The 144,179-nt window shown below is 37.5% G+C and overlaps 2 protein-coding genes across 2 annotated transcripts; one reads left to right on the top strand and one right to left on the bottom strand.

Moving 5' to 3' along the window:
- Positions 1 to 475: 475 nt before the first annotated feature.
- LOC140157212 (6-phosphogluconate dehydrogenase, decarboxylating-like) lies at positions 476 to 42,299 on the bottom strand. The gene is made up of 14 exons (XM_072180330.1): positions 42,182 to 42,299; positions 34,874 to 34,907; positions 31,887 to 31,928; positions 31,093 to 31,272; positions 29,763 to 29,828; positions 28,943 to 29,061; positions 27,631 to 27,697; positions 26,593 to 26,727; positions 25,609 to 25,798; positions 24,600 to 24,730; positions 23,453 to 23,586; positions 7,911 to 8,010; positions 6,939 to 7,061; positions 476 to 3,966 (listed from the first exon to the last, which is right to left on the bottom strand). The coding sequence occupies exons 1-14, from the start codon at positions 42,193 to 42,195 to the stop codon at positions 3,847 to 3,849; spliced, it is 1,455 nt and encodes a 484-aa protein (XP_072036431.1). The 5' UTR covers positions 42,196 to 42,299; the 3' UTR covers positions 476 to 3,846.
- A 290-nt stretch (positions 42,300 to 42,589) lies between these two features.
- Positions 42,590 to 74,793, top strand: LOC140157213 (uncharacterized). Its single transcript, XM_072180331.1, is given in 13 exon segments — positions 42,590 to 42,674; positions 52,906 to 53,253; positions 53,910 to 54,116; positions 55,042 to 55,229; positions 55,956 to 56,167; positions 57,070 to 57,166; positions 60,741 to 60,872; positions 66,674 to 66,871; positions 68,064 to 68,105; positions 68,108 to 68,153; positions 69,036 to 69,159; positions 71,807 to 71,981; positions 73,416 to 74,793. Coding segments are annotated over 13 exon segments (2,019 nt in total). The 5' UTR covers positions 42,590 to 42,591; the 3' UTR covers positions 73,583 to 74,793.
- Positions 74,794 to 144,179: the final 69,386 nt, after the last annotated feature.

The following is a 144,179-nucleotide window of genomic DNA, read 5'->3' on the forward strand; positions in this document are numbered from 1 at the left end:
ATAGTGTTATTATCCTAATTTTGCTTGATCAGTTCATCTCTATGATCACCGCATTACAGATAGCAGACAATTAAAATCATTTGCATCTACATCCCTTCATATTATTCTGACCACAGAACTTCACAGGTTATACATTATAGGGACAGGTTATGATAATCTGTTATTTGGCAGTATGCAGAAATCAAAATGATATCAATGCCAAGTATCTACCATTTCCAAAACAATTGACCTTTTCGGTAATTTCGCAGTAACAATGTGCGCTATGGTTATGTAATGGCTCTTAATTATTACTAAATGAAAGTAAATGAGGAACTTGGTGGCAGTGGACTGAACAAGTTTGGAAAAATGATCAATTATTAAAGCATCTTCTGCATATTTGGATTATGAATTTCCTACATTCTATTTCATCAAATTGGCTTTATTACGCTAACATCTTAACACACAAATAAATAAATTCACACATGAAAAAAAAATCTTTTCTGTTAGTTCGGTTTATTTCCCCATCTCATAGAATTTTACAAAAAATATATATATCTAACCAAATACCAATAGAATTCTTTCCAATAAACTGACCTATGGCAGACGATATGCATATTATTAACACATGTACTGATTGATTCATATCATGCAAGTACAACAAAAAATCCAAATGTCATTTTCACTGACAGTTGCAATGCATCCCAATTTCTTTACCCCATCGACAGTCCTTTACCCAGACATAACTGTATAATACAAACCCTGTGTGGGTTTGGGACGTGCGATGCATCGGTTATTCCAGTTGAAATCCACACACCCCCTATGGAAGACATGACCTTAATCTTCACCACAGTGAGTATATTTCAAATGGAGTCACTCATTACCTGTGTGTAAGATTAAGGTCATGTCTTCCATAGGGGTGTAAGGATTTCAACTGGAATAGTCCATTAATTGTAACTGTGTGATATTGATCCCAAGTATCATACTTACTATAGATTATGTATGTATGAGATTAAGAAGTCTCAACATTGGCAACCAGCTTGAATGAGGCAAATAAAACCATATACCTCGTATCTGTCTTTCTTGGTCCCGTTTCACATCAATAAGTGACTGCGATTTCACACAAGCTTCCCTCTAAGTGAGATTCATACAGGTGTTCACATAGAGATTAGCACTGCCATGAGAAATAGCAATCTTTCAATGTTTAAGTGCCCTAACCATCATATTCTCTAGATCCAACGAAAGACATAAGAACATATCTAGAAATTATGATGAATTTGGATACTTACAATCAGTGGCAATCTTTGAGAAATGCCCCACTACAATGACCCATCTTAAATTTCACAAATAGTACAGTCAGTACTGAACTTGAAGACAAAGTAAATTCTATACAAATGAAGTTTTAGAAGTTTAGTTTGAAGTCTCACTGGCCATCCTAACTACATCTTTATTGCATTACACCACTGACAAACCAAAGTACCCAATAACTAAATCAGGCCTCAATTTCACAAATTGCAACACATGAGGTTCATGTACCGGTACTATGACAAGTTCTGGGATCTGATGCACTTTTGACTACAGCTTGGCTTTTCAAAACAAGCCCTAGCACTTTTCTGCACTAGATATTAATTTGCAGCATCCACCATTTTGTAGTGTATGTACATGTAGTGTAGTGTTCAAGTGGCCTCCTTTCTTGTAGTCTGGCATGTAACTTAATCCGATTACTAGCTTGAGATTACTGGCCTGACTGGGAAGTGCCTGAATAAGTTCCAAAACATCTCTAGTTTTCATTGTGTTATTCATATGACGGTACAGAACTGTGTCATTCATATAACGGTATGGCACTGTGTCATTCATATGACGGTATGAGTTGCTTTCATCTGATTTTGTCTTCATTTACGCTACAATGCACAAAATATTTGTGAAATTGACGCTAGTTTTTGAATGTTGCATATTTTTTTCACCTTTGGTGAATGACCTACTCAAAATTACAAAAATATTCAAATTCCAAAAGGCATTTAATACTCAAATTTTACTTTGCAATATAAAAATATTTCAGTTTACACCTACACTACTCAAAGAAATGAAAGGATCAGTTTTATTTATAAGCATTTTACAAAAATAGCATTAACCTTGTAAATCAGATGAGTGTCATTTCATTCAGTAATATTTAGGCAACAGAACACTTGCACTACCAAGTACTAATGTCCTCAGGGCTGTCAACTTTTTGGATTTGCTAGGCGTGAGACACTGTCGTACCCGAGCGGAATTATTTTTGGCCGACTACAATGTTCATTTTGACCCATGATTATTTGAGCCACGGCGCTTGAAAAGTGGGGGGGGTAGGGACAACAAATTACTTTTACTATGCGTGAGAAATTACTCATTTGAGAGCTCTTTGCACGGGTCTTTGCATGAGATTTACTACCTAGGCGTGAGATTATACTACCTTGGCGTGAGACAATGACCAAATGCGTGAGACAATGACCAAATGCGTGAGACTCACAGCCAATGGGTGAGAGTTGACAGCCCTGATGTCCTATGACACTGAAAAACACCTTGGTTACCACCATAAGAACAAAACAAGAAAGAAGCTAAAATCAAGATTGTAAAATTCTGATCCTTCCAATTTTTGAGTAGTGTATACAGAACTGTTATAAGTTGCAAACATTTAAATTTGGATATTATCATTATTATGACAAATAACAATTTTAACAATTCCACTGATCCATAGTTTTTGTGGACTACGACAAATGGACAACACATAAAACGTAATATAGTTGCAGAAAACCTGATCGCTGACATAACATACTAGCCCACTCAGTGTTAACTTACTTGAGACTAAATACCCAAGTCCAGGGAAATGTGCAATGCCCCTGTTCGACTTTCATGCCACTTGTCGCTGCATCATAACATATCAGCCAATGACAAGACATTATTGTGTCCATTTATCTGGAATGCGCATGTATCACACCATTCAGCGGCACGTGGCATGACAGTTTGAAACCAGCATAAGGATCGTCAACATCCAAAATGCTCATTTTGGTGGTTTTCTGAGTAACTACTATATTTAAACAGAACAAACAAAACACCTGGAAACCTTTTCTAAAGGAAATACATAATGTACCCAAACTACAAAACACAAACCAAGTTAGTACTTGCATATCTATCAACTTTACAATATATATTTTCTTCAATATATAAAATCTCAAAGTCCAGTTAAGTAGAATTTTTTACAACTTCTCAATTCAACGTAAGATATCCTGATAAGGTGAATTAATAACATTCAAAACATTTGGCTAGAACATTATGCTCATTATATGAAAGTATGTTGTTCAGTGGATGTTTTTCCACAGTTTTATCTTTGTGCACAAATACAAGTCCATATCTCTTTATGGTACTGACTATTGTGCTGTATTACATTGGAACATAGATGGCAAGATGAATGAATCATGAAGAGGAATATCAAATTATACATTTTGAATATTTGCTAGAATTTCATAAAGAACTTCCATTTCTGCTCTACATAATCCAGAAATAATCTAATTAATCACAATAATTTGCATAAATACTGTTATTACTGTTGGAATGTTGGAATTTCAGGCCATGATTATGTGCAGGCATCTGATGACAAAACAATGCAATACAAAACAATGATCTTTATAATCATTTTTCTATTGGGAAAAAAGAGTTTTTATTACCAAAATTAAGTATCGTTTGTTCAAATTCCGGTTAGCAATATTTAATCAAAACTAAATATACCACTGATAAATTGACATTCTACATTGGACCCTTTCAACAGTTTAAATCACCTCACTGAACTTAAATTAAGAGCAGTGATTGGTTGAAATCTGGTATTGGATCATTCCATTATGCATTGTAGGTACTTGATGAGACGTTGCCACCATGTCCGGTCCAGTTGGTGTGGTGAAAGGTTCCAGGGTTTGCCAGTAGTTCATAGGTGTGAGCACCAAAGTAATCTCTCTGTGCCTATTAAAGGAAAAATAAAATCAGAACAAAATACCAAATTGTTAATGTTCCATTTAGCATTACAGAGAAGTATCAGACCAAGAAATGGAACTCCACCCTACTTGCCTATCACCTTGAAGGGGAAAATATTGTACATCAGGATTATTAAATATCATGCCTGGCAAACTCTGATTTAAAGTGCATGCTAAAAGTTGATATTAGCTATATGCAAACCTTTGTATGCTCATCATATAAATAATCAAGCAGTATGATGCTCATTATAATCAGTTTTAGCATTTCTTAGAAAACAAAATGCCAGAAATCCTGGGTGATAACTCAAAATGACAGATTTTCAGTAGCATTATGCTTGAGTTTATATTATCTAGAGTATGAGTTCTCCAGGACTAGTTTCTTTAGAATTATCTGGAACTAAACCTACAAATCTAGACAATTTTTCAATTATGAAAAACAATTAAATTCATCTCCACAGCTGCAAATCAATATCATTATACGACTCATTTTAATGCAATGAAAGAGCAGTTTTATTAAATTTGCTCAACAGATGTTTCTCTATTAATTCTCTGCCAAATTGATATAATCATTGTCTGCTGAATAATCTTTCCCTACAAATTCATACAATAACAACATCTAAACTGCCATTGTTTCTCAAAGGAAGCGTTGAATTAAGAAAACCTTACCAGAAATCCACACAGGTAAGTTATCATTTACCTTTACCTTTACAACAGTATTTGCTAATGTTAGTTGTGATGTTTTTCTGAAGTGATGATCAACTTAGTATCATGAGATGTTTGAAATTTATGGAAAAGGCTTACTTAACTAATATACATGATAAAATTAATATTCCGGTATTTAATCATGAATAACGTTCATAATTCCATAAGTTTCTAACCCAAAGTGTTTCCCCATAGTAGTCCTACTTTTCCTATACGGTAAAGCTCATATTCAGATATTTGCCATTCTGAATATTTGTTTCATTATTTTATAATAATGACATTGTCATGTGATGAGCCCTTTGGAATTTCCAATAGCTTGTGTTGTAATGAACTAATTTTGATGAATGTATTTCCTATTAGCAAACATGTTCACACAGATGATGCTCAACAGACTTTTAAGCTGAATCACATAAAAATGTAAAGCTGGTGTGAGATCAACAAGTGCCGATTTGCAAACATACAAATGAAGTGTTTAGACATAAAAGCGGTGTATCCATTTTTTACAAGGAATGTTCATATCAAATAATTTTGATTTTTTTAAATTGGGGAATAATATACATGTACAAATTTGATGGCAAATTATTAAAAATCAATATTTTTGAAATTTGAAAAAGTCCTCGTAGTAAACTTTATAAATCTAATGATATGCACTCAAAAGTGTATGTAGCTTGGATGAAAAGCCGACCTTTCGTATTGAAGATATAAATAAAGTTTCCCAAAATGAAATTTCATGTATATCTTCCCGATATCCCGAATCAATTCCCCGAGTCAATCCCCGACTGATCGCTGCTGACATAACATTGTGAAAATGAACATGGTCACATGGACAAATTTGAATATCAAGGATGCTTTTGCTGTTTGTGAACCTTGCATACAATTTCAGTAGGGGTAATTAGACTTTTCAACAATGTACACAGAACTTGTAGCTTCACTAACGACAACATTCAAGCAACTGAATGCGAAAACACTGATAAATCATGTCAAATTGTTCATGTGCGCTCAAAATGGGCTATTCCAGTTGAAATCCTTACACCCCATATAGAAGACATGATCTTAATCTTCCACATGGGAAGTGTGAATTTCAAATGAGTTAACTGAATGGGCGACTTCATTTGAATAATCTACACCCCGTGACAGGGGATTAAGGCTTTTTCTTTCATATTAGGAGTGTACAGATTTGAACTTGATTAGCCCAAAACAAAACCAAGCTCAACCTATTTGCACAGGCTATATGGTCAACGTTAACATTATTGACCAAATTTAGACAAATTTGTAAACTTGAATATACTGTGATACGAATGGTTGGTTCCAACCATCAAGTGGGACAACTGTGTAATTTTGACCAGGTACATTGTTGCGCATACAAGTCAAATTACCCCCATCACCTATCATGAACCTTACTCACCTTTAATATATCACATCTTTGATTGGATGTGTCTTGCAGTCTACAAATAATGTAATATAAATATCTTAAAAACTAAATCCCCAAATTATTTTACCGGATAGACCTACAAAATACATATGCCATTTGGTACATAATTACAGGTTGTACCTTTCTCCACTTTGAGGAATACAAAATCGATTAAATACTGAATTTGCTGATTCGCTGGCTGATTTTGGGAGATTCGCAGCGAGTGATATTTAGTGTCCATGTCGAGTAGAAAATCGCTCACTAGAATTCGAGTTTGGGCGAGCAGTGGCGAGCGAGAGCGATCGCTTGCCTCAAACGGCAAGGCCTGGGTATGCGTACCTTCAAAGTCGGCACAATTTGTGCGTCCGCGTCGGTACTTTGTACTTAATCGCCCTATCATGTCAATGAAATAGTGATCAGCATATACACTAGCATACCATTATGTGTATCATTGGCAGTTGAAAGCCCTGTTGAAAGCAAATCAACTTGATGGAAAGTTTCTACTGACTCCGGACACTAATCTGAGAGTCAACCACTTTTGCATCCAGCCTTTGATCACATAGACATTAATATCTCCCATCACCATAACAACCTAAGATGTATTATGTGTACACATGTATTAACAATACCACTGAAGGAGTACATGCTTTTTGTCTAGAGCAGTGAATGACATCAATGCATTGAGGCATCTGTTTTGCATCCATATCTATGCGACATCTTTAAACATGTTCATGTGTAAATGAGCACTGTGAGGACACTCTCAATTGAATTCACATAGACATCACTAAATGAATTGGCAAACCACACTATACAGAGTTCACACTAGTACAAGAGAAGAGTTTGCCTACCTGGATCAAGTTTGCAGGTACAACCTCTGATCGGTATCCATCATAGAAAGCCAAGGCAGTACTGAATGCTGGGGTTGGAACACCACGAAGGACTGATGCGGACACTACTTTACGCCATGAGTCCTATAAGAGAACAAACATAGAATTGGATTACATCAAACATAGAATTGGATTTGATCTTCTTACCATATACATGAGGACTTTTGTTCAACCAATTGAGCTTTTGAGTCAGCTGGGGAAGAGCAAAAGATTTTATCTATAGGTAATCAGTTCCAGCCTGATTCTCTTGACATCTTTTCATCCAATAAGCATCATACATCATGTTGCGTGGTGAGAAGTTTAAATCAAATTATATTGTACAGTTATTGACACATTCAAACCATGTTTTTTTACCTACAACAGGAATACATAAAAACCATCAAATTTACATACATAACACTAACTTAAGGAATTTTACATCCAGAAACACTGTCTAGGAACCGTGGATGTCCACAGTTGATGTGCAGCCACTGCTGAACAGAGATTTCTCATGTGTGTGTTCTCATTTGCCAATGTTTACAAGCACACCCTATTCACACTCACACACCCACATACATACCTGCATACACACTTTGTTTTAGAATAGATAGCTGTATAGTACATGAAACCTAATAATAAAATCTCATTGATGCAAGTTCTCAATGCGCTATTCTATTTGAAATCTCATAACCCTGTGGCAGGATTTAAGTCTTCCACAGACGGAGTATGTTTTCTAAATGGAATTGGTTAGGGATAATTATTTAAAACCCACACTCCCCCTGTATATAGTTTTACCTATATCTTCCACAACTGGAGTGAGTATTTCAAATGGAAGTTACCCAATTGTCTATTCTATTTAAAACCCACACTCCCTCTGTGAAAGACTTTAGTTAAATCTTCCACAGGGGGAGTGTAAATTTCAAATGGATTAGCCCATTTTGCTTCATTTCTTACCTGGCAGTCTGTGATAGCCTTCTTGAAGAAGTCATCTAACAAAAGGTTGGTCAGATTGGCATCCTTGTCAAATGCTTCTTTGATGTTGCCAAGGAAACGGCTGCAAAAAATAGAAATTAGATATGGTGAGCATCTTTTTTGGTCATGTGCAGTATATGGTTTGCGTGTGGATGGTTTCTGTTTAATATCACCATTGGTGTCAGACATTTTAATATCAATATTTCATCTTAGGATGACCAAAGAACAGTATTGTGTTTTATTTGGTTAAGGCAGAATTCACCAACAGTTCAAGCCGCAAGTAAGCGGTTTCTTAGGCTAAATAAATGCCAAGTGGCCTGAAAACCAAAATTTTTTCAAATTCCATTTTACAGTCAAGATTTATGGTAACATATGTCTCACAAATATTTTATGTCAAAGCAGTGCAGAGTAGGTTACAGTAAAAATATCATTTTCAAGAATGAACATAGCGTGATGAAAGTCTGTGTACACTACGTAGTAAACGTGTGTGTACGCACCCACATAAGTGAATCCAATTCACTCTAATTGGCTAGAATTTCCGATAACATACTTTGATACGCTTGATCTGGTTTGATCAGTATTTCAGCCCATATTTGCTGCCTACAGCCAACACAGCTGTTGGCAGCTGTGTTTATTCAAATGAAATTTTCAAAATAGATGACTTTATTGATGTGTGCAGTAACAAAACCAATACTTTCACTACAAACCAAAATCGACCTAACAAGGAAAAATCGTCCTAAGATTATCAACATCAATGAATGAGGAATTAGCCTAAGTTGACAAAAGAATTTAGGGAGAATTTAGGGAGATTTTAGGGACATGAAAGGTCGATAGACCGCCCAAAACTGCCACCCAAAGCAAAATCAATACCAATGTCTCCATGCCCATCAAGTATCGAGTAAACCAATAAAGCCACCATGAACCACTTTATATCCGGGCACTTACCATTGAAATGTCAATCTCAATTAGCGTATAATACAAACTCTGTTAGGGCTACCACGATGACAAAGCAGCCTTTGTTAAGAAGTGGAAATGTATAGCACTTATCATGTTTTATTTTTATGGTGATCGATCGAATAGTTGACCGTTAGTTTTTATTACATCACAGAAAGGAACCGTCAGCGTCAGCGTGGAGAAAAAGTTTTTTTAATCAAGTTCCAATTTATATGAAAGTTAGTTCAACCATGGTTCAACCGAAAAAAAAATCCCACAACAGTCATACCGCGTATGGTTATCTCTGGAACGTGGTTCAATATCATGCACATCGCGCACATGATTTGATGTAGGCCTAAACAATAATTATGATTAAGAAAAGCCTACTCCCAATATTTTTTTGTTATGTCGTGATATTCACCCATTTACCATTTTCAGCTGGATAATCAATGCTGCGATCTTAAAAAGTTGTAAAATATTAAATTTAAAATGTGCATGTTTATTTGACAAACTTGTTAAAACTACAGGGGATTTTGTCGACGTTCATGCCTACTCTTCCCGCTACTCTTTAGTATTTTCAATTTTAAAAAATCAATGAAACCCGATTATATCGGCGGTTCATGAAACGAAACAGCTTAATTATCTTTTAAATCAAGCAAACAGATCTGCAGGAAGAAAAGGCAAAGTAAAATGTACCGCAAACTCTCCGTGTCACTTATTATGTTTATGTTTGTTTACAAAGATTTGAGCGAGGGGAGAGAGAGAGTCCGAGAAAGAGTGTTTGTAAGAAACATCTCAAGACATAATTATAATATATTATAAGTTCCTACCTCAAAAAATTCTTGAGTAAACGCATGAAAAATCGGGGGAAGTTTTGTTGTCCATTGACCGGGCCGTTGAGATGCACTATCGCATCGCGGGATTTTTCGCCTACGATATGTATGCTTCATTTCGTTTTACTTCAGACCTTTTGTGGCCTAGAACTTCCAAGCAAATGTCCCAAAATAATGTTTTTCTCGTAAAGTATTCTACGCAATGCAAGTATATTGGATCAGGATCAGCACATCACAATTTACAGATAGATGATGGCATGAGGATGCCGGATCAATTGGATACCTACACTACGGTACTGGTTAAACATTGTTGTTAACTACTTCATCCGGATCCGGTGCGGTTCAAACAAAAACAAAAAAGCCAACATTTATTGGTAGATATATTCCATGATCAAATGCTATAAATTGTCGGCACGGCATTTAATTCTCCCGGTTATTTCTCCATTTTGATACAATTTCCAGCAAATACCGTCATCAATTAACTTTCTGCCGCCGCTCCATGTAACTATATCCATCATTCTCGTGCCTCGAACTTCGAAGGTTGGCCTAACAAAGTAACTATAGGCCTACCGGCAAGCCGGCAAGGCCGGGTACCAATGTCAGGAAAGACCGGTCGCGTTGTCAGTGGTCTGGCGAGTTCGTCGTCCAACCCAAGCATGAAGTTCAAAGAAATATAATTGTCTTCAATCTGATATAAACGTCTAGGATATGGATAGTCCAGTAGTCCACATTAAAATATTATTTTAAAACATCATGCTGCTTCCTGTTCATCTCCAAATGAAATCATGGAAGGACCGTGAGAAAGTCTTGAGTAGCGTCAACGTACCCACTTGACCCGATGATGAGCATGTGTAATTATGTGCATGTACCGTCCGTTTAACGTGTTTACAAACAATTTACACTTGGCTTTATAAAGTAGTTGCTGTATAATAATTGCAATTAATAAAAACTGAGGTTTTTTCTACTTGGCAAAAACAATGTTGCCAACAAAAATGGAAAAACTAAAAAACTGATGAATGTTTCACTTTTTTCATCTCAAAACCAAATGATTAATTAACAAATAATAATAGTAATAATAATTCGATCATTACAATATATTATTTCCTTCTGTCATTTTTGATCAGCAAGATTCTAAATTGTCCACGATTTCGTATTTCCTTGATAATCCATCGCTGTATTTTTTGCCGATTTTTATTCCTTTCTGATTTATTCCAGGTACGTATCTTCCAAGTTCAAAAGACCCAAGCTATTGTTTCCCATCATATTCAAGATTACTCATGCATGGATCAAGACATATAATTATAATAAACACATGTTGCCCCATTCATAAAATGATCATCAGGTGTCCTTCCCACATCCCCGGCCCACATCATTTGTGATCGGTTGGTTTGAACTACATCCTTGTTTTGAACGTGCCAGAAGTCGACCACAAAGGGACCACAAAGGACACGCCGCCCAGTTAAAACCACGTGGTCACCATGGTTACAACTCGATGCATATGGTATATGTTGTCAACATTCCAAAAATAACATCTTTCAACCGTTGCCATGGGTTAGAAGCAAAACTTTTTTTTATCTTTGCATTGGAAGCAATATAGTTGGTTTAGACCAGAGGAGATGCTCATCTTCTCTGGTGTAGATGGAGGGGGGGGAAGGGGCTCATCATGTTTTACTTCGGGGTGCGAGATGGCAGCTCGAAGTCCGAGATGGAAGCTCGGGGTCCAAGATGGTAGCTCGGGGTCCGAGATGGTAGCTAGGGGTGCGGGGTGATACCGGTAGCTCGGGGTGCGGGATGGTAGTTCGGGGTGAGGGTGATAGCTCAGGTTGCGAGATGGCAGCTCGAAGTCCAAGATGGAAGCTCGGGGTCCAAGATGGTAGCTCGGGGTCCGAGATGGTAGCTCGGGGTGCGGGGTGATGGTTGCTCGGGGTGCTGGCTCAGGGTGCGAGATGGCAGCTCGAAGTCCGAGATGGAAGCTCGGGGTCCAAGATGGTAGCTCGGGGTCCGAGATGGTAGCTAGGGGTGCGGGGTGATAGCTCGGGGTGGGGGATGGTAATTCGGGGTCCAAGATGGTAGCTCGGGGTCCGAGATGGTAGCTAGGGGTGCGGGGTGATACCGGTAGCTCGGGGTGCGGGATGGTAGTTCGGGGCCGGGTGATAGCTCAGGTTGCGAGATGGCAGCTCAAGTCCAAGATGGAAGCTCGGGGTCCAAGATGGTAGCTCGGGGTCCGAGATGGTAGCTCGGGGTGCGGGGTGATAGCTCGGGGTGCGGGATGGTAGCTCGGGGTGAGAGGTGATAGATAGCTCGGGGTGCGAGATGGCAGCTCGAAGTCCGAGATGGAAGCTCGGGGTCCAAGATGGTAGCTCGGGGTCCGAGATGGTAGCTAGGGGTGCGGGGTGATAGCTCAGGGTGGGGATGGTAATTCAGGGGTGAGGGTGATAGCTCAGGTTGCGAGATGGCAGCTCGAAGTCCAAGATGGAAGCTTCGGGGTCCAAGATGGAAGCTTCGGGGTCCAAGATGGTAGCTCAGGGGTCCAAGATGGTAGCTCAGGGGTCCAAGATGGTAGCTCGGGGTCCAAGATGGTAGTTCGGGGTGAGGGGTGATAGCTCAGGTTGCGAGATGGCAGCTCGAAGTCCAAGATGGAAGCTCGGGGTCCAAGATGGAAGCTCGGGGTCCAAGATGGTAGCTCGGGGTCCAAGATGGTAGCTCGGGGTCCAAGATGGTAGCTCGGGGTGCCGGGTGGTAGCTCGGGGTGCGGGATGGTATCTCGGGGTGAGGGGTGATAGCTCAAAAGTGCGAGATGGCAGCTCAAGTCCGAGATGGAAGCTCAAAAGTGCGGGATGGTAGCTCAGGGTGAGGGGTGATAGCTCAGGGTGCGGGATGGTAGCTCAGGGTGAGGGGTGATAGCTCAGGGTGCAGGATGGTAGCTCAGGGTGAGGGGTGATAGCTGGGGGTGCGGGGTGATAGCGTGGGGTGCGGGATGGTAGCTTGGGGTGCGGGGTGGCAGCTCGGGGTCCAAGATGGTAGCTCGGGGTTCGAGATGGTAGCTCAGGGTGCGGGGTGATAGCTCAGGGTGGGGATGGTAGCTCGAGGTGAGGGTGATAGATAGCTCGGGTGCGAGATGGCAGCTCGAAGTCCGAGATGGAAGCTCGGGGTCCGAGATGGTAGCTCGGGGTGCGGGGTGATAGCTCGGGGTGCGGGATGGTAGCTCGAGGTGAGGGGTGATAGATAGCTCGGGGTGCGAGATGGCAGCTCGAAGTCCGAGATGGAAGCTCGGGGTCCAAGATGGTAGCTCGGGGTCCGAGATGGTAGCTAGGGGTGCGGGGTGATAGCTCGGGGTGCGGGATGGTAGCTCGGGGTGAGGGGTGATAGCTCGGGGTGTGAGATGGCAGCTCAAGTCCGAGATGGAAGCTCAGGGGTGCGAGGTGGTTGCTTAAAAGTGCGAGGTGGTAGCTTGGGGTGCGACTGAGTTGGTTGCTCGGGGTGCGAGGTGGTAGCTCAGGGTGCGAGGTGGTAGGTCAGGGTGCGGGATGGTAGCTTGGGGTGCGAGGTAATAGCTCAGGGTGCTCTAATGCCATAACTCATAACTTAAAATTGAGCGCAAAATCTAGATTTTTAACTTTAGCGCTCACGCACATGAAACTGAGTCGATGTGGATGGGTTGGGGTGTGTACACGAGTCTGGTGTAGGATATAGTGTGTGCCGGCACCAGGAATTGTTTTCGGGGGGCATTGGGTCAAAGTGAATAGGGGGGTGGGTGGGGATTAACTAATTTTACACACAATTACGGCAAAAAGTGGAACATTTCGTAAATTGGGGGGGGGGCGGTTTTACGGAGGGGGGGGGGTTCTAGGGTCATGGGCCATCATCGTACCAAGTATGGGCCCGAGGCTACTTTAGTTCTTAAGCTAGAGGAGTGCAAAGGACTGGTCTTGAGAAGGAGAAGGAGGAGGAGGAGAAGCCGAAGACTAAACACAACAAATACAATATCTATGCCCGTTGCACGGGCATAGACAAAAAGTACGCGAATTCTACACTTTCAATTTATGACGAACACTCCCCCAACACACCCCGCTCCTACTTACAAGGTATAAGCCCAGGTTAAAGCACCATAGCTCAATCTTATACCGGTGCTCCTTTTAAAACACGGGATATCCCAGCATGGACAGCTCCGATTTAAGTTATGGACTCATCACTGTTTGGACTCATCATATTGATCAAAGTTTTATTAGATACTCTCCACTTTAAGGATTAATCTTAATCTCAAATTATAGTATTTGAGATTTTTTTTATACAAAAACAACAATGATTAAAAGTTATGTCAAATAATTTCAAACAAACAACTTTTCCAAACAGGAATTGACATTTTAATTATACCCCACCCCACCACGGTTACGGTTCGCTATCTCTAAGGTTCGCTATCTCTAAGGTTCGCTATCTCTAAGGTTCGCTATCTCTAAGGTTCGTTATCACTAATTACGAAAAAGGTTAAGCTATACCTAAGGTTCGATATCACTAATTTTGAAAAAGGTTCGGTATTTCTAAGGTTCGATATCACTAATTTTAAATAAGGTTCGCTATCTCTAATTTTAAATAAGGTCCGCTATCACTAATTTATTGAAGGTTCGCTATCTCTAAGGTTAGCTATCACTAATTTAAAATAAGGTCCGCTATCTCTAATTTTAACAATCCCGGTATCCCTATGGTTCGCTATCTCTAATTTTAAATAAGGTTCGCTATCTCTAAGGTTACGCTATCTCTAAGGTTCGCTATCACTAATTTCAAATAAGGTTCGCTATCTCTAATTTTAAATAAGGTTAAGCTATCTCTAATTTTAAATAAGGTTAGCTATCTCTAATTTCAAATAAGGTTAGCTATAGCGGTCCTTATTTAAAATTAGAGATAGCGGACCTTATTTGTAATTAGAGATAGCGGACCTTATTTAAAATTAGAGATAGTGGACCTTAGTGATAACTTGAACCTTAGGTATAGCTGAACCTTAATCGAAATTAGTAGCGAACCTTAATTAATTAGGGATAGCGAACCTGAAACAAAATTAGTGATAGCGAACCTTAGGTATAGCGGACCTTTATTGGAATTAGTGATAACGAACCTTAGAGATAGCGAAATAAATTAGTGACAGCGGACCTTATTCAAAATTAGTGATAGCGAACCTTATTTTAAATTAGCGATAGCGAACCTTAAACATGATTTTTTCTCAAAGCGGACCAGAGAAAGTTCATTTTTTAAGTTAAAAGTTTAAAAAAAAATAAAATTAAAAAAAATAGGAATCAGTGCACACATGCTATATGCATGGGTGCTGTATAATATTATACCATGGATCAGTGCACTGCATCTAAGTATATGCTGTATTGCGTATAATATTATACCATGGATGCTGGTATAATATTATACCAGCATCAGTGCACTGCATCAGTATATGCTGTATTGCTGGTATAATATTATACCATGGATGCTGGTATAATATTATACCATGGATCAGTGCACTGCATCATATGCTGTATTGCTGGTATAATATTATACCATGGATGCTGTATAATATTATACCAGTGCACACATGCTATGCATGGGTGCTGGTATAATATTATACCATGGATGCTGGTATAATATTATACCAGCATCAGTGCACTGCATCAGGTATATGCTGTATTGCTGGTATAATATTATACCATGGATGCTGGTATAATATTATACCATGGATCAGTGCACTGCATCATATGCTGTATTGCTGGTATAATATTATACCATGGATGCTGGTATAATATTATACCAGCATCAGTGCACTGCATGAACATGATTTTTTCTGAAAGCGGACCAGAGAAAGTTCATTTTTTAAGTTAAAAGTTTAAAAAAAAAAAAAAAAAAAATAGGAATCAGTGCACACATGCTATATGCATGGGTGCTGTATAATATTATACCATGGATCAGTGCACTGCATCTACTAAGTATATGCTGTATTGCGTATAATATTATACCATGGATGCTGTATAATATTATACCAGCATCAGTGCACACATGCTATGCATGGGTGCTGTATAATATTTGTGTTGGGGTTCGGACATAGAGTTAGAGTTTATCGGCACGACAACGTCGTCGTATACCGACTTGCTGCACAGACGGCGGCGCTGAAGCGGAACGATGGGAGTTATCGTGTTTCGTGATTTTTGCTGGACGCGTCTCGGTCGTCTCGCTTTCGACGCTATTCTAGACGTCGCGGTTGTCATTTCGCGACGTCGAGCGCCGACTTCAAAAATTAGGTTAGGGTTTAGAATTAGGGACGGCTATACGTTAGAAGTACATATAGGATTTAGGGTTATTGCGATGGTTAGATTAGGGGTATGATTGTGGGTGTAATTTTAGGGCACCCCCATTTATAAAACATTCTTCCATTTAGACAACATGGGATATTTTTAGCATGCAATAACAAGATCCATTGTGCAAAATCACAGGTCCATTGCAATGCAAACAGACAATGTAAACAGCTAGCCCTCATTTTATATTCATAACCTTGGATTAAGGGTGTAAATTACAAAAGGTGTTACATAACAAGCATCTATGGCCATGCAGAATCATAGGTTATGTGTGTACTGTAGTACATTGTAGTATTGGGAAATTTGCCTACTGAATAGAATGCTAAATGCACAAAATTAAATGAACATCAGGGAAAAGTTAAATTATATATTTTTTAAATTAAATGCAGGCTTTTTGTTTTTTTTTTTTTTGTTGGATGTGTTAGCAATTTCACGATTTGTCTCAAATTACAAGTAATTGTCGTGTCATTTCAAACGGCATAACTGCGTGTTTAGCCGATAAAATTTGGTATGCATAAAATTTCATTTTAAAAAGGCTTAATCTTGTATATGTTGTTGCTACCCTATGGCGATTACAGATATGGCCATATGGCATGCATGCGCTCAGCTACATGCAGTTTCGGTCAAAGAAGAACGGCACTTGTTTACATTTTGAGAGCGTGCACAGCGTAAACACGGACGTGTGTTTCTGATCGGTGATTCAATCGTCTGACAATCATAACAACATACGCGGTAATCTGATTGGCCGATTAAGCGTCAAAATGTCGCTCATTAACAGGGCGCTTACGTCAATCTGAGTAAGGGACTGCCGTTCTTCTCTGAAACTGAGTGTGGTTCAACATGCATGCATGTATATGTGTACTGTGTAAGTAAGCTTAAACAAATTTTTGTGTACTCACTTCATCAAAATTGAATTCACTATAAATCCATTATAACTTGACTTAGACGAAAACATGGAATTGAATCAGGCCTTATAGTTAAATATATAGACCTAGCCTTTCAAGCACATGACACTGTTCACTTTCAAGTTTCAACTCTTATTATTTCATAAAACCGCCACTTCGCAATAGATAGGATGTCGCCATTCTTATTTGATTTGTTTTTCTTGTTGCACACCACTATACATGCAAAAATCCTCATTGAACGACATGTTCATATTGATGATTTTGTCAATGCTGATGGAAACTACAAATGAAATTTGGTATCAAAATAAAGCTATTCATAAGTGATAATGTTATTATATTATCTGTATACCATGCTAATCATCAACTTCTTTTAACCATCAACCTTTCAACCCCCCCCCCCCCCCTACCCCATTTTTTTTTTACATTAAATCAACCTGGTGTGGTTCTCAGAATAAAACACTGAGTTTGGAGTTTGATTCAAACCCGATTTGGTGGTGTGTAAAATCAAGATTTGTTCAAGTCTACTCACCACATACTCACAACAAGTATGCATTTCTCAATGGGCTAACTTTTTAGCCTGATTACAAGTCTGTCCTTTTTAAACAACAATTTCTCATTCAATTAAGCATCAAAATAAATTGCAAATTTCTAGATTTTTTTTTTTTTTTTTTTATGAAACAATATGGAAGTTTTCATGGTCCATTTCGAAAAAAAATCCTCTTGTAAGTATATGCTGTATTGCTGGTATAATATTATACCATGGATGCTGTATAATATTATACCAGCATCAGTGCACTGCATGAACATGATTTTTTCTCAAAGCGGACCAGAGAAAGTTCATTTTTTAAGTTAAAAGTTTTAAAAAAAAAAAAAAAAATAGGAATCAGTGCACACATGCTATATGCATGGGTGCTGTATAATATTATACCATGGATCAGTGCACTGCATCATATGCTGTATTGCTGGTATAATATTATACTATGCTGGTATAATATTATACCAGCATCAGTGCACTGCATGAACATGATTTTTTCTCAAAGCGGACCAGAGAAAGTTCATTTTTTAAGTTAAAAGTTTTAAAAAAAAAAAAAAAAAAATAGGAATCAGTGCACACATGCTATATGCATGGGTGCTGTATAATGGTAGAGCGTGGATCAGTGCACTGCATCTAAGTATATGCTGTATTGCGTATAATATTATACCATGGATGCTGGTATAATATTATACCAGCATCAGTGCACTGCATCAGTATATGCTGTATTGCTGGTATAATATTATACCATGGATGCTGGTATAATATTATACCATGGATCAGTGCACTGCATCATATGCTGTATTGCTGGTATAATATTATACCATGGATGCTGTATAATATTATACCAGTGCACACATGCTATGCATGGGTGCTGGTATAATATTATACCATGGATGCTGGTATAATATTATACCAGCATCAGTGCACTGCATCAGGTATATGCTGTATTGCTGGTATAATATTATACCATGGATGCTGGTATAATATTATACCATGGATCAGTGCACTGCATCATATGCTGTATTGCTGTATAATATTATACCATGGATGCTGGTATAATATTATACCAGCATCAGTGCACTGCATGAACATGATTTTTTCTGAAAGCGGACCAGAGAAAGTTCATTTTTTAAGTTAAAAGTTTTTAAAAAAATATAAAAAAATAGGAATCAGTGCACACATGCTATATGCATGGGTGCTGTATAATATTATACCATGGATCAGTGCACTGCATCTACTAAGTATATGCTGTATTGCGTATAATATTATACCATGGATGCTGTATAATATTATACCAGCATCAGTGCACACATGCTATGCATGGGTGCTGTATAATATTTGTGTTGGGGTTCGGACATAGAGTTAGAGTTTATCGACGCGGCGACAACGTAAATGCGTATAATACCGACTGCAGCGCACGGCGGCGCTGAAGCGAACGATGGGAGTTATACGCGTTTAAGTGATTTTTGCTGGACGCGTCTCGGTCGTCTTCGCTTTCGACGCTATTCTAGACGTCACGCGGTTGTCATTTCATGACGTCGGGCGTCGACTTCAAAATTAGGTTAGGGTTTAGAATTAGGGACGGCTATATGTTAGAAGTACATATAGGATTTAGGGTTATTATGATGGTTAGATTAGGGGTATGATTGTGGGTGTAATTTTAGGGCACCCCCCATTTATAAAACATTCTTCCATTTAGACAACATGGGATATTTTTAGCATGCAATAACAAGATCCATTGTGCAAAATCACAGGTCCATTGCAATGCAAACAGACAATGTAAACAGCTAGCCCTCATTTTATATTCATAACCTTGGATTAAGGGTGTAAATTACAAAAGGTGTTACATAACAAGCATCTATGGCCATGCAGAATCATAGGTTATGTGTGTACTGTAGTACATTGTAGTATTGGGAAATTTGCCTACTGAATAGAATGCTAAATGCACAAAAATTAAATGAACATCAGGGAAAAGTTAAATTATATATTTTTTAAATTAAATGCAGGCTTTTTGCTAATCAATGGTTTGTTGGATGTGTTCGCCATCTCACGATGCGTCACAAATTACAAATAATTGACGCGTCATTTCAAAACGGCATAACTGCGTATTTAGCCGATAAAATTTGGTATGCATAAAATTTCATTTTAAAAGGCTTAATCTTGTATATGTTGTTGCTACCCTATGGCGATTACAGATATGGCCATATGGCATGCATGCGCTCAGCTACATGCAGTTTCGGTCAAAGAAGAACGGCACTTGTTTACATTTTGAGAGCGTGCACAGCGTAAACACGGACGTGTGTTTCTGATCGGTGATTCAATCGTCTGACAATCATAACAACATACGCGGTAATCTGATTGGCCGATTAAGCGTCAAAATGTCGCTCATTAACAGGGCGCTTAAGCGTCAATCTGAGTAAGGGACTGCCGTTCTTCTCTGAAACTGAGTGTGGTTCAACATGCATGCATGTATATGTGTACTGTGTAAGTAAGCTTAAACAAATTTTTGTGTACTCACTTCATCAAAATTGAATTCACTATAAAATCATTATAACTTGACTTCGACGAAAACATGGAATTGAATCAGGCCTTATAGTTAAATATATAGACCTAGCCTTTCAAGCACATGACACTGTTCACTTTCAAGTTTCAACTCTTATTATTTCATAAAACCGCCACTTCGCAATAGATCGGATGTCGCCATTCTTATTTGATTTGTTTTTCTTGTTGCACACCACTATACATGCAAAAATCCTCATTGAACGACATGTTCATATTGATGATTTTGTCAATGCTGATGGGAACTACAAATGAAATTTGGTATCAAAATAAAGCTATTCATACGTGATAATGTTATTATATTATCTGTATACCATGCTAATCATCAACTTCTTTTAACCATCAACCTTACAACCCCTCCCCACCCCACCCCATTTTTTTTTACATTAAATCAACCTGGTGTGGTTCTCAGAATAAAACACTGAGTTTGGAGTTTGATTCAAACCCGATTTGGTGGTGTGTAAAATCAAGATTTGTTCAAGTCTACTCACCACATACTCACAACAAGTATGCATTTCTCAATGGGCTAACTTTTTAGCCTGATTACAAGTCTGTCCTTTTAAACAACAATTTCTCATTCAATTAAGCATCAAAATAAATTGCAAATTTCTAGATTTTTTTTTTTTTTTTTTTGAAACAATATGGAAGTTTTCATGGTCCATTTCAAAAAAAAATCCTCTTCTTATTTATACTTAGTGATATCGAACCTTAGAACTAGCGAACCTTATTCTAAATTAGTGATATCGAACCTTAGAATTAGCGGACCTTTTTCAGGTATAGCGAACCCTTTTCTCTATTAGAGATAGTGGGATTCTGATCTCCATAGACTTTACACGTTAGTGATAGCTAACCTTAGAGATAGCGAACCTTAGAGATAGCGGACCTTAGAGATAGCGGGATGTCACCCCCACCACACCCCCTACACTCAAATTTTATTTCAAATTCGAGAAAATTAAAGACCATAGTGACCTACACCCCACCCCACCACACCCCCTACACTCAAATTTTATTTCAAATTCGAACATCGGACTCAAAGACCATAATGATCTACACCCCACCCCACCACACCCCCTACACTCAAATTTAATTTCAAATTCGAGTATCAAAACTCAAAGACCATAGTGACCTACACCCCACCCACCCCCAAATTTTATTTCAAATTCGAATATCGAACTCAAAGACCATAGTGACCTACACCCACCCCACCCCAAGCACTCCAAATTTATTTCAAATTCGAATATCAGACTCAAAGACCATAATTACCTACACCACACCCCCTACACTCAAATTTTATTTCAAATTCGAGCATTGAACTCAAAGACCACAGTGAATTAAATTTACAAACTTTAATTAACTTGATGACTTGATTGACTTTGAATTTAAAAGCTGAACAAATCTACACTGCACTTGCGACCCCTTCCAAACTTCAAATGGACAGGTGTTTGGCCAATTGCCAAAGATTTATTTTTTTCCATTGTTATTGTCCATACTTCCAAAGACCTATTTTTAGTTTGGTATACATCTCTTGAGAAATTGGACCTGTGATTGGATGATCATAATACACGCCCCGAACACACCCAAAAATCGATAGTATAAACATCTAGCTGGCGCTAGGATCCACAACATGCTCATCTAATCAGGGCACAGTTCTTTAACCCCAATAAATTTGTATATTCATTGAATGACCTCTGAAAACTTGGTTACAAAAACTCATACCTTGCAACTTGAGGTCAAATTTTGCACTATGATTGTAAAATATAGTTTATTGAACTACACCATTGGGATGAGGACATCGTAGGCATCATCAGGTCAAGTGGGTATGTTGACACTCCTTTCTCACGGCGCGCCGAACAAGAGACATCAGATGTGACATGGGCAGGGCTTCAATCTGGAAATCATAGTGTTTACATTTTTAGAACAAATATTTTATGCGGACTATCCATCGGACCAAAGATCAGATTGAAGAATATTTATTTTCCTGGAACTTGGACGATGTTTGCGTTGGAACTTTGAGTTGGAGGACAACTCGCAAGACCACCGCGGACAACTCGCAAGACCACCGCGGACGACGGGGAGCTGACGGGATCTTTTATACTGCATACATCCAGGCACGCTTGAAAGATGATCATAATAATTAATGATTGGAGAGGATTGATCGAGTTGATGACTATGTTAAAATGTTTGCTGGAATCTGTATTAAAATTGGAAATAAAATATGACAACAATTGAAATTATTTGATCATGGAAGGATTATATAAAAACTATTATCATCGATATAAATATGTGAACCGCCGCCCTGGGTGATGCTCCAGTATCTATGACTGGACCATCATCTGAATTCTGAACTTTGATGTTCTGATCACCTATTCAGATGCATGCTTTTGTGGAAATACCTTCGAGTTATAGGACTACGTTATTATGTGGGTCTTCTAAGCCACAAAAGGCTAAACGTAAATGAAATAAAAACTGGGAAAATATCGAGATGAGCATACGAACGACAAATCAACCTAGGATTATTAATGCGGTCAACAATATTGAGCATGGTGAGTTCGATATCAAGATTTATTGCAAACAGCGCGAGCTAATATTGACTAGTTTATTTATTTGAAATTCATCATATCATAAAAAATCGCGATTTCGAATTTGATGAATTTTAAACGTACATTTATAATATTGTTTAAATAATTGCAGACCGATATAATCATAGGCCTACGTATTTGACTGGTCACTTCCCCAGGATCACTCCTAAATCTGCATTTTTGTTTTAATATATTTTTCTCATGCTACATTTTTTGTCATCTTCGTTCGGTCATTTCTAAAAAACAAATGGTCCATTTTTTAACCACATGGTTTAACCTACAATTTTTTTTAAGTAAGTTAATTATTACTAGTTTTAATACACGCATGGAAAAATTAAGCAAACAGAAGAAACTTATATTCACGGTTCATTTATTATTTTTAATGCTGGGGTAACCGACTCCACGGCAGAAATACAAATACTATGCCTAAATTGGAACAAACAGTGTAGTGGAGCTTGGCGATCATGATCAACAACAAAATCGATTTTATAGCACGCACTTGAGCTGGCTCGGAAGTGGTTCCTATCGATCGATTGTAGGAGTTGTGTTTGGCTGATACCCGTGGCTTTCTAGTGCTGACATGCTACCAAGCTGATGTTTTGCAAAACGCATGGCGGTTTTGCACCCAAAAATAAATTGGGTGCCATCCTAACTCATGACGTAAGATTGGGTAAAACAGCTTTGTATACCGCCCTAAATTGAAGTGGGTCGTCCTAACACTGCCTAATAATGCCTAAAAACATAAAAGATTGCAGAGATAATTCCTCATTGTTGTGGGGGATTTAAGTTACGTCGATTTTTCCTTGTTAGGTCGATTATGGTTTGTAGTGTTTGGTACAAAGTATACTTACCTCCTAATAATACAACCTCCACGCCACATGAGTGCGATACCACCATAGTTAAGATTCCAGTTAAATTGCTTGGCAGCCTCACGAAGCAACATAAAACCCTGAGCATATGATACAATCTTTGATGCGTACAGTGCCTGAAAAACAAACACAAAGAACAATTAATGAAACAATTAATTTAGAGGTAAGCTTACACCACAAACTTGCCAAGTTATGAAACACCTGACTGGATCAGTATTTTACTACAATTATACTGCATTCACCAAGCTTCCAGCTGGCACAATATATATATAATTATATCTTAATACTAATTAGAGTGTCTGTCCGTGCACTATCGCGTGCGCGATATGCGCTATCGCGTACGCGAGGTGCGCTATTGCAGAGTGTCAATGGGCGTTAGTGCGGAGTACCGACGGACACAGTGTGCGCATCGGAAAACATTACAGTGTGACTAACAGGTGCATCTCATCGGACCAATAGGCCTATTTTCAACACATATTTCAAAACGGAACACATGCATAGGCTTATTTCACATTGCGTTCACATTTCTCCAGATTGATTTCATTACTTTAGTAATGACCACAGCCAGATTCCAATTTTGGGGTATTTTCGGGGTCCTCCATTGTGGTAGCAGGTCAGGGTTTGGAAGAGGCGAACGATGGGTTTCCAGATTATGGGTACCAAATTAAGCATCACAGCTACAAAACAGAGTTGATTAAGTTGTGTCAAGTTGGGTCTTGGTCATTAAAAGACGTATATCGTAGTAGTTTAAAAGGTCAGGGCCTATCACAAGAACCGCCCAATCCGAGAACCGCGAAATCTAGTATAATAATAATAATAATAATAATAATAACAATAATAATGGAGCGTATTTATACCGCGCAAAACTCATCAAAAAGATCTCAGGGCGCTAAAACAAAAAAGCAAAGGACACACAGTGAAACACAAAAAAACCTTACGATTCAGGGAAAGCATGTTGGAAAAATATTCTTTGCATTTTAGAATCACAACTGAAATCCATTAAAAGCAATTTTTTAACCATATAGTGTGATTTTGATGCAGAAATATCTGAAAAACACTAGTATTCGCTCACTCTTAAATTCATACAGCGAACACACAAATACAAATAAGTAGAGTACCGACATGTTACCTTGCGAATGTGTTCAACAAACTCCGCCTTGTCTCCATCAAATTTGACAGCTGCTGGTCCCGGCAGGTGCTTGCTTGCTTCTATCCTTTCACCCTTAAGAGAGGATAGGCACCTTGCAAACACAGCCTCACCTGAGAAAAGAAAAGGAGACCAACATGAGAGTATTACCGGAGAGATTAACCCTAACTCTAACCCTAACCCAAGTATGAATTCCTCACGGTTATTATGCTATGTACCCATGTTAATGGTAACATCGTGCACATAGTTTCTCCATGAAATTGGTCGAGCTGATTCACCCAAAAGGACTGCCTTTTGAGGAGAGCGAGAGCAATCACTCTCTACTGCTCACCTTTTATCTGATATAGGAGAGTGATTTTAGCTCTTCTTAGTTGACCATTCTCTCCTTACATTCTATTCTAAATGCTCTAAACAGCTCTCCTTGAAGGCTCCAGAACAGCTATTTAATGCTCTCCTGCAAATTCCAATAGTTATTTTTGTAAAGAATTTCCTGACACCATTTTACACTTATTTTGTGACCGTGAAAAGGTTTCCAGTTTGTGAGATAATTTAAGTTTTTTGATTAATAATTTTTCACAGGAATCTCTAACTTTGTCAAATTTTGAAAAAAAAATGTTTCGTATCTTAGAAAATGATAGTGGCAAGAATTTTCTATATCTGTACCAGAAATTTTAAATTCACAGATGGAAATTCCAGCAAATTAATCCCCAGGGATGAAAAAAAGGACTGACATAATTTCCTGAAACTGCTTTAACATTTCCTGAAAATGTGTATTTCCCTATACTTTGTACAGGTAAGATCCAAGCAAAATTTCCTGAAATCAGGAAATTTCCTGAAGATTTACATCCCTGAATCCCAATTTTGTTACCTTTTTAAATTTGGTTAAAATTAAGAAAAATCCCAACCGACCGATCCTACTTGAAAAGTTTTGTCCGCCTTATGCAAAAAAGCTACCCACAAACATAGGTTGTGTAGACCTACTCAAACTTACCAATGAGTGTTACAGGCATGCCCTGATCCAGCGCTGAGATGGCTGTCCATTTACCGGTTCCCTTCTGTCCGGCTGTATCACGGATCTTCTCCAAAAGGTATTCTCCGCTTTCATCTTTGAATTTCAAGATGTCTGTGGTGATTTCAATGAGGAAAGAGTCTAGTTCTCCCTTGTTCCATTCTCCAAATACCTACAGGAATGTAATTAGGAGTATAGATTAATAAGACCGGCGTTGACACGTTTTCTGTTGGAATCCTGTTGACAAAGTGAATTATGTCAATATGTCAACAGAACTTCTTCCATGGCGACATTAAAGTTCAGTACTCAGGAAATGGTGCAGTAAAACTTTGTCAGGCAAGCTCATTTTCACTCAAAATATTGGCCATTTCCAACAAAATGCAGTGCCAAATCTTATCTTTTACCCAATATTTTGTCAACTTATCTTGTATTTGCCTTCAAGGGTCATACTTTTGGGAGTATTTTGTCTTGTTTTCTGGTGTAGGTGTACATTGTACTTGAGCGCTATCTGATCACTATGAAGACAACCATCTTGAATGGTGTTTCTAGATATTTTCTAAAATTGTGAATAAAAGTCCTGCTAAATTTCGGAACCCAAATGTATGTTGCATGACATCAAAAAACGGTGCCGAAGCCCACCCTACAGATTAAGTGCAGTTACAACTTAAATTCACACAGACAGCAAAAATACTTTTAGATGATTTTTTTTCACAACTGAAACTTGATTGGAATCAGTCAAATTTGTTGTGTTTGTAGGACAACATAGCAATTTTGAATTAATGTCTTAAGAAGATTTCTCGAAGGAAATTCATAGGTTACAGCAAGTTTTTCAGTCTATGAAGCCATGACCTTCATCTTCCACATGGGGGTAGTATGATTGAGTCAGCAGATTCAACATTTCATTGTACAACCACCAACTATGTAGTGAACAAACTTAAGATGACGAAAAAAAAACCCTGTTCTTACCTTGCTCATTTCTTCATTGCCCATGCCTAGAACTCCTTTCATAAGTGAATAGGCTTCACAGCACAGCTGCATATCACCATACTCAATACCATTGTGTACCATCTTAACGTAGTGACCAGCACCGCCATCTCCTACCTATATAGTTCAAAATAACAAAAAGTGGGTTAATAATCTTACAAGGTCTTTCAGCATATCACCATACACAACGCCATTATGTATCATCTTAACAGCTTACTCTAGACAACAGCGTCCGCATATGAAACACAAGTGATCCAATGCGGTGCATCTGTAGTGCATGGTGTGATGCAAAGTGACTGCCTCCTACAGATACACCGCCTTCGATCATGTGTGCATCACATGCCAACGCTACTGTCTCAAGAAAGTCAAATGGACTATTCTTTTGTTCCCCTCAGGTTCGGTAGTGACGTCAATCATCCTTTTATACGGCTGCGCTGCAAGTGTGCCGACAAAATACCCTTTTTTGGGTGTGTGTGTACACTTTGCATGATTAACATTACACACACGATTCCAAACTGTGATCAGTGAAATAAGCACCTACGTCACTACCAAACTTGAGGCGAGCCAATGCATTATAGTGACCAGCACATTATCCCCAACCTCAGTCAAAAATCAAAAAGCTGAAACTTCTTACAAGGCTCTTTTAGCAAAATTTTTGAGCTGCATCTCTTGTCTGTAAGTTAATTGAGTCCCTCATATCAAATCAAAAGATATACATTCTTTGATTGGAGACACACCTATCCATGCCAAGGCAAAAGCTCATTATACATGTACCTATGAACAACATATGCATATTTTTTTGCCATTAACATGAAGGTGTATTCCATTTGGGTGTTTCTAAGCCATTACTGTACAATAAATCATTGAGGAAGTTGTCTAATTCTGAACTGGCAAAACAATATTTTAAATAATAATAAGGGCAACAATACAAAATACAAATTTACTTCACTTTTCGATGCTTCTTTTTACTTGCATGTTTTTGAATTTGATTAGATGGTGACAGTTCCAACATTTACTCACCCAATCACAGCAAGGATCTGTACCAACTTTAGCCGAAATACCCTGAAAGATTTCCTTGATATGTGGCCTGCATTATAAACATAAACACAAGAATATTTGTGTAAATTGGTGTTCAATTTTGTTAAGGGAAAGATGTCACATGTCATTGGTTGCATCACATACTGATCTATTTGATGCAATACAGGTGTCTCACATACAGAGCTATAAGTTTAATACCACGTTAAACAATGTTACTTGGCAGAATTCTACAATAATTTTCCATGACAGGGCAATTTTATGAAGTAGACACTTGAAAGGTTTCATTTTGGTGAAATTTACCATCAGTCCGAAAATCTAATTGAAGTTAGGGTTAGGGTTAGGGTTGACGTCTTTTTCAATTAGATTTTCAGGACTGACGGGGGTTCGGATTGACGGTGTTTCGGACTGATGGGATGTACCTAAATTTACATGTCAATCTTTCAAGTAACATTGTTTACTATGGTATTAAACTTACAGCTCTATATGTAAACAAATTTGTTTTTATTAAAGTTTTAGCTCTGTATGTAATGAGACCGATGATGTGTCAAGTTCTTTTCAGCCTTAATTGGGACCATTATCAGGGTTGGCATAACCGATACTGTATGAATTATACCAGCACTTGTCATCTCAAATTAACCCCCTGAGTACTACCTGCCGATCTAACATTGCCTCTGATTGGTCAATTACATGACACTTTAATCACCAATCAGAATGGAGCTTTGCAAATAATTCACCCCAATTTTTTTGCATGGTGAAATTATTCTAACAATGTTACTGATTGGGCCAATTGATAATGAAATCTTCTTTTTGGCCAACCGGCAGGTAGTTCTCTTTTGGGTTAACAGTGTGATAACAACTGCATTGACACTTGCCAATCAGCTGATATGGAATCTTATCTCCAGACATCTGCATGAACTGATAACACGGTACATTCATTGACACTTTCATTGATACTATTATCAGCCATTAAGCACTCTCTGATGTTTTTTATCTAGACAGGGAATTATTTCTTATCTAGACACTATTAAATGTACACATACAGTCTATTTCCCAATAACTTGGGATGCACACAGCTCAAAAAACTCCTATCACATAATTTATGTGTTTATGTGTGGGGGTGTGCACACATATGTGAGTGTTTGCATGAGGGGATGTGCACCTCTTTTTGTTTGTTTGTTTTATTTCTTCTTTAACCTGGGACACTCAATCAGTTGAAAACACAATTAATCATCTGTTCTTCCCTTGAGGCCCAGGACCTCTCTATGTGTGGGTGTCTGCTTGTAAAGTCTCTCACCATGCAGCAGTCGAGCCGCCAGGCATGAGTGATGGCCCGTATCTTGCACCATCCTCTCCACCACTCACGCCACTGCCTACAAACAGAAGTCCCTTCTCTGCGAGTGACTTGCACCGACGCTGTACATTAGATACAAAGACAGTAACAAGGTTTAATAATGAGCAAATAGATAGTTAGCTATTCAACATACAGCAAATGTTTTAAAATAACATGATTTAAAACTCTTTTTTTCATACTTCAAACATTACTTATGTACCTGCCCTCATAAGTTGAATCTGGCAGAATATGCTATGATTTGGCTGAAGTCAGCGAATGATGCATCATAGTATCAGGCCAGGATATCCTACCCTTCCCAGAATCCTTTGCAACATGATATATCACCTCATTTCATCAAATGACATGAATCCCAATTTTCTATTACTTAGTACAGGTTCCCTTGTTTTCATTTTGAGAATAAACTGGTTAGACATGGGTCGATAGTCAAGAAATAAACAGATTTTGTAAGATCTGCTCATTGAGGTACACTTTGTCATTATCAACCCATGTTGCACTAGATAGCAAATCAGTACAGGAAATTAAAATGAGAGAGATGCATTATGGGAAGTGTAAGATATCATCTCTGGTATCAATATCTTGATATTTATGCATGACATAGATCACAATCTACTGGATTTATGCTGGAAAGCATTTGAATTATAACTGGGCACCGACATATATGGTTTTAAATCGTTATATCAGTCAAACTATGCAACATGGATGACTTTTGGCTTTCACACAAAAGGGAGCCATGTTAGCTTCCCTTGTATTTTTTAAAACATACCTCTGAATCTGTGTATTCTGAGTTTCCACCGTCGATTATGATGTCACCCTTCTCCAAGTGTGGAAGCTGAAAGAACATAATAAAAATACAACTATGAAACATTGTATCTTAAGGGTGGTCTTAACCCTGGAATTATGGAAACTTTCGGGCTTCATAACTGCTAAATTATTAGTCTAAAGAATATAAAAGTATACATTTTTAGAATGGAAATGACTTGATGAATTCATCTGTGAGGTCCAATTTGGGCCAAAATGCTCATTTTGGAGAAAATCCCAAAAACTGTTTTTTTGGCCCAAATTTTTTCGTGCAACATAACAAAAAAATTATTTGGCCAAAATTTTTTTTTTATTAATTTTTAAAAACTAGATAAAAATATCTAGGGACCGTTTTTTCATTTTTTTTAAATTTTGACCAACTTCACCAAAAATATTTGAAATTTGGGTGAAAATCAAGCTTTTTTATGATTTTTTTGACAATTTTGCATTTTTTGACCATTTTTGGTGCAAATTTCTCTAAGTTGGTCAAAATTCAGACCAACCTTAACAATAGATCAAACAAATTCCATATTGCAGTTCAAGAAGACATTAAAGAATCTAATATAGATTTCTTCATACCCTGGTTCTATTATGATGAATGAATCGGGGTTATTGGAGTCGCAACTGAGCAACCCGATCTGAGGACAGTGGCATCAGTTTTGCCATAAATCTTTCTAGCAATATGCTTTCTAGGTCTTTATCTTTGGAACTATAATTGAAATAGTATTTGTATTGGGTTGTCAATGTCATAGTATTTAGAATATTGATTTTATAGTGTTTCAATATTCTCTCAAATTTTCTGAACATTGTATAGAGCTATTAAATAGAACTTGTAAAACATGCTTCATTTTATGTAGCCTATGCTGGCGGCAGCCATTTCTTTAATAAATCATTCATGAGGTCCACTATGTTTTTATGTGACACTGTTTTGGCCAAGTCTTTATAGCAATACCGATAATTTTTAAGTAGCACCCCCTTGATTGCAATTCTCTTGCAACAGATCTCCTTTTTATAATACCAAAATTTGGCACATTCTGTTTGAGACCCCACTACATTCACAAGACGTGTACTCAGGCGTGAAAAAGTTGATTGTTTCAAATGTGGTGTCATTGTAAAGGGGAATAAAGTAGATACATGTATTGATATGCAACACGATATATGAACATGTGAATATGAACAGAGTGAGCCTACAAACTTGAGACATCTTTGGGGTTCCCCTTTGATAATATAAATCTTAACCAGTTACAATCAATGCAGGTCCATATTTCTTTTACCCAAATCACTGGTAAACTTACCAACTGTTCAATGAATGCATCAACAGCACCGCCAGCTTTCACCAGCATCATGACCCGGCGTGGCTTCTTCAGTTTGCCGACCATCTCTTGGATGGAGTGAGCACCTATTACCTTGGTTCCTTTAGCTTCATTTGCCAAGAATGCGTCCACCTTGGATGTGGTACGATTGTAGGCGCATACCTGCCAAATTAAAAAATTGCAACAAATGTATATTATAGTTGTTTCAAATACTTGCATACTAGTTTAATTTTGTTTAATTCTGGTGAGGCATTAAGAATCATAATGCTTTTAAAGATGATAGTGTTAGTCTCAAAAGGAGCATTCAACATTGTTCTAGAAGTGTCAATTAAATCATACGAATACTAATAGTGATACTAATCATAATCTCAGTAAATTTCTGTTGGGCTGGTTATGTTTTTAAATCATGAACTTATTTTTCAATCAAGATATGCCTATATGAACACATTTTGCAAAGAGAGTAAAATTATTTTATTCCCCAATATATTCAATATTTTGTACTTGAAATAACTCAAATTAATAAGTAAAAATTGTTAGATTGTGTATATAGCATAAGCAGAGTTTAAAGTTTCGCTTTAAATATCTTTAAATTTGCACTTAAAATTTGACCGCCAAAAACAATTTTTCTTCCATCCTGTGTTCGATTTCCAGCATTTCAAAACTCTTTGTTTTGTATAACAATTTGCATACTTTAATTTTGCATAGCATTTTGCTATGCTACACCAGGTAAATGGAACACTGCTTCCATTATATTTATTAATTTCTACATGACTTACCACAAAGCCATGGTCATTCATATTCAAGATCAGGTTCTGGCCCTGGAGAGAGAAAAAGACAGATTTTATCAAAGTTAATTAATTTTTTTTCCAGTGGAATTATTACATTACTATTAACATGCATACACCTGCATTATGAATCAGTCATATTTGATTTTGATATTTTGATACAGTATTAATCTATATTACATTTTCTCATTTCACGATTTCACTTTTTTAAACTTGGATGATGAAATAAATTAGTGAAAGCAGTGTACAGAAAGATAGTACTGTAGATATACATGTACAAATGCAAGAACATTTGTAAATAGTTTTCATTACAGATCAAAATCAATCTAGTAAGGGCTCATATTGAAATTCCCTTACACAGGAAGGTGTGCGCCATCCTGCAGCTTTCCTGTGCTAGCCTTTTTTGTTAAAATCCTGGGCAGGGTGTATCACTGATGCATATAATCCATCCGCTTTATGACCGAGCTTTCCTGAGGCGAAAATTTGAAAAATTGAAATTTTTGCCTGATTCAATCCCATTTTGGGCAGATATTACAAGGTAAGAATATTTGTGACTGACTGTCCACTACAAATGGGCTGTAATATCAGCATTTTTCCTTTTTGAGGTATTGGACAGGCAACCTATCCTCAAAATAATTAATAAGCTTTACAACATGTCCCTGTGTAATACAATGACTGCATTATCTGCTACCTCAGAATATGAAGTAATTTGATACTAAATTATTATAACAAAAACCAAAAACAGTTGTACACAATGAAGCTTATCCAACTGAAATGTACAGACTCAAATGCAGAACATGACTGTGCAAAAATCAATTCTGACATTTTATTAGTGACCTGATTCAAGCAGATAGCAATCTTTGCCATCCACTATTATCATTTTGTACATTCATCACAATCAACAGAATGTTGAGAATAAATCATTTCCTTTTAAGATGTTAAGTGTATGGTGGTTGAAAACCATTACTTCTCATAACATTTGTCAGGTGTCAGTTTGTATTCAATTTCAAAAGATGAACGTCGCAGAATTGTATTATACTTGTCAACTAAGATTCATTCGTTAGACTGATATATGGTTGGCATTAAAATACACAAGGTGAACATAATATAGCTTCAAATAACTACATTAACCGCCTGAAACAGTACTGTACATTGAATGCACCATATTCTTATATTGACAAAGAGTTCCAATCATCAATAGGTGTACATTTCTCCCTGCTTTGACACAAGTGACTTAAAAGTCTTCCTTTTTAAGCATCAAGCCTGTTCATTTCATGCAGTGGTGTAAAACTGTTACGTGTACATACATTTGTAAATAATTGTAATATAATCAATATATGTCATTTGAACATTTAGCAAAATGTTTTGCAGCATTTTATTTCACTTTAGAAAAACAAATCTATAAAACCTAGTGTCAGAATTTTTTAAAACATTTTTGGCAGATTCCAATTGACCATATAGTTTTGGGATACGGTCAAAGTGGACCTTGACCATTGTCTAATTTGTGGAACAGAATAACAGTATTGTTGACTCTTTCCGCTTAATGGTCAATTAAATAAGAAATACAGGCTACATGTACTGGTACTTTAAAATTCAGTAAAACTATATGCAAAATATGGTTTTGTTTTTTTAATCTCAAATTTTGGGTTACAAATAAATCTGAAAAAATAATAATTTATGTTTTGTATAACTTGTGCTTGGGCTATTTGGGGAAACTACAGAATATACTACCTTCCCGTTAGGATTCGGGTTTTAAGGTTAGGAGCGGACTATACTTAGCAATTGTACTAGCAATTTGAGTTTTAGGATGTCAAATTTTATTCAAAACTGCCTCACAATATGAATTGGTGAAAATGTGTGCCCTTGTGTAGAATTTCGAAAGGCTATGTCAGTTCACAAGGGTTGTTTTATTCACCACCATGCATGCCCTCATCACTTCCCTGGATTTTCATTTCCTCTACCTCATATCAAATGCTGGTATTAAGGAAATAATTCAATGGTGCGTGCCTCAAAGCATTATTCTATATGCTGAAGCACTGAACTGATTACACTGAGTGCCTCCAAAATGTCATACAAGTGATTTTAAATGCATTCAAGCCAAGTCAAGAACATTGGAATAAAAATACATCCCCAGGAGAAGACCAAATTGTCACTAGTTTACATCATACATCATCACTCATTGTTGCTATCATCAACACCATCATTGCTCTCAATTTCCCTGTAATCATCTGTCCTCCTTGATGTCATCATCATGATCCTTTTTGTATGTTTATTACTTGATAATGACAAGCAAATGTTGCTTAAAAATGACATCATTTTTCTCTAAATTTTCTCAACATTCCTATAAATAATTTTCGCCAGGAGCACTGCAAAAGTAATGGAAATGGAACTTTTTGGGGCAAATTTACATTTCAAAATCATTTCCTCAACGACTGATCACATACTGTATCTACGCACAGAAATACAATGCTTTTATTATGCCTCTAAGCAGATCATTTGATTGCTCCATCCGAGCTCTCTTCAAACTTCCTGATAAAATCTGGACTACTTTCAGCCCACAACCTGTAGCTTTTGGCTAGGCATCATTCACAATGCATTTTCATCATGCATGTTTGAAGCACAATCAGTGGCGGCGCCAGGAATTTTTTTCGGGGGGCATTGGGGGCAAAGTGAATTTTCAGGGGGGGGAAATTGGCAAATTTTGCGCAAAATTGCCGCAAAAGGTGGAAATGTATGTGATTTTGGGGGTTTTGCCTCAAAAGTGGGGGGGCAAACTGGGGGCAAGACAAATATTTGGGGGCAAATGCCTCCCTTGCCCCTTGCCCCCCCCCCTTAGCGCCGCCACGGAGCACAATGTTTTATTTTTTGCAAATTACAAAACTACTAAATAATTTTTTTTTTAAATATGACCCAGTCCCAAATGTTTTATTCTAATTCAATTTTGGACAGAAAAGTTGTTTTTTCTTCTAATATCTTACCATGACGGCCAGACCAATCAATGCAATATCAGCTCTGAAAAATACAAACATAGGAAAAACAATTAGTTGTCACATAATACTTAAACCAAAGAACTGTGTGGTTATGGGTTTTCATCTTCATTTTGTGGGTGCATGGGGCACATCAATTTCATACATTTTATACATACACATAATTCACAAAATATCACATGATATATTGATTGTCATAAAATATGAAATCCCAATTTCCATATTTGAGGAAACTTTACCAATGTTCAAATGTATGTTATGCATTATTAATAATGTTAAATTTACACGTGTACATTGCACTTTGTGAAGCCACTTCTTCATTGAATTTTTTGTTTTCATATTTTGGGACCCAAGGACATCAGAAGAGTGTGGAGATAGTACATTAAGACTTTTAGGATATTGAACTTTGAAATCACATGAAAATTCTCTGATTTATCAATATTCCGGTTTCCATGTTCAAAAGCTGGTGGGGTTTTTTTTCTTCTTTTTTTGTGATAATTTATAAAATATACATTTTTTTCATGTTTCTAGGGTTGAACAAGTTCCCTTGTACAAAGCGACATGTAAATCAACAAAAGTATCCTGGTATATTTAAAATAATTGCATACAGGTGCATGGGAAGTAGTACATTCTCCCAAGGTTGTCTACATCCTTTACCCACATAACCTGTTAGTGCTACTTTTTATTGTAATTTAAACTTATCCTTTATGCAAGTACTTCCTGGTTCTGAGTGGAATAGTTTTGTGGAACATTAATGTTTATGCTTTTTGAAATCGACATAGCAAGTTGGCCACAGTGAATATAAAATACAAAATATAATGTTTCTTTTATGCATAGGTTGATGTACTACAACTCCCAACTTGCAAATTTAAGAAAAAGGAAAAAGTAGTTAAAATTGGCAAAGTGCGAAAAATTACACATGCAAAAATTACCACCTTTGCCCATTTATATCGTATTCCAACTTGGTTGTCGGGTGTTATTTTGCAGTAAGAAAACAAATTTTTGACAATTTAGAACCAAATATAAGTATCAGCATCATGATGAAGTGGATGGACCAATGGGTCCAAAAATAATACACAAATTACATTCACATTGGATTCTGGTTGTTACAAAAGAGTAGTAATATTAATAAGAGTAAGAGTAAAAACATCACTTCTCTCATTTCTGAGCCCTAAGATTTAAGAATTGTCTACTGCATGCGTATATACCCCTTTCCATTCCAGCCTTTCCTGTCTCATTTAAATTAATAATATTAAAGTGGAACCAACAGCATACATAGCCTCCAGTGTGAAAAGATAAGACATTTCTCTGTTTTTCCTTTAATTTTTACATCCTGTGGTTCCACACCTTCTATGGTGGGTGTGCAAGGAAATGTTTACAAGGTCCAGGTACAGATCCTGGAATGAAAAGACTAAAATCTGCTTGTTACTATTTCCTGGTTCCAACTATACTCCCTGCATGTGCATTGCATAAAATACCAGAATCAAAGGCCTCCTTGGAAATCAGTGCTTTGTCATTGGAGGAGCTGCCCTGTCTAAAGAAAGTTTAAATAAATTGCCTGAGTATGATTCTATAAATTTATCTTATATCCTTTAAAAAATATATTTTAATTATGGGACATACTTTTGCTTTGGGATTAATGTTTTTCTTTGTATAATTTAGATATCCACTTCCTCATTTTTTTTTCTATGAGATTCATGACATTTTAAAGAATTATGTAATTTTATGATATAGGTGTGTGTATTAACTTCCTGCTCATATGGTACACAAATTAACAATGTGTTAAATTGCTCTCTGGGCAACGGTGAGAGGAGTGCTGTGATCCACTTGTTCCAGATGAAATAAAAGAATAAATAAATAAAAAATGGAAATGATGTGCACACATACGCACTAGTGTCTGTATGCATTCAATAATTTCAATTATTGTACATTCAACATTGTTAAGTATCAAATTTTCATTGTCTTCACAAATGCAACAATTCAAAGGAATCTAGTAATTAAATGTTTCACTTGTAAATGTATTTATAAAATATTGACACATTTATTCTATTAGCTGGAAAAAAAATTGAACTTTCAAAATTCATCAGATGGATCTAGTAGATGAATATTCTCATCAGTTGCTGAAAAGAACTACCCCTCATAATAGTTTTAACTCACATCTGACTTGTTTGCACAGCCATGTCTGGAAAAAATAGGGAACTCGGGAACCTGGTTCCAGGAAAATATTGTGATTTGGAGGGAAATTTTTGAGTTCTAAATAAAGAAATACAAAAGGATTAGTGGGAAATGGGGGGAAATCTTAACTATGTTCCCGGGAAATTCCAGCCCTGTGTGTAGGTGGAATCATGTCAATCATATACATAGGCCTATAATGTACAAGTGAATGTGCTATAACTTAATTTTTCTATCTAAAGAAAAGAATAAAACATTTTTAACATTTGCAATGTGTTCAAACTGCCAATCATTGATAATTTGTTTCACATTCTACTTTCCAATCTCTTATCACTGTCTAGCATGAGCAAAATGCATACAACTTTCAGGATGTTTAATGGTATCATGAATGTGTTTTATCATAATTTTTTATCACAATGGTACAAAAAAAGCTCCATTAATATTAACTAATTGTTTTATTTAATTTGAAGAGTATGTGTGCCTCACTTACTACCAGTTCAAGATATATATTCTGACCTGTTGAAAAAATAATTTACATGTACACTTAAAACGGACAATTCAAATCACTGAACGAGACATTCTTTAAATAAAAGAAAGGTCAAATTATCTTAAAGAGGCCTTGAATAACAGTGCAGTTAGCTAGGTTTCATTGTCATCATTCATGCGTGAAAACTCTATGAAAATAGTACAGACTGCTAATTTCATGCAGTAAATGTCAGATATACATGAACCCATATGGTCATTTTCACAGTAAAGGGTGTAACTTTTGATTTTTAGGGTCAAAATTTCAAACCACTTAAATATGTTTCCGTTTACTGAAATCATGCATAGAAGCAACTTAAATTCCAGTAAAATAATGTTTCAAGGCTTAAACCTTTTGATTTCTAATAAAAAAATTGACATTTCCATAACATTTTGGTTAAAATCTAAGAAAAAATGTATTTTACATAACCTCAGAAAATTATGACATGAAAGCTGGAATACATGTGAAATCCCATTCCAAAGTAAGTCAACAGATATATAAGTTAAATTTTATACCATGTTTTGCTATGTTTGTAATTGCAGTTTTGAAAATTTTTAACATCAAGTGTCATTTACAATGGAAATTTCCAAACCTTAAACATATTTTTTAAGTTTTAATTGGGTTCCTAAAATAATTTGAATGTCTAACTTCATGTACAAATACTACTTGATGAAAGGAACCTCCCAGCCAATTTTCACAGAAATTGGAGTTATTTTTTAGAATTGGCAATTCAAGCGATTTGTGTTTCGGAGACTTCAGTTAACAACACAGGTGATCATAAAGTAAAATATTTGGCTAACTACTACAAGTTGACATAAAAAAATAGGTAAAAAATATCACAATTACCAATTTTCATGCTTTGCTTCTAAGTATTGAATTTCAGTTGTGACAAAAATTAAATTATCACAGCAAGTCATTTTTTTTTTTTTTTTTTTCATGTTAACAATTGTTAAACATTCCAGAAGTAGTTTTTTTTAAAACAACAGTGTTGGGATCATCTAAGCTGTTATTTTCTTGTGTGTATTGAATCAATGATTCTATGCGGCAGATATTGTAGATTTATCACATGTTAATTTTTTCACCCATTTGTTAAGTATTGTTTTTTGCATGTGAAGCCTCCGAAACAGGCATTTTTGGGTATCAGTATATTTTTCAAATATTAACCATTTATGTCAAAATTTTTTTTAATTTATGACATTCTGCACATATCAAGTAATAATTACACTGCAGATATCATTATGAAACACACCAATTTAGATATGCATAGATGATAATTTATCTTATTGTTGTTTCGGAGGCTTCATTTGTTTCGGAGGCTTCAATTGTTAACGGAAAGTTTGTATTGGGTCCCATTTTCAAACGGTGATATATATCTCCACGATTTAAAAACATGTGACTTGAGGATCTACTTTACTACATTTTGATAAATAGATTGGATGAGCTTTTATTTATATTTGCACAAGCTTGCTGAACAGTTTGTTTTGGAGGCTTCAAAAAAGTTAACGGAAAACGGCTCTTTGAAGTCAAGATTTTATAAAAATTTTAAAAGCTTGCAAATCGACTAATTTTTGTTACCCATTTCAAGTTAAGATAACAACTGTTATGAATCAAGAAGAAGTGAAGAAATAACCAAGAATTATGAACCAAAGCTACACCCACAAAGTTTGTTAACAATTGTTAACGGAAAATGAAAATTTCTGTATCATTTTGGGACAAAATAGCTGTCTCATTTGACCTTTGTGAACATTGCATCACTGCAAGAAATATCATAATTATATTTTGACAGTTTCGAAGCATTGTTTGAAAGGTAATAATTTGGTGTTTCTAATTCTAACCCTAACCCTAATGCTAATCATAGGCCTACTGCTAATCCTAACCCTACTCCCAACCCTAAACTAACCCTAATTTCATGTAAAATTACATAAAGGAATAACCACTTCATGCCTACAAATTTTACAGATTTCCTATCTGACCCATCCACAACACACAAAAACAAATAAATTGAGGAAAAACTATCATTTTTTGCAGAATTCCTGTTATAATTTAAGCGCACGGTGCGTATTATTTTCCACAACTTTCTGTGGACATGCTTGACATTGTGAGTGTATGCTACGTGATGGTAACCGCATAAAAGGGAACCTTGAAACAGATTATAGACACTTCATTTTTCACCCCCAGTGAGACAAGTCGGTGTACTCTGATTGTAAAACAACCTTTACTTCTGACCACTGGAAGTTTACACTGTGTCATTCTTCATTGATTTATACTAGATTTTAAGGACTGTAGTCTAGCCTCGAATGTGAAGATATCGGTGAGAAAATTCAAAGCTCCACTTCTCAAGCAAGACATGCATGACATGCAATGATGCATATCACAATGCATGACTTGCAAAAAAAAAAAGGCAACGTTCATGTGACAACTGACAAGCGACATCGGACTTGAAAATGTTGAACATTTGTAAAATTGACATCACTAAATTGCAAAACTGCCAAACAATAAATAAAACTTCAGTAAAAAAAATGTGTGATCCCCGTAATTCTGCAATTTGTATGCATTATTGAATTTGAGCGTATAAATTGAGCTTAAATGTTCCATGTTTATGCATGAGGGATTATTGAACTCAGAACTGCAATATGAAAGTACAAGTCATGAACTTCAGATTTGTCTTACAACGTTGCATGATTGTGAAACTCAGAATGTTAAAATATCATCAAATTTGAATGTTCTGTGTACCAGAACAAAATTACAACACATTGCCTAGATGGAGCAGTCTAAATACACATAATCATGCATAACTCGCAAACGCAAAATCGGAATCAACAGAAATTTTGGGAATTAAATTTTTTTTGTGGATAACTGCTGAAAAAATATAAAAAGGATCACAAAATACTCCTAGCATCCTCTTTGTATTTTGTGATCCTAGCATCCTCTTTTTATAACATTTTCAGTAGATCCCTGAATTAGATACCCTTATTCCCCAAATTTCAGATGATTCTGATTTTGCATATTTGCAAGTCATGCATGATTATGTGTACACTGCTCCATATAATTTTGCAGTAAGCCTTTGAAGAGAGCGCTTCTTAAGCGTACATTGCATATTTACTGCTTCACATTCTAGGCTAGAGACCATTGCATTCAAAATCTAGTCAGATTCGTTGAAGCATGACACCGTATAAAGCAATGGACGTAAACACAGCCGATCACGATAGGCGCATCAAAAATGTTGCTAAATTACACTTCAGCCAAATTTTAGACAGTCAAAAATAGGCAAATCTTGCTCAAAAGATAAAGTTGACTCATTAAAATAATTTTCATCCAAATTTCAACATTAACAGGATAAATAACCTTTGGTCAAAATTGCACCGCTGTCCAACCGAAAAACGATAGCAAGGCACTCTAGCATCGAATGCGTAGCTATTGTGTGCAAAGTCTCTGATTGGCTACTGAGGCAATCTGCTGTTGCCAAGTGGAAATTTATGAATGAACTTTGAACCTTACTGGTTGTTAGCTCTGACTGCAACTTGCTCGAGAAGTCTAGCCAAGAATTTGCTCACCAATAGCTTCACATTCTAGGCTAGAGACCATTGCATTCAAAAGCTAGTTGGATTCGCTGAAGCATGACACCGTGTAAAGCTATGGAAGTTCAGAAGTAAACACAGCCGATCACGACAGGCGATTGCATAAAAAATGTTGCTAAAATTACATGTCAGCAAAATTTTGGACTGTCCAAAATAGGCAAATCTTGCTCAAAAGATACAGTTGACTCATCGAAATAACTTTCATCCAAATTTCAACATTTTACAGAATAAATAGGGCCTAACCTCTGGTGCAACAAATTGCACTGCTGTCCGACTGAAAAATGATAGCAACGCACTCTAGCATCGAATGCGTAACTATCGTGTGCAAATTCGAAGCTAGAGTTCTCGAGTAATTTGCAACATCACGATTCACGGTACTCGGCAGTATGCACTCATCAGACAAAGGTTTCCTGCAAAATATTATACATGTGTTATTCGTCCTGGTGTACCCCCGGGGTGTACCAGAAGTCAGAACGTAATTCCAGCAATATTTTTTGCTAAGCAATAAATCTGCAAGAAATTTTTTGTACTTCGTCTTAATCATTCTCAACTTTTTTTGGGAAAAGTGGGGGGATGAGGCTGTGGATCACGAAATGCCCCTTTAATAGCCATCATGTTTCCAGTAAGTATAATTTTTGTGGGGGGATGATGCTGCATGCTGTGATGTAAAATGCAGCAAACCTTTGACGAGCGCGACTACCGTGATGTACGTTGCAAATTCGGCGCTAACAACGCGACGGCGCACAGTTCATTCATAAATTTCCACTGGCAACAACAGATCGCCTCAGCAGCCGATCAGAGACAAGTGCGTGCAACGCAGTAAATACGCGATGTATCCTTACAATACGCTTACAGGTTTACTGCATTTTAGTATACCTATTGTTATTGTATTTTGTACAGCAATAAATTTAAGCTTACTCAAAGCTCAAATTCATATTTCAATTAATGCAAAAAACACTGAATTCTACTCATGACATCTCGATATTCACGATCAAAAAACAAGTCTATATACAAATCATTACTTACGTTGGTGCAGACATGATGAACAAGTTTGTACAGTTGTGGTGCTTTGGGGAGAAAATTGACTTCCGTGTATGCTCAGCTCGAGTGTGCACGCAAAGAGATCCGCAGCTCGGTTGCTGATTTCCACGCCTTTTAATACAGAGGCCCCTTAGCTGACTAAAAAAATATTGCACATTTCAGAAGCTAAACTAAGAATAATTCATAGATAAAAATATATCTATAATACCAAATTATATGTTTTTTTATCTTATGTCCTAAAATGATATAATATTGTTGATTTTACATAAAAACAAGTAAATTACAGAAACCACTTTGAGTATTTTTTACTAACTTGTGCAGCTTTTACTAATGAATATTCATAAGTACCTTGATATTAGGTCAAAGTTCACAAATACGGAAGTTGAACTTGATCAATGTTATTGTTGTTGATGTGCATGGTGTGTGCAGTGTCATATGCTTTGAAAGGACACTTGAGTGCAGTGGTTTTGATTGAAAAGTGAGTAAATAATTGTAAAGTGACTCTATAAAACATGCTAAATCAGGAAAATGTGGCAGTACTTTTTGCAAGTGTGCTGCCGTGCATGCATCATGGTGTGCATGTGTGTGGTAGCTGTACAAATTGATTTCATTTGTCATGTTTGTACATGATGTAGTATCATATTAAAGGGGGCATTTCGTGATCCACAACCTCATCCCCCACTTTTCTCAAAAAAAAAAGTTGAGATTTTTATATCACTGGAAACCTCTGGCTACATAATGTTTATGTACAAAATATTTCTTGCAGATTAATTCGGTTTGCAAAGATATCGTGAAATTTGAATTTCGTTCTGGTGCACCAGAACGCGAAATTACAACGCATTGTCTATGGAGCAGTGTAATACACATAATCATGCATAACTCGCAAAGCAAAAATCGGAATCAACTGAAATTTTGGGAATAGGCTTTTTTCGTAGAAAAAAAAAAAAAAATGTCATAAAAAGAGGATGCTAGGATCACGAAATACTCCTTTAAATGGTCATGATGGTAGGAAAACTACCTACTGCTTACCACTACTACGGTACTATAGAAAAAATATTTAATTTGTGTACATCGTGGAACATACTCTTTGCATGGCTGTGCGTGCGTAGACCCGCCGTCAACTCTCACGCATTGGGTCACTTTCTCACGGTCTCACGCCAAGGCAGTATAATCTCACTCCTAGGTAGTAAATCTCACGCAAAATGCTTGAAAATGAGTAAAATCTCACGCATTGTCAAAACAATTCGTTCTCCCTACCCCCCGCTTTTCAGATTCTCGAGCGCCATGGCTCAAATAATCATGGGTCAAAATTAACATTGTAGTCGATAAACCCCGGTACGGCTCTGTCTCACGCCAAGCAATTCAAAAAGTTGACAGCCCTGCCCGCCGTATAGTCAAATGCAGCAAACCTTTGACGAGCGCGACTACCGTGATGTTGCAAATTCGTCGCTAACAACGTGTACAGCGCACAGTTCATTCATAAATTTCCACTCAGCAACAACATATCGCCTTAGCAGCCAATCAGAGACAAGTGCGTGCAACGCAGTAAATACGTGATGTATCCTTACAAGACACGCTCGTCAAAGGTTTACTGCATTTTAGTATAGTAAGCTGTTGTACGCAGATAACCTCGCATATGGACGCGTAGTAGATAAGAGTAGCGTTGTGCGCTCGTGTATTAGCATGATTAGTCGAGGAGTAACAAGCGTAGTTGAATGTTCCACAATGTACACGAATTTGTTAATTTTTCTGTATGCATACTTTCCATTTTCATGCCTAGTTGTGTTAAGCTTCGGATCTGCACATGTGATTCCCTTTTCCATGCAGTTCTATCTTGCTTTCACGGCTTTACGAATCATGTGTTTCGAGCATCCTTTAGCATGTTTACCGAATTAATTCGGCCATATCTGCTTCGGACAACAAGCACTTTCCGTTCCGTGGAAGCTGCCATTTTTGTTGTTACTATAACAAAATTTTTAATTCCTGTTTTATCGCACGGTGGACCATGCATGATACTTATATAAAATGCCAAGTCCTACCTTCGCAGATCGAAGAACACAATTGCGAAAGGGAGTATGAACGTTTGTCTCTGAGGATGATGATATCGTGAATAGGGAGAAAAACTATTGTCCTGTGATATTGGACCTTATTGGTCATACTGGGGATAGGTCAATCTACTTGGGTTGTGTCAAGTTGCGATTGACCAATGAATTGGTGTCATTCTCTCATGAATATTGAAATGCCCTGAGCCTACGGGTGTCTCCCTGTCTTTTTCAGGCTTTACCTTTTTACTTGTATATTTAAGCTTACTTAAAATTGAGTGACTTTGGCGATGCAAAAATGCGTCGCCTTTGACTGACGAACGGACATTGACCTGGAGAGTTTGTTGACCCATCGACTCGCGCATGATCATGACGTATTTGCTTCAGTATGCACAGGGCGCACATCCTGAATTGGCGTTTTCTGGCTATTTTATCTTAATGATAACCAAATTATTCCTTGTTTTATGATTAATTAATGCTAATTGCGATGTTAATTATCCCCATACTTCCCTTCTGCATGGTTGCTAATGTGTCTCTCTTTTTGGTACGCTTATTGCGGCGAAAGGTAGACGCATTTATGCACGGCCTGGTAGACGGAAAGTTAAATCGCCTCTCGTGGCGACGTTCCTGATTGGCTGTACTGTTGTTGAGGAGGGCAGGCTTTACTTTTTGGCGCCTGGCGTACGTGCCTCAGCAACAGTCTGTCATCACTTTTTGTTTAGGAGCTTGTCATTTGAACACGTACTTTTCTTTCTGTGCATCACTGTACGACTTACCATTATTTTAGTGACATGACGATTCATAATAGCGGTTTTTGTCACATAGGTTTCATATATTGTGAATAAATTGTCTTTCTTTGTGATACTGTATTTGATTTGTCTTTTGCTCCACTTTATGTTGTTATTCGTGTTAAACCGGCATCCGTACCAATACCCCGCTGAGGAAAAATCATTACACTGGTGAGCAGCGGTGAGATTTCGATGCCTTTTTCCGAAATCATGAATGAACCATGGAGGTAGCTACCACCTCCATGGATGAACCTACCGGCGCTACCGGAGGTTATAATGGTACGGATTTTCGTGAGTTCTTAGAACAAAGCAAGGTAAGGTTTGATGAAATAAAAAGCGAAAATGTTCCACAGAGCGGCAACGCTTATAAAAGTAGGCCAAGACCTACAGGAACGAGTTACCTTGACTTTGATTTGGAGTCTACAAGACCCAAACACACACACCCTGAGTCACTCCGTGAATCAGAGGAAGGGTTTTTACCCTCACATGGCCCGTACATATCCAGTACGGTAATGCCATATAATGAGTGTAGGTCATCAAAACCATTGATGAAACCATCAACTTATGATGGCACTACACCGTTGCCAGACTATTTGACACAGTTTGAGCTAATAACCGAACTAAACAACTGGCAACAAGATGCCAAGGCCATATACCTGGCCAGTAGTTTGAGAGGAGTTGCGAGAGCAGTTTTAAGTGATCTTGATGAAAGATCAAGACACTACTATAAAGCTATAGTAGGTGCACTTGAAAGACGGTTCTGTTCTGAAAACAAAGCCGAGCTCAACAGAACGCTCCTTAAAAATAGGATGCGAAAAAAAGACGAGAGTCTCCCAGAACTGGCTCAGAACTTACGCCAGTATAGCAAAATATGCATATCCAGATGCACCATTTGCCTTACAAGACAGCTTAGCCAAAGATCAGTTCCTAGATGCGCTACAAGACACAGACCTTCGCTGGAAAATTTTCCAAGCAAGGCCTAAAACCCTCGATGATGCGCTTGAAATTGCAGTCGAGTGTGAGGCTTTTCAAAAGGCCGAAAACCAAAGAGCATCAGGATTTGGTCGTGTTAGAGGCGGTCGGAATGGTAGAAACATCCACCCCGACAAAACTGAAGAGCTGTTAACCACCCTGGTTACAATGGTCCAAAAGTTGGCTATTAATCAATCAGAGAATAAGGCTGCTCAGCAAACTCAACGTGCTGGTGAGAGTACAAATAGCGGGCAAAGACCTCACAACAATTTCAACACACACAAAAGCTATACATGCTATAAGTGTGGCAAGCAAGGTCATATACAAAGATATTGCAGGGCACAGGGTGTAGGCTAGGGTGGGCCAAAAAACACTTTTTCTCGGATCGCCTTGGAACTATCGGAGAATTTTACTGGGGTACATACTAGTATTGTGCTGAAATATCAGTAATATCGGAGCATGTTTCGCCCAGGCAGTAGATTTTCACAAAATCCCTACTTTTTTGCTATTTCTTACTGTATAACTCTATATAGAAATCAGTAGAAACAATCTGGGAAAATTAGGCATTCAGATGCCATCCTAACCAATATTAAACACTTTGGGTAGTTTGTTTGGACTCTCTAGAACATCACCAAATAGCAAGCCATCTCCAATTGGTTACCATTATTTTTGCTAAAGGCACGCATGTAAGTCAAATATTAATGATATTTGAGTTGCTATATTAAGGGGTAGGGGTAGCATTATGGAGAATTTCTCCAGTTCTACTCAGTCAAATTTCCCAAATGCGGTATTGTTGCGCAGATATGAACTGCAGCATTGCCAAAAATAAATGCTATATGATTTTCGGTTATTCATGTTTTGACCAGAGGTCAAAAGGTCACACAGCCTTGAAAATTACTACAAATCAGGCGTCACATGACCCTTTAACCCCTGGTCATGTCAGAGCTGCTCTCAATTCATATCGCATGTATTGTTTGTACTTTTGCAGTTCATATCTACCCAACAAGACCAAGATTGTAAAATTTGACTCAGTAGAACTGGGGAAATGCTCCATAATGCTACCCCTACCCCTTAATTTAGCAACTCAAATATCATCAATATTTAACTAAATACAGGTCTCTAGCAAAAAATAATGGTAACCAATTGGAGACTGCTTGCTATTTGGTGATGTTCTGGAGGATCTAAACAAACTACCTAAATTGTTTAATATTGGATATGATGTCATCTCAATGCCTACTTTTCCCAGGTTGTTTCTACTGATTTCTCTATATAGAGTTATACAGCAAGAAATGGCAAATAAGTAGGGATTTTGTGAAAATCTACTGCCTGGGCGAAACATGCTCCGATCTTACTGATATTTTAGCACAATAGTAGTATGTACCCTAGGAAAATTCTCCGAGAGTTCCAAGTCGATCCGAGAAAAAAGGTGTTTTTCGGCCCACCCTAGTGTAGGCCTACCCCAGAATGCCGCTCAGTCTACTGGTATGACATCAAATAGTTCAGAAAACCATTAGATTGGAGTAGAAACCGATCTCGAGGGTCAGAGGTCGGTGGAGACAGATCTATGTAAATATGTGAAATTCAGATTCGGAAGCAGCCGACAATTTTTAAGTTGTAAAACTTAAAATCAAATGTGTAATTAACCACCTCTTCCTAAATATGGGAATTGGACAATTTCAGTTAGACATGAGTGTCAGAGATTGTAAAAAAACAACTCCGATCATGCCGATAGCACATGCTGTCGAAACGTGACCAATGTTGCAACAATATAAAAAGGCGGGAGAAAATAGCATCCATGAGGCGACGCAAAAGTGCACTCCAGGGGAGTCGACGCAAAAGTGCGCTCCTGAGGAGTGCCCGCAAAATTGCATCCCTGACCATCTGCTTGATCTGTGGCGACGCAGTTGTGTTGTGCAGTGTCAGATGAAACACAAACCGAAAAGGTTACCGTACTCAACTACTCTGTATAAATAGGTCTAGTGATGTGTTTGCAAGCTCACCCAATGATATTGGGTTAACTAATCTGGTTGAACACCAAATTAATCTGAGTGACACAACCCCAATTAAACAACCCGCATTGGGCCTACAACACGAAAACCCAGGCGTGAAAAATTTTCTGATATCATTAATTTAAAATGATAGAAAATTTTAACAAATGTGAGGAAAAGAAGAAAACCCGACTAGGCCTATTCCGCTTTTAAAACGGAATTGTTAAGCCTATGTGAATTTTATGGAAAAAGGGTTTATTTAAATGGTGATGATTATGGCTTTATGGCTTTGCAATGAACAAAATTGGTTGATTTTGAAGATTCTCATTTCTGAAAATGCGTGAGACGGTTTGTGTGTTAGCCTGTAGGCGAGTTGATTGTGAGTACTGAATCCAGAAATGATAAACAGAAGCTCAGAGAAGCTCTGTTGGATATCAGAATTAGGCCTACGTGCTCAAGAGCTGATGTTGGATGAACTAGAAATCCTGTAGGCAGTTGATTGTGAGCATTGGGGTCCGGAAGTGATAAACAGAAGCTCACAGAGAAGCTCTGTTGGATATCAGAAATAGGCCTATGTATAACAGCTCAAGAGCTGATGAACTAGAAATCCTATAGGTGTTGCTTAAATGAAATTTGGAACATAGAGCGCTCAAAATGTTCCGGATGTCATGCGATAAAAGTGTTTGTACTTTGTAGTTCATAATGGAAAGGCTAACACGCATAACTGTTTGAGATATGAGAAAGGTGAAATTATTAATTGTAGTGATATCAAAGTGATAATAATGAAAGCATTTTTTTTAAGCCAGAATCATCATCAATTAAAAAAACAAAAAAATGTTAAAACATTCTTTCCTCATCTTATTGATTTACAGAAACCAGTGAAGTTTTTCACTGAAAATTACAAGAAACTGGGTTTGACATTAAGGCCTAAATAGGCCTATAAATAGCACGTGATATTAAAAGAAAGACAGCTGTATAAGAACATGAAGAACGGAGACAAAAATTCTCCATTGCCCATTTTGTGGGTTTGAATTGAAGTCTTTAAAGACACTTCATGTGCGTGGTTGTTTGATTATTCCGTGAAAGCAAGTCGGAATATAATTTTGTAGGCCTATAGGCCTACATGTATGAAAATTGATGTTGGCTTTAACGCAAAAATTGCTTGATTGGATGAAAACGATTGAAGATGTAACCAACTTGTGAAATGGGTTGTGGCCTATATGATTGTTATGATGAACTTAGAAAGCCTGCAGGTATTGCTGAACGAACGGCGAAATGTTCTTTATGTCCTGCAGTATGTTCATCATGCAGTACAGTTTTGATTTAAGAAAGTTCTGAACTTGCTGGTCGAGTTTTAAGAGAACTTTTAATAGAAATCTAATGGATAATGCAAGTTTGGTCTGTCTAGTCATTCAAGCGAGGAGATGCGAATTTTTAAATCGAAAAGTTGAAGCCAAATCAAGATATTTAATAACCTACAAACATAACCAAAACGCACAAGAAGTTTTGAAGTTTTCTATGAAGTTTATAGAAAAAGGCACCAAAAGCTGTCTACATGCGAATTTACGCATTTTCAGTAATGTCAACCCGAAGCGAACAGCTCCTGTACCGCTTGAAATTTGGCGATTCAGAGCGAGTTTGCAACATTGATGACCACAGCTGCATGTCGCCGGAAAAACAACAACTTGTGATGAAGAATTTGACGAAAATGTCGACGCAAAAGTGCGGGCATCGAGGCTACAAGACCCTGAATGACTGGTGTGAATGCTGACGCTATACGGTTTCTGCGACGTGAATTGGATTATGAACATTTGCTAAATCTTTGTACATGGACATCATTGGAGACCCAAAATGGATGCATTGATCATTGATGATTGACATTTGCCATTGGATTTGGAACTGATTTCTTTTACGTTTTCGACCATGCGACGTTTATTAAATGCTTTTTGAGTCTTTTTAAAGACTAGGGCATAAAGGCTAAGCATCAAAATCGTCATGAATTTTATAGGACTTTTATAAACTGAATATTTTATAACCTGTATTATTGTAGGGTAAGTGTAACTCGCTCCCTTTTCTGACAAATGTTACAAATTGTATATTGATTGTTTTGGCACTTTTGGCAATTTCCCTTAGGCCCGGCTGTTGTTATAATGTTCCCTTGTATCCAAAAATTGTGATCGATTCATCTAGGCCCTAGCATTCTAGGCCTAGTGGTTTTCTGGTTTTCATTGGTTTTATCAAAATTTGTAAACAACAGCTAGCGAGTTATATTTACCCAAACTTAGGCACCGCTGACATGACAGAACTCAACGTTAGGCCTTTAGGTTGAGTTTAGGCGTAATTTTAAGATCTATTTTATTGAAATGAAAGCAAAATTTCCAAATTTGTAGGCACCCAAATAAATTTAGGCCCATTTTTCATGAACTGTTTTCGGCACTTTGTTGTTTTTACATGTACTTTTGATTGAAATGCATTGACAGTAAACAATTTTGTCTATCTTGGGTAGATGCAAATTTGCAGGGCTTTGTGCCACCGCTATTTTTGATTAATGAAATTTTATATCTTGGCCACTGTGTGAGCTACCAACATGACCAAAATTATTGGTTCATAATGTAATTTGTAAATACTTGTTTCGGTTGAAAAATTTTCAATGCATCTTTACTGTCACCAAAATTATATGCATTATTTTAACATCATTTATTGTACAAGATTTGTGTACAAATCTTTTTTTTATAGGTGGGGAGAGTGAAATGCCCTGAGCCTACGGGTGTCTCCCTGTCTTTTTCAGGCTTTACCTTTTTACTTGTATATTTAAGCTTACTTAAAATTGAGTGACTTTGGCGATGCAAAAATGCGTCGCCTTTGACTGACGAACGGACATTGACCTGGAGAGTTTGTTGACCCATCGACTCGCGCATGATCATGGCGTATTTGCTTCAGTATGCACAGGGCGCACATCCTGAATTGGCGTTTTCTGGCTATTTTATCTTAATGATAACCAAATTATTCCTTGTTTTATGATTAATTAATGCTAATTGCGATGTTAATTATCCCCATATATACTTCCCTTCTGCATGGTTGCTAATGTGTCTCTCTTTTTGGTACGCTTATTGCGGCGAAAGGTAGACGCATTTATGCACGGCCTGGTAGACGGAAAGTTGCGTCGCCCTCTCGTGGCGTCGTTCCTGATTGGCTGTACTGTTGTTGAGGAGGGCAGGCTTTACTTTTTGGCGCCTGGCGTCGTGCCTCAGCAACAGTCTGTCATCACTTTTTGTTTAGGAGCTTGTCATTTGAACACGTACTTTTCTTTCTGTGCATCACTGTACGACTTACCATTATTTTAGTGACATGACGATTCATAATAGCGGTTTTTGTCACATAGGTTTCATATATTGTGAATAAATTGTCTTTCTTTGTGATACTGTATTTGATTTGTCTTTTGCTCCACTTTATGTTGTTATTCGTGTTAAACCGGAATCCGTACCAATACCCCGTTGAGGAAAAATCATTACATGTATGAGGTGTAATAATAATTATTATCTGTTACAAGGTTTCTTTTATGCGTTAATCTTTGCATATACGTGTCAAGTGCATATATATAGGACCTTGTGGAAAATAATACCGTAAAACCTTGTCTACAAGCATATAGAGTGCTTTTGATGAAAGCTAAATTAATCCAGACGCCATCCATTGACAAAATTATAATATTATGGAGTTTGAGCAAGTTAATTACTGATACAAACATATAAAAACAGGTACTATTGAAAGACCAATCTATTGTATTGGCATATTTACGACTGTCTCGTTTTAATTTAGCTTTCATTAAAAAAAACACTATATGCTTGTAGACGAGGTTTTACGGTATGTGCTGAATGGCTAACAGTCATGGCATTGTGCTTAAAATTTGTACTAAAAAGAAATCTGCAAAAAATATTAGGTTCCTTTTCAATATTATGTATGTGTAAACCATTGTGTGTCCACGCATAACATCAAGTGTGTGCATAGGACCTTGTGGAAAATAATATATGCTGAACGGCTAGCAATATGCATGCTTCATTTGTAATGAATTCTGCAAAAAATAATAGTAGCGCATTAATATAAGCTAATATAATTTAATATAATAAAAGATGTGATATCATTATATGCACAGTGTGTGTTATAGAATTTTTAATTTAAAAAAAAACATCCAGATAATACCTAATCAATTTTAAAGGCATTATAATGAATACTGAGAGGCCAGTACATGAGTGTCATGTTAAAGGAGGCATGCTGGCAGGTTTACCTCGTAGAGCACATGCAGTTAAGCTAGTGCACCGTGTTATTACTACTATATATACTAGTGTGCGGTGTCATTAACCCCTTATTTTCAGATACTGTAATTTAAGTGGAAAATTTTGCCCTTTCTTTGCGATTCTAACTGAAGTTTCCTTGCTTGTTATTTTCATGCCAGTGGCAGCTTGGAAGCGAAAAGCGTTAAAATGTAGCACAAAAATTTCCACTTTTACAGTATTGCTGATTTCTGACTTTAAAGCTAAGCAGTCAAAAAATCTGTCTAAATCGGAAGAAATTAATCGGAAGAAAAATATCAAAGATTTTCACGGCTTGTATTTGGTATTTTGCGAAATACAGACCTGCCAACTGTCCGGCATTTTGGAGGACAGTCCCGCATTCCAAAGTTAAAAAACTAAAATATGCGGACATGCCTCATTTCCGTCCATTGATGAAAAATGTGCACCACTGAAAGTCGAGGAAAACGATGTCTACTTTCTAGCATGCTCAAGTAAGGCGTCTTGTGATGACCTTGGTCCCTATACCGCCACCCACACACAAACACTCTGCCATTTGGTTTTGTAAAACATTGATCTTAAACTTAAACATTGTTGAACTTATCATTGTTTTCTTCTTTTTTTTAATGACAGGATCCACCACCTGAATCATTTTGTTATGGCCAGTTTATTGCGACTCCCGAGTTGGAAAGTGGCGCTATTCATCAGCTGGTGCATCGTTCTTATCAACATCAACATTTCTACTTGTCAACATCATGAAACAATTGACCCAATAGCATGGCCGTATGATGACCCTAATAAATTTGCATTTGTTGGGTCAACGGCATCACAAGAGGTAGACACCGGCAGAAAAGTTGTTCCTTCTCCGACTAGGATTTTCAAGACATCGGATGGAAGGAAAGCATCTGTGTTTGATAATGTTCTGTCTCATAGAACAAGTACTGTATTGTTAGAGTGGATGCAGTTGGAAACTAATTGGAGGTAATGTTTGAAATGGAGTAATAATATATGTGCATGCAATATCTGAATCTAACAAACTTGATTTCAATTTCAAATTTCTGGGAAAATTCCACAGGAATGTGTAAATGACAATGAGACCTAAGACTTATCTACCAATTTAATGTTTACTCGTTACTAGTTAAGGGCAGAGCCAGGCATACTCCCTCAGACTACCCCCAGAATGGCCAGTAGAGTCGCATGAATGTCCCCCTCCCCTTTCAACAAAATGGATCTGACCCTGATACTCTTAGTGTCATAGAGGTATGTTAGTGATACACCTGACGGGAATGTCCTATGTTGGTCTATACACTAGCGTGCTCGCCTTTTATTCCCAAAATCGTGTGTTCGAGTCCCGGTATGACCGGAAGTGGCTGGAGAAGGCACAGGATACATCCGTGTGGCACATTGTCTATAAAGTGAGTGGTTTGTGACAATCAATAGCTAGGAATCCAAGGGTCACCGGCTTGAACAATGGCTTGAATATGTCTTGATTGCTGCATCGTGTGCAGGTCACTCTGGGGAAAGATAAAAACTAATAATATATGGTGACTTAAGGTTATGTTTACAAATGTAGTATAGTATATTGTTTTTGACCTCTGACAATGATGAATATAACTTTAATCTTTTAATCTTTTCAGATTTCATGAAAACACAACCTATGCACCCGGTAATCTACATAGCATTGCTTCTGATTACCAACGAGGTGCTCCATGGACATCATCTTTTGATCCAACACAATTTGCTTCTTTTGAAGCAGGGGAAACTTTCCTTTCACTCATCAAGAATGTCAGCAACAGTCAGCAAGATCTGGATCTCTATGAAGTTACTGCATTGATGCTAAGAAAGTGAGTTGTGGTAACAATGTCCAGGGTTGTAACTAGAGTGATATTAGTGTCAATTATTTATTTTGTTCAAATGTTCATATTTCAAGCACAAAATGTTATATTCTTCTTTTTCTTTCAGTTTTAGTGTAGACTTCTTAAAATGAAGATTGTAGACTTCTTAAAATGAAGATTGTAGACTTCTTAAAATGAAGATTTCACACTACAACATACATTTTAAGGGTTCTAGACCAAATATTGAAATATTTAGTATGTTCAGTTAAATTTAGTGCTGGTCAGAAAGGCTTCAATAGGGCACAGTGCTGGCTGAGAACAACCAGTGCAGACTAGTGTAGTGACATCCCTGACAATTTCACACAAAGCTTTTAGCCCTTCATATCACACATTTTGTAACCCGTAATTAAAACGGTGGTCTGATGCTAGTTTTACTTTGGTTCAATCACCTTGACAGTGACACCCACTCGGTCACTCCCTACCTGTGAAGTATCGTGTGAGTATGCATGTCCCTATTGAAATGAGAGCCAAAAATGTGATTTGAAAGCCTCGTAGAATAATGTGTGAAGTAAAAGTGGGTTTTATAGTCCCTTAGATGTATTTTAGCATACACAAATCCAAAGAAACATATTTCAGCCCTAATATTTCACAGGAATAATGAGAAAAATATTGGCTTTCACTGAATACCAAAATCTCTATTTTGAAAAAGTGTGGATGATGTTGTCGATTAGACCATTGATTAATCACAATTAGAGCAAATACTTTTGCAGATTATACAGGAATTAGTAATTGAGTGAAGGTCCTCAAAACAATTGATCATGAGCTTATTATGCTGAACTAGAGAACTGACCGAGATGTACGAACCCTCCTCCTCCCTCTACCTCTGGCTATGACTTATATTGAATTTGCTATTGGTCTTTATCTTCTTTTACAGAGGTGACTCCATCAATCTCCATCATGATTCCACACATCAGAACACAGACTACACAGCACTGGTATTCCTCAATCATGTATGGTTAAAGAATGACTATGGGGAGCTGATGTTATATGATGATAACCAAGATGTCTTTGCTGCTATTACACCAAAATTTAACAGAGTTGTCATATGGGATAGCTCACTGGGTTAGTATTGGTCGAACAGATTGAGTATTTCAGACAGATTGATATTTTACAACATAATGTAGGTCCTCACCGTCAAACTCGCTCTAACTATTCATGATGTTTTTACACCCCGGTTTTATGCCCAACGTGACACTGACCCCCGGGAGACCAGGGAGGCACATGCGCACACCAACGATTCACCCAGGGAGATTCACAGAGTTTGGAATAGGCGCTTTATTTGAGCGTTTTTACGATCAACACCAACATATATTTAGGGTTAAAGCACCTTTTTCTGTGTGTTTACTTGTTTAGGGGTAATAATTGCATCAATTATACTTGTTTAGGGTTGGGGAAAAGACAATTATTTGTTTAGGGTAGCAAATAGCGCTACTTATACTGGTTTAGGGATGCAGATTTCAGTCTCAGAAATACTTGTTTAGGGTGCTTTTGTGATTCCATGGGCGTGTCTGATACCCCGCTTGCCACTATAGTGCCCCCCGGAGGGTATAGAGTGTCTATTCTCAAGTTGAGACTAACAGCAGATTTGAATCAGCGCTTTTACGTAGTTGCATCACCAGCGTACAGACAAATTGCAACAATTCGTACCACTTTTTTAAAGAGTCTGTGGGTACAGATGATACATGCAGTCATACATCCTTGTCGATGATGAATTTCCACCCACCCACACCACCCAAGATCTTGTGATATTTTGATGTTGAGGAAATGTCCTGTTGTTTCTATCTATAGATTACCTAACCAGACCCCCAAGTATGGGATGCACACAAAGCCAACTTATGCTCATGCTTAGATACACTACAAATACTACTAAAGCCAAAGACTCTTACACAGCCTATCAGTTGAGTGAGGAGGAGTTACAGCAGCAAAGGGAGCAAATCTTCAGTGGAACAATGCTGGAAGGGACTGATGAAGAGATTGATGTAGCTAAGCATGTTGTACAGGTAAGAAGGGATTGATACTCAAAACCACAGACTATTTATCAAAAGTCAATGTCCCCGTGCATTGTATGCTGTGAATTCTCACATATTCATGAGGGCCGATTGTTCGATTGTGCCATGTCTAACAATTACACCAGCGTTGTGTACCTTAGCGTCCTTTGCGTGTCTTCGCGTTTACACAAAAGACCGTAAAACGTAGCAGTTTCGCCTGTCGCATTTCATTGAACAATCGGTCCTCATTATCGGGTGATGCTGAGACTTTGACTGTTTGGAATTTGTCTGTTATCTCTTCGTCCATGCTCATAACATAAAAGTTTGTTATGGATGACTCCATTAAGTCTTGAATTTTAGTTGGATTTCAGTGTTCATACAAGAGGTTCTAAAAGTGGCCCTAAACAAGCCAGAATTGTGAGAATGGTCCTTATGCTGTTCCCAAGCATGAACTGCCTTGACAACCCCCCTTTGTCATGCTCCTTTGCCTCTCCAAAGATCAATTATTTCAGCTTTCTTCTGTTTCTTTGTCCTATATTTTGCAGTTCTCTCGAAAACTGTTAATTTTCTTGCACAGATTGCACCAATTTTGTCTAAATTTCAGCTCCCAAGTGGTTTACAAGCTGAATTTCAGTTCCCAACACCCGTTTGAGAAGGAAATCATATTAAATAATTTTAAAAAATACCACTTCCAAAAATGGCCGATGCCTTAAAGTTGAGTCTCACAAGGATTTATAAATGTGAGGAAACTGTATTTTTAGCAGTTAAATAAACCAAAATTAGGAGGGGAAAGTCTCTTTTATTCTGTACAAAGTAAGTAACAAACTTGAGACCCTCCCTCGTGTATAAAGGTTACATTTGGCTATACTTTTTAAACTTTTATCAAAATTCTACTTTACACCAATACTTTATAGAAATACAAATCTTTAGCAGACAAGCAGATATTTGTTCTGGATGACCTCTTTCCATCTTGGATTCTGGAAAGGTTAAGGCAGTTTACACTAGATTATGGCAAGTTGCAAACAGTGGTTTTGTAGATGTATTTCTCCTGGATTGTGATGGTGAAATAATATTATTTGGGAATTGAGTGTTGGAATATTGGGTTGCTAGTATACTCAAGTATAGTGGGTTGATTTTTGCAATGCACTAATATTCAAATAGACCTTTTTAGGAGGAATTTTACAAAAAACACCAATCATACATGACCATGGTGAACAAAAACACCCCAACCCCAACTTAATGCAGTATGATGAGCTTGTGGTGTGGTATGATTCAGTGTTCACACCAATCATGTATCACATTGCTCTTACTCAATGCAGTGTATTGATGGTGTCCAATGCATGGCTTAATACTATGGTTTGATGAGCTCGTAATTGGTGGGAATTGTTAGGCTTTTACGCCGAAAAGTAGACCCACATTAAGAGTGATATAGTTGACCTGTCTGGTCTACACTTTGTGTGTTAAAGAAAGTAGAAAAACGTACGGGACTTTTAATTAATAATTTGTGATACTTCTTACGAGATGTCAGAAGACAATTCTCGAAATGAAATATATTGATTATATTCTGTGATGTTACCGGGGATGTTACAAGTCCCGCCAATTACGAGCTGATCAAACTATAGTTCAAATTGCTAGAAATTGATTGTTTGAATATATTTTGGCATGCAACATCTTTTAAAACTAATTTCCGAAGATTTCCGATCAGCTGCTGAAAAGGTCTATACTCACAATTTATAGGCTCTATTTAAAACTCCCTCTCTTGCTATGTAAAAATTATGCTTCCAAGTTCCATGCTGATAATCTGGTGGCGGTATATTGACACAGCAACCTGCAGGGATCATGTCTGTACATGTACCTGTACCGTCTAGTCTACCCTGACTCATTGGCAAAGTGTTTTACCCCTGTGGCTTGTCCCAATCAATTTCTTTTCCATTTCTGTTCACTAGCTAGATCTGAGACGAAAATACTATTTAGATATTTTCTTCTCAGATCTAGATATTACAGCAAGTCCTCTGGTACTGGTACCAGACCAGACATTTATTCCCCTTAATTTCTGTAAATCTCAAAAGCCTTTGCGAAAGTAACCCAAAATATGTCATATCAATGTGCACATTGTTTATAATCGTTACTGCACAGTTCAACCTGTGAAGTGACAATGTTCAAATATATTTGCACATTGATTTACTGAAAAGGTGTATTTATAAACAGCTCTGCCATAGGGATGTATACACATGAATGTCAAGTTCCTTCAAGTTTGCAGAGGGGAGAACCGGGGATATTTGTAGTGTCAAAGGGCCTGTCATGGTCCCATCAGGACTGAAAAAGTAACTGGGGAAATCTGTAGTATCAGAGAGGGTCAGTCACAGTCACCTTGGCACTGAACAAGTGGTAATTTGCATGTTTAGGACCAAAATTAAGCTAATTGGGGTAATGTTAGCTTTAAAATTCCAATTTTTCCATGATCACACACATTATTTTGTCATCCTGGTGAGGTCATTATGAGAGCAAAACAGTGAAAAAAAATTCCCCCCTGAAAATTTCTCCCAAAATACCCACCCAGAAGACCCAGGCAGATTATGTACTCCTGGCCAATTATAGCACATGGCCTTAAACCACTTGGCCATCTCACCCTACAATTGCTATTCATCTCACCACTGATTTGAATAACCTGGTACTGGTTGTCCCAGAAAACCCTGAGTAAATTCAGGGTTGAATGAAGTATGTGATTTGTTGGAATCTATGTTGAGGTGTGGATAAGTGGTGTTGGAATACTTGGTTACAGTGTATGATAGGCTAATAATACAAAGGTGAAGGATTTATTAACTTGCAATTTTATTATGTGTTGAACGACTGGCCAAATATGATTCAGTTAGCACATTGGGTTCACCTGAATCAGCAAGTTCTAATATGGAGACATATAAATAAACTCAGGGCTGCCAACTTTGACACATTCGGTGTAAGCCTCGCACATTTTCTAGCATTTTGGCACTTTCTCACTGATCTCACAACAAGGTAGTTAAATCTCACGCATCATCAAAATATAGTTTGAGTATGTTTTTTGTCCCTACCCCACTACAGTCAGAATTCCTATTGAATGAAAACAGCTTTCAACAGCTGTACTCAATCCAACCACGATCGTATATCGCATATTTCAAACTACAACGTGAACACACGACCTTGGATACAATACTAACCAATCAGGAGAGCGTTGGCACGATTGGATTCACTGCATAGTCGCACATGCTGGCGTGCATTGCGCAGTGTACGCAAAAAATTGTCACGCTATGTCAGGCTGTGTTCATTCAATTGGAATTTCCACAGTAGATTTTCAAGCACCCTTGTGCAAAAAATCAGTGACCAGCAATTTTAGTTGGCAAACAATCCGTCCCGGTACGCCCCTGCTCGACAAACGCTCACGCCAAGCAATTCCAAAAAGTTGACAGCCCTGGTGTTTCACTGCAAAACAATAAGCCAAATCGGCATTGGAAGTTTGCAATGAATTGTGGGACAGTTTTTGCAGTTTTGACCTATTGGGAAAATTCAGAAAAATTGTTTTTTGTGCCTACAAAATATAATCTAAAATGTTTTACAAGAATAAAAACAACCCCCCAAAAAAACATCATTATTTTATATATTAATTATTTAAATATTTTTAATGATAATATTATGACAATAATAAATTAATTAATAATAATTACAGCAATTTTCCCGATATGTCGGAGGTCAATGTGTCCCAAAATTGCTCTCAAAAACCGGAAGTTACAATGGCGATTGATCGCTGCCCTTTATTGTCATGAGGGACCAGTTCATAGTTATTTAGGGTTTGTCAGTAGCCCTAACTTTTTCAAAATAGTCAATGATCGGATTCATATATTTCTTGTCTTTCGTTATAGAATGCACATGCTTCAACCAATAGACCTTTTCAGGAGGACTTTTACAAAAACCATATAAAATATATCTAAAAAAGAAATATTTTTGGTGATTTTTTTTTGTTACCATGCATTGGACACCACATTCAAAAGCTGCATCAAGTATTAAGAGCAACAAAGTCCGAGGAGAAGGGCTCTTGTATTCCAAGGTAGATATTATGCTCATGCAAAAAAGGGTACTTTTTCACAGGCATGTGAGGTACGCACATACATCATTTAGGATATCAAAAACATCAATAAACAGAAAAAAAAGGGTATGTTTGACAGGACCTCAAACTTGAAATATCCAACAAAATGACAATCATTATCTGATGTTTTGGAGTACTAATGTTACCAAAATATGTGTATAGGGTGTCATGTAAGGCCCGGAAAAATACTACGGTCCGATTTGAAAGTCTGTATATGAGCATGATATTCACCTCGAAATACAACCCCCTCCAAAACCTGCCTCCAGAACATGGTACATGAATGGTGTGAACAATCATACCATGCAACACGCTCAGCTCCTAGAACAGAAGAATGTGCTGTCGTCAGTGGTGGTTTTGTAACTGTTGATTCCCAAATGCAACATGTTTCTGAACAGTTTTCCTTTACATTGAATCTGTTTTAGTTGATTTTATATGCAATATCTTACATTTGACATTGTATTTTCATAGGCTTGTACTATTTTGACGACCATATAGATGCTACTTCTGACAATGTGCAGTGGATTGCAGGGTTTGATATTGAACCCTTCATCAAGACAAGGGTTTGGAGTGTCATAAAGCAAGTGGCATCTCATGTGTCAGGTGAGTGGTATGGCACCAGGTTTGTACCCTCATCATCCCCATGGGTTTGATATTGAACCCTTCATCAAGACAAGGGTTTGGAGTGTCATAAAGCAAGTGGCATCTCATGTGTCAGGTGAGTAGTATAGCACCAGGTTTGGATATAGGAGCAATGGCCCCATACCTAGGCCCCATGTACCCTCATCATTCCCTGGTGACAACTCTCTAGTCCGAAGGTTCCCTAGTCCGAACAAATTCATTTACCATTCGTTAGTCCAAATTCTGAAAAAGGTTCGCTAGTACGAATATCAGGTTTTCTAGTCCGAGGGTTCGCTAGTCCGAATAATAAATAAGGTTCCCATGTCTGAATATAGAATAAGGCTTGCTAACCCCAACCCTAACCCTAACACTAACCTTTATTCTATATTCGGATTAGAGAACCTTCGGATTAGCAAACTTAATTTGATTTTCGGACTAGTGACCCTTCGGACTAGAGAACCTTCGGACTAATGACCCTTCGGACTAGGGAGAAGTCACACATTCCCCATGGGTTTGATATTGAACCTTTAACCCTAACCCTGAACACTGCTTTTTGCTATCAGAAGTTAAAGAAGAAACAAAAAAGGAGAGAAGATGAACAAAGAAGTCACTTGGTACCCTGGGATTCAAACCTTAGACCTTTCGTGTGCCAAGCACATGATCACTAAGGGACTTCGGTGTAAAGCGCTATACAAGAGTCCTTTTATTGTTATTATTATCACTGACCGGTAGCCACAGGGGTTTCACTGGCCTGGCCAGCGATTTTGTGAACTTATAGTACTTAGTGTGATTGCATCATGGCATCATGTGGGATTTACGCATGAACATTGGTTATCCGCGTGATATTTTGTGGTGTTTACTGGTGGTAGGGTTAACATAGGCCTCAATCTAGGAAAATACATGTTAGTTAATCAGGACAAGGGTTTGGAATGTCATAAAGCATGTGTCATCTCATGTGTCAGGTGAGTGGTTTGGCACCAGGCTTGGGATGAATGCGCACACACCCCTACCCCATGTGTTTTAGTGAATTGAATAAGACTTTTTGTTTTGCTGGGGCCATGCGTTAGTCATTTTAAGAGTTTTAAGCGATATATCCTTTTTTTTTTATTCGAGGTACAGACAAATGTAACTCATCGAATATAAAGAGCATAATAAAAACTAGACATTGTGCTCACAGAGCACGGCCCTTGGTCAGTGATGTTGATCTTTATATGACCTTTGACCTAGAGTTGTTCATGTGACATTTGTATCAACAGCCTATGGTTCATGGTGGTGACAACATTGTAGGCCTGCTATGTAATTTACGGGAGCAGCAGCATTTTGAAAGTATTTGATAAAGTGACCAACTATGGTCAACATGGCTGAAAACATACGATTCAGTTAGGCCTGCATAATGGCAATGACCCCTAAATGACCTTTGACCTCAATTCATTTCACAACTTTTAGACACTGGCTATAGATGATGCATGTGTGCAAACAATGTCACAGTGGTATGTGATATGTGGGAGGAATAGCATTTTTAGTAAAAATCATGTTTTTGGCCATTGACCGGAAGTGGATGACCTTTGACCGGAAATGATCATGTGACATTTGTGGCACCACCCAATGGTCCTAGTTACCAACTATGGTCAACATGGCTGAAAGCATATGGCTGTGATGGCTGATTTAATTTTAAGGTATTTACTTACATAAAGGAAATGACCCTAAATGACCTGTGACCCCAATTCTTTTTACAACTTTTAGACACTGGCTTTAGACGATGCATGTGTGCAAGTGAGTTGAAGTGACGTCACGCTGCTATTTCAATGATAAGGTCAAAAAGATCTACCAGAGTCTTGAAAAGAAACAAGTGAGTGTTGATAGGGAAAGTAAAACATATAAAACATCCCAGTGTATCCTCACTGAGTTTGATCTTGTAAGTGAGGAAGAGATCCATAAAATGCGTTACTAAGTCACCTGCTAAGTCCTGTCTCCTGGACCCTGTACCAACGTGGTTCTTAAAGCAAAATGTTCAAGTGTTCATACCTGTAATAACGGATATTGTCAACAAGTCATTAAGTACTGGTACCTTTCCTGACCCATTGAAACATGCAATTATTTCACCCATAATTAAGAAGCAGTCTCTCAAGGCTGATGAATTAAAGAACTATAGACCTGTCTCTAACATTCCATATATCTCAAAGGTTGTTGAAAAGTGTGCCATTAATAACATTAACAGGCACATTGACAATAATGGTCTTGGTGAGGTTTTACAGTCAGCCTATAAACCAATTCACAGTACGGAGACAGCTTTGTACAAAGTGAAAGATGACATCATGAAATGTATGTGTCAACATCAGGGCGTCTTTCTGGTTCTGCTGGATCTCAGCAGTGCCTTTGATACGTTAACCATAAAGTGCTGCTTAAGAGACTGGCTGACGAAATTGGGGTTCGTGGTAGAGTATTAAGATGGGTCCAGTCATATCTGTCCTGTAGAACAACTAGGGTGTGCATAAATGGTGTGCTATCTGACCCTCATGACATTGAGTTTGGTTTACCTCAGGGGTCCATTGTAGGACCTTCAATGTTCACAATTTATACTCTTCCTATAGGCAGTATTGTAAGACAGTTTGATGTATTGTATCATATGTATGCCGATGACATACAACTTTATGTTGGCTTTAACCCAAAAGATCATGTTTCCACAGCTTCTTCGCTTCACCGGCTCTCTGAATGCATCAAGTCCATAAAGAACTGGATGAATAACAACATGCTCAAGCTAAACGATGACAAGACAGAGTTTATGGTTATAACATCACCACATCTCAAACACCACATGTATCCTATTTCTTTGCTAGTTGAGGACGTTACAATATCTCCTAGTGACAGTGTTCGCAATCTTGGTGTCATCTTTGACTCACAAATGTCCATGTCTTCACATGTAAAATCTCTCTGCACAAACCTAAACTTCCAACTCCGCAATATTTCACGTGATACGTGGTTCCTGGACTATGACACCTGCCATCTCCACGCTGCGTGCCATTATTCTCTCCAGACTGGATTATTGCAATGGACTCCTTCTTGGATCAGCCAAAACTGACATCCAGAAGTTACAGAGGATCCAGAACTGGGCCGCGAAAGTTATTTGCCAAGCTTTGAAACGAGATCATGCCACGCCTTATTTACACCAACTACATTGGCTGCCCGTTGAGGATAGAGTTACCTTCAAGATCTTGGTGCTAGTGTTCAAATGCCTCAATGGGACGGCACCGGACTACTTATCGCAATGTCTTTCTCTTCACATTCCAACCCGTCAAGGTCTCCGTTCAGCAGCAGACACAACTCGCCTCTCTGAACATAACTCAACTAAGACACTAATATCTTTTGAAAAAAGGACATTCTCTTACACAGCTCCTCGCATCTGGAACAGTCTACCTGTCATCATCAGAGAGTCTACCACATTACCTGCTTTTAAGAAATCATTGAAAACACATTTGTTTCCTGCTTAACTGACTTTGTTTGTCTTATATACATGCCTGTAGGTTCTCATATTTGTAGTTTTATTATGGTTCTTCTTGTTCAGCGCCATGCTTCTTTATGTAGCAGCGCTATATAAGCATTCTGTATGTATGTATGTATGTATGTATTTAATATGAGGAAGGAGAAGAACTTTTAGTGAAAAACACGTTTGTAGCCATAATGACCTTGACATTACTTTTGCGCCAGCCATTTTCACATGACATTTGTGACACCACCCAACAGTCCTCAAAATTGACAAAGGTATATGGCTACCATGGCCAATTTAAGGGCTGGGGTATGAACGTTTGGACAGTATTTATTTTGGGACATTAGAGCACATCAGACATATCGAATTGCATTCTGAATACGAAGAATGTCATTCTGATATCAAATATTTTGATTTTTGAAATTCGCAATTTAATACACATTTTATGGCAAATCATTAAAATTGATATTTTTGATATTTAACAGTACTTGAAGTAAACTTTATAAATCTGATGATTTATACTTAACGTATATGTAGGTGGGATGAAAAGCCGACGATTAATTGAAAATTTTGACATTTCGTATTGAAGATATGGATTTTTTTTCTCAAAACACCAAACAAAAATAAGGTCTTTTTGGGATAAAATCCATATCTTCAAAATGAAAGGTCAAAATTTTCAATTGACCGTCGGCTTTTCCTCCCTGCTACATACACTTTAAGAATATATCATTAGATTTATATAATTTACTTCGAGGACTGCTATATATCAAAATTTGAAAAATATCAAATTTTTATAATTTGTCATAAAATTTGTATTATATTGTGATTTTCAAAAATGAAAATTATTTGATATCAGAAAGACATGCTTCAGATTCAGAATGCAATTGATAGTTCTGAGGTGCCCTCATGTCCCACAAAAAATACTGTCGAAACGCTAATAAACGCCATTTTAGATCCCTTAAGGTATTTGGTTACATACCGCAAATAACCCCTTAATGACCTTTGACCCCAATTCTGTGCACAACTTTTAGACACTGGCTATAGACAATGCATGTGTGCAAGTGACGTCACGCTGCTATTTAATATGAGGAAAGAGAAGCATTATTAGTGAAAAACACGTTTTTGGCCATAATGACCTTGAAATTACCTTTGTGCCAGCCATTTTCATGTGACATTTGTGGCACCCCCCAACGGTCCTAGTAACCAAATTTGGTCAAAATTGACAAAGGCATATGGTCACGATGGCTCATTATACGATTGACAGAAGAAAGAATCTGACAGAAAAAGGACCTTAGCCAAACGCTATTTGGCTAAGGTAAATATTATTGGCCCTTACGAAACAGCTCTGTAAAACTATGTAGTATCAACCAAATCCAAATTTTTTTATGGTCATGCTCCCCTAACGGGTTGAGCACTTTCCCTTTTGGATGGTTTCAACTCACCTGAATTTAATTAATGAAAAATATGTGTTGGTTTTGAGCAAATATACATTTGGATTTTTCAAAAGTAGGATGTCAATTTAAAGCTAGCATTATAGGGCAGATGTTGGTGGCCTTAATGCAAAAAGTTTGAAAATGGATGTTAATCACACCTGGCATCTGAACTTTTCATGTCATGGAGAGATCTGAAAAATTGTTTGATACTTGAATTTTGAGTGATTTTTGCTTTTGACTGGGGGTATTTTCATCATTATCTTTTGTGGGCTTCCAACAAATGCCGAGTCGGGTGTGATGGGTCACAAATTTGGAGTTGACAGGTCATGTCAGAATGGTCCATTTCTGTGTGACAAATTATAAATCACAAGTAGCCTTAAAACTACACTACATTTGCTTATTATACAAGGCCCCAAATTAACCCAGAGTTGTCTTTTACACTAGCTTCCAGAGAAGTATGGCACTCTCTTGTTCTGATTGATGAGCACACCCTGTTAATGAGCAACAGATGCCAGACTTTGGTCTTTGCATGGTGAGCGATCGGCGCAGAGCAGCGCTCATCATGACGCTAACCGGCAAATTAGATAGGCTGTCTGTTGTTTATCATTAAATCAGCCAATCAGAATCTCACTTCTACGTTTACGCTGTGTGTGCCCACCACAAGCAAGGGAGTGCCAATCTTCTCTGGAAGCTAGTGTAGATCAACATTTCATATAAATGTATAACGTTTTCCATTATACTTACTGCCTATGCCCACCACAAGCAAGGGAGTGCCGTTCTTCTCTGGAAGCTAGTGTAGATCAACATTTCATATAAATGTATAACGTTTTCCATTATACTTACTGCCCCCGGTTACCACCACACAGGTACAGATGAGTGGTTTCCATATGACGTCTCCTGTAACCTCATCCGTTCATTTGATCACACCCGTATCCATGAAGATTGTGAGGATTTTGAGGATGAATGGACATTCCTTCTGTACCTCAACCCAGATTGGGATTACGACTGTCAAGGGGAGACTGCCTATATGGAGGAAGGTGGTGATAATGCTGAATATATTACAAGTATGTATATTGTATGTAAAGAACAGTATTTTTGCCGCACAACATTTTGTGATTCAGGCTTGTCATCTAGATTTTAAAGTGATTGGTTAATCACTCACTATCATGATGCTAGGCGAGCTGTGAACATGCATCATAGTTGCAAGTGGCTGAATTCCTGCAGATAGTGCAGGATCTGAGGTTACTGTTCCGAACCCAGGCTACTTTTTGCCTCAGATTGAGCATGTTATAAATTCCTGGCTGAATCATGGTGCCAAAATGCAAACAATTTTTGTCATTTACGTGTTAACAAAATCATATCGGTCATTAACCTCATTCATAAACATTATAAAATCATCCTTGTTAATAAAGTTATATTGTTATTAAGGTATTAAAAATTATTAAAATCAAAAGTAAAATAAAAATACCATCCTTGGCAACCCAGAAATGCTCACCTGTAATTAAATTGACCAAACCAATGCTGCATAGATATGTATGTGTCACACAGTAAATTATATGTAAAGGCAACTTCACATTGGAGCATTGACAAAAATCAATGCATGAAACATGCTTATCAAAGGTTTGCTGCTATTGGTTTTTTGCCTCATCATGCTCATGGATATTAATACAGTTTATGAATGCATGTTCATACATGCTGGCAAGGACTAGCGTCATATGTCATATAACACCCTGATATGACTAAAGGCCACCAAATTGGCAAATCCATCACAACATCATAGGAATATATTTGGTTCATCTCAAGTTTGGTAGTAACATTAATGCTTTTTTGTGGTTGTGCAGCAGGCATGCTGACAAGCCAGCCTGGTTTGCGTGTATGTATGCTCTGCGCAATTTCGATACTGCCGCAAGTGAAATACGTAGAGCGTCACTACGGAACTTGCGGTGAAGTAAAATTTAATTTTGATGAAGAGTTAAGGTTTGTAGGATTTTCAATTCCTGTGCTGGTTTATTGAATCATTTCTAAATAATTCATGTCAAATTGAAGATTATAATTCAACTGGACTTATTAGCTTTGAACAGGCGACAGTTTCACATCATATCCTGGATGTTTCCTCAGGCCATCTGATTTATTTTCCATCTGATTGTTATTGACCCATGATTACTGTTATGACTGTTACAACCTTATATAGAAAAAAAACCGCCACATTATTAGCGGTTTATGTCAACAACAAATTCTGTCTTTTTTTTACGCCAGCTGTACGACCCAAATATGGCCGTGCAGTGATATTTCAAGGCATCATCCTCATTCAGCAAGACCTCCAAGTAGTGCTTGTTTACAGCCAAGGTAAGATAGTGGTGGCTGTTATGATTGTGGTGGTGGTGTTTAGCCATTGAGGCAAATCATGTTGTCATCCTCAAGCAGGCCCTCACATGTCCAGCCTACAACACTGACCTGCTCTATATAAAAATACCAATTCTCATCACTGACCACTGTTTTGGATAACGATTGTTTTTTGGTTCTATTTATGAAATTCTGGGTGAAATGCCCAGGAAAAAGTTTAACAAAGTCCTGACATTTCAATTCCTACCCTCAATGGTGACCAGATTGATCATGCCATTAGTAAACCCATTTTAGTAAAGGACCCTGAAATTGGGACCCTAAACAAATCCCTGCCTTTTTCTGCACATTTCTGCTTGAGGATGACAACACATTGGGTATGTATGCCACCTGGGGGTGTTAGCATTGGTGGTGGTGACAGTGGCTGTGGTGGCTACTACTGGTATACTATGGTACAGCTTTTGTAAACACCGGCAAACAAGGACATGCACATTTGAAATCCCTGTGCAACTGCGAACGCAAGGTAACCATCCCTGTAACCACAAAACAATGGTCAGCAACATGCCGAAAGAGTTGTTGTTGCAGTTGCTTTTCTTGTTAGATGTTCTTCACCACTGGACTGCAGTAGCCTGAGTGAAATTTTCAGAAAAATTCAGACGTTTTGTGAGTTGGTAATAAATGCGGTAATTCACAAAGGCTCATCTTTGCTGTGTTTCTACTACTCTGGGATTCCAAAAACTTGTCCCAGAAATATACCATATTTGATAAAAAAAGATACCCAAAATGAAAAACATTCTGGGTTTTGAAATTATTCTAGAAATTAACGAGTTGCACCACAAAAATATGCTTACACCAAATCTCTTTCGAATGCCATTTTCTCCATTTCAGACTAAGTTTTGCAGTTAAAGTTTCTGTGAATGAGTGGACAGCCAGGGTGAAGACCCTATTACAAGATTCTGATCAAGAAGAAGCGATGCATTTTTCAGCATTGGGGTTGCTGCATGTACTAAAGGTAACTAAAAGTTGAAAGTGACCTAAGTCACCAAAATTTTCAATGCAGCTCTGGAAACCATCATACAAAAGCTTGACTGGAAAAGAAAGGGATCAACATCAATGGGGAGAGGATAAACCACCTGAGATTTGCAGATGATATTGTAATCTTTGCAGAAAACTCTGATCATCTGGAGTCTATGCTGCAAGCCCTCGGCAATGGAAGTAACCAAGTGGGTCTGAAGATCAACATGAGCAAGATCAACATGAGCAAGACTCCGGAGCAAGACCAAAAGCATGTTCAAGAGATTCGTCATCAAGAAGCAAATCTTCATTCACCAAAGAGCACTAGAAGAGTAGAAGAATATGTGTACTTGGGTTAAGTTGTCAAAATGAGCCACAACCGGCCACTTTGACGAAGTTGGTAGAAGAGTGAGAGCAGTATGGGGTGTTTTGGAAAATTGAATGAGGTGATGAAAAGCAAGATGGCATTATGTCTTAAGGGGGTACTACACCCCTGCCCAATTTTGTGCCTATTTTTGCATTTTTCTCAAAAGTATAGCGCATTGGTGACAATTAAGATATGTATATTATAGGGGCAAGGACTAAAACTACTGCACTGGAAATTTTATTTCAGCACAAACAACAGTTGTGGAGTTACAGTCAAAAATGAGGGAAAATCAATATTTGATCAATAAATCAATAACTACTTGCCTTGAGTCGCTGAATTTTCAGTGCAGTAGTTGTAGTCCTTGCCCCTATAATATTCATATCTTACTTATCACCAATGCGCTAAAATTTTTGAGAAAAATGCAAAAATAGGCACAAAATTGGGCAGGGGTGTAGTACCCCCTTAAAAAGAGAGTTTACTTCCAGTATGTCCTCCCAGCCATGACATATGGCTCAGAAACTTGGGCCATGACTCAGAGAATGGAGCATAAGTTGAGAGTGGCTCAACACAGTATCACAAAAAGAGAGAGGAAAACAAATGAGTGGATCAGAAGCATGACACAGGTCACCGATGTCATCCAGACTGTGAAACAAAAGAAGTGGTCTTGGGCTGGTCACCTAGCTAGCACATTAGAGGGACCAAATTGGTTACAGAAGGCGAATGGATAACTAGAAATGGCACTAGAAAGTTAGATGGAGGGATGAAATTACAAAATGTCTTGATGTAATCTGGATGAGAAAGATGTGGAATAAATCAGAGTGGCATCACCTTGAAGAGGCCTTCACCCTGCAGTGGGTCAACGATGGCTTATGATGGTGATGGTGATGATGATGATGATGATGATGATGATGATGATGATGATGATGATGATGATGATGATGATGACGATGACGACTTTGACGACGCTGGTGGTGGTGGTGGTGGTGGTGGTGGTGGTGATGGTGATGGTGATGGTGATGATGATGATGATGATGATGATGATGACAATGATGAAAATCATTGAAAATGGACTTTATAATTAAAAAATTGGTTCCAAACTTGTCCGATGGCAAACCGACTAATGACAGTTCCAAACCTGGTAAAAAAACTTACTAAGTCACTAAACATGCTAAGACAGTTCCAAATCTCACAATTTAATTGGTGATACCTTATAAAAAGGGGGTATTTTTCCTTGGTCTGCTATTCCAGAAAGTATTATAAATATAGGGCAGCATTGTACGTCAATTTTAGCTTTGTATTTCCTTTGAAAATTTACTGCTGTGCTTAAAAGAGGTTTAATTAAACATTATTGTGATCTCAAGAAAAAGGGGTGTAAGCCCCAAATATCGTGATTTTGTGATAAGATAAGGGTGTTTTAACACACAAAACAGTGAAAAGCTGGTGTTTTCAATTCCATTCCACAAACATGTGTTTTTAATCATTTTTAGAGTGGTGAGACTGGGGATACAGCCCTAGGCCCAAGAAAGTCAAGTGAGATCAACAAAAACTCAATTTTTAAACATTTTTACTTTACTATCACCAGCCATGTTTTGGTTTTAAAATGTGGCATCATGTAAACAAAATATCAAAATATAGACCCACTTAAAAGATATCTGTGCAGCGGTTCCCAAACTTTGGGTCCCTGCCCTTTTAGGGGTCGTAGGTCATTTGAAAAAGGGTCACGAGCAAAACCCTTATGAAATAAAAGCATAAAACTGAACAATTCTTGTTTACCCTGCACACCCTGTGTTTTCAATACAATTCTGGTTTACCCTGCACACCCTATTTTTTAGGTTTAGGGTTAGGATTAGGGATAGGGTTATACTTGTGCACAGGGTATACCAGAATTATTCCGATAAAACTAACATTATAAATGTAAACATCAACAAAAATTTAACAACCCCAACTATAAAGCGTGTTTTCTAAAGTTGCGTCATGTACCTGTTTATGCATTTGTAAAATTTGCGCTAGTAAGTTTAGTAAGCTAGACGACTCAAACTTTGGCCTCTCCTATCCTCTACCCTGGATCTCTGCAGGTACTATATACCACTATAATAGGTTATAGGTCGCAACAAATAAGTCTAAAATTGGGTCGCTTTTAAAAAAGTTTGGAAACCGCTGTGTTAGTATCTAAATGGTCGTAAACGAAAAATACTTAGCATTCCAATTGGAAATCTCCCACTAAAATCAAGAGTAAAATTCAGAAATTTTTATTGTATTATTTTTGTTCATGTCACAGGATGAAGATTTTGATAAACAATATGAAGAGGAATTAAAAAGAAAGAAGAAAGACCTTATTGCAATGAAACAAAGCCTCATGTCAAGGTATACATCAGATGAGGAAGGGCAAGAATATGAGCAACATGGCCATGATGGTGAGGATGAAACGGAGGATGAGTTGGCAGCATATAAAGGTAAGAACAGGGGTCAAAATAATTCTCTCTTTTTCTTTCTTTTTTATGACAGAAAAAGCCCCAGTTAATTTTTAGGTGGATGTGTGTTTTGGTACACAGGGCTCCTTTTTGAGATTGAGAGCCTATTTGCCTATAAGCGATGTTATAATCAGATTACTACCATATCAATAGGATAAAACAATTTTTGAATATAACACGCTGCAATATAGTCTGTATATCTCACCTCAAGTCACCGGCTCTAGCTTTAAAGTTCAGCATATTCTATGTTAGCTTAGCATTACTTGGTGCATGTACATACTTTTACTCACACGATCAACATGCCGCATATACGCAAGAAACTACGCGAAGCCAACACAGCACACGCAGAACTTCAAAGCTAGTGCCGGTGGCTTGAGGTAGATATACAGACTTTAGTACGTTCTCAGCGGTACCTCAATCTTTGAAAAGAGCGGTATTGTATTCAATCTATGATTGCAGATATACACAGATGATGAATTCAACCTGCAAATTGTTTTAACCTATTGCTTTGGTATTTAATCCTGATACATAGCTTTACATCATCACTTCTACGGCAAATAATACATTAAATGTTTAATAAATAATGGTAATATTAAAAGGGCATTTCATTATCCACAGCATCATCCCCCCACTTTTCTCAAAAAAAGTTGAGATATATACCACTGGAAACCTCTGGCAGCAGCTGGCTACATAATGCTTATGTTCAGACAATTTCTTGCAGATTAATTCATTCAGCAAAAATATTGTGAAATTTGAATTATGTTCTGGTGCACCAGAACAAAATTACAACACATTGTCTATGGAGCAGTGTAATACACATAATCATGCATAACTCGCAAACGCGAAATCGGAATCAACTGACATTTTGGGAATAAGCTTTTTTCTACCGAAAAATGTCATAAATATAGGATGCTAGGATCATGAAATACTCCTTTAAATGATAAAAGCTGTGAAACTTAAACAAACAAGCTGACATTTTGTGTGCAAATTATTTCCCTAACCGCTTCAGTAAGCAAAAACAAAGACATCCTGAATGTATTAAAATATGTATAGGTTAACTCATACTACACCTATTTGCAAAGACCTTTTGTATCACCCAATTTGGCACAGTTTATGGCATGAACTTGAAGTCGGGTTCTGAATGGCTAATTGAATCATGTCATCATCACATCATCAACTCATTCGCTGATCAATCTGCATAGCATTGCTTGACGCGGGCGTGATTTTATGCGATTGGTCAGCCAGTGCGATAGATCTTTGAAAAATAGTGCAACAAATTGTAATATTGAGCATAGTGTTATTGTTTGTTTGTATGTTACTGTGTTTTATCTGTTTATTTTTGTTTGTGTCTTTTTACTTTGGTTTAGAATAACTAGTTTTTCTTTTTGTGCGTTTTGTGTTGATTTAATTTTTCAGATTACCCAGAAATTTTGCTACGAAAGAAGTTTATATATGAAGGTATAATAGCAGCTGAACCAGATGCATCGGAACTTAAGAACCACTATCTCAAATTCAAGCAAAAATTTAAGGAGAGCAGACAAAAATATGGCAATATGTTTGCTAAGGTTTTAACCAAGCATTGATAAATAATGGGATAAATAAGCCTTATGTTTTGGTTTCAGTGGTCTGTAATAGCAGCTAGGTGTCATGTGTGATGTGATCAAGCAGAATGAGTCGCATATGTTGATTTAAAGATATAGCCAATAATAGTATTCAACTTCCTTTGTATTTTATTCTAACCAACACTAAAATGGCCATATCCCTGGAACCATAAGTCTAATCATGATGTGGTTTTGTAATTAAATTGAAATCTGAATTTTGATTTTGATCGACATCAGACTTAATTAGGTTGATCGCATCACATATGTGTATTATATAGAGCCTTCACAAACATTAATGCAGCCATTATAAATGTGTCTGAAGCTTCAGAACTAGTAATCGTATTCACAATAACATATGTGATGCAATCAAGCAAAATGAGTTGAATGTCTGGAATATTGATTTGGAGATATAGCCGATAATAATAAATTTTGGTTTTAATCGATGTCAGACTCATTTAGCTTGATCGCATCACATATAAAGAATGATGGTCATTTACACACATTTTGCTACCCCATGCTTCCATTGTCGTTTTTACAAAGTAGTGTTTTTAAAGAAATATGCCATAATTTAAAAGTTGCAGTAAATTGTATTGGATTGATTTCGGTGCCAAGATAATGACGGGTTTTACATGCCACAATAAATGCCTACGTAATATGTGATTACTGTAAAGGGCAACTTTTAAATTTTAGTATTTTTCTTTACTGTGTTGCTGATATTGATATAAAATTGGATCAATTGAGCCCATATTTATTGGTCGAGCTATGAGTTGTAAAATATTGGACGAGACATAGTCGAGTCCATTATTTTAAAACTCATATCAAGACCAATAAATATTGGGCGTAAAGCATCCAATTTTATCATTATTATGTTTTGGATCCAATATTTTCACACACCTGGATTCATCAAAACATAATAATGAATGGACAAATGGGGTATCAAAATGTGTGTCAAATCAATAAACCATTGTTCTTTCTATAGTTTTGAAGCTATAGGCATATTTATAATATCTGCATTATGTTTTGTGAAGGCTTTAGAATGCAATTATGTTCAAATGTGTATACATGTTGGCCACACTTGCAAGAGAGTAAAATCTGCACAGACAAAGCTAGTAACTTGATGTAAAATGTCAGATTTTGACTTCGTAAGATAGCTTTAACATTTGCCATTTAGTCCGGAAAATATTAGCACTTGACTGTATACTTGTTCCAAAAATACCAAAATCCAATTTTTGTAATGAATTTTGATCAAGTGTAGTTTTTTTAAAGGAACACAGATTGGTTGCAAATACATATTTTGAGAAAAGCAGAGCCTTGATCAGCTTCAGTATTTTAATGTATTTACTCTCAACTCTTAAAAAAATTAAATTGTACCCCGACCCTAATTTTGGATATTCCAAAACAAGTTGGTTTTCTTTTCAAAATTGTTGGCATCATGAAAAGTCTCATCACTTCTAAACTGTTTTAAAAACATGAATGAAATGTATAGAAATCAGGGTCAGTTGGACGAGAACAATCATTTTTTTTTACGAGCATTTACATACGCATTTGTATGTAGACACTGCATAGAGATGTATGTGCAACAGGTGCCTTAAGGCATTGACGTCACTTACTTGCCAAGAGTTAATATAATATAGTAGTAGATTAACTTTGAAAAATACCATGCAGGGAGTCTGAAAATAACATATGTAATGTGTCATATCAAAAAGAGACGCTTTTGGGCAGGTTATCAATTTTGAGTGTTTTATATATCTTAAATAAAGAGATATTTTGCTCCACAATGCCGTTTTCCCCAATGAAATGAGACATTCCTAAGCGAAGATATTGAGTTCTTAAAAGGGCATTTTGTGATCCACAGCCTCATCCCCCACTTTTCTCAAAAAAAGTTGAGATTTTTATATCACTGGAAACCTCCGGCTACATAATGTTTATTTACAAAATATTTCTTGCCGATTAACAAAGATATCGTGAAATTTGAATTACGTTCTGGTGCACCAGAACAAAATTACAACGCATTGTCTATGGAGCAGTGTAATACACATAATCATGCGTAACTCACAAACGCAAAATCGGAATCAACTTTTGGGAATAGGCTTTTTTCGTGGATATGTACTGAAAAATGTCATAAAAAGAGGATGCTAGGATCACGAAATACTCCTTTAAGTTATGGTATTATAAAATTGGAAATTGAGATATCGGCCTTTAAAAATATTATTGACAATGTTATATTCCAGTCTGAAACTATCAGACAATACTTTGAACATTATTAACATCACAAATTTGCAACAACCCCAAATTGTGAAAAAATCATCCCCAGGCAGATTTTTGGCTATTTCTCCATTTACGATCCTGCCCAAAAGTGTCTCCTTTTGATATACCACGTCACATATGTGACATGATCTGGCCATGGGGCCAAAGGTGGCAAATTTGAAATTGAGATCAAGGCAAAAATATGGAGTAAAAAAACAATAAAACACATAAGAAAATAGATATCACAAAACTTCATAATTTTAGAACCAAGTCTGCTAGACCTTCAGTGTTTTCAGTATGTGATAGCCTAATGTTTGTAGTAAATAATAATTATAGTCGATATCTTTCAGGAAAAGGGGTAATCTTTGATGTTTAGGGTCGTAATTTCAGCCCGTCTTCAACGTTAAGGGTCACTTATATTCGCAGTGATGGTTCTCTAGATGGTAGGCCTACTCAGGTACATAAGTAATAAACAAAAACAAAGAAAATGAATATGTACGGTTCTAGTGTCTTCTTTTTATTAGTGTTTTTATTAAGTGAGAAAATTGTCATTACACATTACGCCATTTTGGGGTCCGTTTTAGTGTCTTACGAGATACAAAACACTTTATAATAAGGTGAAGTTTTTATTGTGCACAAATATTTGGGGTGATACTGTTATACACACATGCACCGAAAAGATCAGAAACTACCAATTGCTATTAAGCTTGGTACCAAAATAAATTGAATGTTTAACTTACATTTAGTGACACGATCTGATCCATGGGGGGCCAAAGGTGGCAAATTTGGAATTGAGATGGAGACAAAAATATGGAGTAAAAAAACAATAAAATACATAAGAAAATAGACATTACAAAACTTCAGAACTTTGGAACCAAGTATGCTAGACCTTTGGTATTTTTAAAATATGATAATGATATTATTAGGCATGTCCACTAAAAGTTGAAGTACTTTTAAATTGATTCAGACCTAACTTATTGGCTGGGAATTGATAAAAGAAACATTTTGGCGTTTAAATAATTTTAATCGGATGTTTCATTCCAGAGATATGGCCTTTCAAGTGTCACGGTTTTATATAGGGCTGCTAGAACAAAATGGAATACTAACAGAAAGTACAATTTTAAGGTACTTTTTTATGTGTATTTATTAACTAGCGTTGTCTGGAACATTATATTTGCTTATAACCACATGAAATAAGATCATCCTGAAAATTTAAACGATTTTGTTGACATACAACAAAAAATAATATAAGACCTCAAAACCCATGGTTTGTTTGGTGGAACCTCAAGTATGATCATAGATGGCTGCCATGGAAAATATCTCCATAGAGGAGCTGAACAATAAGTGCCTTTTTTCAAATGAATAGCGGCAGTCTTAAACATTGTTCAATCTTTTAATGTCAGCACATTTTATCTTCAAAAATGATTATATTTCATCATGGTATAAGTTTGGTAACATTAATCACTACCAATTTTGAGAAATTTGCTCCAACTCAAAGGTTATCTTTACTACATTGAGCAATATACTGTGTGTGCATGGAAGCCATAATGTAGCATATCTAAAATGGACATGGTGGTCATAAGCGCATAATTTGAGATGGGTTTCGGCAGGCTTAAACATTCTTTAATCTCTTAACATCCTGTACATTTTGTCTTCAAAAATAGTTAAATTTTATTAGTATGTAAGTTTGCTTGTCTGAATCAATCCAAATTCGGAGATAATTGCGTTCCAACACCTGATGCACAGAATTGTGTCACTTCAACCTGTTGTAGTTCTCATCTCATTAATTTTTTTTTTAAGTTGATCTCTTCATAAAGGAAAGTCCTCTCTATTTACTGATCAGGAAAAAGTTTGGTTAATGTTTTCTGGTGGAATCAGGAATTTCTTGAAACACCCTGATATAGGCCTACATTTGGATCACAAGAAGCACTGTACGCCATTTAACAGGCCTGGGATTTTCTGCATCGATCAGTTTCTTCATAGACAATACATGTGTAAGTGCACGCACACAGTAAATGGGAAATCGTTCTAGTGGCAACTGTATTGACAGTGGGCATCCCTAATATTATGTTTGTATAAGGTAATACTTATAGTAACTCAGTTTCCAAAAAATGCCTCCTTTGGCAACCATGGAGCAGATCATGTCACATACTGATTTGTATTATATTGTGAACCAAAGTGCTTATTAGCTTAAAACTTACAATAAAGTCCATTATATTGTTTGGCTTAGAATTTACAATTAACTCCATTATTTTGATCTTTTGTAAAAATTATTACCATATTTGGCTTCATTACAATGTGCCAACCAAAGGTGTTACAAAGTTCAAGAACGTGTTATTTACTGAAATGGTGATTCATTTGGCATCAAGCCTAAACTCCCAGTCCTAACCTCCCAACCCTATTCCAGAAAAATGCAGAACTAATTGTTAAGGATTAAAAAATATCATCCTGTTTTGCCAAATGAAACATAAACCCTAATCCTTTTCTTAGTTCTAAGTCAAATTTTAATATTTTTGCAAGGGGGAAATGTGCCAAAAAACATGTTTTCTTACAATTGAAGTCACAAAATTCTAGGCCGTGGCACAAATCTAAGTATTCAAAATCTTGAGTATAGGCTTAGAGCTATCTCATAATTTTAATATTTTGTGTTATTTTTTGATAATTGGTTATGAAAAAATGTGTTTTCAAAAACAAAAATAAATAGAATGCATAGCCTGAAATTAGTCTTAATAAAAGTAAAACGACCTATAAATGCATATTTTTTTACTCTTATTTTAAAATTTGACTTTCATTGCCAGTTAGAGTAAAGTAAAGGATTAGGATTTAGCTTGTTTCATTTGGCAAAAGCGGATAATATATTTTTAATCCAAAAAAACTAGCACTGTATTTTTCTGGAATAGGAGTACAACTAAGATGCATGTACGGTACTGAAGTGTTCGGACTCAACATTAATTGGAGGAAGGCTCAATTACATAACCCTTTAAAGCTATTTTGTATTTAGGACCTTGTTAAATGCCTATGGTTATTTTTTCAAACTTGATTTTTTAAGCATATTTGTAATGTTTACAACAATCAGCAACATTTGATTGTACATAATTGAATAATGTCTTAATAAGGCATTAAATCCACATAGATCTTAAGTGGCTAATATAAGGGCTAAGATAGAAGGTGGGGTTTCTTTCATTTTACCTCATTCTTTTACCTTTCATTTACCTCATTGTGTTACCTCATTATTTGGCTTAAAATGACCACAAATCATCCTGATAGCAAATATTATTGTCATTTTTGGCAAAGAATAAAAAGGTTAAATTGGACTGAAATTGTATAATTATTGCTTTAAGGGCAGAGTAATGGGAGAGAACATGAACCTTTTCGAGCTTCATTATTTCTGAATTGTATGTCCAAAGTATATAAAACTATACATTTTTGGAAAGGAAATGAGTCAAGGAATCCCATGGTGACGCCAGATTTGTTCAAAAATCTCAAGTTTTTGAGAAAATCACAAAAATTCACTTTTTTACACAAAATTTTTTGTGACAACTTAGAAAAAAATCCGTTAGGAGTAAAAAAAAATCAGTTAGCTTTTCATGAAGAAGAGACATGAACTTAGGGAAGGTTTTTTATTTTTTGAAATTCGTCTCTTTTTTGAAATATAGAAAAAAACATGTAAAAAAAGCCATTCTGTCACTCTATTAAGCTAAAAATTGCACATAATGGTGTATATTTTTGTTTAAAACAAATATTTTGAAAAAATGAAAAACCTTCCCTAGACTTTGATGTACTCTAAAGGATAGTGCAAAAGTTAACCCTTTGCTTGCATATTTTTCGAGTTATCTTGTCACAAAAATCGCGTAATATTGTCAAAAGTGAACTCTGAGAAATCGACGCTTTTAGTAAAAAATGTCAAAATTCTGCACAAAACGTCCTTAAATTTTAAAATGGTAAGACTTTCACACTTGTAAAAGCTGTATCTGGTGCATGGTCTAAATATGCATCTTTTTGCACCAATGAATCTATAATGTCTGCTTTCAGTGCGTCAAAATTCAAAATAATTCAAAAATTTAAGTGGCATTTTGACTGCAAATGTTTGTTTTGTTTACACCACATTTGCTGGCGTGAACAACATACCGAATGCGCCTTTGACTGCGTTGGACATACGCCAAGAGAGTTGCGTCAAGCGTCACACGCGACGCCGAATCGCTGTAATCACAATATTTTCGCATTCACAAGCATTTCTGACTCATTATTTCCGCCAATTTACTAAGCTGTCTTGAGCCACGTGACTTTTTAGAGTTGAAAAGAGTGAAATAAATCAAGCAAAAATACGAATAAATATTAGCAAGTTGTAATTTATCAGTTTCAAGTTAAAGAATACATCTTAGTGTTGATAAATATCAAAAAATCTCAAATTCGGTCGTAGACGAACGTGTCTTCCATTACTCTGGCCTTAAAGCATCCCAAACCTTTTATTCTGTCAAAACTAAAAATAAGTGGTTGGTTATTTTAAGCATAATAAAAAATGATCAAGATATGTGTATTATTATTATAATATCTCTTCTATTATAGTATAACATGGTATATTCAACATACTTACTTTGTGATAAAATAATTATAGGGACCAAACAATAATTCTGTGTACACTGGGGGAAATTATAGGGGGTGGGGCAAACATTTTGTAGCAAGATTTGGAGGGTGCCAACTGCCAAGCGTTTATGACACAAGGAGTACCAAGCAATTTTTGGCACAGAATTTTGAGGCAACATTTTTGATATGACACCCTAAAACAGGAAAACATTAAAATGTGTGCAAAATTCCCTGTGCTGCACCCGGGGCTGCACCTGTTTCCCAAAACCTGGCATGTGTACAGGAGGCCAAAGATTTTTGACATATCAAAATGGGAGCCAAATATATTTTGGCATGTCAAAAGGTGGGGCTAAGTGATTGTTTTAGAATTCTCCCCTTACACATAATTATTGCACAGCCAGTCCTGCCATTATTAAACCTAACACTGACCCCGGCCCGCAATTCTGTGAGCATTTGACACTTAGGGTGATTGCGTCATCGCAGACCCTGGGATGCATGCATGCGCAGAATTTTTCATCGTGGTATTCTGTGGTTTTTCTGCCTCCGCAGGAGGTAGTATGCTTTGAAATTTACACCTAAAATGCCGCACATTGCGCGGCATGTAGGCCGATTGTACAAATTTATATTCTGACAAGTACTCTAATTTCCGCCCAATATCGAGAGCCCAATATATATCCCCCACCTCTTTGCGCCATACATAAATTCGCCTATCGCCATTTCCGAATGTTCAAAAAGGTAATCACGCTTCCTCAGCATGTGCAATAAATTAGCATTAAAATTAATCTTATTCTATAGGGATTCTAGAAACGCTTAGCACGTGGGCGCCAATGGCGTGGGTCTATCAAGTTAATGATTGTGCATTAGAATATTTTCAAACTCATATGTTGTATAATTGAAGACCGAATTAAAAAGACTAGCTTATGTATGCCGTCCTGTAAACCAGACCAAAAATGCCATACTGCGCAGGTCAGCAACCAATCACAGCGCGCCTTTGTCATGACGTACGTCAGATGCAAACTAGTCTTTTTTTAATTCGGCTTTAATTATAGGTTGTAGCCTCAGCGGAGGTATGTGAGATTGCATTTATGGCCAATTGGACGTGGCAAATGGACGCGCGTCCGTTTTGAAACAGACGCCAAAAATGTCCAAATGGACATGAGAAATGATCAAATGGACGCAATGTCACTACTCGTAGCTACTCGTGTCCATTTCCAAAACGGACGCGAGAAGAGGACAAACAGACGCGGATTGAGAACTCAATATAACAGTGCTGTCACTGGCACTGCACTGCACCGTACTATCGGAACATCAAGTTCACCGTCATATTTTAGTATTAGAAAATTAGTATATGCCTACTGTAAGAAAAAGTAACATTGTAAAACTTAATTTGTTTATTTCTTCTCATTCTTCCTGTTATTTATGTATTTATTATGTATTGCTTAATTATTTATAGGTACGTTGTTTATTTATTATTATTTATTTATTATCAATTATTTATTATCATTTATGGCCTACTTAAAAAGTGTTAGTACTTTTTTGTGGAAACTATTTATCTGTTCATTGCATATTGATAGTAGGTTATAATAATAATAAAGTAATGATAAAAGATAATAGCTTAAAATAGAAGGTGAGGATTGCGTAGGAAATGATATCATAGCAATATTTTTGTATTGTCCACTTTATAATAAGGTGATTAGCGCAATGCCACGTTATACAATAGGAACAATGGTCGAATAATGGTTAGGATATTGAATTCGCTGGTACTAATCAGTGTGCTATAAATAATCAATGGTATAAAGCGCTCCACAGACTCCGAGTATTAGACGTATTAATATTCGATGTAACATATCTTCGTTATTTAAGCTATTGCCATTCTATTTCCAGTAATGTTTAAGTTCTAACGAATGTTTGATGACGAAAAATCGATAATATGTTACATACAATATCTAGCAGAAATATATTATCGATTTTACGTCATCAAACATTCGTTAGAACTTAAACATTACTGGAAATAGAATGGCAATAGATTAAACAACGTAAATATGTTACATACAATATTTTACGTACAATAAAAAGTCTGAATACTGCTTTATAGGCCTAGAATAGGCCCTACTACATGAACGTTACACCTCTAAAGACCTCATTTTGTCGTGTTTTCACACAAACGGCACATTTTTGCTCCCAAGATCTTGTGGAAAAAGTCTGTTATAACAAATGAAACCAAAAGCCGCAAGTTTTAGAATAACCAGAAAGAACTAATTTGTTTGGTCTTCCCTTCTCGAAAAGTCACACTTTTTAGCATCTGCCACCGAAAGACCCTATTTTTCGAGCGACCCCCCCCCCCCCCGAAAAGACCCCATGTTGTATATAAAGTTGCTACCGCACATGCATGTGACTTTATTATTGGAGTGACCCCACCACCACTGAACCATTTGATTGCTGACAGAGTTTACACTTGGCATGTGGTTCAGTTCATGGCCCCTAAAGACCGGGTTTTTCGCACGACCGCATATAACTGAGTCCTCTAAATTAATTTTCTAGATTATAATTTTTTAAACTCAATTTCGTTTTGTTCAAATTTTAATGAGCATAATTTGTCAGTCGAATACTATTAGCATGATTATATAGTATACATGTGTATTTGTCCACCTGAAGACTGAGTGGTTACTTATTTTATTGGTTTTTTTTTTGTTTTTGTTTTTGTTTTTGTTGTTGTTAATTGTTGGTTTTTTTTTTAATTCATAATAACACATGACACAGAAAACAAAGGTATTATTATTTGCGCAAATTCACTCAACAAACAACATCTATTACTCTGAACAAATTCATCAGGATCGTTCATAAATCACTGGTTAGCAAATGTTCTCAGTACAGATCCAAATAAGTAAAATTAGGTACTCACTAGAAATATTTGATTCCTATCAGAATCTTGTTCACTCTGGTTTGGTGAGTGGTGGTGTTTCTAGTTGTTATCGGCAATCTTTGTGACTCGATCAATCGATTACGTCACATCAGTCACAAAGATTGCCGATAACAACTAGAAACACCACCACTCACCAAACCAGAGTGAACAAGATTCCTGATAGGAATCGAAATATTTCTAGTGAGTACCTAATTTTACTTATTTGGATCTGTACTGAGAACATTTGCTAACCAGAAACATCTATTACTTTTAACAATAAAGGACTACCGTACTTGGAATAACTTCCAAATCTGGGTGTTTGATATACCTAGATTTGGAAGACGTGTGTGCGCTTTGTTCAGCATATGCGTGTCGTATGTAAAGGCCTCTATACGGGTGTAACTGATAATTGATAATTTAGTTATTATCAAATTTACATTCTAAAGTTATTATTATGTACAGGCTAATGCCATGTTGAATTCGTGAAAATACTATCTTCCATCTTCAAACAGGGATTTCCCTTTTAACAAAGGAGAACCGGCGCAGTACAATCGGCAAACTGTCAATCATCAGAATAGTTAGACTGTACCCTTTTTCATAAATAAGTACGTGATTAACATTATAATAAATATAGGTATGTTTGCTAGAAATCAGTAATTTACAAAGAAAAAAAAGACAATCTTCCAAATGGGTGTGTGAAATACTCAGATTTGGAAGACAATATAAACTGTGCATTAGCGCATGTGCCGTGGTAGGAAAAACGAAACACTGATCTGCACGAAATAAGATAGAAATACAGAAAGAAAAACAAAGTAAAAAAACAGTTTTAGACCTTGCTATAATGTTCAACCTCTTACAGGTATACATTACAATATTCATAGCTAGCTATCACACAAGAAACTGTAATAAGTGTAATCAAAGCATTCACTGATCATTCAGGACTACATGCACATGAATTCCCTTAAGGGATGGGGTATGAGCGCTTGGACAGTATTTTTGTAGGCCACTATAGCACATCAGACATATCGAATTGCATTCTGAATACGAAGAATGTCCTTCTGATATCAAATAATTTTGGATTTTTGAAATTCGCGATATAATACAACTTTTATGACAAATTATTAAAATATTGATTTATAACAGTCCTCGAAGTAAACTTTATAAATTACTTTAAGTGTATGTAGCTGGGAGGAAAAGTCGATGATCAATTGAACATTTTGACCTTTCGTATTGAAGATATACATTTTTTCCCCAAAAGACCTAATTTTTTGGGTGTTTTTTAGAGGAAAATCCATATCTTCAATACGAAAGGTCAAAAGTTTCAATTGGTCGTCGGTTGTTCATCCCAGCTACATACACTTTAAGTATAAATCATCAGATTTATAAAGTTTACTTCGATGACTGTTAAATATCAAAAATATCAATTTTTAATCATTTTCCATAAAATGTGTATTATACCGCGAAAAAAAACCCCCAAAATTATTTTTTATCAGAAGGTCATTCTTCGTATTCAGAGTGCAATTCGATATGTCTGATGTGCCCTCATGTCCCACAAAAATACTGTCCAAGCGCCATACCCCATAATAGTGCATGTGCCTGTAGTCCTGAATGATCAGTGAATACTTTCTTGTTTCTTGTTTGATTATACTTATTATAAGTTTCTTGTGTGATAACTAGCTATGAATACTGTTATGAATACATGTAAGAGGTTGAACAAGTTCTTTAGCTAGTTTTTTACAATGAAGTTTCCTATGTCATAGCTTTTATCCTTATCAAAATTGTTGATTATCTTCAAGATCTCTGAAATTTTTTTTTGTCATTCTGCGTTCAAAATCTTTTAAAGTCTGTCAATGATATGAGGTGCGTGTTTAGTGTTTGTTTATGTGTGTGGTGAGTATAGAAAAAGAGGGATCAGCTCAGTGGGTAAATATATAGGCCCTGTAGTTGATATGGTGAGGCGTTTGTGATGCCATTTATATGGGGAGCTCAAAAAGCATTTTTTCGCATTTTGCGCTCAACATCTATCATGGTCCATAAAATGTATCGAGGTGGGTTGTATTAGTCCGCTGCGTGATTTGGGTTTTACTCTTTTTGTCTTCCTTGGTGGCTACTTATTTAATTTTTTTTTATTTCATAAGAACACATCATGACACGGACAGCAAAGGTATATAGGGCCTATTTTTAATTACGCCAATTCACCAATTCAAACAACATATATTTATTTATTGGTAACTGTAAAGGACCAATTTAATTTATTCATGCATATGAATGTCGTATGCTCTGTTTCATTCATGAAAATGCTATTATTCACCAAATAATTTGAATAAGCTCTTTCAGGGATTTCCCTTTAATAAAGGAGCACCGATGCAGTACAACGCACTGCAGATGTCATTGGCATGTTCAAATAATCATTTACAAATCAGAATAGTCAGATTGCACATTTTTCATAAATAAGTATGATTAATGCTATTTATATAAGCTAATATAGGTGTGGTGTGTCCTACAAATCAGTAAAGAAATATGATGTGCAGTGTACATGGTATCATGCTTATGCTCAAAGTGAATATAAACTACTTTGAATTGAATTGAATTGAATGTACATGCTGGGATGCATGTATAACAGGCAGAAAGGTATAAACATTAGCATGATAAATGAAAGAATCATAAAAGATAAATAGATATTTTATTTCGATGCCAAAATAATACATACATAACATTGCATACATTTCATAGATATATTTTTAGATTAATAACGAAATACTCCTTTAAATCAGTCTAATTTAATTTAGATTTAAGTGAGCTCTAAATCTTTATCATATGGCATTATTATAAAGTCCCAAATGTATTTGCGACATTCTGCATGGACTTTCAAAGTCCATGAATGATGTGGAGTGCTTATGTGCGTGTTTAATGTTTGTTGGGGTGTGTGTTGAGTGTACAACAGGGGGTGCTGGTTAGTTGATGTAAAGCGCTTTTGTGATGCTATTTTATATGGTGAGCTCAAAACGCATTTTTCCGCATTCTGCGCTCAACATCTATAACACCGCGTGCATGTTTGTAGGATCATGGGGGGGGGGAGGGGGTTGTGTAAGGCGGATGGGTGTGTATTTTGTATTGTAGTTTTGACATGCGTCTTGGAATTTGGCGGTATGGCCTATAATATGCCAGAAAGAACCATTTGTAGACATGAAAAATGTTTTGTAAAGGTCAGAAAGAACCATTTTCTGATTTAAAAGGATATCGGTGTGTGAATGAATGCCGGTTTGTTTTTTATATATAGATACGAGAGTAAACATGCCCATGCCCATGGAGGAAGTTTGTAGGTCTACTTAAAGTATTTATAAATGTTTACCTCCCGGGACACTCATATGAAATTGGTAGCCTATGTATAGGGCCGCATCGGACACTTTCAAATTGGATGAGGGCATGATCATGGCATTCGGTGAGAGCAAAAAGTACAATTTGGGTCATTGGGTGTGAGACGGGCCGTTTGGACCTAAAAGGCGGGCATGGGTGAATACATGATTTTTTTTTTCAAACAGTCTTTGGGTGAGAGCCAAAACAAACCCACAATAGGCCTAACCTCTAGTTTTCGCTTAATTACTTTGTTATTTCAAAAGAAGTTCCTAAGATTAAAATTTTGTTCCTATGGTGATAATGAATTTGCTGTTCAAAATAAGGGCCCTTGGGGCAATGAAGAATAAATGGCAAATAATGGGTGCATGGCAGAACATGACAAAAAAAAAGTGGTGGGGATGACAGCGATGCTGAAAAGGGGCGTCCTAACAACCTATATAGGCTTATAGGCATACGCGTCACCTCCAAAGTTAAACACGTTCTTGCATATTATTCAATTCAATTTAAATTTTACCTATAGGCATACTCAGCCCTTGAGCTAGTCATTTTGAACATGCATGTGACAACTTCCATAAACATATTGACCAAACATTCATCAAAATTCAATGGCTAAACATTTGACATAGTTAATAATGTTTCCACATATTATACAGGACCAAGTATTTATAGAAGCAAAAATGTGTACATAGAAAAAGTCTCAAATTGATAAACACAGATTTTTGCAGTGTAGGCCTATTATACCAGGAAAAGTTTGAAACGTTTTCAATAATAGTAATAATTAAATAATAATAATAATAACACATAACACTAACACTAATAATAATAATAATAATAATAACACTAATAATAATAATAAGAATAGCCTAAGAATAAGAATAACAATAGGGACTAAATGAGTGATGAATGATGATCAAACTTATCATAAGCGCCGGTTTCCACAGTCGGATGCAGGACTTATAATCAGCACTTCGCCCTGGTTTCAATAATACAGAAATAAAACAAAATCTGCCGTGTTTTAAACATGATAGAATCTAATTTTCTGACACATAAGCACGACATTATTTAAAAATGTTGTCGAATATCGATCAGGCCTAAATTATTATTTTTGCAGCAAACTGTACGGGCAAAACACGCGGTAGGCCTATGCGCGCCCGTCTCTACATAATAAAGCTTAATAAATACATGTATGTATAGTACTGAATGACTAATTTTATTCAATTAATAGGTATAGGCCGTAAACGGCTGGAGATAAAGACTATCACGTCCATTCCCCACGTCCATTAGGGCATTTTTGCCGCGTCCATTTGCCACGTCCATTTGGCCATTTTCCACGTCCATTTGGCCTTTATTGCAGACTGGACGCGCGTCCGTTTTCCACGTCTGTTTCGTGCTTTTTGCTCGGTTACATACGAGCTCAGCGCTCATCAGCAGCCACACCACCTCAATGCCTTCGGTGTGATCAGCAGCTTTATCGTTGAAGACAAGTTGGAAAACCGTTATGCTGTGGCAATGGGAATACACCTCAAACAAGGTTTAATTTCATGATTACATGAAACCTGATTATTAATGCAAAAACTTTGGCTGGAGAAGTTGAAGCTGACGTTCATGGCGACACTTTGGATGTGATAATTTGACATCATGGATTGTTTTGTGCAAAATTGGAGGTATTTTTGTGCCACGGCGAGTCAGCAGACCGACTGGCATGCATGCTAGGCTCGACTAGGCCACAATCATGATCCGATGCATTTGAACTGCAATGTATGGTATGATACGCCTAGCCGCGCCTATGGCCGGCTTCATTGCTGCCCGGGCATTGCTGTTCAAATACATGTACTAAAGTATTGCAATTTTATTGCGTTGATATAATTCGGAATAATTCGTTTTAAAGTATTTGCTTCCCCAATTCCCATGCGTGGTTGTGTTTTATGTTCTACTGAGTACTGTTGCAATATTTTTGCATGCATACCCATGACCGTTTCAAGACTTTGACTGAGAAATTTGCTTTTTGTTTGTTAAGATAAAAATAAAAATACAATGCAAGAATCATCTTTCCCCACACAATACTTCTTACAAACAAGTAGACTGGCCCCCAGTCTCGGTTCGGTTCCATCTCTGGATAATGTAACAATAAATAATTACGTAATGCCCAATGAAAAAAAATGCCAACCCCCCCCCCCCCTTATTTTCTTCAATGCCAAAAACCCATTCCTCTTCATCCACAAATCGACGCCACTAATTACACCCACCACAGTCAACCATGCAGCAATATAGAAATATACTCGTATTATAAGTGAACGCGAAAGTCCATTGAGCGCTGATTGGGTTGATTTTTAATGCTATGTAATCTACATTACCAGTCGTTCTCCATGGACCCGAGGGAGGGTCTAACAAACAAGGTGTTGATATTGGCCCTTTCGATGCAAGACAAAGCACAAATGAAGGAAACAAAACAAAACAATAATGTTTTTGATTTTTTATTCAATTACACATACAAAAGAGTAATGACCTATAAAAAGACTCCCCTAAATATAATAATATTAATATTATTTTAGTCCTGAATACAAAATATAATAAACAAGCATTAACAAAATCTGAAACGTTACAATCGTAATTTTCAGTCAAAAAATCCACGAGAAATGACTCTTGATACAACTTGGGCATATATGCATTTAAAAACAGAAACGGCTGCCTGCATCTGGAACTCTTCATATCTGAAAGTTTGAAGGTCTTATTTCATACATCAGAATTATCTGCAAGATTGCAAGATGGCTTTAGGTGACCGTGGCCCTATTGGCTAATGCACAAATTTAGATTTTCTTTCTATTTAAATAATATGTTAAAGCTTATGCCCTGTAGATTACATTCGGTTCTTGAGATATGGCCTGTCAAAATGGTGCGAACCCAAAACAAAAAATTGGCAACAACTTTCTTTTATTTTCTATATTTTTGACAAGTCCAGTTGCCAGATGATTTTCTAATTACATGTATGAATTATGCAAAGTAAAGATTTCAGATACAATTAAAAGAGCTATAGTAGGCCTACTGAGGCATGGTACATGGGTAGAACACACACTGTAGACCTACTACAAAATTACAGTTGCGTTTTGGCAAATTTCAATTTGCATAATTAATTTGGGCCACTTATTAGAAAAGTTGATTAGGGCCCTAATTAATTATGCAAATGGAAATTTGCATGGAAAAAGGCATTCATGGGTTTTATATCTTATTTTGTAGCCGATCTGAACATTCTACTTTGTACAATTCTTGCATATATAATTAGAAAATAAGGCCTACCTGACATCATTGCATATCAAAAATAAAAGAAATTTGTTGCCAACTTCTTGGTTTTCACGCCATTTTGACAGGCCATATATTTTGGTAACCGAATATCCGATTAAAATAAAATTTTCAGTCTTGTAATCAGGAGAGAATGGACTCACATATTTCAATCAGACAAAAATCTATATCCAATAGCGTTACCTTAAAGCTAGCATTATAAGTGTCTCCTTAACTAATAACAAAAGGTGCCCACTGGTATCTTGGAGGCATTGTCTTTTTTAAAGACATTTCTTGTTTCTGGTGTAAGGGTTAAAGACCTGTTTAAACTCTGATGAAGTTTTCCTAGCATTATGTAGATTACTGAGGTGACAATCAATTTACCTCAGAAATAAACATGTGTTTAGCTTTACACTGCTGAACCTTTCAATATACGGCAATGTGTCGTATATTTAATCCTAATTATGATAATGATTGGACAACCAATAAATTAAGGATTAGGTAAAATGCCTTGGCCACTTTTGGCAGAGCCTGGCCATGTCAATTTCAAAGGTGCAAGTAGGCCTATAGTAATTATTGGCATAATTATATGCAGAAATAAACGTCTGTGTAGCGTAAACACTGTCAAACCTTTCAAAATACTGCAACATGTCATATAATTGACTTTATATTTTTAATCTTAATTATGATAAGTATTAGATAGCCACAGAAGTATTAGGCCAAAGGCCTTACCAAATTTTGGCATAGCCTAAAGTTGTCAATTTCAAAGGTGCAAGTATAGCAATTATATGGTTAAATGCAACCAAAAGTGTTCACGGGCCAAAAATAAAAGTCCAAAATAAAAATGTCTCCACAATTTTTTCCTTTTGCCCATTGATTGATGGCATGTTGGCCTTATAGGAACCAAAAGTGCCATCACTAATATTGAAAAATAAATCCAGGACGTGTGATAGTAAATGTGACATCAAAACCCAATGTTACCTACGAATACCACTAGGATGCTTTCACTATCGCAATACTAATCAACCTAAATCAAATGGAATATTCCCATTAACACTTTTTTCGTGTAATGTAGACCACGGGGTGTCAGGAAAATGCTAGCTCAACCAGAAAATATTTGTTTTAATTTCTATAACGCGATCAATATGATCTTAGTCAATTTATGCTAGTTTATTTTTGAAAATGAAGTTTAGGTCAGTTTCTGTATTTTATTTATCAAATGAGTATGAATAAATTTACATATTGTATAAGAAAGAGTAGGATGTCTGTTTTCAGGAATATTAGGAATTATACGCATATACCTAACCCTTTACAAAATGATAGGTGAAGAAACCCGGGTATTCGTAGGTAACATGAGCGATTTAACAATATCTATATTAAGTTTAGAGGTTCAAATTTTGATATTATGATAATGAATGAATAAAATAGTAATTTTTAGATCTCTTTCAGATGGTAAGTCCAAATGAATAAGTGCTTTTACCTTAGATCAAAATTTTTTTTGATGCTTTTAGCAAGATTTTGAACACTTCATTTTGATATAAAAGTAGTTAAACAGCAAATTTACATAATAAATAATTGTTGAATGAATCCGTATATGGGTAATAATATTGTCCGGGGGTACCGCTTAAAGTTTTTGACAATTAATTTCCATTGGTAGGGACACTTCATTACACATGTCATGTATTATGCTGTATTCGAAGGTAACATTTCAGTATTTGTAGGTAAGAATTAGACTTTTGGTGGATATCGCAATCAAATCTTCATTTTATAAAGCACTTTGAATGTATTATTTTCTTTATGTGCGTTTATTGATACTTGAGACCCTATCATGTATATTTAATGTCGGTTCACAGTGGTTGAAAGAGGGTTGAAGTAAGAAACAAAGGCACTAAAGTGACTTTAATTTGCTTAATTGCACACAAATCGCTTAAAACCGTTATTGCAGACTTGTGAAGTCCGTCTTGGAGTCAGTTACGTCTTGTGGCCTTTCGTTTGAGAGCAACTATAATTAGCTTTATACTAGGGTCCACCACTGTGTTGTCTAGATCATGAGACAATGAGAAAAGTCGTTTTTGTCCATGGTATTCGTAGGTAAACTTAGCGAAAACGTCAAAAGTTACCTTCGAATAAACCAATTTGGATACAAATTACTCAGAAACCAGAAGGTCGGTAAACGTTTAAAATGAAACACACATGACAGCTGACAAATCCAAGTATTTATCCCCTTCTAATCTTCTTCGAATCTGATTTTTCTTTCAAATGAGCAGACCGTCGTCTATTTCAGTACATATTTTTCAACAATTAAGCCGTATTCAGTTTTGCATGGTGGGCATGTATGTGAATTCGCAACTTTCATTGACATATGATTTGATAGCAAACATACGGGCCTTCGTTATGTACCAATATGGGCATTGGCATGAATGGCGGTGTTTCACAATACTGTCATGATGTCAAATTGTATTCGTAGGTAACATTCGGTTACCGAAATTTACCTACGAATACTTGCTTTTATTGTTGACATTTCAGAAATATTTAAACTCAGGCTATTGCAACTTGGTAGAAATAAAGAGTGTATAACCCTGCACCTATTGCTTAACTTTTGTTTACTATTCTCTCAGTTTGTGGAAATGACACAGCTTTTAACATGTATTCGGAGGTAATGCATATTTTTTACCAAACCTACCTTTGTGCCATTTAGAATTTCTGACAGCTAAACACAATAATAAAGATGTCCGAATGCAATGCATTTCAGTATTGGACATATCAAAGCTTGTATCAATTGCGCATTTATTAGTGATTTCCATTTTTAAAGATTATCTAGTGCTATGAAAAATTGTATTCGTAGGTAATGTAAAAAATACCACTCAAAAATTATCACAAAAAATTCATAATTTTGTACAAATATGTGAAAAATTGAACAGGCAATCTTTGAATACACACCTTTCAGGAAATTAATTTAGATTCAATCCAATGATTTCTTTTCATAACTGATTTAGATGTTTTTTAAAAATACTTTAAGAAATATTTTGAAAAAATGGGTAAAAAAATAGCATGTTTTGGGGTCTCTGTGTCTAAGTTTTTTTTTTTTTTTGGTCTTATTATATATGGCGCGAAGCGTATGATCAAGGCGAATAAACACAATACAAAAACAAATGCCAATTGATTAATACTTTTAAGTTATGGCCCTGAACATGCCGTGTACACTTTTCGTTGGATTCGACCATATACACATTAAGAAATTTGCTAAGGAATTCAAATATTTTACCATCACCCTTTAATACTTCTACATGGTCTATAAGTTCAAATTTAGCTTATTTTGCATATTTCAACACACATATTACAAGTCCCTTTGAGCTTTAAATGTAATATTTGAACTCCCTATATAGAATTTCTACAATGAGATTCATCAAATATATATCGTTGCCCTATGATACTTATGTAATTTATTTTTTAATCAATTTGAGTTTTCCCTCAACCCATTTGTACATTATACCAAGTCATATGGCCAATTGTGTTTCATATCCTAAGAAATCCGAAGAATGGTCTTTGTGTTGAAACAATAATGGGTCTACCTTGAAACATGCATTATATAATTAATGTAATGTAATAGGGCAACAATATTTAAAAGAGAAGAAAAAGCACAACTTATGACTTGATTAAAGTGTCAACAAAATATGTTGCAAATAATGTTTACCAAAAAGCATTCTAACATTTTAGCAACATTTTTAAAATGTTTTAGTATTTTTTACATAAAACGTTTAAAAAAAGTTTTTATGACCTATGCTAGTAAAACGTTTGCGAAAGCAAAACATGTTGTTAATAACACGTAAATATACCCCTAATGTTTATAACACTTTTTACAAGGCTTCTTGATACTGCATTTACAAATTGTCACTGACCACAGAATGTCGCTGACCAAGGGGCCCACTTGACCCAGGCATAAATATTCTTAGGAAAAATGGTTCCAAGTAAAACATAAAGAGGTTCTTAAGCTGTCCTATTATGTGGAACCAAAAATATTTTCTGAAGAACTCAAAAGTTTCTTGACTTGAAAACTATTCTGTAGATGCCAGAAGAAACCGTTTTAGGGTTCTTGCAATTTCCTAGAACCTTCTTATCTTGAGCTGTCCTGTATGTAGAACCCCTAGAACTCGTTCTTCTAACATGTCTAATGCGCCTGTCACACTACACCGAATAGGTCTTCCGTACAAGAAACGGATGGTATTTTAGTAAATCCGTTGTTGTTCGTCAATGATCGTTTTATGTTCTTTTTATGTCCTGCTATCATCCGCCAAATGCGTTTCGTGTTAGGTGATGTTCGTTAAGTCCGTCGGCAAGTTTTGTGCATGCACAAAACTTGAAACGGAGTGTACCGAATACACATGTTCGGTATTTATCCGATGTGTGTTCGTATGGTGCTGCATATTGCCGGAGTTTGTTCGCTCTCCTTTCGTTCATGTTCGTTCTTTGTTCGTTGCACTCGGCCCGTGTTCGTTGCAAATACGTTCCTGTGAGGCCTCCTCACCGGATAGCATATTTTTGCATTCGGTGATGTACGTTGACCCAGACCGTCTTAGTGTCACACTACACCGGATCGGTCTTCCGTATAAGAAACGGATGGTATTTTAGCAAATCCGTTAGTGTTCGTCAATGTTCGTTTTATGTTCTTCATATGTCCTGCTATTATCCGCCAAATGCGTTTCGTGTTAGGTGATGTTTGTTTCAAGTTTTGTGCATGCATAAAACTTGAAACGGAGTGTGCCGAATACACATGTTCGGAAGTTGTCCGATGTGTGTTCGTACTGTTCTGTATATATACCCTGGGTTTGTTCGTTATTCTTTCGTTTATATACCGCAGGTATTTGGAAGGTTTCGCAGGCGCTTGTGCCGGATGTAGGCCTATGGCGAACATGTGCATCGATCATGGGGGGGGGGGGGCTTTCGGAAGGGTGTGGGACGCAATATCATATTCCCTCCAGTACCTTTAGGGACTGACAAGTAGAAGAAGAAAGGGGGAAAGGAGAGAAAAAAAGAAAAGAAAGTGAGAAAATTGAAGCGAGAAGAGAAGAGAAAAAGTGAGATTGCACGTAATTTAGTAGGCCTATGCATGTAAGTAGTATTGAGGGAGGGGCACTTTCTGAAGGGTAGAGGACGCAATTTCAAATTCCTACCAGTTTTAGTGATTGACAAGAAAGAAAAAAGAAGAGAAAACATGGAAAAGGTTAAATTGTACATTATTGAGTAGGCCCAGGATAGTAGTAAGCCTAAGTATAGGCCTGTGATTATTATAGGCAGTGCTTAAATGTGGTTCCTTGGCCCAAAAGCCTGTGAAAATTACTGCCGGCCAGTCCATATGCAGGGCCTGTGATATTTTGTCACCAAAGTCAGTATTTAAGACAGACTTAGGTCTATTCCTGACTTTAACATATCAATCCATGCATGCTTTACCTGAAATTACGAGTCTGAAGTCTTATATCGAAGTGTCAGTGGACCCGTGTAGCATTTTAAATTTTGCAAATTCAATTCGGACCTTCTTTGTTTATTGTTTAAGGCAATAATAGTGTAAAAATGATGCACCAAAAAACAATTTTCCAAATTTTCCATTTTCAAAAACTAAATTTTTACACAATAGGCCTAATAATGTAAATACAGTCCCCATGCCAATGGCTTCAATTGGACCTTCATTTTGAAAAATGGACAAGTCTGTCTTTTTGCTTCTGCTTTGGACATCCCCCACGTGTTATGTTTAGAACAATTTCTTATATTATACAATGATGGTGAAAACTTTTCAATTTCTTCAATTACGCTTTCGTTTCACCAATTTGCGGCTTTTTCAAACTAAAATAGTATCCAATATTAGTGCTAAAATTGATCCACAAATGGCTTCAATTGGGCCTTCATTGTCCAAAGGTTTCTCACCTCTATTGCCCCCCCCGGACGCTGGTTGCCCTGATATGTAGGATTTGTAGCCCTTTTTATATTTTTTTTCTAATTTTTTACCGTTTTCGTCAATGTTTTACCCTTTTAAGTTGTCTTCCCCCACTTTGTCCACCCTCTGAAAACGTGCTTGCTACGCCACTGCCTCTGAGGGCCTCAAACCCTCTCAAACACCCTCTCTTCCCCCACTTTTCTGATAGGGTCGACGTCCCTGCTGGTGCCACATGGGACGGATTCACCGGTCATTTATCGGACGTTGAACGATCGGATATAAGACGCCTGCAGGATTATTAGCGGCCACAACGCATAGAGAGACGAACGAGAATCGGACCACCCAAATCCGGCCAATTGTCGGCCGGTGAACGATCGTATACAAGACGCCTGCAGGATTATTAGCGGCCACAACGCATAGAGAGACGAACGAGAATTGGACCCCCAAATCCGGTCATTTGTCGGACGTTGAACGATCGTATATAAGACGCCTGCAGGATTATTAGCAGCCACAACGCATAGAAAGACGAACGAGAATCGAACCCCAAATCCCACCGAATCTCCTGCCGGACTGGTGATTTTTCCACCGGATAAAATATTTTTGTATACGGTGATGTTCGTTAACCCAGTCCGTCGTAGTGTGACAGACCTATAAGAGTGAACCATTTAACAACACAGGCACTTGCAGATTATAGATTGCAGATAGCCTAGATTATATTCTAAAACAAAGCTTATATATTGATCAGTATCAGTATTCACAAAAGGAACTTTGTACAGAAAGTGGGACATCTATCTATATAAATAAAAGGAAGTCGCTAAATCTTGTCCAGAAGCAGGCTCCGAGATGCTTTCACTTTCAGCTCTGATTTATTCGTAGATCGATCGGGTACATATTGCCATTAAACCATCTGACGTTCATTTTTGCAAAACTATTCAATCACTATGGAAATAACAAAAAAATTGGTCGGTTGCTAGGCCGTTGAGGTCAATAACCGTATGGGTCAGGCATGACAGCAAACGCGTCAAATGCATGCAAGCGGTGTCCAACACGCGCGGTAAGTGGCGAGTCACGCACCTGCGCGTACACGGTACCATGGTGGCGGCGCATGGTATAGACGCACTTAATGTTGGCTTACCGCGCGTAGGGCTTCTTGTTTGTCTGGGTTTGTCTGGGTGTGTATGTGACTGACTGCTTCTCTAAGACAGTGGCAGATCCAGGAATTGGGAAGGGGGGGGGGGAGGTCACACTCGAAGTTTTTGCCGCCACCTTTTAGAATGCCACGAAGCACCATTGTATCGCGCGCCGTGCAGCCGGCTGTGTCCCCTCAGAATTGGAAACTTGGTCAAAGCAAAGGCCTTGAAGCCATTTCGGGGGATCATTGGGTGTAGGCCTAAGCTGATGAAAAGGGGGGTCATTGGGTGACAGATTTGCAGAAAAGTCCACTTTTCAGAGGGAATGTTAAAATGTAGCCAACAGAGTCGTTCAACTGTTCAGTATAGCCCGAAAAGGTTAAATGTTAGGGGCGTGGGTGAGCCCACTTTAGTGGAACTTGAAAGTCCACATTACGTTTTGTAGCAACCTCTTCTAACATTAATGTTTTATGTTTGTTGGGATAAAGTTAAAATCAACCATTTTGTCACGAGCTGTTTCAAAAGAAATCTGAGGGATTGAGTGAGTAACAACATTATCACAGGTCTGGATATTCACTTAAAGTTTAGCTTCTTTAATATGACAGGAGCTAACTAACATTATGATTATCAAGCTAACATGATCATTACTATACTGGATGAATAATCTACACCAAAACACCATGATTATCATCACCGTTTACCATGTTTACTAACCACTCCCGTTTACTCAACTAGCGGGGACCCGCGCGAAGCGCGGGTCTCCCGCTAGTATATAAATAAAAGGAAGTCGCTAAATCTTGTCCAGAAGCAGTCTCCGAGATGAGTTGACTTTCAGCTCTGATTTATTCGTACATTGATCGGGTACATATTGCCATTAAACCATCTGACGTTCATTTTTGCAAAACTATTCAATCACTATGGAAATAACAAAAAAAATGGTCAGTTGCTAGGCCGTTGAGGTCAATAACCTTATGGGTCAGGTCATGACAGCAAACGCGTCAAGTGGCGAGTCACGCACCTGCGCGTACACGGCACCATGGTTTCACGCGCTTTACCGCGCATGGTATGGACGCACTTAATGTTGGCTTTACGCGCGTAGGCCTACGTATGTGTACGCATACGTGACTGACTTCAATCTGTGAGCCAGTGGCGAATCCAAAAATTTGGGAAAGGGGGGGGGGCACACTCGAAGTTTTTGCCACCACCTTCTTGAATGGCCACGAAGCCCCATTGTGTTGCGCGCCGTGCAGGGGTTGTGTCCCCTCAGAATTGGAAACTTGGTCAAAGTAAAGGCCTTGAAGCCATTTCGGGGGGATCATTGGGTGTAAGCTGATGAAAAAGGGGGTCATTGGGTGACAGATTTGCAAAAAAGTCCACTTTTCAGAGGGAATGTTAAAATGTAGCCAACAGGGACCAAATTAGTCGTTAACTGTTCAGTATTAGCTCGAAAAGGCTAAATGTTGGGGGGTGGGTGAAAGTCCACAAATACGGAAATGTTTTGCTGCAACTTTTAAACATGTTTCTTACATGTTTTATTCTATTATAACCCGGAATTGAAACGTTTTCTAGCAACCTCTTCCAGGGGCGTAGCCAGCTTTCTTGGTCAGGGGGGGGGGCAAAATAAAATTTTGGGGGGCACAGAGGAAAAAAAATTGCAGTTGGATCATACAATACATAGAGACTATATGTCTTCGAACTTCCCGAAAAGGGCCTTATTGGGATGATGTGCGCGCGTACCGCGAAAAAAAAAAGGTATTTTACACTATTTTCGCCCATTATCCAGCTAAAAAAGGGCTTTATTGTTACAATGTGCGCGCGTAGCGCGGAAAAATTTGTATTTTACACTATTTTGGCCCTGAATTTTGCTAGAAAAGGGCTCCTTGCCCTTTTCTTTTCCTTTGCCCTCCTGATTTTCTCTTTCATTTTTTTTGTCAGAGGGCACTTTTTCTTTCATTTTTTTGTCAGGGGGCAGTGCCCCTGCCCCCCCCTGGCTACGCTACTAACCTCTTCTAACCTTAATGTTTTATGTTTGTTGGGATAAAGTTAAAATCAATCATTCTGTCACGAGCTGTTTCAAAAGTAATCTGAGGGATTGAGTGGGTAGGCCTAACAACATTATCACAGGTCTGGATAATTATGTTTATCAAGCTAACATGATCATTACTATACTGGATGAATGATCTGATCCAAGACAGCATGATTATCATCACCGTTTACCATGTTTACCAACCACTCCCGTTTACTAACCGCTCACGTTTACTCAACTAGCGGGGACCCGCGCGAAGCGCGGGTCTCCCGCTAGTTTTTAAATATTCCAAGGCTTAAAGTAGCCCCCTTTTGAGAATAGAGGTCGAATTCTTAGTATTAAAAATGCATGTACCTTGCGCCTGTACATAACTATACTAAATCTTTACAGTGTATCAGTTTTTGCTGATAATAGGCCTATAATATTTTCTGCTGATAACAGCAACTTTGAGCATCATCCTCTCTCACGTTTGTTGCACTTTCTTGTATAGTAGATGTGTTTGTTCAACAAAGTGATGCCAAAACTATTTACATAAAACATCCATACCCTGTTAAAAAGTTTTACCATGTTTGTTTTATATTCCTGAGACGCATTATTATACACTGTACTTGAGTTTACACATACAGACATAATGTTAAAAAACGCCTTAACTGTACAAACAATAATAGGTTTATCCAGAACTACAGAAAAATGCTTTAAAGAAAGCAAAATCAGATAAAAAGCTCATATTCTTAGAGCTAAGTGAATACATACAAACAGCTACTTGTATCTTGTATTTACATCTACTCTTGAAATTAATTTGCAGTTGCTATTTACATGATTTAGATCTCTTTTGTCATTGATGCCCGACACTCTCTTTGCAAATCTAAAAACAGGCATTCAATTTGACCATTCTTAATAATAAAGTGAAAATGTAGGGGGAAGTGGGGAGCAGGGTCATGTCCAGTCCCCTCCTAACCTGTTTCTAGGGGGGACGTCGATCCCCCTAAAATCCTCTGAATGTACTGTTCCCATGAACTACTCAAGGACGCATGAATTCATAATGCTTGACAAGTACAGCACATGATCCAAGTTGTCTAACATACTACTATTGAATTCGAAATACACACGACTTGACTGTAATATAGAAGACTACTTATTATTTTAACACGTATGTTACCATAGTAACGTTTATATCAAACATGTAAAATTAAAATGCCCCAGATCCTTTGATACCTCCACGTCTTTTGCCAGGTTTCTTCGCAGTGGTGTTTTTCGACACGCTTGGTGCTGGTTGGTCTCCTTGTACATCAAAGGTCGACGGTACGGAGGGTAATGTGAATGTCTGTCCTTCCTCCCCTTGTCTCTTCCACTGTATGTGTATGATAATAAAGGTAATAACCGTGATAACATAATCATATTATAATCATGATAATGATTATTTTGACAAATATTTACAAGATCAATTTTTAATCATGAAAATTCTATGTAACTATAAACTGAATAGTAAAACAATGCAAATAATGGCCAAAGTGGGTTTCCAAACATGTACGTCAAATCCCGGTCAAATCTGAGCCATTCAGTCACGTTATTATAATTTGATCAGACTCATAAAATGAAGATGTGTTGCGGATACCTACTAGTATATCCGAATAAGGGGGCTTCTTTTAAGAAAGTCGTGCTCCCCAGTATTACAGCAGAGAAGGGCAGAGTTACTCTTAAATTCTTTCAAAGCTGCTGAAGACCACTAATTTTGAAAATCACATTTACTTCAATATTTCCAATTTATTTAGAGCTTCTAATGGTTGCCAGAAGAATCATCTAGGGGTATTCTGCTGTTATTGGCATTAAATTAGACCACATTAATGTGTTGATATGTAACAGGGGAAAGAGGTGGGACTAAATACTAACAAAATGCAAGCGATGTGTCTTAACTTCGTTTTGTTGTTTTGCAGAAATTATTTAAAAATCAATGTCATAAGTTGGCTACATTTTGAAAGCCACATAGAGCACGATGCACTTTCATATTGACCCACCCTATATATTCATGATTCCATTAAAATATAACTTTTTTTTAAAGTTAATCATACCTGTAGTTGCTGGTGGATTAGTTCTTGGGTCTTGAATACGTGTTTTGCGCAGATTCCTGGTGTGTCGGACAGTAGAGAGTTGAAACTTGCAGATTGCTCGTCATCCATTCCAGCTCTTTTGATCACCTCAACAAGTTTACTCCCTATAGTGTCCTTGTCGATAGTGTTGCTGTTCCGTAGACACCGGAAAACAAATCGTCGTAGAAATGCCAGTACATTTTCCATTTCATCAACCTCGAGGTCTTGCAGGCGTTTTGCGAGCGTTTCCATATCTGTTTCAGGTATTGGTTCTCTTAATGCAACAGGTAATGACTCGACAAACCTGTCTGCATATTGGTCTTCTAGTGTCTTGAATAGGTTAACTACATGAGCGAGTTTGATGCTATTTCGTGGTTTAGGCAAGATGTTACTAGGAAACGACCTCGGTAGTTGTGAGTTCCATCGTTGTGTGTAGCTTTCGAGAGAGTCTTCAGGATCACCGCCAGTTTTCTTGAGTAAAACGAGGATAACTTCAAGATGTTCCATTAAATCACAGATGAATGTTATATCTTTGTTGCCAATCGTAGACTTAATTTCTTCACTAAGATCTTTCTGAGCAACTTGGTCAGGTATAGATGTCAGTATGGAAGAGACCATGTTTGCGATATCTCCGGTAAATGCAAATGATGCAAATACAGTACCGTCTGTTAAGATGGCCTTATTCACAAGCAACTTGTTTGCCAGTTCTCTCTCGATGATAATGAAGTTGTACCTAATTATAGATCCTTCGCCACATTCAGAGCTTATATCACTATTAACTAGCACGTCATTCGACCATTCAAAGCTGATAATTTCTGATGTTGCTTCGTCAAGTGACACATGTTGCATTCCTGCGACTTCAATCCCCTTCAACATGAAGTTTAGACTAGACGAGCAGTTGTTACTGGCTAAGCAAAGTGCGTCTTGTAAGAAATCATTTTGGATATGCTGCAGTACGTCTATGATGCGATATAGTGGGCACCTTTCCTCACTTGTGTCCATGAGAAAACTTGATACCGGAGTCTTGTGAGACATAACCTCAAACGGCGACGGTTTTCCTGTAAGGGTTTCCCAGTGTTCGCACATTTCATTCCATGCCTTTTGAAATGTGCCAAAGGCGTCAGATAACGCTTCACTTGTTCGTGCTTTGAAATATCCCTCTGTCTCTTTCCTTAACATCGTGGAAACATCCATGATTTTTGATTCCTTGCGGGTGATAACATTTCCTAATTTCTTCCATATCAAAATATGCCAGTTCAGAAACGTGGGCAAGTGTTTGACCAACCTTATAGCATTGCGACGCAGCAGGAACAATCGCAGGAATTGGAAGCTGGACATTTTGTCAGCCATCTCCAAGTTAAACCGAGACTGGAAGTGATCAAATGATGGTCGGTGGACTATGCGAAACAGTCTCGGATGAAGAAGTAACCGTTCTTCTTCACTGTAGTCGCCCCAATTGTCCAGTTCATCTAATGAGTATTCCAGACATCGTTTTATTTGACATTGTGCGGTCAAACATTCTTTCTTGTACCGCTTTCGGTTCCCATTTACATCAGCAATTACGTGTGTTATTGCTTGCATTATGAAGTCATCATTGCAGCTTGAACGTTGTATTGTCTGCAAAATTGCTTGAAGTAAAGTTGTAATTCCTTCATTGGTATCATCCAAAGTGCTACGAAGGGACTCCAAGCCTCCGTGTATATTTCGAAAATGATCATCCGTTTCACTTCGTACTAGAATGGATTTGTCCTTTTGCTCCGGAGAATCAAACACTCGTTTCGCTGCACCAGGTAGCATTGGTTCTCTTTTGTACAGCGACCTAACAATGTAACAGGACGAATGGACGATGCTATGAATGGATTCTTGCACTGACTTCGCTTTTGGTTCTTCTATTACCATCGAGGAAATAGTGCTGAACAGTGTCGCAGGTACTTGGCATGTTGGACATTTCGGTGTTTCCTCTTTTGACTGTCGATAAACTATTGAAAGACCACACTTACAGTCACTTCGTGCCATATTTTCTGATTGTTTTTTACGACGTGAAATGTGTTTCCTGTTCAAAACAGTGTGTGGCTGTGACTTGGTCGATAAGCGTTTTGTGTAGGCTTGGTCAAGTGCTGCGTCAATACATGCTAAATGAATCAGTACCGAAATTGTTTGCAGGTTATGATCGCTTGTTCTTTCTGAAATATCTAGCAAACCCTCAAACTTGCTTATCCCTATCAAGCAGTTGAGAAAGTGATGAACTGTTGGCGGGAACAAACCTAGAAGTCTGCGTTGCAACCAAGACCGTTCGTCCCTGTCTGAAACTGCAATCTTACCCACAGACTGTGAAAAATAAAATATTTCTGCGAGGGCTGCCAATATTCCAAGACGACGCTCAGTACGGTCAGGGCTTGATTGGGTTTTGGCGATCAAATCATCAATGTGTTGCTGCTCGTGATTTTTCAACCATGTTGCCAAGATTGCAGCCGTCTCTTTGTAATGCACCAAGTAACTCATTGGATTGTAACCAAGACGAGAGGTGAAAAATACCTTTTCCCATTTCATCTCTGTGAGGGCTCTCAAGGAATTTCTGGGTATCTCTTCACACCAGGTTTTTAGCTCGTAGAGACTCATTTTCAACCTCATGGATTTGCACAAAAATATCGTCAAAGCAGACAAGTCACCGTGTTCACTTACTCTGCAACTCATCTGCAGTATTTCGTTGATTAAAGTGCCCACTGCATGGTATTTCCCTTGCTTGAAAGATGCTCGGATTTTCGTAGAACACAGGAAGTCAGCGGTAACTTTTAAGAAAGTTCGCAAAAAGGAACTTGCAGAGACGTATTGGATAGAACTTTTGCGTTGTACGAATTTGTCACCGTATCCTTGAAATACAACTTCGACAGCCTTCTTTGAAGTGTCAAGCAGCGTACTATGTTCCAAGTCAAGGTCTTGAATCTGTTTAACTGTAATGTCTTGGAACGCCACTTCTCCAATGATATCCGAACATGCCACAGAAAAATGACTCTCTACATCAAATTCTCTCAAGATCGTATCGAGTAAATCCAAATTAGGGAAGTCATCCGCGTCGATTGTCCCATTGAATATCACGTCTTTACAAACTGGAAGTACATAGTTGTCGGGAACAATATCATTTTGTACTATATTGAGAAGTACAGGTCGCGATCCGCTAAGTAAATCACCAGCCTCGGTACAAAGAGAACGTAAAATTCGTTCTAGAAGAGGAGTGTCCAGATTGGCTTCCAAACACAGGTTGAAGTACATACATTTGAAGACTTCCAATGTGTGGATATCGGAACGATTTACTTTCGAATGGTCCAAAAGGGTTTTGATCTCCTCTGAAACAAATTCGAATATTCGTGCGTTGTCTAGAACATCCATGAAATTTGCTTCGGCTGCTAGTGCTGCTAAAGATTCTAACCTGTTTGTAGCTATTGGTAACTTGAATTCTATCGAAAGATTAGCAAAATCTCGACAGAGTCGCAGAAAATGCAGAATGGATGATCCTGTACTTACTTTTCCTGCGTGTAAAAGTATCAAATTGGCTTTCTGATGCCATTGCATTACTCCGCCGAACCTGGTGATATTACTTGGTAGTACTGACTTACAAATTGCAGTCACTAGCTTGGTTTCAAATGTTTCTTCGTCTGTCTCCTTGACTTCGCTTTCATCTGATCCATCTCTTCCTTCGTCACCCTGATTTGCATTATTAACTGCCTTTTCTGCATCTTCTGATGGCTCTTTGTTTCCGCTTTTATCTGACTCATCGCTTTCATCTTCATCGTCATGCTGTAACGCAGTGTCTTCAACTATGTTCACCTCGTTAGTACTACTCTCCGTCTCGCTAGTTGTTATCATAGATGACAAATGATTGGCGTTTGCGGATGTATTACTTTGTAGCGTCTTTCCAGACTCTATATCATCAATAAGTACCTTGGTGTTCTCTACTGTAATACTGTCAATTGAGATTAATTGTAGTTCTGCCGCAAGAACATTACGTCTAAGCCACAAAGTTACGTGATGCTTTGCAATGTACTCATACGGATCCTCGAAGGTGACCAATTTCGGTTCAAGAAGATTGAGTAAAAACTTAGTGACTTTAATCCTTGTTTTCTCATCCATACTTGGTGCATATTCCAGTGAAAATATATTACACAAGTCACTGCAGTACTTTTCTTTGTGAGAATCCAGAAAGCGATGGTTGCTTAAACTTGGTATACGTTTCATAAGGTCAGCTACTTGGGGGCCTAATGATTGTTCGAATGGAGGAATATCAGATGTATTTGTACTGTACAGTTGTTCTTGTCTTGCACCGAGCAACCAGCTTTTCTGTTTCTCCACCATACGGTAGAAAACCAAGAAGAAAGGAAACCTAAGACTCAGTTGACGACCATCTATTTGACAGGTCTCACCGCCACGAGGATTCCCGATGTCATCTGCTTGAATGTTGAACACTGCGTGGTCGTTGAAACACATCTGCCAAAATTCCCACCCGTTTTGATTGTCGCTTACCACGTCTGTATGGCTACCATCTACTGGTGATGTAGGTATATCGGGCCATGCACATTGTTTCTCTAGAAAGATGACAATTTTTGCCAATGGTATTCGAACGCAGTGTTTAGTGTGCTCAATCAATGCCCCAGTCAATGTAGACGATCGAACAAGAAGGGCTTTGTTGCAAGCCACGTGGGTGTGCCAGCCATCAGGGTCTACCAAACATTCCAGGGTGGGCTTCTCTCTACCCCTAAGGTATCTTGATATTTGAACTTCTAAGTGTTTCATTAAATATGGCGTTTTCAATATAGGGCCGGCCACCCTAAGAGATCTTTCAACACTTCTGGCCTCATCAGAGTAGTTGATGCAGCTGAAACACCACAGCAAATTTTCAACAATGACCTTGTTCCAATCCAAAGCTGTTGAGTTGAAAATACTAGATATTTGGCGCCACAGTAGATCTTCTAGTAAAGGTGCTGTTCCTTCTAACGAATCTACAGCAAATTGATCCCATCCGGATAGAAAGTTAAAATGCCATGAATGGTGAGTATGGCAAGTCTTCTGAACACGATCTAGATGGATAATAATGCACACATGCTTCGGCGTTACTCGCTCACCATTTCCCCTTTCCTTCAAGTGCTCATTTCGAATTTGATCAATGCGGCTTTTTAGCAGTAACATGTTGGGAGCATCTAGGGAGATGATGCATTGCATTATCAAAACCGATGCTGGTGAGCTCCAGAAGTCTTGTATCTTCTTTGATAAATATCTCTCAGATTTGAAGTTACTAAGCTTGTGTGTCTGTACGGTAACTCCTTCGAGACATTGTGCAATGTCTACGTGGAAACTGCTATGGGTGTATATGACAAACTTTCCAAATCGATGTGTTTGCGAGTTCAGAAAGTGCTTCAGCCCTCTATGAATGGGAAGATTGAAATACTTCCGCTGTAAATTCTCGACTTCAGTAAAATGTCTCATGTATAGTGTAGATCTGCTAAACCTTAGGACTGCATCAGGAGAAGCTACTTTTATCAGGTCATCTTTACAAGTCTCCACAAGCCTACCATAGTCTTCATTCGGTGACTTTGAGCTTCGCCAATACACAAGAGATCGTAATGTGTCATCATGGTATCCTAGAAGTGTTTCCTCTGGACGAAACTGTTCACCTCCTGTAAACAAATCTCTGACCCATTTCTTTAAAGAGGTGATGGCTTCTTTTTGAGGTCTTGACAATATCTCGGAAAACTTAAGATGTTGTTTTTCGAATCTGTTGAGAAACGGAGGGTCTGCTTCTGCCACTTTCTTTTCATCAAGTAGTACTATGCAGCGAAATTTATGATGGATTTCACACATAGGACTGCTGTTTGGACCTAATGCAACGCGACAAATCTGTTTCTTGCCAATTTCGACGTAGTTTTGGTTCAACATGTCGTATAAGCTTCCATATATGCTTTCCAGGTCTCTCATGATCAATATTAGTCCACTTTCCATGCATAGGATTATTTCACTAAGCATTCGGTAATTATACTCCTCTGACATATCATCCTCAAGTCTGCTTCCAAATATAGTCCTATAGCTATATTTCTGTTTGTGTAATAACTGTTCTAGAATACTGTAAGCAGCCTCGCCACTTGTAATTAGCATCAGATGTCGAGCATTCCTGTCATTTATGTTTTCTGTAATCAAGTCCGTCACCGTTAGCCTCGAAGTTGGTCGTTGAATAAATTTCACTTTGTCGGAGAATATATTCATGATGTCATTCATACCCATTTTGGATCCACTGAAATTGCGCATCACTCCCTTTTCGATGATATCACCTGGCTCTTTAACCTCAGGCCCGGCAGCATGAATGGCTATGTATTTCACAAGGCAGTAGTAGTCACGAAGCCCGTGGAAGTTATCAACCTTTTGTTGAGTCTTGTAATCCACATATGCATCTGCTAAGCATTTCAGATAATCGTCGGTGATGATTGACGGTCTTTTTGGTACATTCGTCTCGTGATTGCTAGACATATCTTCGTTAGCAACCATTGAAAGACGTTGTGGAGTGGCTGCATCGTCCCGAATTGACTTAGCTGTAAACGATAAATCGTCCTTACTTGGTTCTGGTCGAGATAGGTGGATAGCTCTATTCATTTTGGCAGAATCTAATGCCCAATTTGAGATCCCAACTACGGCAAAGGCAGGAAAGTATCCCATTTTCGGTTCTAAGTAACTGTGCAATACCTTAAGTGGATTAGATTTGGATTTCTCTGCCAATCCGATTTCATCCAAAAGTACTACGGGTCTAGCTTTTGGGTTGCACTTCTCATAGTTACTTGCTTTCTCGAAAACTTTAATAATCCCGTCGGAAGTTGATGATTCGGACCCTTGATATGAGATAACATAAACTGCTGGAAGAGTTTTGAAAAAGGGATCGGAAGAATCTGGTCCTCTGAGATTACTTCTGATCAATCGCATTGATAATGATTTACTGCATCCAGGTTTTCCCACGACAAAGACAGGGATTCTACTCAGAATTGAAATTAGTATCACAAAGACGTTCTCTCGCAATGCTTCATTCTTTGCTGTTCCTTTTGGTATCTGCATTCTATTCAAGAAGTCCATTTGCTCGAGTACGATTATCTTCTTCACATGCATTTCATTAACTGCAGCGGAAGAAATTTTTCGCTTGGTCAAGGTAGACGCAAGCCTGGAACGATATGCTTTCCGGTGGTCACTCGTTGTAAGCCTGGAATGGTAGCAATGGCAGAGAGCTAATATCATACTTCGTATATCATCGCGGTTCAAAAGAGCAGTACACCCGAGGCTGGTCTTAGCAGGAATGGGAACGACGGGTTTATGGCCAGAAGCGAACATTTCCTTAAACATGCCTTCCAGATGATCGCACCGCTTCACATCTCGTAAGCTTACACAATGTGAGTTATCTTCAACCTCTCTGATATAGCTCTGTGATTGGATGATCAGATCGGCAAAAACAGGATCTCGCTTGTCTCCTAGCATTCTTGTAATGTAAGCCTCTTCATCATTCACATCCAACGCTCCATAGTCCCACACGTAATCCATCATTGTTTCTGGAAGTTCGTGCACCCTGTAAACAAGTTTTGATTGCTCATCACGGGTTTCATCTTTCATGCATAAACCACTGCCCTTTGTCTCACCCTTGCGAAGACGGTACGGGTTGCATGCTGCTACGAATGTTAAGTTGAAGGGAAGTTGGTGTCCTTTAAACCTGCGGTGACAAATAACTTCGTTCAGAAGTCCGAGGTGATCACACGTATTGATTTCGTCTAAGAATCCCCAGATATCATCTAGCGGATTGGTCTCAGCCTGCTTTATAAGAGGTGACACAAACTTCTCAATATCCCTTTCAACAATACCTGCATGAAGATTAAGTTTGTCAAATGATACACCGCAGACCCGAGCCAAATATGTAATGAGAGTTGTTTTTCCACAGCCAGTTTCACCCATTATAATTACCGGAATGAGTGACTGTACACGTAAGAAAATAAGCACCATTTTCAGAAAGTTGTCCGGAGTTAGGGCGTAGTTAGTTTTCAATTCACCAAGACAGTCCGTGTTGAAAGGATCCTTTGTTTTTCTACATATTCTTTCGAGTTCAGTCTGAAGATCTTTGTGTGTCATATCTTTGTAATCCTTAAGTTTTTGGTTAATTTGAGTTTCAAACAACGCTGTTATGTCCAATGGAACCTTCGAAAGCATTCGGTACACTGCAGTAACCGTCTGAGAATCCTGGCGATGAAAACATGCGAATAAATGGTTACTTTCATGCCATTTAACCATTCCACGTACTCGTGCCACCTTATCTTCTGCAGATACTTGACAGTATACTCGACTTTCTATGAAAGATGTCATTGCGTCTTGACTCGAAAACGGCACCGAAGACACACACCTCACAGAACGAGAAGAAAATGTCTTTGATACATCCATAAGAGCTCGAATAAAAGCACTACGAGCTTTCGAGCTTTCCCCCACCATCTCTTTCAAGTTTCCTGTTCTAAAGTATAAAGATGCTGACATCCTTCGTAGCTCCTGTGCGAATATATTAAGAAACGTTTCTACTATCGTGAAGGACAGTCCTTGCTCCTTATCGAAATGGCGCTTAAGGATCTTTCGGCATTCCACGGATCCAAGAGGGGGCTCTTTCTTCTTCCCTGTCAGATCAATATCCACGAGGTCAATTTTGTTTTCTTCTAGTAACTTCAGGTACTTGCAAGTGACTTGGACTGGGCTGTTGATGTCTTGGCTTACTACAAGGTTTTTGAAATCACACCACTCAATGTGTTCTTTGTTGAATGAAGAACAAACTTGAAACGAATTTTTAAGTATGTCCTGTTGTGTATTAGCTATTTCCAGAATAATGTTGGAAAATGGCGACGTACACATCAATGTGCCAGATACTGCCATTCCGATTACAACCACTTCAAATACAAATGAATCAAAGAGGGAAACATCCGTCATTTGAGCACAATCGACGTGAAGAATTGAGTGTTTTTTCTCCGATATACTTTTCAATTGCTGGATTAGACCGTGTTTTGTTATTGGTCCACTAACTAATATAGTGCTTACTCCACACTCCACTTTTGCAGCCTCTATTTTAACGTACTCTGATTTTCCAAGTCCAGCTTGGGATGATGTTAAGAATACAACTTTGCCTGCCCCATACTTTTGAAAGGTCCCAGTTGCTCGAGCTAGCTTTGTGGATATATGCTTGTTTGTCCCGGACCATCCTGCGTGCAAGCAATCCTGGAGCTCTTTCTCTGATATTCCATACAGTGCGTGAGTGTGAACTGGGGAAAAATGCTCAACTATGTGATTGTTGCTTCCGTAGCATATCAAAGCAAGAAGATACTTTTCGTCCTTTCGTGATTGCATCTTGCGTATTATTGCTACAAGTTCAAACTGTATTTCAGTTGATAGGCGGTCGACATTTACAATTGCATGCAAATGATTGTCATCCATGCGTTGGGAGGCCCGTTCGCATCGTTGTAGCAATAGATATACCTCTTCCCAAGATGTATGAGCGTGACAAAACACAACTTGACTGGGTTCCGGGAGAAATCCTGTTGTGTTTAAATATAAACTCAATAACACTTGCACCGATTTGGTGTTTCTTTTGTCGAGTTCCGCAACAAAGATGGATCCGGGTTTAACCTGTGCATCTGCGTTACGGCTTGGTAACTCCGAGAGAGCCGGTATAGGTCTCTTGATTGGTGGTTTGTTATGAAAAATGGCTTGTAATGTGATACCTAAATCAAACAGCTTGGTCTTAAGAGTAATTTCCAATGACGGTCTATGGAATCGTCTCAATGTATCATCAACGTGGACACTGCTATTAACAAACTGAAAGAGCAATACTAGGTCGTCACTTATCGATAATTTGTTATTGAAGAAGTCATCGAGAAGCCGCAGCTGCTTGGAATGGAAAAAATTCAAATAGTGGTACCGCTTTTGTGCCTCCTCTAAGTTTTGTCTCCATTCATCAGTTTTCTGCTCTAACTCATCCCGAGTAGTTTGCAACTCCCCAAGAGTTTGACATGTTTTCCTAAACTTCACGAATTGAAAGTGTCCAGCATCTACCAGCCACTTACAAGAATCAAGTATATCGTTAACAGCATTTACTGAGTCGATGAAATTCTGCAGATCAGGTGTCGATACACTGGGATGATCTGTGTCATCACTTACAGAGGAAGATTGGTTTTGAGAATGCAGAATCAGCAATGCTCTACTACGGAGGTCATTCAACTCGGAAAGTCCGTATCTTGCCATTTCCTTATCACGTTTATAGGACAGTTGAACTTTACATTCGTCATCTTGATTTGTGAGTGTGAATTGATATGAACCATGTTTTAGTGCGTTTTGTACTATTTCCTTCGTCAATTCTCCGCGATTTGCAACGTTGTTGTATAGATCTTCTAAACTATGGACGTTGTTTATGCATGCGTTAATCTTTTTATTCATGTCTCCTTTCATTTTCTTCAAAAGTTCCCTGTTTGCCACAATCGCATCAACAAGTTTCTGAGCATAATTTGACGCTCTGCGTTTCTGCCAAGACTTCTTTGAGGTTTTTGATTTCAGCAGAGGCTCGATATAGCGTTTGACCTCAATCAAATCAGATACCGTGGATTCATTCACATATTCTTCTGATCTTTCTTCTACGGCATCTATCAGGACACGAAGATCTTCATCAATGACTAATCGTAAAAACCTCAGTAGCTCCTTACCCTTTGTTAGTTCTTCGACGATATCCCATTCGGCGTCTTTAAAATTCCGTTTTACAACATTCACTTTCTTTATTGCTTGGTGCAACTCCCCTAAAGACAGACGGTTACATTGATCCGCATCCGTCAACTGACCAATTGTGTCCAGCGATTGGTGAATTGGCTCGTCTCGATTGTTGATGTCAAATGTTGTGAAAAGTAATTGTAGTTGGAGTGCTCGCTGTTGCAAGTCGTCAAGTGTGATCAGACTTGCTATTGCAACTTTCATTTCCTGTGGCACTTGCCGTTGTACCGTGTTAAGAAGAAGGTTGAGCTCTATTTCAAGGTCTTTCCGACTGTTAATACCTTTGATAAAGTTTTTCATCACCTTTACAGGTATCCCCAAATTACAGGCAAAAATAAGTTCAGCATATTGTCTGTAATATGGCAAACAGCTGTCAGAGAGTAATGTGATGAAATTTACGTATGTAAATTGAGCATCTTGTTGTTGACTTTCAGACCTGTCCATTGTGAGTTCTCGCGCATCCTGAGATGCATTTGCCGTTAGATCTGACGATTTCATTTCTTTTGATTGTGAAAAACACTTATCGAGTTCGGAAAGTTTTCCTTCGAAGGATAATAGGGACACATTTATAAACATTACGGAATTTGCCAAAGGAGCCAATTCTTTGGCAAGGGGTAGCAGTGGATATAGTTGACCCCAGAAGGATGATTCGGTTGTTCTATCCAAAGTAACGTCATTGCGAGAATCCCAAAGACGCTTTAACGTATCCTTGACTTCCTTGAAATCCGAGACATTAGCCGTGTGAATAATGTCCTTTATTAATCCTTCAGACAGTTGTTTCAAATTGTCGAGATGTCTTTGGAATGAATTGCGACATTCAACAGCAGCATTTAGACTTGTCGTCCATTGCATCGGCAACTCTTCATTGGCTAGTACTTGAAGTAGTGAAGTCAAAGCTACTTGATGTTCTTCTAAATATCCCAGAAATTTGCTCGTCAATTGTGTTTGGTCTACAACACGAATTAGCATATCAAGATAATTGCATATAGCATTTACACACTTGTGTTGTCTTAGGCGATTGAAACCAGGTGACGTGATTACAAATACCGTGCACCAAAATATACGTTGGTTTACGATATGCATGATGATTGCCTCAAACTTGTCAGCATCTTTACTAGTCGTAATGTTGAATTCCTCTGAAAAGTACTGTTCATACAGTATATCCAAAAATGTGCCCAAGACACACACTGTGCGCGCATCCCTGCTTATTCCAGACGTATCGCGGAGTTGTGTAGCAAACGTGTCCATGTGCTTTGCGATGCTCTCTTTGCTATCGTATAATCTTCTGGATATGTGATCTGTTAATAAACGTTGTTCTGATTCTGTCCAATTTAGATATGTTGAATCGTGTGCCAGTAACGATTCAAACAATCGCTCTAGAGGGACATTCTTCATTAACTTGTAGATACTATCCTGTGTCTTTTCCAAGATTGATTCTTTGTCGCTAAAATGTTGTCTAATGTTGTCTTGTAATCGAAATGCTGATTCTATGGCCTTCTGTGGCTTATGCACGCTACAAGCTGGTGTGTAAGACTGGACTGCTCTCTCTACTAGATCTTTTATTTCATCAACATCCAAATCATGTATGAATGGCTGTTTTGAAACCACGTCTATAAACGCTTCCTGTGCTTGCAAGTCATGCGAGTTGGCAGTAATGATAAACATATTTTTCATCACATTAATAAACTCGTGGCTCATTTCAAACAGTATTTCGTCCAATAGAAGTGAGCAAATTTGACTATCCGAGGGTGGCCACTTTTCTTCTGATAAATAAGAAATGACGTGCTTACGTACTTCAGCTATTACCATCGACAATTGGGTTTTAGCGACGATCTTCCACATTCTGAACAGGTTGTTGCTGGTGGTATTTCTTGCAAAAGTGGGTGCCATGGTTTCCTTGATTTTGTTTGTTAACTCAATGACGACAGTTTTATTTTTGATGAATGATCTAAATGACTCACTTGAAATAACTTCAAGTACTTGAACAAGGACTTCCAAGTTTTTGATTTTCCTTATAGCTAACATGATGCACTGCATTAAATAGACAGGCTTGTCATCGACAAACGTCATCAGTGTTGAAACAAGATGCAACACATCATTGTCCAGGTTTTCTGTGGAAAAGATTGGTCCGTAATGTTTACATGGGTCAAAATGCATCAGATCTTCAACCGCAAACAGATGAAAGAAGCTCGACCACAGGAAAAACCAACTGTATCCCAAGGATTTTGTCAGCCAGATGCAGACATCCTTTACTTCCTTGCATTGCATAGCCGATGGTATGTCATCGAGTTTACATTGCTGTAGCGCTCGCAACAACTTTTCCAAAGCATGTTTTGACAGACTATCATGATCAATGCAAGCTTGTTCAGACTTCAAAACAATACCAAAGAGTACTGCTACATAGACTGTTTGACTGTTAGATAGTGGGCTCCCTGTTTTCAAACTTAACATTTCTTCCATCCATTTCATAAAGAATGCCTTGAACTTGTCCGTTATCTCTTCGCCAAAACTCATATCACTAACTGTAAGCAAAGACGATTTCAAATTTCTGTTGTTTACGAAAGATAAAAGTTGATAAACATGCATAAAACTACCAACGCAAGATGTTAATATACGTTGTTGATCTTTGTGGTCATCAAAGACATCAAATAGTTCCTTTGGAGGTGTAACATGTCGCCATGTTTTCTCGGCTATATTTCGAGTATTTGCCACCGGTATGTTGCCTTGTCTTTGATATGAAATTGAATACCGATATTGGAGAGTCGCATGGATCATGTGGATAGGCACGGCCAAGTGCAATCTAGCGGAGTACCATGCATCTTTTGCCCCACCAAGACAACTTTCCACGTGTTGTACTTTTATTAACCTCATTTCTTTCGAACAGTCCTGGGAATATGTAACACCACGTGCGTTACTTGCCATAAAACGATAGATTATCCTTGAAGAATAGATATTGATACAACCTTTCAAATTAGCCATAAGACAAAATGTCATCTCGGGCTGCAAAGGTAGAAAATAATCAAAGAAGGGGAAATTTGCGTGAGGATTTGAAAGAATTGAAATGTGATTGGCCTATGACTCAAAAAAAATATTGCACAAGCTGATTAATATTATCGCCGGATTCAATCTTGATTCTTACTAGTACTACAACAACGGGTGTACAGTGGCGGCGCCAGGAGTTTTTTCGGGGGGCATTGAGGGGGCAAAGTGAATTTCGGGGGGGGGGACAAAATCAACAAATTTTGCGCAAAATTGCAGCAAAAAAAATGGAAATTTTCGTAATTTTGGGTTTTTACTGGGGGAAACAGAGGGCAAGAGTTCTGACTGGGGGCATTGCCCCCTCCCCCATGCCCCCCGTGGCGCCACCACTGCGGGTGTAGGGATTCAAAATAACATAATAATTATGCCGCAAATATGTTGACAAGTTTAGTTTACAATGCTTATCGTGATCGGTTTGCGAAAAGTCCATACTGGACTGATAAACAATGGGCCTTTTCAATGTTTTTTGGTGTCTCACAAGTAGCTGATATTTGTCTTTGCAACTTACCGAGAACCTGTGTTTTTGCTTTGTGTTGTGTAATTTCTTAACGTCCGGGCTTAAGGCATGGGGTATGAGCGACCTTGAAGTACAGGTATCTGGAGAAGGGAAGCAACGAGTTACTCCAAATCACAGCGATAGGTAGTGACTGGGCCGCCGAGTTCTAATATATATTTATTTTGGAAGGTTCGTGTTTGTTTTAAATTTTGGGGCGTTTTCCCAAAATTTCATATTTTTGGCGATATTTCAAAAAAGCGACATGCCAAAGACAAATCTGTTTGCACATACTTTGTTATTGCTAATACAACTCTTTTCTGCATACCTACGTTACAATTCGTTGTGGTGATTTAGTAATATTAGAGAGCTTGCGATTTCCAAACGTAGACATCGGACGTACGTTGATCTATTCAAAACCACTCTCCTGTATCGAAGCGAGGTCACGTATTTAGCTATTTTTGCAGATATTCCACGTGCGAAATCGACGTAGATACATCGTTGATAATGTATAAAATTTGTCCATTTCACAATATGTTAAAGACAGTCAAAGATAATGAACATACGAAGGAAAGTCTAATTATTATTATGAACCTTATAATAAAGGTACAGCGATGTGTTAAAAATGGACTAAATTTAAACGCAATATTCATACGCAGAGATTGTCTATTGAAATGTGTGTGATACCTTGCGTATAAAAAATTAGCTTGCGATTTGACATTTTGGACTCAACGTAGCATTAAAACGTACGTTCCACCATGGTTCCACGTGGAAATAGGCTGATTTTACCGCGAGTCTAGGTAAAGGAAACGTAGAGAACGAGTGTTTCTCTACGAATGTTATAATCAAAATATCATGTGTTTTTTGTACAGCTGAGGGGTGGTGCAATAACTTTGTGTATCCCCGAGGTGGTAAAGTATTATAGGGGGTGGGGTGGGGGGGCAAAGATTTGGCAGGTCAAAGGGGGGCAAGCATTTTTTTTGCAGGTCGAAAGTTGGGTGGGGAAGGGCAAGGAAATTTTGGCTCAGATATTTTAGGAACATTAGGAACGCGTTCAAATATGCAAAATTCCTGATCGGTTATTTATGTATTTATTTATTTATATTTATTTATTTATTTATTTATTTATTTATTTATTTATTTATTTATGCATTTATGCATTTATGCATTTATGCATTTATGCATTTATGCATTTATGCATTGAACCATAGATGTCAAAGAAAGGATGTTCACTTGCACCTATAAGATTAGTATTTTTGAAAAGAGCTGTATTGTATTCAATCTATGTTTGCAGACATACACAGGTAATTAGTGCAATCTGCTTGTGTTGGCATGGTTGGGCGATCTATTCAAACATTGTATTCATCTATTGCGATTATTACGTCACTTCTTAACTTATAGAGGCCCTACATTCTTTTATCGATTGGCTCCAAACAAAGGATTTGAACCGGTGTCCTTCACCGTAGTTATGGCGGAGTGCAGTTCAACAAAAGCATGATTGCAATCAACCACGACATTTCGGCTCACACACATAAGAAATGCACTACGATAAAATAGGTTGATGAAAACAGTGCAACAGAGCATTAATGCCCAAAATTGAAAAGCTGTATAATTTATAAACAATATACACTACACATAAAAATACTACTACAAGGGATTTTCAACATATAAGAATCCAAACAATCAAGTACCAACATGCACAGTTTTGTCCTTATATCACTTTTGGGTTTATAACAAAATGTTTTCAAGCCTCTATCGTGATTGGCAGCTGCATAAGACATCTCTTTGATAGCTGATAATGCCCATCTATTCACCAAGTGGCTATTAACTGATGAGCACTGTCATTATGCTAATATGAAATCATTGTTTATCAACAAAGGCGAGGGACTCGTCTGTTGATATGCTCAAACAAACCGCTACACTGTTCAATGGCTTTCTTGTACTATATGAAATATGGTGGGCGATTTGAAATGCACGTGCCCTGACCAAACTACGATGCGTACGCACACTGCAGGGCAAAGAACAATGGAAATTGTCATAATTCGCGCGCATACTGCCGGGCAATGACGTCACATGTCAAGTGGTCTATACCCGATCAATGTTGGAGTTGCCTATAGCCTATATGTTTAAAATTCAATATGGCTACCGAACTGTCATGTGGTCCAGTGGATTAGTGCGCTGGACTTCTGTATTCTGTATGTAGCAGCGGCGTGGGTTCGAGGCCCACCTGTGCCGAACTGAAATTCCATTTTTTTAAAAATTTAATATTAGGGAAATGAGACTGGGCGAATTTATGTATGACGTAGAGAGGATTAAGATCCCTTTATTGATCCCTGCCCCCCACCGACTACCCCGGGCTGATTTCATGCAAAACAAATCACCAGATGACTGACTATAGGACATAGCGCCACAACACGAGCGTTGGTAAAGTATGTGGCCTCACTGCAATACATAGCTACGTGAAAACGTACGTGTTAACGTACGTAAAAACGTACGTCCTACGTCTACGTTTGGAAAATCGCAATCTCTCTATTAGAGAGGTTGCGATTTCCAAACGTAGACATCGGACGTACGTTGATCTATTCAAAACCACTCTCCTGTATCGAAGCGAGGTCACGTATTTAGCTATTTTGAAGATATTCCACGTGCGAAATCGACGTAGATACATCGTTGAAAATGCACAAAATTTGTCCATTTCGCAATATGTTAAAGACAGTCAAGGATAATGAACATACGAAGGAAAGTCTAATTATTATTATGATCCTTTTTGTTTGTAACAAATCATTATAATAAAGGTACAGCGATGTGTTAAAAATGGACTAAATTTAAACGCAATATTCATACGCAGAGATTGTCTATTGAAATGTGTGTGATACTTTGCGTATAAAAAATTACCTTGCGATTTGACATTTTGGACTCAACGTAGCATTAAAACGTACGTTCCACCATGGTTCCACGTGGAAATAGGCTGATTTTACCTCGAGTCTAGGTAAAGGAAACGTAGAGAACGAGTGTTTCTCTACGAATGTTATAGTCAAAATATGATGTGTTTTTTGTACAGCTGAGGGGTGGTGCAATAACTTTGTGTATCCCCGAGGTGGTGAAGTATTATAGGGGGTGGGGTGGGGGGGGGGGGCAAGATTGGTTGGCAGGTCAAAGGGGGGGCAAGCATTTTTTGCAGGTCGAAAGTTGGGTGGGGGAGGGCAAGGAAAGTTTGGCTCAGATATTTTAGGAACATTAGGAACACGTTCAAATATGCACAATTCCTGATCGGTTATTAATTTATTAATTTATTAATTAATTAATTTATTTATTTATTTATTTATTTATTTATTTATTTATTTACACACAAATTCAAAGTATAGACCTCTGGCAAGGCAACGGTTTACTCGCACCTATAAGATTAGTATTTTTGATAAGAGCTGTATTGTATTCAATCTATGTTTGCAGACATACACAGGTGATTAGTGCAATCTGCTTGTGTTGGCATGGTTGGGCGATCTATTCAAACATTGTATTCATCTATTGCGATTATTACGTCACTTCTTAACTTATAGAGGCCCTGCATTCTTTTATTGATTGGCGCCAAACAACGGATTTGAACCGGTGTCCTTCACCGTAGTTATGGCGGAGTACAGTTCAACAAAAGCATGATTGCAATCTACCACGACATTTCGGCTCACACCAGACAGGGTCTAATTCTGCATAAAACCGGGCAACGTTATTTCTATAGATCTGCTGCGCATTCAAATTGCATTGTATTGCATCGTAATTTCATTTGTGTCTATGCTAATTATGTTTACACAACATGAACTCACGTGTTTTCAAGCAAATTCGCCGATAATAGGTGATCAAAAGCGATCGGAATGTTACAAAAGTACAGATCGCATTCAGCTTACTTCATATGAGATGATCTTTGGAAAAATACGGCATAATTTGTCTTGGTGTTTGCGGAATGCCATGCAGTAAAATATTAATACGTTGCGGCAATTCATGATTGACAACTAACAATCGGTGTGTCCTTCGTATCCTCCACTGTCAATTTCTTATCCACTCACTAATCCTCACAAAAGCTTTGTGTTGATTTCGTAATGTGTGGAGGCAAATTGCAATAAGTACAATGAAATAATGAGTAGGGCGGGCTCCGAGGCGGGTTTCTTCTTCATCTTACGTAACAGTATTGTTCTCCAAAAAACCCGGAAGCTTGTCGTTTGGAGCTCTAGCTGAAATACAGCAAGATAATGTAAGATAGTAAATGTAAACCTGTATTTTAGCTAGAGTATCTCGAGCTAGCTCACACACATAAGAAATGCACTACGATAAAATAGGTTGATGAAAACAGTGCAACAGAGCATTAATGCCCAAAATTGAAAAGCTGTATAATTTATAAACAATATACACTACACATAAAAAATACTACTACAAGGGATTTTCAACATATAAGAATCCAAACAATCAAGTACCAACATGCACACTTTTGTCCTTATATCACTTTTGGGTTTATAACAAAATGTTTTCAAGCCTCTATCGTGATTGGCAGCTGGATAAGACATCTCTTTGACAGCTGATAATGCCCATCTATTCACCAAGTGGCTATTAACTGATGAGTACTGTCATTATGCTAATATGAAATCATTGTTTATCAACAAAGGCGAGGACTCGTCTGTCGATATGCTCAAACAAACCGCTACCCTGTTCCATGGCTTTCTTGTACTATATGAAATATGGTGGACGATTTGAAATGCACGTGCCCTGAGCAAACTACGATGCGTACGCACACTGCAGGGCAAAGAACAATGGAAATTGTCATAATTCGCGCGCATACTGCCGGGCAATGACGTCACATGTCAAGTGGTCTATACCCGATCAATGTTGGAGTTGCCTATTAGCCTATATGTTTAAAATTCAATATGGCTACCGAACTGTCATGTGGTCCAGTGGATTAGTGCGCTGGACTGTGCCGAACTGAAATTCCATTTTTTAAAAATTTAATATTAGGGAAATGAGACTGGGCGAATTTATGTATGACGTAGAGAGGATTAAGATCCCTTTATTGATCCCTGACCCCACCGACTACCCCGGGCTGATTTCATGCAAAACAAATCACCAGATGACTGACTATAGGAAATAGCGCCACAACACGAGCGTTGGTAAAGTATGTGTCCTCACTGCAATACATAGCTACGTAAAAACGTACGTGTTAACGTACGTAAAAACGTACGTCCTACGTCTACGTTTGGAAAATCGCAATCTCTCTATTATTGCCCAATACACACTGTATACGATATGGAATGTCATAACTTCATGCATCTTGATCTATACATACATGTACTACATGTAGTAGATATAATAGCGTTTGAATTACCCGGCCCTGTGGTGAACCTGGCTAGGGGTCAAAGGCTAATAGCATTTTCAGAGCTAGTGTAACCATAACCATGGTAACATGTGAAAATACTGGGTTATATTATAAATGAAATGTAAATTTCCTTTTTCATATGATGAAAGAAATAACTTTTGAAAATATAACATGTATGCCTATAATCCCTACAAAAAATCTGTAAGTATATTGCACTGTGTTTTTCTAATATTGGGAGTTTTACTAGTGATGATAAATCAAATGGCACAGACAATCTGAAGAAAATAATATTCGACTCGATTTGAATTAGTACTGTTTTGTATTCATGAATTTCATATAGATCTTACTTAGTTATGTGTAGGTCAAGAGTAAATAATACATGTTGTTGCTCTTCTGGGCCAAGTTTTCAACTTGTTGTTGACCACCATTTTTCAACTGCCTCTCATCAAATGATCCCCGGGAATTGATCCCTTCAATCAATTCATTTCGCGTCCACTCCTCAATTTCTGGGATCAGTCCATATTTTTTCCCTCAATTTTCATATTTAATTTTAAGGTTAGGCCTAATGTTGATAAACAAGTTTTAACCATGAATCACTTGCAAGTATTTTTGTAGAACTTTAAAAGAGTCTAACCCTTGGCCTTCATAATCTTAAATATAAAAAGGGTCTCATCATTTTCCTGTTAGATACTGAAAACTGCTAGCACTGTCAATATCACATGGAAACTGCAGTATTTTTTTTTTTTCATTTAGCAAAAAATAAATAAATGTTGGGACATGATACAAATTGTCACATTATGTGGCCTCACCAAACACACCCCCCTCCCCCATTTCTGATAATCCAAAAAAAGTATTTTTCTTCAAATATTTCCTCCTAAAACTTTCCATGGCTTTTTGAAAAAAAGTCCAAACTTCATCAACTTTTATATTTTGACCTCATTGTCCCCACTCCGACGGAAAGACCCTCATTTTGATAAAAATGTTTCCCGTGACTCTCACACCCCCTCATAAACCTGTCAAATCTGTCAAATCCTTCCATTTGTATGGCTTTTTTGGTTTCCAAATTAGCTTATTTAAAAAGTTTAAACGATCATATCTCAAGTTTAACTTTTCTTATCTCACAAACTTGAAATTGCTTACCGAGAGGAAGCTTTCATCCAGTATTCTCTTGGACGTCTTCAGTCCCAATATCTCAAGATGCCAATATGGACACTCAGGTCTTCAAGTGTAGACATGAATTAAAGATGTGTTGTTTGAATTTTCAAGCCAATCCTCTGCAAGTTATTTTAGGGACTGTGCATGATGAGTGATTCTTAATGGTCTGTTAAAAATTGCTTGCTCCTGCCTTTCATTTAAAAAAATCCTTACTGCCCTTTTTAACATGCTGAAAAATCTTTGCCACGCCCCTTTTGACATGCCAAAAAATCGTTGCCCTTTGTTTACACATGTTAGATTTTGGGGAACCTTAATTTAAAACCTGAAATTATCATGTGATGTGAGTGCATCAAAAAGAACATTTGCATATTTGAGCATTTCATGATATGTTTTACACCTTTTTAGGGTTTAATATCGAAATGGTGCCAAATATCTGTGCCAAAAATCGCTCGCCTCTCCTTTTAGCCTGCCACTTTTCACCATTCTATGGGTATACATAATTATATTGAACCACCCCTAAATGCAAGTGCACTGTGCACATTATTTTGGGCATTAAAGGTGAAAACCGCACGCCTGTGAAGAAATCGTACCATCCTGTAAATTAAAGGTGGGTAACCTGATTGACAATCTCATCCCCCACTTTACCTCATCAAAATGCTGATTTTGGTATCAGATCTAGATGAAAGCTCATATTTTCTCATAAACATATTGGAATTAAGCGTTCCAAATTGGTATATTTCCGAAGAAATCATCAAAAAACTGCAGAATTAGTCTCAAATATGGTATACCACATTTGAGACAAATTAGGCAGTTTTTTGATGATATTTTTGGAAATACACTGAGTTCTTCTAACTTCAATATGTTTATGTGGAAAATAGGGCCTTTCACTTGAAATCAATATATTACATGATCATGATGATTATCATTTAAAATAATAACACTGTAGACTACCAATATTACGCTGTATAAATGTCAGTAATTCCATTAGGAATTAGTCACATTTACAAAAAACATTTACATGTTCCTTTTGCATGAGTGCTTGGAAGGGGTGACATTTTATGTTATACATAAGTTTTTGATTAGAATTTGATTTTATATATTTAAATAGGCCTATATCAGGTCACCTTCCTTTAATTGTCAGGTCAATCAGGAGATATTGGTCAAATCAATACTTTGATGTAAACACATCATAGCAAACATGACAAAAGTAGCCCTAAACTTTATTGTGGAAGACCTAAATATTTCCATCAAAATGACGCGTTTGAATAACACCCCCCCCCCCCCATTTTCCTCGCCATTTCATCTGAACATTTGATGAGTGCATAAAAACCTGTATGGTATTTTGAGGGCAGGGAATGTGACACACGACCAACACACCCCCAGCACACGACTGGGCTATATAAATACTATCAATATTTCCCAATGGGACATTTACTCTAGGTCAAGACACTGGCTTGATTTTTATATTCCACAACTTACTAAACTGAACTCATTGACTGACTCATTGACTGGAAAAAATTGTAGATTAGAAAATAGCTATGAAGTTAAGAAATGTAAATCACTGTAAACATTGACTATATAGACAACATGCTCCTTCTTTTCAAATTGATAAATATGATATTTACAAAAGCTATATTACAAAAATACTTGACACCGAGTTGAAATTTAAAAAGAGCATTTCAATTAAAATTTATGCAATTTTGGATTCACTACAGCTATATTTGACACCAAGGAAATACCAATAAGACAGCGTTAAAACTTTGACTTACATTTGGCGGACAAATGTGTGAAAAAAAATTATTTAGGGGTGAAAACAATAAAAATTCTTGATTGTTTATATGTTTCCAAAGATAAAATAGCATCTAGTTTCAGATTTTGGCACTTAAACCTCCCTATTTTTGTAAATATTTTTGAGGAAAAAAAATTGCCGTTTTGGGTTGACAAAAATTTTGACTTGCTAATTTCCTGTGAGTGTATGAACATGAACACTATCAAATAGTGCCTAATTTTTTATGCTAATTGGGTAACAACGGTACAATTTTAAAAGCATTGAATGGGATCCATATATTTCTATATTTTCGTAGCAGGAGTAGAAACTCAAAGGTTCGGGTGACAATTGATTTGGAAAAAAGTATGATATTCGCCTCATTTTCTATTTGAAAAGGCCATATCTCCACAATGGTATGAGCTATAGGGATGTTTTAAGTGTCATTTTGCTCAGTATATTTTTCAATAGCTAAATGGTGATATAACATTTAAGTAAGCTAGATTTACAGAAAAGAAAATAACTTGCAGTATGCTACCCCCACCTAAGAATTGTGAGGGCATGAAAAAATTAATGGATTTTGTTTTAAAAAAAAAGTCCTTCAAAACTGGGAGGTATAAGGCTAAACAAAGAACATGTTGCTCTTACCATTATCTTTCTCTAGAGCAACATGTTTTTTGTTTAGTCGTAAGTATCTCCATTTTGAAGGACTTATTTTTTTTAACAGCAAATTTTCGCTCAAATTTGAGGATTTGGGGCAGAAAAAGTTGATAATTATGCATTTTTTTTAAATGTTAGATTCAGTTTCTATACAAATGTTCACCCTTTACGTAGGATATCGTTCACTTTATGTTTCCACCATTCTGTCTGCCAAACGTAAGTCAAAGCTTGAAAGCTGTCATATATAAGTTGTCAGAGAGATTGGAGATTAAAATAAGGATATGATGTCCCATGTGACACGATCTGGTCCATAGGGGCCAAAGGCGGCAAATTTGGAACTGAGATAAAGAAAAAAATATGGAGTAAAAAGCAATAACATGCATAAGAAAATAAACATCAAAAATCTTCATAACTTTAGAACCGAGTATGCTAGACCTTTTGTGTTTTCAGTAAATGACAGAGTACTGTATGTACGAGGGTCATTCAAAAAGTTCTACCTGTTGGGTCATAACTTTTGTTTTGTTAAAGGTAGCTACTTGAACACTTGCATACATATAGTTCGTAATGTCACCCACAGGTGGTGACAAAATGTGTCAAAATCATTTTCAGATTTTTGTAGGTGACCTGAAAAACACAGTAAGATATGGTTCACCGGAAACGGTCAAAATATGTACAATATTTATAAAGGCGTCTTAAGTACAGTATGTTGAAGATCCCATAATTATGATTGGTCATGTTATACTGTAAAAACTGTATAAAACACAAGAATAATCATAAAATTATATATACTAGTTAAAAGGTTGCCACAAACTGAAAATGATGGACATTAATATGCACAAAACTAATAGCACAAAATTAGTATAAATGACCACAAACCCAGTTTATGAAGATATTGACTTTAATAAATCATGCTGTAAAATGGTGGCATTGTGTCGCTTTCTTTGGAATAAAATACCACAATAGATCACAAAGGGAATTAAATTTACTTTTTTGACTGAAAATGTGTTCTGGTAGCTTTAACTTTTGTATTTTATCTAATAGTGCAGTTAGAAAAGTCACACTGTAGAGATGGACACTATGCTGAAGCTGATTATCATTTTGATTACCTGAGATGTTACAAGATATCCCTCCACAAATTGGAATTCTGGGTATTTTCTGTCCATCAAAATTTTACTTTTTCAGTCACAGATGATGTTTTGGACTGTAAGGTGTATATTCATTCAAAATTCATATTGTTACTAATATGATTTGTTTGTATAAGAGGGAAGTTCGTACATTGGCTGCACGCATGTTTTCAAGTTCAATATCCAAAGATGCATCACCGTTTCCGGTGTACCATATCTTACTGTGTTTTTCAGGTCACCTACCTGTAGAAGACATTACGAACTATATGTTTGCAAATTATTAAGTAGCTACCTCTAACAAAATAAAAGTTATGACCCAACGGGTATAACTTATTGAATGACCCTCGTATTATGTAATAATTACAGTAACTTAATTTTCAAAAATGCCTCATTTGGCCCCATGGATCAGATCGTGTCACAAATTACAAAATGACTTCCCAGCATTGCATTTGAAGGTCCACATGTCCTGGACCCCCAAATTAAACCAATCCATTGGACGTGCAAACTTTATCTGTATCTGCGGTAGATAGCAAATACTTTCCATGTTGTTTCCGATGTGCTACCAGGTAGAACCACATCCTGCCCCATGTATGTATTTGTGAGTATAAAATATAATGGTGTTAGATATAGGGCCAACCCATCTCAGGGTGAGACTTTCATCCCTGTACCTATGTCAATCGATCAATGAATGGAGAGTGCTATCTTGGGTAGATAGCAAATTCACTTCACCTGTATTAAATATATAGGAGTCTACATGCTACCAAAACTTCAACTACCTTCCTTTTTTATCATTACAACCACTTGACCTTAGAGTAGTCTATACTGTGTATGTAGGCCTAGTGGTAATGGAGATGTAGCCGTGTAGCAATATACTAAAATTTCACATTTACAATACATTAAAAACAATATTGAACACAATTCAATAAACAGACACATTATGGAGGAAAATACTGGAAGGTGTATGGCAGCTCTTCCGTTGATATTATAAGTTACCAAACAATGAAATTTGAAACCTAAATAAAAATGCAAGACAACAACCAATTTGAGACAATGATGATGCTCAATGAGGACAATAACCATAACATGAGACAATGGTGCTCAATCAGGACAAATTAATTCTGTATTCAATACATATACAAGTGAATCATTCCCCTTGCTCGTGTCAGATTATGTCAAATAATGCGTCTGGCCCCATGGATTCCACTGTTCTGTTTGTGCACAACCTATAGATAAGAAGTTTTATGGGGCAGAAAAGATCTATTTGCTATAGTAATTTTATATTAGCCTGACACCTCTTGCATATTGAGATAGGTAGGATATAATGTGATCAGATGGGGACAAGGATCCTCTCAGTAATAAGTGCTATCCCTGCATGCATTGCAGTGAAAATTGTGCTTGGTGTCAGGAATATGGTCCCCAGCCATTTTGAGACAATTTCAGGGGGGGTCTATATTTTAAAGATGTACAATCTCTTGATGCTCAATCTTTGCAAAGCTACTAACACTAACTATAGTTAAACATATATATATATATATATATAAAGCAACAAATGCATTTGGTTCACTTTCATTGTTGCTTGATTCACTACTGAAAATGATACGTTACTCTATGAGGACTGTGAATTACCTTCAATATTGGTACACAGTCATTTTGGGGTAATTTTAGGGGGGTCTATTTTAAAGATGAACAATCATTTGATGCTCAAATTTAAACACACATGGTTAAACAAATATAGTAAAACCAAGTTAGAGTTCTTTTGATGTTTTATTTGTAAGCTGTCGAATATAGGCCATTGTACTAAAATTTGTGATGAAATGTCCGTCTGTGACAAAAATTCTGTCCGTCCGTGACAAAAATGGACATTTGTTGTCATAACTAAGAAAAAGTTTGGAGTTGCAAGATAATTTTTCTATGGCAATGTGCAGTTACTGGAGCTGCTTCATCTAAGGGGTAAATAAATAACAATTTTAAAAGTTGCTACTCTGGTCATGCTGGTTAGCATTTGTGTCCGTCCGTGACACCCAAAAGTGTCCGTCCGTGACAAAATTTGTCACATTCTCCTGCAAAAGATGGAGCGTGTTTCCAATATCTGTGTATCAGGTAATCAAACCATGTATCTTGGCTATTATTTGTCCTGGAAAGTATTGGTAAGTATTGATAGTTTAGATAGAAATGACAAAAGAGTACTGAAAAGTAGGGGAACCTATTTCTATCTTGTCCGTGACGCAAACATTTCTTTCTTTCTATTTTTAGTAACCATGGTAACAAATCATATCTGCCAATTTTTTTAAATTTTCAATAGGGCTAATGATACTCTTCATCATAAAACATAAAACAATGAAGTAAATGTCAGCAGTTGTTTTTTACCAGGCTGTTTTTTCTATCAATTTTGAAAATGTCCGTCCGTAATTAAACCGATCAGCCTCAATACTGCTCATGGGTATTATATATGCATTAATCATGACAGGTTTTTGGAAAATATCAATATCGGACAAAACACTCAAAAAGTGTTTTTTATGTTTGAGTGGTTGGGTGTACCTTAATTTTTGTTGGTGTCCCCGTATGTGTGCAATGAATGTGTGCGTATGTTAATGTTGGGTGTGAGGGGGCGGGGCGGGTGTAGCGCACATGTGTACTGTTTGTATATTTTGTGGTGTGTGAGGTTGGGGTATGTGAGTTTGTTGATGGGGTGTCGTAAGTTGATGGGTTGTGCAGGGTAGGGGTGTGTAATATGTAAGTCGATATCCCATTGAATTAGACCTATCAATGCATTATTTCAGTGTAACCTATGGGCGGCCATGAGGGCCAAAAGGGTCTCAAAATCACACACGGGTCTCAAAAGTACAATAAGGTCTCAAAAACACACAAAGGTCTCAGAAATAAACACACAATAAGGTCTCAAAAGTACAATAAGGTTTCAAAAACACATAAAGGTTTCAGAAATAAACACACAATAAGGCCTCAAAAGTATAATAAGGTCTCAAAAACAGAGAAAGGTCTCAGAAACAACAACACAACAAGGTCTCAAGGTCTCAAAAATATAGAAATGTCTCAAATACAGAGAAAGGTCTCAAAAACAGAAAAAGGTTTCAAAAACAGAGGAAGGTCTCAAAAACAGAGAAAGGTCTCAAATACAGAGAAAGGTCTCAAAACAGAGAAAGGTCTCAAAAACAGAGATAGGTCTCAAAAACAGAGAAAGGTCTCAAAAACAGAGAAAGGTCTCAAAAACAGAAAAAGGTCTCAAAAACATGTTAAGGTCTCAAAAACACGTTATGGTCTCAAAAACACGTTATGGTCTCAAAAACACGTTATGGTCTCAAAACACGTTATGGTCTCAAAAACACGTTATGGTCTCAAAAACACATTATGGTCTCAAAAACACGTTATGGTCTCAAAAACACGTTATGGTCTTAAAATAAAACAGAAAAAGGTTTCAAAAACAGGAATGTCTCAAAAACAGAGAAAGGTCTCAAAAACAGAGAAAGGTCTCAAAAATAGAGAAAGGTCTCAGAAACAGAGAAAGGTCTCAAAAACAGAGAAAGGTCTCAAATACAGAGAAAGGTCTCAAAAACAGAGAAAGGTCTCAAAAACAGGGAAAGGTCTCAAAAACAGAGAAAGGTTTCAAAAACAGAGAAAGATCTCAAAAACAGAAAAAGGTCTCAAAAACAGAAAGGTCTCATAATCAAAGAAAGGTCACACAAACAGAGAAAGGTCTCAAAAACAGAAAGGTCTCTAAAACAGAAAAGGTCTCAAAAACAGTGAAAGGTCTCACAAACAGAAAAAGGTCTCAAAAACTCAGAGAAAGGTCTCAAAAACAGAGAAAGGACTCAAATACAGAGAAAGGTCTCAAAAACAGAGAAAGGTCTCAAAAACAGGGAAAGGTCTCAAATACAGAGAAAGGTCTCAAACACAGAATGGTCTCAAAAACAGAGAAAGGTCTCAAAAATAGAGAAAGGTCTCAGAGACATATACCTCATAGACATAGACTGCACATAACGGTCGGTTGACTTTGTAATACCTGATTTGAGACCTAGACGTGTTTTTGAGACATGAACGTGTTTTGACACCCTTTTTGGCACACACGGCCGCCCATAGTATTCCTCGGCGTTGACCCTTTTGACCCCGGCGGCCGCGCAGTGAGTGCCAAAAGGGTCTCAAAAGTACGTCTTGGTCTCAAAAACACATCTTGGTCTCAAAAACACGTCTAGGTCTCAAATCAGGTATTACAACCGATATGCAGTACCGGTACCGCATACAGTACTGCAACATCCGCTTGCAGTCCCGCATGGGGAACTGCAATATTTTTGGTGTATTTCCGTATGGGGAACTGCAATATGTTTGGTGTATTTCCGCATGGGGAAATGCAATTTTTGGAACATTTCCGAATTGGATGTATTAATCCAAAATTTAAGTCAAATGGCTACGTGCTTTGACATGCAGTTAAAAGGGCATTTCGTGATCCACAGCCTCATCCCCCCACTTTTTCAAAAAAAAAAAGTTGAGATTTTTATACCATTGGGAACTTTTGGCTACATAATGTTTATGTACTAAATATTTTTTGCAGATTAATTCATTTAGCAAAAATATCATGACATGAAGAATTTGAATTTTGTTCTGGTACCGGTATACCAGATCGAAATTACAACAGTGGCCTATGGAGCAGTGTAATACACATAATCATGCATAACTCGCAAATAACAAAATCGGATTGAAATTTTGTGAATAAGCTTTTTTCGTGGATATCTACTGAAAAATGTCATAAAAAAGGATGCTAGGATCACATGCTAAATTCAGTTACTAAGCTCGTCACAATATAGGCCCTATCATACTTATTGGGTTAGATGGTTTGTTAATATCTACACCACATTTCGCCATACTGCAATTTAGAAACGCTTGCTGTTAGAATAAGAAAAAAAATTAATTGTAATTATTGCACATTCTAGGGAAGCGTGGTTACCTTTTTAAAATAACCGAGTGAGAGGGTTTTCAAGAAAATATTTTTCCTGTCAAAACTGAAGCATCCTCTGTATAAAAGAAAATATGAATATTAACTGCACATCATATATAACGATTCGTGATACCCAATTGTGGCACATTTGATGTCTTTTTATGAGGCAGAGAATTTTATTTCAATTTTATATACGCCAAAATATTTTTTTAATTGAGCGAGAATGGCGATAGAAAAAAACGTTGAAAATTCCATGTATAAATTACATTAGACCCAACCAATGATAACTGTTTCGTTTTTATGGTAATCTAATCTTTTATTTCCTGAAATAAAATTAGGGGTCTAATGTGGATTAATTGTGTAATTGATGAAAACATCGACGTGTATAAAAGAAGCTACAAGAAAAATGGTAGGCCACGCCACATTGATAGTCTATGCTTTTAGTATACGGCGAGTTCGTAGCGCACGTGTGAATCAAAATCGATTATACTATTGTGCGTGTATAGCCTCATTCCTATTTCTGTATATAAAACACGCAGTTATCAACAATTGAGCGCTATTAATACACATTAATGTTTTTAAACAAATAAAATTCCAAAATATTTTTCTGTATTTGCTTGTCACGTGGTATGTTGAAGTAATGAAGTTATGATTATATTTTTAAATTTTCATCATGACACCATCAAGCCTTGATAGCCGAGCGGTCTAAGGCGCTGGTGTCGGACTGACGGGGTTTCGGACTGGGGTCTACACAGAGAGCTATACAAGGTTTGAGAAGTGTTCTTAGTCAATTTTGGGGTGCTGATTCAGAATCTTTGATTTTTAGGAATAAATTCAGTACAAACAGAATTATTAGCTCTAATTCATAAGTGCTTTATATAAATGACAAGAAGTAATGCTCTTTAGCTGTAAGTTTAGAGGGCTTGTCACAGTTCCCTCACGCCCGTAGTACGCAGGATTTTTTTGGAGGTGCTGATTTTGCGAAAGTGCACTTTTTTCAGGGGGGTGTGATATTATGGAAAGTGGAATTTTCACCTTTTTTGACCAAAAAAGCGTATAAAACCTAATTTTTTTACTTGCTATGCTCACAAAAATGTGATAATTTGGTACTTTGTGTATACTTGTGCAAATTTAGGGGTGAAGGTGTGGTCGCACCCCTCCCCACTCCCCCATGTACAGGTGTGGTGCAATAAATTGTATCCCCGGGGCCGGGGTGGTGAATTATAGGGGGGGGGGCGCAAAGATTTTTTGGCATGTCAAAGGGGGGCATTTTGGCAGGTCGAAAGGGCGGTCAAGTCATTTTGGCATGTCGAAAGGGTGGGGGAGGGGGGAGCAAGCAATTTTTGGCACATATATTTTCTATATTACACCCTAAAAGGTGTAGGAAAACGTTAGGAACGTGTTCAAATATGCAAAATTTCTTTTCAATCGCATTATATGATAAGACTTTTTAAGTCCAACTTGTAATTTTGTAAGAAATTTGGACAAAAGTTTTGGCCAAATCTAACACAAATTGTCTAACACCAATTGTCTTAGTTTTTACAACTTACAACCGCAAGCAATTTGAGAAACATTTTGGCTGCAGTGATGCAAAGTTGGTCTATTTTCCAAAAGAAATTAAGAAAAATTTTTTGAAAACAAAATTAACCATCCATAGGCCTACATTGTATATACCGAAATTCCCCATGCGGAAATACACCAAAAATATTGCAGTTCCCTCATGCGAAAGTGCGTGACGGAATGTGTAGTTTCGCCTGCTGATGTGTGCAGTATAGCACTGCATGCGGTGCGACCGGTGTTGGGGTGATAAGTGGGGGAGGTGAGTGTTTTGGGCCCATGTCCCTGGGTATGTTTAGGGGTGCATGATGTCCCTGTTATGGTTTGTTTAAATTGCCTAAACTCATTGGGATTCAAAATTTTGAATTATATGGACTTATTTGGAATATTTGGGAATTAACATGGACTTTTAGGGACTAACGGGATATATTAGGAGTTCAATTGGAATTAGTTTGAATAATACGGACTTACAGGGATTTACCGGGCTTATTTGGAGTTACTCAGAATTAGAGGGATACTTGGGAATTAAATGGACTTACTGGACTTATTAGGAGTTATTTGGAATTAGTTCGGAATAATATGGACTTATAGGGACTTACCGGACTTATTTGGAGTTACTCGGAATTACAGGAATATTTGGGAATAATATGGACTTATAGGGACTTACCGGACTTATTCGGAATTAGTTGGGAATAATATGGACTTACAGGGATCATTTAGGAATTACTGGAATAATGGGAATTACACCCTGTCATGGGGCCTCTCAAACTTGGCCACAAGAACCTTGACCAAAACCGGACCTCTGATGGTCTCCCATTTGGCTCAAATATCACATTATGATTTAATTAGGCTCATTATGTAATAAATCTCCTAATATCTTCTCCAAGCCGGGCGAAACCAAAGGGGAGCTGGGTGGTTTGAACTTGGTAACGCGACACGCCATAACAAAACACCCACCCACGAGCCAAAATTCCATTGTGGATCTTATGTTTGGCGCGTTTTATACAAAAAATCCCCTTGCTTAGGGTACCGCATACCCTCAACTCACCACCCCCCACACACACACACATACATACATATAACATTAGCCTATTTATAGTAAGATGAAGCGGTACTATAAAGAAAAATGAGATTAAAATGAGGACAAAAAAGGTACGAGTAATAGGCCAACGGGTTAAAGTAACTAAATGAAACGGAACGAAACAAAGAAGGAAAGGAACTAATCCGGAAATGTAAGAAAAAAATAAGCTAAAATAATAAGAACAGAATTAAATAAATTACATGAAAACGGGAAATAAAAAAAAAGCTAAAAGGGAAATGTAAGAAAGAACAGAGTTAGAAAATAATGGGAACGGGGTTAAATAAATAAATAACATGGAAACGGGAAATCACAACCTAAGCAGAAGAAACTAAAAAAGAAGAGACAGATTTAGATAAATAAAATGTACCTTTTCAATGATTCTACCTGTTCTGTAATTCTTCCTGTTATAGTGAACGCTCCCGTTTACTCATCTAGCGAGGACCCGCGCGAAGCGCTGGTATCCCGCTAGTCTTCACTACGGGATTCTCATGAGAGTAGCACCACTGCTACTCTCGAGTACCCACGTCGCACAGTGGGCCAGGGCGGAATCAAAGTGTGCCAAAATTCAAATTTGGTGAATGTGGAATTTCCAAACTTTTTCAGTTGTTTGAGAAAGAAAACATTCTGAAGTATATTATTTGGCCCATAATTTATGTTTCGATGGATTTCATAAGTATCGTTTAGTCATAAATTTGACCCAAAAGTGTCATATTTTCTCTTAAAATGGTAAAAGTGTGAATTTTGAAAACAACTAATCTAACATTAGTAAATGAGAAACTGTTGTCTTACCATTGTGTATATGTCATACCTAATAGTAGTCAAACCAGCTCATTAAAGCCAAAATATAAATAATTGTATTAATCAGGAGTAATGAGGGGGCTAATTTGGTGAAATACGGTAAAAATATGCATTTTTGGGAAAAAATAGAAATTTAGTTTGGATTCCTGTCGATTCCTGTACAACAATTAATGTTATCATTTGTAGACAAGTCTTAGAACTATGTTGATGGCAATTGTTTTTGCAAATATTTGCCAGCCTGCATTCCATGGTCCATCCAATGTACCCTATTTGCTCACATTTCAGCTGATTTTGATGGATGTACGGCGTACGCGTTTATCATGTCATGTGCATAGCGCCCTCATATTGCTTAAATACCCCGGGGATTTTGCGGTTTTCACTACAACTCTGCCCTAAGAAATAGCATATAAGGTCTCAATATTTTAAAACATCATTAATCGAGATAAAGCAAAATCATGGAATCATTATCAAAAACTTTTTTATGCTGCTCAGCAGGCTCACTTTCAGATATAAATTTATCATACCATGTTTGTATGGATGCTTTGCACATTCATCATAGAATTGAACTTCCAGATAACATAGCTTAACATTTTGAAAGGTATTAAAAGACAGTAAAAAGCATTCTTTATCGTTTACGTGAACGATGGAATAACTGTAGACACTATGTGGATCATTTCACACTCAAAATAAAGACTGGCTTAACCGGAAACTGACATTTAATGAAGAACTCCAATACAGCAGCTGAACTTCCAGCTGCAGAGGTTCGTAGCACTTCTCATTCTGAAGGAACTACATCAGCACCAGCACCAGCCGAGATGGACGTCTCGGCCCTCCTAGGAGGGCCGAGACGTCCATAGAAAATGAGGGAGGCACTGTCGATCGTTCAAAGAAAAGGAAAGCACATGATCTTTTAGAAGAAAAAAGAGCCCGAGCTGAGTAACTGTTATACGCAGCATCACAAGGCATATGCTATAAATGCACATTCTATTCTGCTTTGAACATCCATATAAATTATAGAATTTATGAAAGAAACTCAAGACACAAGAACCCCATGGTCTGCCAATTTGGTATTAGGCCTACGTCTAGGCCTACTTGAAAAAGATCCAATTCACATTCGCCTATATAGTAAACGATCAAATCACGTGTCTGTAATGGAGAATTGCAATTTGAATCAAATTATTAAGTGTCGTTTGTGATAACGTTGAAGTTGTAACATCCGGGGTGGGGATCTTCCATTGACATGGTATACGTATTAATATGTGCTTGCCTTTTGGGGTGCTTTTTTGCTAATTTTGGTAAAGCGATGGGTGGGTTAATTTTCACCATAGACGAAAACGCCCAGTATTATTGTGTATTTTGATAAACATATTGGTAAAAGCACCCAATTTGAGCAAAATTGGTTGCTTTTTAAAGGAAATTGGTATATTGATGGGTTGCAAATTAGGGCCAAAATTACGTTTAAGACAATGGCAATGTTTTGGAGTCCGGCAGGAAAATCACCTACAAATTTTGCCCCCCCCCCCCGGGCCCATCCCCAACATTTAGTCTGGCTGGTTATTTGTTTGCTAATATTAAACAATTACAATGTCTGCATTTTATTGATGTCATACGTATTAGAAAATGCCGTCAGTGAATTTTGCAATCCGTATAACCTTGAATATGCTATTTGATAATACTTTTCCAATTGGACGTTTGAATCACTGTTGTAAAACCAATCACGGCTCGTTATTTTAATGACGTCATATGCCTTGGAAAATGACTCTATTGGTTTCAGCAGTCCTTAAAACCCCCAAAACCCACGATTTGAAAGTTTTTATAATAATTCTTACACAGGCATTTGAATAACTGCGGGAGGAATAATTGACCAATCATATATCAGCATATTAATGACGTCATACGCTTTCCAAAATGTCATCATTGAATTTCGCACCCCTTGGAACCCCTATTTTGCTTTTTCAATTAAAATTTTAACATGTATCATTTGAAATACTGTTGTAAAATAATCGACCAATCACCGTTCAGCATTTTGATGACGTCATACATTTCTAAAAATGCTTCCATTGAATTCTGCAGCCTCGAAAACCCTAATATAGTCATTTTACCGTGTTTGTATGCGTTTGATTGTCCGTTTATAATTTTGGCACACTTTGAGGCGATTCTGGCCCACTGTGCGTCGGCCATCAGACCCTTGTGGCCCAGCAAGCCGGCTGCAACTCGCGAATACCTCGTGGCATAGGTACTTTGAAGGTACTCCGAGTACCGACACTGGTACTCACCTGCCAGGTAATATGCAGCTGAGTACCGACGTCGGTACTCTGACAAGAAAAATGAGGCAAGCGGGTTGCCATTTCTTATTTGTTTTTGTTGCCATATTGATTCATATTGATTAATATGTTCTTGATTTATGTTTCTTATTTGTTTTAGGGCATTTTCAAGCGGATAAGTTAAGTAGGCCTAGGCCTATTAGTAAATGAGTAAATAAATAAGTAAATAAGTAAGTAAACAACTAACTAAAGGTAAACAAAAAAGGAGTCAGTTACTAAGCTAGCCCTGCGCGTCGCACGGGCGTGTCTAATGCCAAGCCGCTCGCGTAGCGCAGCGATACCGCGCGGGTAACGCAGCACTACGCCATGGCACGCGAAACGACGCAGATACACGTAATGAATGATATTACGGGTGAACGACCGTAGCGTAATAAATACGGGAAAAAGATGTGTGTTAAAAAGTACAAACAACATGAAGAGGTAGGCCTACTATAAATAAAAAAAGAAAACAAAATGAGGACAAACAGACTGTACGAGAATGTGGGTTATAGTTAGTCACAAAATGAAAAAGGGAGAGCTTGGCCTTGGAATACCCAAACTTAATAAAATATATCAAAAAATAAATACAAAGAACATACTACACTACAGGAACTCACATTGCAGTAGGCCAAGCCAAAAAAAGCTATAATAAGATCAGGAAGTTTAAATAAAAAAGCTATTAAACAGAGGACAGAATTAAATAACGGGAACGGGATTGAATAAATAAAAAAAACATGGTAACGGAAAATCGCAAGCTTAGCAGCAGAATTTTTTTTTTTAATGGAACAAAATTGGCCCATGTAGAAAAAACTAAAAAGAAAGAAAGAAGTTAAAATGGAAACGTAGGCTTAAGTAGGGTCAGGTTCAGATAAATAAAACTTACCTTTTCAATGATTTTACCTGTTCAGTAATTCCTCCTGTTTTAGTGAACGCTCCCATTTACTCACCTAGCGGGGACCCGCGCGTAACGCGGGTGTCCCGCTAGTATTCATAATTGACATTTTTGATTTGCTCAGTTTGCCCAGAGAAGATGTAAGAAAAGGAGGGAGCACAGAATTATATCCTTGAGATAATCCCGTAGGTAATCCTGTCGCACCTATTCATAGTCCTTTATTCTTAAGTAGTTACACATCTACTTGAAAGTAGCCTTTGATGTGATGTGTGTTGCCGACCACGGTTGATTAATTTTCACTCCAGACTTGTAAATATTTCCAATGTTTCTATAGAGAATCCCTTGAAAGTATGACACGTGTGTGTTAAGTACCTGTTGCTCTGAAGGGATAGCACACGTGACCATACTATAAGAAAGAAATGTAGTTTTGTAAAAATTCCCACAAAATCCGCCCTTTTTGGAACATATATTAATTATTTAGGGAGAGTGTTTTAGGATTTTGTTAGAAAAGGGATGATTGTTGATCATCTTTATTTTATTGTTTTATGTATTTTCCTGTCATTTCCTGCAAACCTAATGAAGATATTTTGATAATTGAAAATAGTCTGTATCATAAATCGTAGAGGTTGAAAGGGTCAACAAGCGTCAGAAATTGAAATTTGCCATGGAACTTTGGTCATATTTTATTTGAAATATAACTGGATGTTAGGATCTGCATGCATGGTATGCATAGTATGATGGTATACACACTGACCTTTCCCTAAAACTAGTAAGCAGCAACTTGTGTATCACACCCATCATGGGTTCGAACCCCTTTGTTGTATTTTATTGTTAAACCTAAATAGCGTGATTACTTTTGAATGAGCGGCAGCACACATATTTTGTTTGAGGATAGCTGGAGCTATCTCCTTTTCCTTACATCTTCTCTGGTTTGCCCAAGCTAGTCAAGATTCAAAGCCCCTACATAAATCTTAGGTAGTATCAAACTGAAGAATGTTAAGTTTTACACGAGTTTTTGTTTCTTTGTTTTACAAAATGCAATGTTATACCTACCTGTATACTAGTACTCTGTGAACCACTCTTCTGCAATTCATTTGTTTCCATCATCACATGTTCACCGGGATCCACCGCGGTGGTAAGTGCTTGGATATTCAACTGGGGATCCTGAAATATTGGAAAATAAAAGTCATTGTTAATAAGTCACCCCAATAATAAATTATAACTAGTAGTAGTAGTAGTTGTATATAGTATTATTAGTATTAGTACTATTATTGTTATTATCAAATTAATTATTACAATTAATAGTGTGATGGTCTCAACGTTTTTACCCTGGTCTTTACTTAACCGATGCAATGACCAACGTGTGAACTACTGTGAAGTGAACAAAGAGTTTGAATAACAACCACTGATGTGAAATTTGGTTGAACCCAGGACCTCGGTATTGCTAGACAGTTAAGTATGTCAAGTCTGAAGTTGCAGAGACTTGTGGTTGAAAATATACTTGTGAATATATATAATGGCAGAGCTTGTTGTTTTTATATAATATAGCTTACCTCCCTCCCTGAAACTGCAGTAGCAGCCAAACTATCGGGTAGAATATCTCTCGTTGCTTTATACCGATACCGGTCTATTTCTCCATGAAGCTGTTGCAATTCTTCTTCACTTGGACTGAAGCCCGGTGTGTCTGGTATTTGTTGTATGATTACTTGCATTGACTCAGGAAAATTTGACATAATAGAACTCATAATCAAAGGAATAATGATTGACGTAACTTCCTGAATCGGGACAGAATCTACATCTGCACCCATCTGGTGTTTGAATGATAGAATTTGTTTTACATCCGTGAATAAATGCGGAAAATATGTAACGATGTACAACCAATTATATTCTTTTAAACGTTTAAGCACATCCTTTCCCGTCTCTAGAAGGTAGGCACTCGACCACGGGGTAACGTCATTTTTGCTACAATTAGTTATGGCTTCGCGAATGTTTGTTAGAAGCGTTTGGTCGAGCACCGTGACTAGATCTCTACTTGCTTCGGAATTTTCGCCAGACCGCTTGAGTAGGATGCCGTAAATAACGGATAGAAAAAGAAGTTTTGCCACACTTGTATTGTGTTTTTCAAGGGCAGATTTCAAGAATTGTTGTAGCTGTGGCCAATGTTTTACATTCTCTTCAGGGATAACTCTATCTTCCTTTCCGCATAAATGTTCGAATTCCTGAAGGATAACTGGAAGATGCAACTTGTGGTTTGTCCTGTTCAACAGCAGCTTGAGATGGTAGAGAAAACCTTGAAGTAGGTCATCTTCATCCAGCGATTGATGCAACCTTAAAATATCATGACAGTATGATATTTGAAAAGGAAGCTCGCGATAAAGTTTTTCTTGGTCACCGTATCCACCGTTGTCACAGTCGGATCCCTCATCGGGAAAATCGTTAACTGCATAGGTGTACCAAAAAGGTTCATTTTGTTCAATATGCGTTTCTGCTTCCCATATTTTTCCTGAACTTCCTACATCAGTTGATGTACATTTAATTATCTCGAAGGTATTTTCTGACGGCATATTTCTGTGTTCCTCCTTCGCATATAATTTCACCGACAATTTGTTGACAGCATAGTGCCCTGTCCAAACGAGGAATGTAATCTGAAAAAGGTCAAGTTGAGAAGAAGTTGATGTATTATTATTTTGCCTGATAGACAGCATTCACAAAAGTATATTGTTTTCACAAATATGCAAATTTGGTCGATGTTTTTAGAGCATGTTGCAAACAGACTAAATAACATGACTAATGCAGAATTGCAATTATTTTTGCAAGAATGACAATGACGATGGCGATTAATGATAAAGACGATGACTATGATGGATGGCGATACCAACGATGATGCTGCTGATGATGATGATGACGATGAAGGTGGTAGTAATAATAATCATGACGGTATTGATCACGAGGATGATGATGTTGATGACATTTTAAGGCATGCGCAATAAAAATATTAAAATGTAAATATAGTACATTTTAAGAAAAACCCGACTTTTGCGCATTTCACTGAAGTGATGATGGTGCTTATTTTGTATATTAAGCACGGCAGTAATTAGCGCCCTCTGTGTTACATTAAGGTTGCTGTTGGGCAATTTTATACATTATTAAGGTTACTGTTGGTCAATGTTACATTAAGGTTAGGGTCCCGGTTAGGGTTAGGGATAGTGTGTGTTAGGGTTAGGGTTAGTGGGTTAGGGTTAGTGGGTTAGGGTTAGTGGGTTAGGGTTAGTGGGTTAGGGTTAGTGGGTTAGGGTTAGTGGGTTAGGGTTAAGGTTAGTGGGTTAGGGTTAGTGGGTTAAGGTTGGGTTTAGGGTTAGTGGATTAGTGTTAGGGTCCCAGTATCAACAAAAAAATCAATGGGTTAGGGTTAGGGCTAGCGTAACCTTAAGGGTGACGGCCTGTCTCTACTAGGTGATGGGCTGTCGATAACGGAAATGCCCGTCACCCATATGGCAGCACACCACTAAATCCTTCCGCATTTGGTGTAACCCTTGATAGTCCCGGTAAACATAGGTCGGTAGTGAAAACAAGTGGGTGTCCCTTGGGAGCAAGATGAGTATATGATTGTTTATTATATTTAAATTAAAAGATATGCAATTGATCAATGTTCAGAATATCACAAAATGGTGCATCTTGATCTGGTCAAAAAGTTTGGCTCCCGAAACTAATCCGCGTGCGGACATGGTAAGGAGGCATTCGTGCAAGCTGAAAATAAGGGTGGCGCTGTTCAGGTCCCCGTAGCTTAAAAGTTAGTCTCAACTTGTGTAAAAAAACCCATTTTAAATTAAATTTTAATCTTTATTTAAGACATTGGTGCTACCAAAATATGAAAAATGGTTTTACATGGGGTAGAAAAACAAACTTACTTTCATGTATATTTACACGTATTTCAATGGGACTTTATTTAGTGGTGTGCGCCCATATCCATACTTAGAGATACCCCGTCACCCATTCTATCGGTGGCTAATTTACAGTTTAAGCTTGTTTGCTAATGTATTGGGAGCAACATTGCTTCTTTGTAGGCCTGCGGCGCAACCTTGAACAATATTGTCTATGAGCTAACGATGGTGGTGGTGTTGATGATGAAGATGATTATAATGATGAATGTAATGATGATGGTGACGATGACGATAATGATGGCGGTGATGATGATGATGATCACGGTGCTATCATATCATGATAATGATGACGATAATAACGATGATGATGATGATGATGATGATGATGATGATGATGATGATGATGATGATGATGATGATGATGATAATTATGATGATGATGATGATGATGATGATGATGATGATGATGATGATGATGATGATGATGATGATGATGATGATGATGACGACGACGATGCTGATGATGATAATGATGATGTTGATGCGGTGTTGATTAAATGTGTGGGAAAACCCGGTAAAGCCCCACTTCCGGAAGGTCACGCTCCACCCTAACATAAAGGTCGTAAGGCCGGCTGAGACTAGCCTCAGGGCCGGCAGGGCTGAGGCCGCTGACTAATTCCATAGTACAGACTTGCAGCAACTAATGGAGCTACATCTGACTATTTTCCAGAATAGCTATCTTAAAGCCATATTATAACATTTGCTGAGGAGGACGCCCTCACTGATTTTTAAAATTAATTTTTTACACGATTATATTGTACTTTATTAAACCAATATACCCTGAAAAAATCAAGACTCTAGGTGCTGTAGTTTTGTCAAAATCCGAGATTTTGAATAAAACGCCTGAATCAGCGTTTTATTATTACGATGGAATTATTAGTCGAACGCATACACGATGTTCATAACACACAGTACGTACACGGCGTGCGCGACGGTGATCTACACAACAAAGGGCCGTACCATAACATGACCGAAGGAGTGGTACGTATAATTGGCGACATATGCGCTGGTAGTAAATTCCAATTTTCTTTGCTCTGCCGTAGTTGTTCGGCTCAAAAATAAAAGGGGATATATCTGACAGTAAAAACTAACATTTTATGACAAAGAAATGCTAATCTATTTTGTATGAAAATGTTATAATATGGCTTTAATTACCAGGTGTGCAATTGGTGCAATTATGTCATTACTTTACACAGTAACTTGCAATACTTGCAATTACAATTGTAATAAGACACTATTTTGGTAATTCCCAAAAATAATTTCCCACACTTAAAAAAAATCTTAATCTAAACACTCCTCTTACTAATTGCAATTGTGGTAATTCTACAATGGGAAGGTCACTACAGCGAGTGCAATTGTGGCAATGGCCATTTTCTAATATACCAAGGGTGTGCAATGCGTGCAATTGTAGCAATTCTACTAGTGACGATCCACTCTAGCTAGTAGACTGGTTCTATTTTGGAAGAATCGTGTTCCTATCGGCAAGTTTGCGTAAAAGTTGGCAACCAGCTTATTTTTGTTAATTTTGGGTATGCTGAACTCCAAACTGCTGTCTGCCAAGCAATATTTTGAGACCGCGACCCTCAAAAAGACCCCCAGAATTACCCCATAGGATCATATAGGGGCAAAAATTAATTTTATTCCAATAACACTTTCAAACATGTCAAATTGTACGTCTGGCCCCGCGGATCCCATTATGTTTGCGTGTATACATGTACGGCTTATCGTTGAAGAGTTATGGGACACAAAGGGTCACAGGTCGATTGGCTCCAATTTTCGTAAAAGTTGATGCAAATTGTTCGCCTAGCTTAGAGGTTTTAGAAAAAGAATAGTTTGCACTATTTGCGATGTCTAGTTAGCATGTCACACAGCAAAGAGTCAAACGATAGATATGTGGAATCGCACAGGATTCAATAGAATTTGCTCTTATTTGTCATTTATCTTCTGAACTTGACATTGCAGAGAGTAAAAACTATTCTTTTTCTAAACTAGGCGAACAATTTGCGTCAACTTTTATGATAATTGGAGCAACTTTGACTTCTGACCATACACAACAAGCAAATCGACCTGTGACCTTTTGTGTCCCTTGAACTTAAGGAACAGTTTGCATCCATTTTACCAAAATCGGAGCAACTTCAATGTTTTACCCCTGTACAAATTGACCTTGGACCTGTTGAGCCGCATAACTTGGTAACTATGTCCTACGCGCAAATATATTTTTGTGATCCTAGACCCATTTGTCATGTTTTTGAGTGAATTTGGAGCATGTTTATTGTTTGCCCCATATATGAGCATGTAGGGGGTTTGTGGTATTTTTAAGGGGTCACGGGGTTCCAATATAGCTTGGCAGACAAAATTGTTGAAATCAGCATACCTGAATTACAGCCATATTATAACATTTGCTGAGAAGAACGCCCTCAATTGTTTTTAAATTCTGGTTTTTACACGATTGTAATGTACTTTAGTCAATAAAGATACTCTGCAAAAACCAAGACTTTAGGTGCTGTAGTTTTGTTAAAATACGAGATTTTGAATAAAACGATGGAACCGGCGTTTTATTATTACGATGGAAATATTAGTCGAACACGTATGCACAGTACGTACACGGCGTGCGGGATACACATACACACACACCCCGAGGTTCGTACCGTATTACAACCGCGGGAGTAACATGCATGGGCGCTAGTAGTAAATTCCAATTTTCTATGCTTTACCTCACTTGTTCGGCGCAAAATTAAAAGGGGACATATCTGACAGTAAAAGCTAACATTTTATTGAAAATAAATACTAATCTATTTTTACAGAAATGTTATAATACGGCTTTAACCAAAATAAAAAAGTTTTAGGCCTACATTGGTTGTTTGGTTTTTGTCTACTTATGTGCTCAGTGATTTTCATCACTTGTTCTAGTACACTTTTTCTTCTAATGCCTATTTTGTTCCCCCACTTCTGTCTAGTCTGTATTTTACTTGTTCCCCACGTCAAGTTGGTGTACCTTGCTTTTTTCTTTCCAAAATAATTTGGTTGCCAGCTTTTACGCGAACTTGCCGCTTAATGCTTAAATACGCACATTATTTCCAAAAAAGAACCAGTCTATATACGGTACTGCAATTGTGGCAATTC

This window comes from Amphiura filiformis, chromosome 7 (assembly GCF_039555335.1).
Source record: "Amphiura filiformis chromosome 7, Afil_fr2py, whole genome shotgun sequence".
In the NCBI taxonomy this organism is placed as follows: domain Eukaryota; kingdom Metazoa; phylum Echinodermata; class Ophiuroidea; order Amphilepidida; family Amphiuridae; genus Amphiura; species Amphiura filiformis.

Coding starts and splice junctions, on each gene's coding strand:
- LOC140157212 (XM_072180330.1), bottom strand. Junction 31,929..34,873: donor TGATTGGTCTGGCCGTCATG/GTAAGATATTAG, acceptor TTCTCTCTCCAG/GGCCAGAACCTGATCTTGAA. Junction 25,799..26,592: donor GCAATGAAGAAATGAGCAAG/GTAAGAACAGGG, acceptor ACATTCCTGTAG/GTATTTGGAGAATGGAACAA.